Source organism: Oncorhynchus clarkii, chromosome 3, assembly GCF_045791955.1.
Source record: "Oncorhynchus clarkii lewisi isolate Uvic-CL-2024 chromosome 3, UVic_Ocla_1.0, whole genome shotgun sequence".
NCBI classification, from domain to species: Eukaryota; Metazoa; Chordata; class Actinopteri; order Salmoniformes; family Salmonidae; genus Oncorhynchus; species Oncorhynchus clarkii.
The window spans coordinates 16595315-16715197 of record NC_092149.1 but is presented as its reverse complement, the minus strand read 5'-3'; the positions used below and the strand labels follow the sequence as shown (position 1 = coordinate 16715197).

Here is a 119883-nt window from a genome sequence, read left to right as displayed (position 1 = left end):
AGAGAGTTTGCTGCACTGAAAGTAAAGTGGCTGAATAATTTTGCACGCCCAATTTTTCAGTTTTTGATTTGTTAAAAAAGTTTGAAATATCCAATAAATGTCGTTCCACTTCATGATTGTGTCCCACTTGTTGTTGATTCTTCACAAAAAAATTCAGTTTTATATCTTTATGTTTGAAGCCTGAAATGTGGCAAAAGGTCGCAAAGTTCAAGGGGGCCGAATACTTTCGCAAGGCACTGTATGTATATGAGAAAGTGTCTTACCTAATGTTTAATCTTCCCAAACTTTGTTGCTCTTTTTACGAGTTCCCCACACCCCTCCTCTATCTCCCCCGTACTTGCCCTCTCCTTCGGCCTTTCTCTGCCTCTCTATATCGTCTTAGAAGAAGGGGTGACATTTAGACAAGGGGTAGAAAACACACTGGCAACAAATATTGGAACTGAGGCAAATAAATCACGAAAGTGGAGGGGAGGGAGGGAGAGATGGAGTGAGGGATGAAGAGAAACTACTGGGGTGTTAAACTGAGTTTAAGGGGTAAAGGGAAAGGAGGCCGAAAGGAACATTCAGGGATGTAGGGTAGAAGGAAAGTCTGATACTAGAGTTCAAGGAGGGGGGTTGGTGCTCCCTTATGGTCCTGTACAGCACTCTCTGTGTGTGTGCGTGCGTGCGTGCTAATGGGGTATGTTCCGGCCCAGAGTTGGAACACCTGAGTTAACTAATTTATTACTTGTGTTAGATCTCCAATAGTTGATTTAGGTGTTTTAGTGCTAGGTATGAACAAAAACCTGCACACTTTGGCTGTCCAGGGATGGGATTGGTGACCTATGCCCACTTACTTATAGGCCTATTTAATTAATGTAATAGTGCTGAACAATGTTTGGTTAACTCATTGAAAGAGGTGTATGAGGTCCTTGTTGCCCTGCTGACCCCTGCCCTACGACCTATAATGATATCACTATCTGATGGCATACCATAGTCTACCTGAACCCAGTGACACGAGGTCCTCTCCAAACAAACAAATAAATAACCTAATTCTAGGTTGGCTCCACCTCCCCCCTCCCACCTCCTCAAACCTCTCTCTCTCTCCGTTTGAACAGTCCCTCTCTCTGTTTCCCTCCTCCCTCCCACCTCCCCAAACCTCTCTCTCTCTCCGTTTGAACAGTCCCTCTCTCTGTTTCCCTCCTCCCTCCCACCTCCCCAAACCTCTCTCTCTCTCCGTTTGAACAGTCCCTCTCTCTGTTTCCCTCCTCCCTCCCACCTCCCCAAACCTCTCTCTCTCTCCGTTTGAACAGTCCCTCTCTCTGTTTCCCTCCTCCCTCCCACCTCCCCAAACCTCTCTCTCTCTCTGTTTGAACAGTCCCTCTCTCTGTTTCCCTCCTCCCTCCTCCCACCTCCCCAAACTCTCTCTCTCTCCGTTTGAACAGTCCCTCTCTCTGTTTCCCTCCTCCCTCCTCCCACCTCCCCAAACCTCTCTCTCTCTCCGTTTGAACAGTCCCTCTCTCTGTTTCCCTCCTCCCTCCCACCTCCCCAAACCTCTCTCTCTCTCCGTTTGAACAGTCCCTCTCTCTGTTTCCCTCCTCCCTTTAAACTCTACTCCATGTCGTATTCCTCCTTTGTGTCCGTCCATTTCTCTCAGTGACGTCTTTTTCTGTATCCCCCAGCAATGCCATGGCGATGGGCTCGCCACTGTCACGTCCGGCGCCTCCGTTGTGCTCATCCCTCCGTCCCTTCACCCCTCTCTCGTAAATAACATCCCCTCTTTTTGAACTGTCTTTCCTCCTGTTGGAGCCCTTTTTATCATCTTAGATGGCCTCACTTACACTCTGATTGTCTATAGTCACGTTGCAGGTGTGAACTAGCTACCTCAACATCTGTGCCTATTTAGTAGTTTGTGTAACTTCTTAGAGGTTTCCTAACATCCAGGTGGGTGGTGGTGGTGCAGTCAGAGGTGTTATGCACGGCGCACCTCAAAGGGCCAACTGTGGCCAAATTCAATATCTTTGAATTAATTCTGTGTATAAAAAACTATATCTTGGATACTTTTATCTTACAAAGAAATACAACTGATGGGGCATGAGTACACATTGGTGGTGGATATTGGCTGAGTTCCAGTGCTTTGAGCATTGAAAAAGTGCTATATAAATTCAACCCTATAGCATTATGATGTAGCTAGTATAACAGGTAGGGCTGCGCTGCCACTCCATCCAGATATCTGTACTGTATCTCATAGTGTGCTGATTATTACTGGATGGCCAGCTGACCTCATTCCCCCATGGTCGCCCTTGGTAACCATCAACTCTATTGCAAAGCCTTCTCTTAGGTTATTATGGGATGGAAATTTGATCTCTCTCTCTCTCTATCTCCCTCCCTCCCTCCCTCCCTCCCTCCCTCCCTCCCTCCCTCCCTCCCTCCCTCCCTCCCTCCCTCCCTCCTGTTTTCTCAGCCTGAGTATGAACAAAGCAGTCATATCTGACTTAGACGTTACCATTTACTGTAAAGGCACACCCACCGGAAAGAGAGGTTTCTTCTGAAGCTAGCGTGTTTCTGTGTATGAGAGGTGGTGAAGGGAGCTGAGAATATTATGGGATGGATGTGTTAGAGGGGTGAGCAGCAGATGTGTGGAGGTGGAGGCAGTGTGTGGGGCTCTGAATATTATGGGATTGATGCGTTATTAGGCGGTGTGTGTGTGTGTGTGGGGGGGGGGGGGGGGGGTGGCGGTGGCTGTGAAAGGAAGGGAGGGGATTGTGAGCATTATGGGTTAGAGAGGTTGTCAGGCAGGGGCCTGAGACAGGGAAGCTAGGGGGAGTGTGTGGGTTGAGCGGGTATAGGGGGATAAGAGTGGAATGTGTGTGTGTGTGTGTGGGTTGAGCGGGTATAGGGGGATAAGAGTGGAATGTGTGTGTGTGTGTGCGTGCGTGTGCATGTGTGTGTTTGTGTGTAGGGTGCTGTGAATACTATGGGATTCAGGTGTTATGAAATGGAAGGGGGGGTGTATGGGTTTGGGGGGGTAACGGAGCATCCAATCGCAGACAACAGAAAATGGTCTGACATTGGGGCTTGGGGTCATGGCGAGGGGAAATGTTATGAGGTGTGCAGTCAGAAAGGCAGAGAGAGTAATGGCTCACTACACCTGGGCTGGACACACTGGCAGCAGGTGTAGAGAGACGTTGCGTTCCCTCCAGGTTTGGTGTGGCAACTCCTTTTGAACAATAACAGTCATACCTGGAATACTTTACAGCTCAACAATAAAAACAATCTGAATTTCAATTGACCATTACCCCAGTAGAAACATAACTAATTAAACCCCACTCAGGCAGAGATCATTCTGGTGTAGGGCCTCTTGCATCCAGGGCACAGTCAGTGCACTTGACCTGTAGAGGGAGTAGGATCCCAAGCTATTTAGTACAGCACCAGAAGACATATCTACTGGACAGGTTCTATGTTTTTAAGGATCTGCCTGCATGCCTGCCTGCTCGCCCACCCGCCCCTTTTTGTCAGGATTCCTGTGTGTGTCGTGGGTGTATTTAACCTTCAACAACTGAATTTTCTTTGTCTGCTTATTTCCTTTGGGGAAAAAAGCAGGATATAAACTTTACAGTGGTGCAAAAGCCTGGTTGATATGCCCATAATGTACTACTGATAAATCAATATCAGCGATACAGTAACAAAGTCACAAAATGAACGGTGTTTGGTTTCAGGAACACTGGGCTATGAAGAATTTACTTGCAGAGACCTGAAGGGGATGGTGAGAGAGGGAGGTAAGAAATTCCCGCACACACGCACGCACACACACACACCAACATGATACCATTCTATTGTCTGCCATCTAGAAAATGCCACCCCATAAGGACAGAGTCCAACCATTCAGAGTGATGCATGACAGTCCATCCATGTAAACACAATGCATCCATCACACATATCCCAGATACAGTGCCTTGCGAAAGTATTCGGCCCCCTTGAACTTTGCGACCTTTTGCCACATTTCAGGCTTCAAACATAAAGATATAAAACTGTATTTTTTTGTGAAGAATCAACAACAAGTGGGACACAATCATGAAGTGGAACGACATTTATTGGATATTTCAAACTTTTTTAACAAATCAAAAACTGAAAAATTGGGCGTGCAAAATTATTCAGCCCCTTTACTTTCAGTGCAGCAAACTCTCTCCAGAAGTTCAGTGAGGATCACTGAATGATCCAATGTTGACCTAAATGACTAATGATGATAAATACAATCCACCTGTGTGTAATCAAGTCTCCGTATAAATGCACCTGAACTGTGATAGTCTCAGAGGTCCGTTAAAAGCGCAGAGAGCATCATGAAGAACAAGGAACACACCAGGCAGGTCCGAGATAATGTTGTGAAGAAGATTAAAGCCGGATTTGGATACAAAAAGATTTCCCAAGCTTTAAACATCCCAAGGAGCACTGTGCAAGCAATAATATTGAAATGGAAGGAGTATCAGACCACTGCAAATCTACCAAGACCTGGCCGTCCCTCTAAACTTTCAGCTCATACAAGGAGAAGACTGATCAGAGATGCAGCCAAGAGGCCCATGATCACTCTGGATGAACTGCAGAGATCTACAGCTGAAGTGGGAGACTCTGTCCATAGGACAACAATCAGTCGTATATTGCACAAATCTGGCCTTTATGGAAGAGTGGCAAGAAGAAAGCCATTTCTTAAAGATATCCATAAAAAGTGTTGTTTAAAGTTTGCCACAAGCCACCTGGGAGACACACCAAACATGTGGAAGAAGGTGCTCTGGTCAGATGAAACCAAAATTGAACTTTTTGGCAACAATGCAAAACGTTATGTTTGGCGTAAAAGCAACACAGCTCATCACCCTGAACACACCATGCCCACTGTCAAACATGGTGGTGGCAGCATCATGGTTTGGGCCTGCTTTTCTTCAGCAGGGACAGGGAAGATGGTTCAAATTGATGGGAAGATGGATGGAGCCAAATACAGGACCATTCTGGAAGAAAACCTGATGGAGTCTGCAAAAGACCTGAGACTGGGACGGAGATTTGTCTTCCAACAAGACAATGATCCAAAACATAAAGCAAAATCTACAATGGAATGGTTAAAAAATAAACATATCCAGGTGTTAGAATGGCCAAGTCAAAGTCCAGACCTGAATCCAATAGACAATCTGTTGAAAGAACTGAAAACTGCTGTTCACAAATGCTCTCCATCCAACCTCACTGAGCTCGAGCTGTTTTGCAAGGAGGAATGGGAAAAAATGTCAGTCTCTCGATGTGCAAAACTGATAGAGACATACCCCAAGCGACTTACAGCTGTAATCGCAGCAAAAGGTGGCGCTACAAAGTATTAACTTAAGGGGGCTGAATAATTTTGCACGCCCAATTTTTCAGTTTTTGATTTGTTAAAAAAGTTTGAAATATCCAATAAATGTCGTTCCACTTCATGATTGTGTCCCACTTGTTGTTGATTCTTCACAAAAAAATACAGTTTTATATCTTTATGTTTGAAGCCTGAAATGTGGCAAAAGGTCGCAAAGTTCAAGGGGGCCGAATACTTTCGCAAGGCACTGTAATTTGAAACTTATCACTGATTCAGTCCTAACACATTAGGGTATAAATCAATCTATCAAATCTAATTGATAGAGCTCTTTTTTACATCTGCAGTTGTCACAAGGTGTTTTAAATGTTTCTGTCTACAGGGCTCCCGAGTGGCGCAGCGGTATAAGGCACTGCATCTCGGTGCTAGAGGTGTCACTACAGACCCTGGTTTGATTCCAGGCTGTATCACAACAGGCCATGATTGAGTGATGCATGACAGTCCACAGTCCATCCATGTAAACACAATGCATCCATCACACATATCCCAGATGACTTGATTCTTATCACTGATTCAGTCCTAACACATTAGGGTATAAATCAATCGATCAATTAATCAAATCTAATTGTATATAGCCTTTTTTTACATCTGCAGTTGTCACAAGATGCCACAAGGGGCCACCACATAAGGGTTACTACAGACCCTGGTTCAATTCCAGGCTGTATCACAACAGGCCGTGATTGGGAGTCCCATAGGGCTGCGCACAATTGCCCAGCGTCGCCCGGGTTAGGATATGGCTGGGTTAGGCCATCTTTGTAAATAAGAATTTGTTCTTAACTGGCTTGCCTATCATCTGTGCATAGTCACTTTAATAACTCTACCTTCATGTACATATTACCTCAACTAACCATTGCCCCCGCACATTGTCGCTGTACCGGTACCCCCCTGTATATAGTCTCGCTATTGTTATTTTACTGCTGCTCTTTAATTACTTGTTACTTTTATTTCTTATTCTTATCCGTATTTTTTTTAAACTGCAATGTTGGTTAGGGGCTCATAAGTAAGCATTTCATTGTAAGGTCTACACCTATCGTATTCGGCGCATGTGACTAATAACATTTTATTTTATTTGATAGTTAAATAAATGTTAAATAAAATATAAAATAAAAACATGCCAATGCGGTCAGGTAGTGTGTTTGCAAACACGGCATCAAAATATTAACATTCCTGGTCATGCAATTTATTGACCATCTGTTGCCCAATTCAAGACTGAATGCATCTGTATATACTTTCGATCTGTGGTTTCCAACCTGTTTCAGCTACTGTAGCACCAGCTGAATTTTGCTCTGTCTGGAGTACCCCTGAAGTACCCCCTCATGTGCATTTTTCCAGTAGGCCTATGATCTGATGAGTCTTCTTAAGTACCCCCTGTGGATAGGCCAGGTACCCCCAGGAGTCCTAGTACCCCTGGTTGGGAACCACTGCTTTAGATGCTCTTCTATATGGTTGAATTCTCTGTGGCGGTCAATGCAATGTTGACCCTGTTTCACATTCTAGTTTTCTCTACCCTGTCCACAGCACTGCATGCTGTGAGGGCTATGGGGACAATGGACCCCAACTGTACTGTGCCATCCCATAAGTTGTTCTGTTGAGTCCAGAGACAGATGCCTAACATGTGACACAGCAGTCCATCATTGACACAAGCAGTACATGTTTCTGGTATCCTTGTGGGTCCCAAACAATCACATGTGTGTGGCAAACCTGTTGTGTTGATGTGTGTGTTTAAGACTAAGCCATGTGTACCATGTACTTCAGTACAGTTGGCCTAGAGTTATTCCCATGCAAGTGTTATAAAGCAGTCTTATACTGTGAGTGCAGTCTGTAAGTAAGTACGCACAGTGGTAGCCTAGCCTACGTGTGGGCTTCCATAGGTCTTCTGGGTGCAGTGGAAGACATGCCAGGTGGACAGTCTGTGAATATTATGGTCTGTCACCAATGGCCTAGAGTTTCCCTGGAGACCATGTGACTGGTATTTTTTCTCCTGTCTTTTTAGGAGTTGTGTTTATTATGGGATGTTGGTGGCTGGAGTATTATGGTCTGTCAGAGAGAGGGCGGGGGAGGAGTGTATCCATGACAACGGGGTTTCTAAGGGGCTGGGATGAAGAGTGTGTGTTCAGTAGAAATGTATGTGCATGAGCATATGTGTGTGTGTGTGTGTGTGTGTGTGTGTGTGTGTGTGTGTGTGAGGGGGGAGGTGCGTGCAAGCTGAGTATTATGGTCTGTCTGTTGCGAGGTAACTATGCAGAGTTGTGTGAGTCCGAGGGAGGGAGGGAGGATTATTCTGGGATGTCTGCCCCCTTTGTGTGTTTGTGAGGATGTTAGCTAAGCTCTGCTAGCCACTGAGGCTGGGGGAGAGAAGGGGGACGGAGAGTGTGCAACCTGTTTTGCAGGGTCATTAACGACATATTTTACTGGATATTGTTGCTCATTAATTTATATTAAAGACTAATACCATTCCTGAGAGACAATTATTACACGAAGGAAACCCATCTCTAACAGGGACTACAGTAAGTTTCTCACAAGTCTTAGGGGTTTCACTTGAACCCTGACTGTAACTGTAAGTTTGCCTAAATTGAGTTTGTATCGCGGAGTGGGGCAGTATTGCAGAGAGTACTATAATGCACCTTTCTATTCAATACACGATGATTGACGGGTGTCCATTGCTACAGCTTCCTGTGCGGTGTGGACAGAGGCATGCCAATTGAAAACAAATGTTTTTCGATGTAATAAGATAGTTAACATGTCACGCCGTGACCTGTCACTGTAATAAATATTTATTATTATTCGAAAAATACCATTTGGATTGCTAATTCAAGCAAAGGTTTTTTTTCTTCTTACAGCGACCCTCCCCTCCCCAGGACACCCCTGTTCCATTCTCCACCACCCACACGTAATTTGCCCTCCTCCCTCACCAGATCTGACAGGGTTCGGTGGAGGGATTAGCTCGCTTTTAATTTAAATTCATTATTATTGAAATATGTCGGGAAGCGAGGACGAGAGGGAAGACTTGGAACCTACGGCACTTGCACATGGTAAGACAGCAATATTTTTTTTCAGAACAGGCTTGCAGGTTGGTAACGTTAGTTAACGTTACATTAGCTAGTTAGCTAGCTGATTTGCTAGCTACTCTAGTCTGGTTACTAGTAGTGACAATTTACATTAGGCAGCCCAGTTCGCTAGCTAGTCTAATGTTTTGCTTCTACGCTAGCTGGCAAACTGGATAGCACGTTAGCTAGCTACCAATAGAGAGTCCGTAAATATTTACACTGTCAATGCATGTGTTGTTGTTAGAAGTTGCGTCCACGACCATTTGCTGGCAAAGTCACAGGAGTCATGCCTCTTGTTTGGTACTGAACTGGCAACAGACGTGCAGTGCGTTCTTTATATCAAAATTGATCCAAAACACTGTCAATAAAGCTTGTCTGCAGTTGACAGTTTTAGAATTTTATACAAATCCCTCAAATATATTTTTATGAATATAATTATCTCAATCAATTATGCATTTTATTCAATCAATTCCTGTACCCTTTCCATCTGCAGACGAGGAGGAACCAGAAGAGGCTGTGTCTGACGTCGAGGTCCCCACCAAGTCAAAGAAGAAGAAGAAAGCCAAGAAGAGCCGTGAGAGCAGGATCAGCAAGAGACCAAGACCTGTCAGAGAGGTAGGGTGGGCATGATCCTTCCTTAAATGAAGTATCCTAGTCACTGATATCAGGGATTTCGCCAAGGAATTTGGGAGGGAAGAATGCATTTTGAAGTATAATAATAATCATACAGATAGCCCCTAGCCTTTGACCCTTTTGACCTGTCCTTAGTATACATTTTCAGCATTTGTGAGATTTTTTTCTTCATATTTGCATCTATGTTGACTCATTTTGTTTCCTCTCAGGAGGTGCCAGTCAGCTCACCAGAACCCTTCATAGCAGTAGAGCAAGCAGCGAGGGAGGAGGAAGAGGGAGGAGGAGGTAGAGCCAGGTCAGAAAGCGAGGGAAGTGATTACGCCCCGAGGGGGAAGAAGAAGAAGCGCTCCAGCTCCTCCAAAGACAAGAAGAAGGGAGGAGGGACGAGTGGAGAGAAGGAGAAAGGAGGAGGAGGCTCATCCAGCTCCAAGAGTAAACGCAAAGAACCAGAACTAGAGAAAGATGAGGATGAAGATGATGATGAAGATAGCCAGGTGAGGATGAAGGCTAAGAGGTGGGCAGTGCGGGTGGGGTGAACAAGGGAGACGTTGGAGCTGTTCTCTGTTTGGATTTGAAGCAGCCCCTGCAATCCACTTAATGACGCTGTTGGCTCAGTGACCCTGAATGTAATGATATCCTCACTCCGCCCCCTCTCCAGGAGCCCAAGAGCTCGACTCAGCTGCTGGAGGACTGGGGCATGAAAGACATCGACCATGTCTTCACTCAGAAGGACTACACCACCATCACCAACTACAAGGCCTTCAGCCAGTTTGTCAGGTTAACACACCTCTCTCACATCTCATGTTTTCTACTTTCTCCTTCTGTTTCCACTGTAGCACATTTCCGTACCACTTCACTTGAATAGCGCATCTTTTGTGGATCGGGGAGAAAGTTACTTCATATCTGTGTGTGACTGAGCTAGCTACGACCAGTCTGAAACTGCCCCTACTTCTACCCCGAACTGAAACTAACATAGCAGGCGTAAAAAGACGCTTGAATGGAGTCCCCACATCTGTTTTTCAGAGCAAATGGAAGTTATGTTGAAAATACTGTATCCCTGAAAACCGCAGACATCCACTTTCTGCCGCCCCCCTGTAGAGTGCCCCAAACTTAACCTCTGCCTCTCCTTTGCCCTCACTTCCCCAGACCCCTCATCGCAGCCAAGAACCCCAAGATCGCTGTGTCCAGGATGATGACTCTGATGATGGCCAAGTGGAGGGAGTTCAGCACCAACAACCCTCTGAAGGTAACACAACCCAATACAAGGCATTGCTATTACATGACATTACATTGCTATAACATGACATTACATTGCTATTACATGACATTACATTGCTATTACATAACATTACATTGCTAATACAATACATTACAAACGTATTTTGACTATGATTGCATGTTCTTTATAGGTAACAGTCCTGATTTCCATCCTGCCTTGTCTAACCCTCTGTAGGGCTGTGCCAGTGCCAACGCAGCCCTGGCAGCTGCCAACGTGGCTGCGGCCGTGGAAAGCATGGTGGTGGCAGGGACAGAGGCAGGAGGGGATACAGGGGCGGGGGGTAGTGCTGCTAAAGACTCCCCTCCAGCTACACCCGCTTCTGTACCTGTAGCTGTACCCGCACCCCCACTCCGCAAGGCCAAGACCAAAGAGGGCAAAGGTGAGGAATAAGTTAAAGGAATCCTGATGGAGGGAGCATGTATAATATTAATTGTTGGGGATTTGTTGTAGAATAAGGGAATAATTGAACTCCCCTCTGCAGGCCCCAATGCTCGCAGGAGGTCCAAACCCAACCCTAAGCCCGCCCCCAAGCCCAAAGCCAAGAAGGTGGCTCCGCTCAAGATCAAACTGGGAGGCTTCAACAGCAAGAGGAAGAGATCCTCGGTAAGAAAACTAACTTGTCTGAGAATCAACTGATATGCAGTAAGCCTTGCCATACTTCTGTCCCACAATTCTATCATTGTATCTTTGTCTCTGTTTCTCTCCCTGTGTTGTTGTCAGAGTGAGGAGGATGAGCTTGACGTGGAGAGTGACTTTGACGACGGGACCTTTGAAGTGTCGGACGGCTCCAACAGCCACAGCAGCCGCTCCAAGAAGAAGGCCAAGACCGCCAAGAAGAAGAAGAAAGGTTGGCATGGAAACGCAACTGTCATCTCTTGACCTTTCATTCCATGCAATGGAGGTGTCTACATGCTATAGCTTTGGCTATAGCTTGTAGACTAGTGGTCAGTCACATACCTTAGATCAGGAGAGCTATAGGGGGTGCAGGCTTTTGTTCCAGTCCAGCACTAACACACTTGATTCAACTAATTGTGTTGCTGATGATCGTGTGATTAGAGGAATCAGATGTAGTTGCTCTGGGCTGAAACCAAGGACCTGGCTCTCAGCCAATCCTCTGATAATATTATATGTTTTTAACAGGACTATCATCATGTACAATCCCCCTCCCTCCTAACTCCTCCTCTTTGCCCCTAACTCCTCCCCTTCCCTCCTAACTCCTCCCCCCCTAACTCCTCCTCTTCCCATCCCAGTTGAGGAGGATGGTGACGGCTATGAGACAGACCACCAGGACTACTGTGAGGTGTGCCAGCAGGGAGGGGAGATCATCCTGTGTGACACCTGTCCCAGGGCCTACCACATGGTCTGTCTGGACCCCGACATGGAGAAGGCCCCTGAGGGCAAGTGGAGCTGCCCCCACTGTGTAAGTACACAATGTACCCAGTCTGAAGTTGGCCCATAGTCCAACCCATGGTTAGGTAGAGTTTACACCATATTGCTTGTATACACTGTATGTATTTTCTCTTTAATGACTAAAGATTGGTGTGATATCCTATTTTTGATGTTGAACTTTTTCTGTCCTCGTCCTTCTCTCTTTCACTTTCACTCCAATCTTTCTCTCTCCTTCCCCTTGTCCTCATCACCCCACTCTCGCTTCCCCTCCATCATTCCACTCCCCTCTTCCCATTTCCTCTCAACACCCCCCCACCTACTCCCTTTCCCTCTTCACTCCCCTTCCTGCACTCTCACTACACCTCTCCCACATTCTCTCCCCCCCCCCCTCCTCCCACTCTCTTTTTGTTCCTCCCTCCCTCCCTGCAGGAGAAAGAGGGGATCCAGTGGGAGGCCAGAGAGGAGCTGTCTGAAGGAGAGGGGGAGGACGAGGAGGTGGGGAGGGATGAGGGATGGGTAGAGGAGGAGGATGACCATCACATAGAGTTCTGCAGGGTGTGTAAGGATGGAGGAGAGCTGCTGTGCTGTGACACCTGTACCTCCTCCTACCACATCCACTGTCTCAACCCCCCCCTCCCCGAGATACCCAACGGGGAATGGATCTGCCCACGCTGCATGGTGAGCCCTGCCACCCTGTGTATGTCTGTGAGAGAGAGAGATTCTCAACTTATGGGTGTTGGATGTACATGATTATTAAAGAGAACATGTTCTGTTTTACATGTGTGGGTGGCTACACCTACATCATATGGAATTCTTGATTTGAGTTGAGTCAGCTATACAGCTGCAACTCTCAATTTCCGATCTCTCCTCGTATATGCTGGCATTGTTTTTTAAATGTATAATGATGGAAGATGGCAGATATAAATGCAATATGTAGTGTTGACATGATTGACAAAGAAGGTATTTTCTACACAAGATATTTCTTTGTGAATGTATATCTGATTGTTCCTGAATTTCCCTCAGTGCCCAGGCATGAAGGGTAAAGTCCAGAAGGTTCTGACCTGGAAGTGGGGTGAACCTCCACCCCCTACACCTGTGCCCCGCCCCCTGGACCTCCCAGCTGAGGCTCCGGACCCTGTCCCATTGGCCGGCCGACCAGAGAGGCAGTTCTTTGTCAAGTGGTGCAACATGTCTTACTGGCACTGTTCCTGGGTTCAAGAGCTACAGGTAACACGCACAACCAGCAATATGCCACTGTAATATGCAGGCTTAATTAGGGCTGTGGCGGCCATGACATTTTGTCATACCGTTATTGTCATGCAAAAGAGTGCCGGTCTCATGGTAATTGATCGTTCATTAACATAAACATGTTGGGGGACAGAATGCGGTCGGACCATCACATAATTGACATATATATTACTCTTACAGAATTTCCATGTGGGCAAGGATATTGGAAATTTAATCAGTCTACTGGATGATAACTTGTTTTTAACTTGGACAGAAGAATTTATAACTGACTTTTTCCGACATAACGTAGGTACAGCAGATGCCAATATCTTATGGGACAATTTTAAATGTGCCTTTAGAGGCCATGCAATTCAGTACTCATCTACACTGCTCAAAAAAATAAAGGGAACACTTAAACAACACAATGTAACTCCAAGTCAATCACACTTCTGTGAAATCAAACTGTCCACTTAGGGAGCAACACTGATTGACAATACATTTCACATGCTGTTGTGCAAATGGAATAGACAACAGGTGGAAATTATAGGCAATTAACAAGACACCCCCAATACAGGAGTGGTTCTGCAGGTGGTGACCACAGACCACTTCTCAGTTCCTATGCTTCCTGGCTGATGTTTTGGTCACTTTTGAATGCTGGCGGTGCTTTCACTCTAGTGGTAGCATGAGACGGAGTCTACAACCCACACAAGTGGCTCAGGTAGTGCAGCTCACCCAGGATGGAACATCAATGCGAGCTGTGGCAAGAAGGTTTGCTGTGTCTGTCAGCGTAGTGTCCAGAGCATGGAGGCGCTACCAGGAGACAGGCCAGTACATCAGGAGACGGGGAGGAGGCCGTAGGAGGGCAAAAACCCAGCAGCAGGACCGCTACCTCCGCCTTTGTGCAAGGAGGAGCACTGCCAGAGCCCTGCAAAATGACCTCCAGCAGGCCACAAATGTGCATGTGTCTGCTCAAACGGTCAGAAACAGACTCCATGAGGGTGGTATGAGGGCCCGACGTCCACAGGTGGGGGTTGTGCTTACAGCCCAACACCGTGCAGGACGTTTGGCATTTGCCAGAGAACACCAAGATTGGCAAATTCGCCCCTGGCGCCCTGTGCTCTTCACAGATGAAAGCAGGTTCACACTGAGCACATGTGACAGAGTCTTGAGACGCCGTGGAGAACGTTCTGCTGCCTGCAACATCCTCCAGCATGGCCGGTTTGGCGGTGGGTCAGTCATGGTGTGGGGTGGCATTTCTTTGGGGGGCCGCACAGCCCTCCATGTGCTCGCCAGAGGTAGCCTGACTGCCATTAGGATACCGAGATGAGATCCTCAGACCCCCTGTGAGACCATATGCTGGTGCGGTTGGCCCTGGGTTCCTCCTAATGCAAGACAATGCTAGACCTCATGTGGCTGGAGTGTGTCAGCAGTTCCTACAAGAGGAAGGCATTGATGCTATGGACTGGCCAGCCCGTTCCCCAGACCTGAATCCAATTGAGCACATCTGGGACATCATGTCTCGCCCCATCCACCAACGCCACAGACTGTCCAGGAGTTGGCGGATGCTTTAGTCCAGGTCTGGGAGGAGATCCCTCAGGAGACCATCCACCACCTCATCAGGAGCATGCCCAGGCATTGTACGGAGGTCATACAGGCACGTGGAGGCCACACCCTACTGAGCCTCATTTTGACTTGTTTTAAGGACATTACATCAAAGTTGGCCTGTAGTGTGGTTTTCACTTTAATTTTGAGTGTGACTCCAAATCCAGACCTCCATGGGTTGATAAATTTGATTTCCATTGATAGTTTTTGTGTGATTTTGTTGTCAGCACATTCAACTATGTAAAGAAAAAAGTATTTAATAAGAATATTTCATTCATTCAGATCTAGGATGTGTTATTTTAGTGTTCCCTTTATTTTTTTGAGCAGTGTATTAAAAAATAAAGCGAACTGAATGGAATATGGGGAAAAATGCACCAAATTATTTTTAGATCTTCAACAAAAAAATGTTTTGAAATTTGTTACAAATTGAGTCACTCATGATGTACCGAACAATATTTTGAAAGAGGAACTGAAGTACTTTAAGAATGTGTTCGTTTCAGTCTCCTCCATCTCCACTAATCAAAGCTAATTGTATGGATTTTTTCCCCCAATTAATAATGTAAAATTAACATCTGAACAGAAAAACTCATGTGAAGGCCAAATTACAGAGGAGGAACTTCTTGATGTAATTAAAGCTTTGAAAGGCTGGTCATGGCTCATATCTACACCATTATCCCAGAAACCCTAGACCCACTCCAATTTGCATACCGCCCTAACAGATCCACAGATGATGCAATCTCTATTGCACTTCACACTGCCCTTTCCCACCTGGACAAAAGGAACACCTAGTAAGAAAGCTAATCATTGACTACAGCTCAGCGTTCAACACCATAGTACCCTCAAAGCTCATCACTAAGCTAAGGATCCTGGGACTAAACACCTCACTCTGCAACTGGATCCAGGACTTCCTGACGGGCGGCCCCCAGGTGGTGAGCTTAGGTAGCAACTGGAGGTCGACCGATTCATCGGAATGGACGATTAATTAGGGCCGATTTCAAGTTTTCATAACAATCTGAAATCGGTATTTATTATTTTTGGACGCCGATTTTTTTTTAATTGAATCTTTATTTAACTAGGCAAGTCAGGTAAGAATACATTCTTATTTTCAATGACGTCCTAGGAACGGTGGATTAACTGCCTTGTTCAGGGGCAGAACAACATATTTTGACCCTGTCAGCTCTGGGATTCAATCTTGCAACCTTACGGTTAACTAGTCCAACGCTATAACCACCTGCCTCTCATTGCACTCCATGAGGAGCCTGCCTGTTACGCGAATGCAGTAGAAGCCAAGGTAAGTTGCTAGCTAGCATTAAACTTATCTTATAAAAAACAATCTATCATAATCACTAGTTAACTACACATGGTTGAGGATATTATTAGTTTATCTAGCGTGTCCTGCGTTGCATATAATCGATGCAACGCTGGGGGATGATTTAACAAAAGCGCATTTGCGAAAAAAGCACAATCGTTGCACAACTGTACCTAACCATAAACACCAATGCCTTTCTTAAAATCAATACACAGAAGTATATATTTTTAGACCTGCATATTTAGCTAAAAGAAATCCAGGTTAGCAAGCAGTATTAACCAGGTGAAATTGTGTCACTTCTCTTGTGTTCATTGCACGCAGAGTCAGGGTATATGCAACAGTTTGGGCAGCCTGGCTCATTGCCAACTAATTTGCCTGAATTTGACGTAATTATGACATAACATTGAAGGTTGTACAATGTAATAAGAATATTTAGACTTAGGGATGCAACCTGTTAGATAAAATACCAAACGGTTCCGTATTTCACTGAAATAATAAACGTTTTGTTTTCAAATGATAGTTTCCGGATTTGACCATATTAATGACCAAAGGCTCGTATTTCTGTGTGTTATGTTATAATTAAGTCTATGATTTGATAGAGCAGTCTGACTGAGCGATGGTAGACCGCAGCAGGCTCGTAAGCATTCATTCAAACAGCACTTTCGTGCGTTTTGCCAGCAGCTCTTCGCAAGCACAGCGCTGTTTATGACTTCAAGTCTATCAGCCTAATGGCTGGTGTAACCGATGTGAAATGGCTAACTAGTTAGCGGGGTGCGCGCTAATAGCGTTTCAAACGTCACTCGCTCTGACACTTAGAGTACTTTCTCCCCTTGCTCCGCTTTTGTGGAGCGATGGGTAACGCTGCTTCGAGTGTGGCTGTTGTCGATGTGTTCCTGGTTCGACCCCAGGTAGGGGCGAGGAGAGGGACGGAAGCTATACTGTTACACTGGCAATATAAAGTGCCTATAAGAACATCCAATAGTCAAAGGTATATGAAATACAAATGGTATAGAGAGAAATAGTCCTATAAATACTATATTAACTACAACCTAAAACCTCTTACCTTGGAATATTGAAGTCTCATGTTAAAAGGAACCACCAGCTTTCATATGTTCTCATGTTCTGAGCAAGGAACTTAAACGTTAGCTTTAACATGGCACATATTGCACTTTTACTTCTCCAACACTTTGTTTTTGCATTATTTAAACCAAATTGAACATGTTTCATTATTTATTTGAGGCTAAATTGATTTTATTGATGTATTATATTAAGTTAAAATAAGTGTTCATTCAGTATTGTTGTAATTGTCATTATTACAAATACATTTTTAAAAATGGACCGCATGGCAAGCGATGCCGGAGTGCCAAGTCTAGGACAAAAAGGCTTCTCAACAGTTTTTTACCCACAATCCATAAGACTCCTGAACAGGTGATCAAATGGCTACACGGACTATTTGCATTGTGTGCCCCCCCAACCCCTCTTTTACACTGCTGCTACTTTCTGTTTATTATATATGCATAGTCACTTTGACTATACATTCATGTACAAACTACCTCAGTTGGCCCCGACCAACCAGTGCCCCAGCACATTGCCTAACCGGGCTATCTGCATTGTGTCCCGCCACCCACCACCCGCCAACCCCTCTTTTACGCTACTGCTACTCTCTGTTTATCATATATGCATAGTCACTTTAACCATATCTACATGTGCATACTACCTCAATCAGCCCGACTAACCGATGCCTGTATATAGCCTCGCTATTGTATATAGCCTCGCTACTGTTATAGCCTCGCTACTGTTATAGCCTCGCTACTGTATATAGCCTCGCTACTGTTATAGCCTCGCTACTGTATATAGCCTCGCTACTGTATATAGCCTCGCTACTGTATATAGCCTCGCTACTGTATATAGCCTCGCTACTGTATATAGCCTCGCTACTGTATATAGCCTCGCTACTGTATATAGCCTCTCTACTGTATATAGCCTCGCTACTGTATATAGCCTCGCTACTGTATATAGCCTCGCTACTGTATATAGCCTCGCTACTGTATATAGCCTCGCTACTGTATATAGCCTCGCTACTGTATATAGCCTCTCTACTGTATATAGCCTCGCTACTGTTTTTTTCATTGTCTTTTACTTTTGTTTTTATTTCTTTACTTACCTATGGTTCACCTAATACCTTTTTTGCACTGATTGTTAGAGCCGGTAAGTAAGCATTTCACTGTAATGTCTGTAATGTCTACCTGTTGTATTTGGCGCACGTGACAAATAAACTTTGATTTGATTTAAGTCCGGGAAAACTCCGGGGCTGGATGGCATACCAGTGGAAGTATACCAAACTTTTTTATATCCTCAGAGGACCGTTATTAGCATGTTTTAACCACTCATATATAAACGGTAGATTATCAGACATGCAACAAGAAGGTCTGATTTCATTATTACTGAAACATGATCCAAGTGGTGTGTATATATAAAGATCCAGTCCATTAAAAAAAATGGAGCCTCTTACACTCCAGTGTTGTGATACAAAATTTCTAGCTACAGTTGAAGTTGGAAGTTTACATACACCTTAGCCAAATACATTTAAACTCAGTTTTTCACAATTTCTGACATTTAATCCTAGTAAAAATTCCCTGTCTTAGGTCAGTTAGGATCACCACTTTATTTTAAGAATGTGAAATGTCAGAATAATAGTAGAGAGAATGATTTATTTCAGCTTTTATTTCTTTCATCACATTCGCAGTGGGTCAGAAGTGTACATACACTCAGTTAGTATTTGGTAGCATTGTCTTTAAATTGTTTAACTTGAATCAAATGTTTTGGGTAGCCTTCCACAAGCTTCCCACAATAAGTTGGGTGAATTTTGGCCCATTCCTCCTGACAGAGCTAGTGTAACTGAGTCAGGCTTGTAGGCCTCCTTGCTCACACACACTTTTTCAGTTCTGCCCACAAATGTTCTATAGGATTGAGGTCAGGGCTTTGTGATGGCCACTCCAATACCTTGACTTTGAATGTCCTTAAGCCATTTTGCCACAACTTTGGAAGTATGCGTGTTGTCATTGTCCATTTGGAAGACCATTTGCGACCAAGCTTTAACTTCCTGACTGTTGTCTTGAGATGTCTCTTCAATATATCCACATAATTTCCCATCCTCATGATGCTATCTATTTTGTGAAGTGCACCAGTCCCTCCTGCAGCAACGCCCCCACAACATGATGCTGCCACCCCCGTGCTTCACGGTTGGGATGGTGTTCTTCGGCTTGCACAGCCAAAGGAGGGAGACGAGAAGCGAGGTGGACACAGGCGCTCCCAAAGAAGGTTATCCAGACGGATGGCCATTGAGACGCCAGCGCCCAAGGATATGTTGTCATCCCGACATGCCAACTCCATCTGAACCTCCTCGCGCAGTCCACTGCGGAATAGAGTACGGAGCGTCAGCTCATTACATCTACTGGAGGCTGCCACATTCTGAAAGGTGAGGGCATATTCCGCAGTGGTCTGGGCACCCTGCTGGAGTTGGAACAGTTGCTCACATCCCTCTCTGCCCTCTGGAGGTTGGTCAAAGACCACCCTGAACAGAGCCATGAACCTCTCATAGTAACCTAGCTCCTCCTCTCCTCTCTCCCAGAGGGCCGTAGCCCTCTCCAGATCCCTTGCGGTCAGCAGGGAAGTAACCGAGAGCAACCTTGGACCTCTCGATGATGGGGGATCCCGTCTGATAGGCGAAATAGAGGGAGCACTGGAGTAGGAAGCCACTGCATTTCGATAAAGTTCCGTCATACTGGGTGGACGGCTGGGTAGGCTGGGGGACTGGCTCACTGTGATGATCCGTGGTAGGAGGCCCTTTGATAGGGGTATGGAGAACCTTGCTGGTGGTGTCGAGGCAGTGTAGAATGTGGAGGATCTCCCTCATGGTCGTATCCAGGTGCGCCAGTTGGTCGTGGTGTTGGTGGATTAGATGACCCTGTTCATTGACCATCTGGAAGAAGGTTTTATCTTCTGCTGCGTCCGTATTGTGAGGTGGTATTCTGTAACGTGTATGCCGGGAGTCAGGAAACAGGTGCAGAAGGTGAGTTTAATAATCACATTTTATTGGTCACATACACATGGTTAGCAGATGTTAACGTGAGTGTAGTGAAATGCTTGTGCTTCTAGTTCCGGCAGTGCAGTAATAATATGCAGTAATAAGTAATGTAACAATTCCCCAACTGCCTAATTCACACATCTAAAGGGATGGAATAAGAATATGCACATTTAAATATATGGATGAGCGATGGCCGAGGGGCATAGGCGAGATGCAATAGATGGTATAAGGTACACTATATACATATGAGATGAGTAATGTAAGATATGTTAACATTATTAAAGTGGCATTTATTAAAGTGGCCAGTGATTTGAGTCTGTAGGCAGCAGCCTCTCTGAGTTAGTGATTGCTGTTTAGCAGTCTGATGGCCTTGAGATAGAAGCTGTTTTTCAGTCGCTCTGTCCCAGTTTTGATGCACCTGTACTGACCTCGCCTTCTGGATGGTAGCGGGGTGAACAGGCAGTGGCTCGGGTGGTTGTTGTCCTTGATGGTCTTTTTGGCCTTCCTGTGACATTGGGTGCTGTAGGTGTCTTGAAGGGCAGGTAGTTTGCCCCCGGTGTTGCGTTGTGCATACCGCACCACCCTCTGGAGAGCCTTGCTGTACCAGGCGGTGATACAGCCCGACAGGATTCTCTCGATTGTGCATCTGTAAAAGTTTGTGAAGGTTTTAGGTGACAAACCAAATTTCTTCAGCCTCCTGAGGTTGAAGAGGCGCTGTTGCGCCTTCTTCACCACACTGTCTGTGTGGGTGGTCCATTTCAGTTTGTCTGTGATGTGTATGCCGAGGAACTTAAAACTTTCCACCTTTTCCACTACTGTCCCTTCGATGTGGATAGGGGGGTGCTCCCTCTGCTGTTTCCTGAAGTCCACGATCATCTCCTTTGTTTTGTTGACATTGAGTGAGAGGTTGTTTTCCTGACACCAAACTCAGAGTGCCATTACCATCTCCCTGTAAGCTGTCTCGTCCTTACTAACTCACCGCGTCAGTGTATAGATCAATGTTATTCTCTGAGGCTGCCCGGATCATTTCCCAGTCCGCGTGATCAAAACAATCTTGAAGCGTGGATTCCGATTGGTCAGACCAGCGTTGAATGGTTCTAGTCACGGGTACATCCTGTTTGAGTTTCTGCCTTTAAGACGGTTGGAGCAAGATGGAGTCCTGATTGCCGAAGGGAGGGCCTTGTATGCATTGCGGAAGTTAGAGTAGTAGTGATCGAGTGTATTGTCCGCACAAGTGCTGCAATCAATATGCTGATAGAATTTAGGTAGCATTGTTCTCAAATTTGCTTTGTTAAAATCCAGAGTCACAATAAATGCATCCTCCAAAGATATATGTTTTCCAGTTGACATAGAGCCCAATGAAGTTCCTTGAGGGCCGTCGCATTGTCTGCTTGAGGGGGTATTATACACAGCTGTGATGAAAACTGACGAGAATTCTCTTGGGAGATAATATGGCCAGCATTTGATTGTAAGGAATTCTAGGTCAGGTGAGCAGAAGGACTTGAGTTCCTGTATGTTGTTATGATTACACCATGAGTTGTTAATCATGAAGCATACAGTCGTGGCCAATAGTTTTGAGAATGACACATATTAATTTCCACAAAGTTTGCTGCTTCAGTGTCTTTAGATATTTTTGTCAGATGTTAATATGGAATACTGAAGTATAGTTACAAGCATTTCATAAGTGTCAAAGGCTTTTATTGACAATTACATGAAGTTGATGCAAAGAGTCAATATTTGCAGTGTTGAACCTTTTTCAAGACCTCTGCAATCTGCCCTGGCATGCTGTCAATTAACTTCTGGGCCACATCCTGACTGATTCAGCCCATTCTTGCGTAATCAATGCTTGGAGTTTGTCAGAATTTGTGGGTTTTTGTTTGTCCACCCGCCACTTGAGGATTGACCACAAGTTCTCAATGGGATTAAGGTCTGGGGAGTTTCCTGGCCATGGACCCCGAGCCACTTAGTTATCACTTTTGCCTTATGGCAAGGTGCTCCATCATGCTGGAAAAGGCATTGTTTGTCACCAAACTGTTCCTGGATGGTTGGGAGAAGTTTCTCTTGGAGGATGTGTTGATACCATTCTTTATTCATGGCTGTGGTGTTAGGCAAAATTGTGAGTGAGCCCACTCCCTTGGCTGAGAAGCAACCCCACACATGAATGGTCTCAAGATGCTTTACTGTTGGCATGACACAGGACTGATGGTAGCTCTCACCTTGCCTTCTCCGGACAAGATGCCCCAAACAATCGGAAAGGGGATTCATCTGAGAAAATCACTTTACCCCAGTCCTCAGCAGTCCAATCCCTGTAACTTTTGCAGAATATCAGTCTGTCCCTGATGTTTTCCTGGAGAGAAGTGGCTTCTTTGCTGCCCTTCTTGACACCAGGCCATCCTCCAAAAGTCTTGCACTCACACCTGCCTGCTGCCATTCCTGAGCAAGCTCTCTACTGGTGGTGCCCCGGTCCCGCAGCTGAATCAACTTTAGGAGAAGGTCCTGGCGCTTGCTGGACTTTCTTGGGCGCCCTGAAGCCTTCTTCACAACAATTGAACCGCTCTCCTTTAAGTTCTTGATGATCCGATAAATGGTTGATTTAGGTGCAATCTTACACGGAACCCAAACCGGCTGCGCGCTTGCGCTATCGTGCATACATATATTTTGTCCCTCTACACCAAACGCAATCACGACACGCAGGTTAAAATATCAAAACAAACTCTGAACCAATGACATTAATTTGGGGACAGGTCGGAGAGCATTAAACATGTATGGCATTTTAGCTAGTTAGCTTGCACTTGCTAGCTAATTTGGCCTATTTAGCTATCTTGCTGTTGCTAGCTAATTTGTCCTGGGGTATAAACATTGAGTTGTTATTTTACCTGAAATGCACAAGGACCTCTACTCTGACAATTAATCCACACATAAAACGGCCAACCGAATCGTTTCTAGTCATCTCTCCTCCTTCCAGGCTTTTTCATCTTTGAACTTATTTGGTGATCCATCTAAACTTTCATAGTATTACCACGACAACCGGCAACAAAGTTCGTATTTCAATCACCCACGTGGGTATAACCAATGAGGAGATGGCACTTACCTGCTTCTATAAACCAATGAGGAGATGGGAGAGGCATGACTTATAGCGCGATCTGTGTCAGAAATAGGAATGACTATTATTTTATTTTGCGGCGCACGCGACGTGACCCGGTCTGGTCAGCATGTTACTGGCAGCAATAGCCCTTTTTGTGCAAAGCTATGATGACGGCACGTGTTTCCTTGCAGGTAACCATGGTTGAAAGAGGAAGAACAATGATTCCAAGCACCACCCTCCTTTTGAAGCTTCCAGTCTGTTATTCGAACTCAATCAGCACGACAGCCTTGTCAACACTCACACCTGTGTTAACGAGAGAATCACTGACATGATGTCAGCTGGTCCTTTTGTGGCAGGGCGGAAATGCAGTGGAAATGTTTTTTGGGGATTCAGTTCATTTGCATGGCAAAGAGGGACTTTGCAATTAATTGCAATTCATCTGATCACTCTTCATAACATTCTGGAGTATATGCAAATTGCCATCATACAAACTCAGGCAGCAGACTTTGTGAAAATTAATATTTGTGTCATTCTCAAAACTTTTGGCCACGACTGTACACCCCGCCCTTCTTCTTCCCAGAGAGGTGTTTATCTCTGTCAGTGCGATGCATGAAGATGCCCGGTGGCTGAACCGACTCCGACAACGTATCCCAAGAGAGCCATGTTTCCGTGAAACAGAGGATGTTACAGTCCTTGATGTCTCTCTGGAAGGCAATTTCGTCTACCTTGTTGTCAAGAGACTGGACATTGGTGAGTAGTATACTCGGAAGCGGTGGGCGGTGTGCACGCCTACAGAGCCTGACCAGGAGGCCGGCCCGTATGCCTCTTCTACGGCGACATTGTTTTGGGTCGGCTGCTGGGATTAGATCCACTGTCCCAGGTGGTGAACAAAGGATCCGCTTCGGGAAAGTCGTATTCCTGGTCGTAATGTTGGTAAGTTGACGTCGCTCTTAAATCCAATAGTTCTTCCTGGCTGTATGCAATAATACTTTAGATTTTCTGGGCTAACAATGTAAGAAATAATACAGAAAAAAACTAAATTTAAAAAAACTAAACTAAATTGCTTAATATGAGCAGCTGAGAAAGAATTCTAAGAACACTTATTTCACTCAACGCGGCAGGTAGCCTACTGGTTAGAGTGTTGGGTCAGTAACCGAAAGGTTGCTGGATCGAATCCCCGAGCTGACAAGGTAAAAATCTGTCATTCTGCCCCTGAAGAAGGCAGTTAACCCACTGTTCCCCGGTAGGCGGTCATTGTAAATATGAATTTGTTCTTAACTGACTTGCCTAGTTAAATAAAGGTTAAATAAAACATTTAAAAATAATAATAATGCAGTCCACACTCAAAGGCAATTACTCAAATTTATTAGGCTAGACTCATTATGTACCAAAGACATCTTAAATCAGTTTTGTTTTATGTTTAATATGCGGTAGTAAATGTATTGTAAAGACACAATCATCATTTTAATTGATTTTTTTTTTCAGCTTGGGGTAATAAGCCTATGCATAAACTCAAATATGCGTTTGGTTGTTTTGAATTACTCATCACCTGAGAAAGCGCTGTCCATTTTGTTATGTTAGGCTTTGAAACAACATCCACAACAACCATGTTTTATACTATTTCAACCTGCTGTTAAAACTTGTTTCTTCACATTGATCATCACAGTGAGGTGAGTTTTAAAAGTATGGTAGGCCTTCTGTTTTGATGATGTGTTTGATGTGATTTTCTATTGCATTTGCATGTCAGAGTGGTTAGAGGGACAATAGAGCCCTGAGTACCAGGTCATTAGGACCTGATGGAGGGACTGTAGAGCCCTGAGTACCAGGTCATTAGGACCTGATGGAGGGACTGTAGAGCCCTGAGTACCAGGCCATTAGGACCTGATGGAGGGACAATAGAGCCCTTAGTACCAGACCATTAGGACCTGATGGAGGGACTGTAGAGCCCTGAGTACCAGGCCATTAGGACCTGATGGAGGGACAATAGAGCCCTGAGTACCAGGTCATTAGGACCTGATGGAGGGACTGTAGAGCCCTGAGTACCAGACCATTAGGACCTGATGGAGGGACAATAGAGCCCTGAGTACCAGGTCATTAGGACCTGATGGAGGGACTGTAGAGCCCTGAGTACCAGACCATTAGGACCTGATGGAGGGACAATAGAGCCCTGAGTACCAGGCCATTAGGACCTGATGGAGGGACTGTAGAGCCCTGAGTACCAGGCCATTAGGACCTGATAGAGGGACTGTAGAGCCCTGAGTACCAGGCCATTAGGACCTGATGGAGGGACTGTAGAGCCCTGAGTACCAGGCCATTAGGACCTGATGGAGGGACAATAGAGCCCTTAGTACCAGACCATTAGGACCTGATGGAGGGACTGTAGAGCCCTGAGTACCAGGCCATTAGGACCTGATGGAGGGACAATAGAGCCCTGAGTACCAGGTCATTAGGACCTGATGGAGGGACTGTAGAGCCCTGAGTACCAGGCCATTAGGACCTGATGGAGGGACAATAGAGCCCTTAGTACCAGGCCATTAGGACCTGATGGAGGGACAATAGAGCCCTTAGTACCAGGCCATTAGGACCTGATGGAGGGACAATAGAGACCTGAGTACCAGGTCATTAGGACCTGATGGAGGGACTGTAGAGCCCTTAGTACCAGGCCATTAGGACCTGATGGAGGGACAATAGAGCCCTTAGTACCAGGCCATTAGGACCTGATGGAGGGACAATAGAGCCCTTAGTACCAGGCCATTAGGACCTGATGGAGGGACAATAGAGCCCTGAGTACCAGGTCATTAGGACCTGATGGAGGGACTGTAGAGCCCTGAGTACCAGGCCATTAGGACCTGATGGAGGGACAATAGAGCCCTTAGTACCAGACCATTAGGACCTGATGGAGGGACTGTAGAGCCCTGAGTACCAGGCCATTAGGACCTGATGGAGGGACAATAGAGCCCTTAGTACCAGACCATTAGGACCTGATGGAGGGACAATAGAGCCCTGAGTACCAGACCATTAGGACCTCATGGAGGGACAATAGAGCCCTGAGTACCAGGCCATTAGGACCTGATAGAGGGACAATAGAGCCCTTAGTACCAGACCATTAGGACCTGATGGAGGGACAATAGAGCCCTGAGTACCAGACCATTAGGACCTCATGGAGGGACAATGGAGCCCTGAGTACTAGGCCATTAGGACCTGATGGAGGGACAATAGAGCCCCGAGTACCAGACCATTAGTGACCTAATGGAGCCCTGAGTACTAGGCCATTAGGACCTGATGGAGGGACAATAGAGCCCTGAGTACCAAGCCATTAGGAGCTGATGGTAGTTAGTAAGTTGGGTACTACCAAAGCATGTCCAGAGTGCATAAAAGGAGATTACTGTAACTCAACGGTCTTGTGGAATTTTACTGCCGTCATGACTGCTGGTGTGGCGGTAAAACGGTCACCGCAACAGCCCTAGGCTCAATGTCTTCATCCTTATGTACTAAATAGAGAGTAGACTCATCTTTTACCCTCTTCACTCTTTTCCCTCCCTCCCTCCCCCCAGTTGGAGCTGAACTGCCAGGTGATGTTCCGTAACTACCAGAGGAAGACAGACATGGACGAGCCCCCGCTGGTGGACTTCGGAGGGGAGGGGGACGATGACAAGAGCACTAAGAGGAAGAACAAGGACCCCCTGTATGTTCACATGGAGGAGGAGTTCTACCGTTACGGAGTCAAGATGGAGTGGCTCATGATCCACCGCATCCTCAACCACAGGTAGCGCACACACAGGCACCTGGGATAAATCAAATCAAATGTATTTATATAGCCCTTCGTACATCAGCCGATATCTCAAAGTGCTGTACAGAAACCCAGCCTAAAACCCCAAACAGCAAGCAATGCAGGTGTAGAAGCACGGTGGCTAGGAAAAACTCCCTAGAAAGGCCAAAACCTAGGAAGAAACCTAGAGAGGAACCAGGCTATGTGGGGTGGCCAGTCCTCTTCTGGCTGTGCCGGGTGGAGATTATAACAGAACATGGCCAAGATGTTCAAATGTTCATAAATGACCAGCATGGTCGAATAATAATAAGGCAGAACAGTTGAAACTGGAGCAGCAGCACGGCCAGGTGGACTGGGGACAGCAAGGAGTCATCATGTCAGGTAGTCCTGGGGCATGGTCCTAGGGCTCAGGTCCTCCGAGAGAGAGAAAGAGAGAAGGAGAGAATTAGAGAACGCACACTTAGATTCACACAGGACACCGAATAGGACAGGAGAAGTACTCCAGATATAACAAACTGACCCTAGCCCCCGACACATAAACTACTGCAGCATAAATACTGGAGGCTGAGACAGGAGGGGTCAGGAGACACTGTGGCCCCATCCGAGGACACCCCCGGACAGGGCCAAACAGGAAGGATATAACCCCACCCACTTTGCCAAAGCACAGCCCCCACACCACTAGAGGGATATCTTCAACCACCAACTTACCATCCTGAGACAAGGCTGAGTATAGCCCACAAAGACCTCCGCCACGGCACAACCCAAGGGGGGGGGGGCGCCAACCCAGACAGGATGACCACATCAGTGAATCAACCCACTCAGGTGACGCACCCCTTCCAGGGATGGCATGAGAGAGCCCCAGTAAGCCAGTGACTCAGCCCCTGTAATATTGCTAGAGGCAGAGAATCCCAGTGGAAAGAGGGTAACCGGCCAGGCAGAGACAGCAAGGGCGGTTCGTTGCTCCAGAGCCTTTCCGTTCACCTTCCCACTCCTGGGCCAGACTACACTCAATCATATGACCCACTGAAGAGATAAGTCTTCAGTAAAGACTTAAAGGTTGAGACCGAGTTTGCGTCTCTGACATGGGTAGGCAGACCGTTCCATAAAAATGGAGCTCTATAGGAGAAAGCCCTGCCTCCAGCTGTTTGCTTAGAAATTCTAAGGACAATTAGGAGGCCTGCGTCTTGAGACCGTAGCGTACGTGTAGGTATGTACGGCAGGACCAAATTAGAGAGATAGGTAGGAGCAAGCCCATGTAATGCTTTGTAGGTTAGCAGTAAAACCTTGAAATCAGCCCTTGCTTTGACAGGAAGCCAGTGTAGATTGGCTAGCACTGGAGTAATATGATCACATTTTTTGGTTCTAGTCAGGATTCTAGCAGCCGTATTTAGCACTAACTGAAGTTTATTTAGTGCTTTATCCAGGTAGCCGGAAAGTAGAGCATTGCAGTAGACACACGCTAACACACACACTCACACACCTGGGATACACACGCTAACATGCACACCTGGGATACACACGCTAACACACACACACCTGGGATACACACGCTAACACACACACGCCTGGGATACACACGCTAACACACACACACCTGGGATACACACGCTAACACACACACCTGGGATACACACACCTGGGATACACACAATAACACACACACACACCTGGGATACACACGCTAACACACACACACACCCGGGATACACACGCTAACACACACACGCACACACCTGGGATACACACGCTAACATGCACACCTGGGATACACACGCTAACACACACACAAGCCTGGGATACACACGCTAACACACACACAAGCCTGGGATACACACGCTAACACACACACACACCTGGGATACACACGCTAACACACACACACACCTGGGATACACACGCTAACACGCACACCTGGGATACACACGCTAACACACACACACACACACACCTGGGATACACACACACACACACACACACACACACACACACACACACACACACACACACACACACACACACACACACACACACACAGGCGTGTCAAAGTCAGTTCTGTAAAGGAAAAGGCTGTTTATTTGTTGTAAAAATGGCAATAATTTGTTTAACACCTCTGTACCCTATTTGTATCAATACAGATGTAAACCATAATATCATCATTCTCCTTCCTCTCTCCTCCTCTCTCCAGTGTGGATAAGAGGAACAACGTGCACTACCTGATCAAGTGGAGGGATCTGGCCTACGACCAGGCCTCCTGGGAGAGTGAGGAGATGGACATACCAGAGTATGACCAATACAAGCAGACCTACTGGAACCACAGGTGCACACACACACACACACACACACACACACACACACAAACATGCACATACTCACCCTTGCATGCACACAAAACTCTGACAACTCTGCCTATAGCAACCTAGAGTAACCTGAAGCAATAATCTAATCCTTTTCATGTCTTTCATATTTCTCTACCTTCCCCCTCTTCCATCTCTCTCTCTCAGAGAGTTGATGTTGGGAGATGAGGGCAGGCCTGGTAAGAAGCTGAAGAAGATAGCTAAAGTGAAGAAGAGTGAGAAACCCCCTGCTAACCCTGTGGTGGATGTAAGTACGGGTACTTCCTTGTTCCTTTTCATGTGAATCGTCCAAATCTCCAATTCACATTGATTCATGATTCTGTGATGTAATTGAAGATGTTTATCTTCCACTTCCCCTCCAGCCCACCATCAAGTTTGACCATCAGCCAGACTACCTGGACACTACAGGGGGAACGCTGCACCCCTACCAGCTGGAGGGTCTCAACTGGCTGCGTTTCTCCTGGGCTCAGGCCACTGACACTATACTGGCTGATGAGATGGGTCTAGGCAAGACTGTCCAGACCGCTGTCTTCCTCTACTCACTCTACAAAGAGGTGTGTTGGTAGGGTCTGTATTGGGGTCTGTGTGTGCTGGATAGGCAAAAGGATGTGGTCATCTGATTCCACAGCGATGTGTTTCAGAGTGTGTGTGTGAAAGAGATATGTTGTGTGTATGTACGTTTGTGTCTCTCGTCCAGTCTGCCTTCCCTTGTCAATAATTTCAGTAGGGGTACTGCCAAACCCTGGACAAACAATAAAACCGCCCATTAAAGGGAACTAGTCCAAAAAGAGGGACTCTGTCCTAAAGGCAGGCTGGGACAAATACAAGCAAAGTCCACCTAGTTTTATCAGAAGGCTAGGTTGAGTTATTACCCTACTGCTAAATACCTAGCGACGTGAATGATCAGTCCAATGTTAGGGGATAAGGGCAGAGCATCTAAATCAGACTTAGGCACTTCTCTTTTCTGATTCACCTGAAGTGTTTTACTCACTCACCTATTAACCCCTGATCTTCCACCTCTCCAGGGTCATTCAAAGGGCCCGTTCCTGGTGAGCGCCCCCCTGTCCACCATCATTAACTGGGAGAGAGAGTTTGAGTTGTGGGCCCCGGACATGTACGTGGTGACCTACGTAGGAGACAAGGACAGCAGAGCCGTCATCAGAGAAAACGAGTTCTCCTTCGAGGGTAATGCCATCCGGGGGGGCAAGAAGGCCTCTAAGATGAAGGTGAGAGACGAGTGGGATGGGAGGATGGGGAGACTGATAATGTGCAGTCATGTTTGTTGTTGTTGTTGATTTTTTTCTCATTGTATCTTTATTGTTACCTCCTAATCCTCTGCCCCCTCCCTCTCGCTCTGTCCCCCTGCAGAAAGACTCCTCGGTGAAGTTCCATGTCCTGCTGACGTCCTATGAGCTGATCACTATAGACCAGGCTGTGCTGGGCTCCATAGACTGGGCCTGTCTGGTGGTGGATGAGGCACACAGGCTGAAGAACAACCAGTCAAAGGTCAAACACACACCAGTACAATAACCATTATAGTCATAACCAGTACAATAACCATTATAGTCTTAACCAGTACCATAACCGTTATAGTCATAACCATTAGTCATAACCATTATAGTCATAACCAGTACCATAACCATTATAGTCATAACCAGTACCATAACCATTATAGCCATAACCAGTACCATAACCATTATAGTCATAACCAGTACCATAACCACTATAGTCATAACCATTATAGTCATAACCAGTACCATAACCATTATAGTCATAACCAGTACAATAACCATTATAGTCTTAACCAGTACCATAACCATTATAGTCATAACCATTAGTCATAACCATTATAGTCATAACCAGTACCATAACCAGTACCATAACCGTTATAGTCATAACCATTAGTCATAACCATTATAGTCATAACCAGTACCATAACCATTATAGTCATAACCAGTACCATAACCATTATAGTCATAACCAGTACCATAACCATTATAGCCATAACCAGTACCATAACCATTATAGTCATAACCAGTACCATAACCACTATAGTCATAACCACTATAGTCATAACCATTATAGTCATAACCATTATAGTCATAACCAGTACCATAACCATTATAGTCATAACCAGTACCATAACCATTATAGTCATAACCAGTACAATAACCATTATAGTCTTAACCAGTACCATAACCATTATAGTCATAACCAGTACCATAACCATTATAGTCATAACCAGTACCATAACCATTATAGTCATAACCAGTACCATAACCATTATAGCCATAACCAGTACCATAACCATTATAGTCTTAACCAGTACCATAACCATTATAGCCATAACCAGTACCATAACCATTATAGCCATAAACATTATAGTCAAAGCCATTATAGTCATAACCAGTACCATAACCATTATAGTCATAACCTGTACCATAACCATTATAGCCATAACCATTATAGTCATAACCAGTACAATAACCATTATAGCCATAGCCATTATAGTCATAACCAGTACCATAACCAGTACCATAACCATTATAGTCATAACTAGTACCATAACCATTATAGTCATAACCAGTACCATAACCATTAGAGACATAACCAGTACCATAACCATTAGAGACATAACCAGTACCATAACCATTATAGTCATAACCAGTACCATAACCATTATAGTCATAACTAGTACCATAACCATTATAGTCATAACCAGGACAATAACCATTAGAGACATAACCAGTACCATAACCATTATAGTCATAACCAGTACCATAACTATTATAGTCATAACTAGTACCATAACCATTAGAGACATAACCATTATAGTCATAACCAGTACCATAACCATTATAGTCATAACCAGTACCATAACCACTATAGCATAACCAGTACCATAACCATTATAGTCATAACCAGTACCATAACCATTATAGTCATAACCAGTACCATAACCATTAGAGACATAACCAGTACCATAACCATTTTAGTCATAACCATTAGAGACATAACCAGTACCATAACAATTATAGTCATAACCAGTACCATAACCATTATAGTCATAACCAGTACCATAACCATTATAGTCATAACCAGTACCATAACCATTATAGTCATAACCAGTACCATAACCATTATAGCCATAACCAGTACCATAACCATTATAGTCTTAACCAGTACCATAACCATTATAGCCATAACCATTATAGCCATAAACATTATAGTCATAGCCATTATAGTCATAACCAGTACCATAACCATTATAGTCATAACCTGTACCATAACCATTATAGCCATAACCATTATAGTCATAACCAGTACAATAACCATTATAGCCATAGCCATTATAGTCATAACCAGTACCATAACCAGTACCATAACCATTATAGTCATAACTAGTACCATAACCATTATAGTCATAACCAGTACCATAACCATTAGAGACATAACCAGTACCATAACCATTAGAGACATAACCAGTACCATAACCATTATAGTCATAACCAGTACCATAACCATTATAGTCATAACTAGTACCATAACCATTAGAGACATAACCATTATAGTCATAACCAGGACAATAACCATTAGAGACATAACCAGTACCATAACCATTATAGTCATAACCAGTACCATAACTATTATAGTCATAACTAGTACCATAACCATTAGAGACATAACCATTATAGTCATAACCAGTACCATAACCATTATAGTCATAACCAGTACCATAACCACTATAGCATAACCAGTACCATAACCATTATAGTCATAACCAGTACCATAACCATTATAGTCATAACCAGTACCATAACCATTAGAGACATAACCAGTACCATAACCATTTTAGTCATAACCATTAGAGACATAACCAGTACCATAACAATTATAGTCATAACCAGTACCATAACCATTAGAGACATAACCAGTACCATAACCATTAGAGACATAACCAGTACCATAACCAGTACCATAACCATTATTTTTATAACCAGTACCATAACCATTATAGCCATAACCATTATAGGCAGAACCATTATAGGCAGAACCAGTATCATAACCATTATAGGCAGAACCAGTACCATAACCAGTACCATAACCATTATATGCAGAACCATTATAGCCATAACCATTATAGGCAGAACCAGTATCATAACCATTATAGTCATAACCAGTATCATAACCATTATTTTTATAACCATTATTTTTATAACCAGTACCATAACCATTATAGTCATAACTAGTACCATAACCATTATAGTCATAACCAGTACCATAACCATTATAGTCATAACCAGTACCATAAACATTATAGTCATAACCAGTACCATAACCATTATTTTTATAACCAGTACCATAAACATTATAATATGACATATCCTTGCATACTGAATACAGCGTTTGTTAGTATAGTTATGGTTATAACCTGTCAAAGATGAGAGATCACCCTGTTTTGTGAAGAGGACAGCGGAAGTATAAAACGCTGTCTCTATCTCTCTCTCTGTGTAGTTCTTTAGGATTCTGAATAACTACCCTCTCCAGCACAAGCTGCTGCTGACTGGTACACCTCTACAGAACAACCTGGAGGAACTCTTCCACCTGCTCAACTTCCTCACCCCAGTGAGATTCAAGTCAGTATGCCTACACTACTGTGGGTGTGGGTGTATGTGTGGGTGTGTGTGTGTGAGTGAGTGCTGCTATTGTTTAGTGTTTTGTAGTCCTGATGTTTCCTTTTGAACAAATCCAGTAACCAAAACAATAACAAAAGTCCCCCCCCCCTCTTCTCTCCCTCTCTGCTCTGCAGTAACCTAGAGGGATTCCTGGAAGAGTTTGCTGACATCGCCAAAGAAGACCAGATCAAGAAGTTGCATGACATGCTGGGACCACACATGCTCAGGAGACTGAAGGCCGACGTCTTCAAACACATGCCCACCAAGACAGAGCTCATCCTACGAGTGGAGCTCAGCCCCATGCAGAAGTAAGTGATGAGGAGGACGAGGGGAGGATTGTACTAGCAATCAAATCAAATTCGCCACATACACAGTTTACAGCAGGTCTAAAAGGTGCAGCGAAATGCTTACTTGCTATCTCCCTCAACAATACAGTACAATCAGTGCTAGCACATGCTAATGAGTGGAGAAGAAGTATAGAAAATAAGTAAATAGAGGATTGAATATCATTAGTGTAGTGTTGCAGAAGTCTCATGTTGGCTTCTATTTCTTGTTTTCTGGTATTAATTTAATTGTGTGATGCAGGAAGTACTACAAGTTCATCTTGACACGTAACTTTGACGCCCTGAACACCCGCGGAGGAGGAAACCAAGTGTCCCTGCTCAACGTGGTCATGGACCTCAAGAAGTGTTGCAACCACCCCTACCTCTTTCCCGGAGCCGCAATGGTACGATCTCAACCCATTCTCTGAGACATGGGCCATACCATTGATTCGGTGCTTGAAGGAGGGCATCGATCTGTCTGTGTGTTTGTATACGAGTAAATGTTGTCTTGAATGTATATGATTTTGTTGGTTATATTTCCAGAACTAAACCTAATGGACTAAACAGAATGTGTTAAGATGCTTTGATCTGGATGCAGTCTGCTTGATGATGAGCTTTAATTAATGAATTGACAGATGTTTGATTGATTTCCTGCAGGAGGCGCCAAAGATTCCAAACGGAATGTACGAGGGCAGTGCCCTCACAAGGGCTTCTGGGAAACTGACTCTGCTGCAAAAGATGATGGTTAAACTCAAGGAGGGAGGACATAGAGTGCTCGTCTTCTCTCAGGTACACACACACACACACACACACACACACACACACACACACACACACACACACACACACACACACACACACACACACACTCTAACTGTCTCTGTCTCTTGGTAGATGACTAAGATGTTGGACCTGCTGGAGGACTTCCTGGAGAACGAGGGTTATAAGTACGAGAGGATTGATGGAGGTGTAACGGGGGGCATGAGACAGGAGGCCATCGACCGCTTCAACGGTGAGACACACACACATGGGTTCATGGATACACTAACAACAGCACAATTGGAACAGTAACTTGTAACTGGGAAAAAATATTAAATGGAAGTATCTATTTGTCTTTTGTCCCCTCCCTCCCTCTTTCTCTCCCTTCTCCCCTCTCTCTCTCTCCCTTCTCCTCTCTCTCTCTCCCTTCTCCTCTCTCTCTCTCTCCTCAGCTCCTGGCGCCCCTCAGTTTGCCTTCCTGCTCTCTACCAGAGCGGGAGGTTTGGGCATCAATCTGGCAACCGCCGATACTGTCGTCATCTACGACTCCGACTGGAACCCCCACAACGACATCCAGGTACACACACACACACACACACACATGACGCACGCCTCCTGCTCATCTCTCCTCTTCCAATCTCTTCCCCTCTCTCTCAGGCATTCAGCAGAGCTCACAGGATTGGTCAGAATAAGAAGGTTATGATCTATCGCTTCGTTACCAAGGCGTCTGTGGAAGAGCGGATCACTCAGGTAAACCCAATATACCAAGGCCTACCAGACTCATACAGAGTGGTAGGTAAAAGACAGACACTAATTCTCCTCTCATCCTCTCCTCCAGGTGGCTAAGAAGAAGATGATGTTGACCCACCTGGTGGTGCGTCCTGGGCTGGGCAGTAAGACAGGTTCCATGTCTAAACAGGAGCTGGATGACATCCTCAAGTTTGGAACAGAGGAGCTGTTCAAGGACGAGCTGGGAGAGGGTGAGTCACTAACTACTAACCATAACCAGGTCAGTCCACTCCAAACAGGTAGTCATTCCCGTTGTCGGGGGCCGTAATGCCCGCTGGTTTTCCTTCAAACTAACAACCTGGAAACTAGGTGTGTGGCCTCTCCAGTCTTTCTTACACACTCTTTCATTGTATGCCACTCTCTTTCCTTGTCCCTTTCCGTCTCAGGGGACAACAAGGAGGATGACAGCCAGGTTATCCATTATGATGACAAGGCCATAGACAGACTGCTGGACAGGAACCAGGAGTCAGAGTCCACTGAGGACACAGAGATCCAGAGCATGAACGAGTACCTCAGCTCCTTCAAAGTGGCCCAATACGTCGTCAAGGACGAGGAGGAGGAGGTGTGTGTGTGAGAGAGATACTGTGGAAGGTGATGAACAGGAGAGATGACCCATAATTCTGAGTCTGTGTTATTACACTTGTATGTGTTTGTATGCAAGTTCTTCAAACATTGCTAACCTGTGTATGTGTGTGTTTATTTGTATACGTGTTATTCCATCATTGCTCACGTGTGTGTGCGTTAGTATACGAGTTCTTCCATCATTGCTCACCTGTGTTTGTATTTGTGTGTGCGTTAGTATACTAGTTCTTCCGTCATTGCTAATCCGTGTGTGCGTTAGTACACAAGTTCTTCTATCATTGCTCACCTGTGTGTGTTAGTTAGTACACCAGTTCTTCATCATTGCTAACTTGTGTGTGTTAGTTAGAACACAAGTTCCTCATCATTGCTAACCTGTGTGTGTTAGTTAGTATATGAGTTCTTCCATCATTGCTAACCTGTGTGTGTGTTAGTATACGAGTTCTTCCATCATTGCTAACCTGTGTGTGTGTGTTAGTTAGTATATGAGTTCTTCCCATCATTGCTAACCTGTGTGTGTGTGTGTGTGTGTGTGTGTTAGGTAGTATACGAGTTCTTCCATCATTGCTAACCTGTGTGTGTGTGTTAGTTAGTATATGTGTTCTTCCATCATTGCTAATCTCTGTGTGTTAGTTAGTATATGAGTTATTCCATCATTGCTAACCTGTGTGTGTTAGTTAGTATATGAGTTATTCCATTATTGCTAACCTGTGTGTGTTAGTATACGAGTTCTTCCATCATTGCTAACCTGTGTGTGTGTGTGTGTTAGGTAGTATATGGGTTCTTCCATCATTGCTAACCTGTTTGTGTTAGTTAGTATATGAGTTCTTCCATCATTGCTAACCTGTGTGTGTGTTTAGTATACGAGTTCTTCCATCATTGCTAACCTGTGTGTGTGTTAGGTAGTATACGGGTTCTTCTATCATTGCTAACCTGTGTATCAGTTCTGTGTGTGTGTGTGTGTGTGTGTGTGTGTGTGTGTGTGTGTGTGTGTGTGTGTGTTTATGAGTTCTTCCATCATTGCTAACCTGTGTGTATGTTAGTATACGAGTTCTTCCATCATTGCTAACCTGTGTGTGTGTTAGTTAGTATACGAGTTCTTCCATCATTGCTAACCTGTGTGTGTGTGTTAGTTAGTATACAAGTTCTTCCATCATTGCTAACCTGTGTGTGTGTTAGTTAGTATACAAGTTCTTCCATCATTGCAAACCTGTGTGTGTTAGTTAGTATATGAGTTCTTCCATCATTGCAAACCTGTGTGTGTGTGTGTGTGTGTGTGTTAGTATACGAGTTCTTCCATCATTGCTAACCTGTGTGTGTTAGTTAGTATACGAGTTCTTCCATCATTGCTAACCTGTGTGTGTGTGTGTGTGTGTGTGTGTTAGTTAGTATATGAGTCCTTCCATCATTGCTAACCTGTGTGTATGTTAGTATACGAGTTCTTCCATCATTGCTAACCTGTGTGTATGTTAGTATACGAGTTCTTCCATCATTGCAAACCTGTGTGTGTTAGTTAGTATATGAGTTCTTCCATCATTGCTAACCTGTGTGTGTTAGTTAGTATATAAGTTATTCCATCATTGCTAACCTGTGTGTATGTTAGTATACAAGTTCTTCCATCATTGCAAACCTGTGTGTGTTAGTTAGTATATGAGTTCTTCCATCATTGCTAACCTGTGTGTGTTAGTTAGTATATAAGTTCTTCCATCATTGCTAACCTGTGTGTGTTAGTTAGTATATGAGTTCTTCCATCATTGCAAACCTGTGTGTGTGTGTGTGTGTTAGTATACGAGTTCTTCCATCATTGCTAACCTGTGTGTGTTAGTTAGTATATAAGTTCTTCCATCATTGCTAACCTGTGTGTGTTAGTATATGAGTTCTTCCATCATTGCAAACCTGTGTGTGTGTGTGTGTTAGTATACGAGTTCTTCCATCATTGTTAACCTGTGTGTGTGTTAGTATACGAGTTCTTCCATCATTGCTAAGCTGTGTGTGTGTTAGTGTACGAGTTCTTCCATCATTGCTAACCTGTGTGTTAGTTCATTTATGAGTTCTTCCATCATTGCTAACCTGTGTGTTAGTTAGTATATGAGTTCTTCCATCATTGCTAACCTGTGTGTGTGTGTTAGTTAGTATACGAGTTCTTCCATCATTGCTAACCTGTGTGTGTGTTAGTATACGAGTTCTTCCATCATTGCTAACCTACGAGTTCTTCCATCATTGCTAACCTGTATGGGTATGTTAGTATACGAGTTCTTCCATCATTGCTAACCTGTGTGGGTGAGTTAGTATACGAGTTCTTCCATCATTGCTAACCTGTGTGGTTGAGTTAGTATACGAGTTCTTCCATCATTGCTAACCTATATGGGTATGTTAGTATATTAATTCTTCCATCATTGCTGACCTGTGTGTGTGTGTGTTAGTTCGTTTATGAGTTCTTCCATCATTGCTAACCTGTGTGTGTGTTAGTATACAAGTTCTTCCATCATTGCTAACCTGTGTGTGTTAGTTAGTATACGAGTTATTCCATCATTGCTAACCTGTGTGTGTGTGTGTGTGTGTGTGTGTGTGTGTGTGTTAGTTAGTATACGAGTCCTTCCATCATTGCTAACCTGTGTGTGTTAGTTAGTATACAAGTTCTTCCATCATTGCTAACCTGTGTGTGTGTGTTAGTTAGTATACAAGTTCTTCCATCATTGCTAACCTGTGTGTGGGTATGTTAGTATACGAGTTCTTCCATCATTGCTAACCTGTGTGTATGTTAGTTAGTATACGAGTTCTTCCATCATTGCTAACCTGTGTGGGTATGTTAGTATACAAGTTCTTCCATCATTGCTAACCTGTGTGTGTGTTAGTTAGTATACAAGTTCTTCCAACATTGCTAACCTGTGTGTGTGTGTTAGGTAGTAAACGGGTTCTTCTATCATTGCTAACCTGTGTGTTAGTTCGTTTATGAGTTCTTCCATCATTGCTAACCTGTGTGTGTGTTGTGTGCTAACCTCTGTGTGTGTGTGTGTGTGTGTGTGTGTGTGTGTGTGTGTGTGTGTGTTAGTAAATGAGTCCTTCCATCATTGCTAACCTGTGTGTATGTTAGTATACAAGTTATTCCATCATTGCTAACCTGTGTGTATTAGTTAGTATACAAGTTCTTCCATCATTGCTAACCTGTGTGTGTGTTAGTTAGTATACAAGTTCTTCCATCATTGCTAACCTGTGTGTGTGTTAGTTAGTATACAAGTTCTTCCATCATTGCAAACCTGTGTGTGTTAGTTAGTATATGAGTTCTTCCATCATTGCTAACCTGTGTGTGTTAGTTAGTATATGAGTTCTTCCATCATTGCAAACCTGTGTGTGTGTTAGTATACGAGTTCTTCCATCATTGCTAACCTGTGTGTGTGTTAGTATACGAGTCCTTCCATCATTGCTAACCTGTGTGTATGTTAGGATACGAGTTCTTCCATCATTGCTAACCTGTGTGTGTGTTAGTTAGTATACAAGTTCTTCCATCATTGCTAACCTGTGTGTGTGTTAGTTAGTATACAAGTTCTTCCATCATTGCTAACCTGTGTGTGTTAGTTAGTATATGAGTTCTTCCATCATTGCTAACTTGTGTGTGTTAGTTAGTATATAAGTTCTTCCATCATTGCTAACCTGTGTGTGTTAGTTATTATATGAGTTCTTCCATCATTGCAAACCTGTGTGTGTGTGTGTGTGTGTGTTAGTATACGAGTTCTTCCATCATTGCTAACCTGTGTGTGTTAGTTAGTATACGAGTTCTTCCATCATTGCTAACCTGTGTGTGTGTGTGTGTGTGTGTGTGTTAGTATACGAGTCCTTCCATCATTGCTAACCTGTGTGTATGTTATTATACGAGTTCTTCCATCATTGCTAACCTGTGTGTGTTAGTTAGTATATAAGTTATTCCATCATTGCTAACCTGTGTGTATGTTAGTATACAAGTTCTTCCATCATTGCAAACCTGTGTGTGTTAGTTAGTATATGAGTTCTTCCATCATTGCTAACCTGTGTGTGTTAGTTAGTATATAAGTTCTTCCATCATTGCTAACCTGTGTGTGTTAGTTAGTATATGAGTTCTTCCATCATTGCAAACCTGTGTGTGTGTGTGTGTGTTAGTATACGAGTTCTTCCATCATTGCTAACCTGTGTGTGTTAGTTAGTATATAAGTTCTTCCATCATTGCTAACCTGTGTGTGTTAGTATATGAGTTCTTCCATCATTGCAAACCTGTGTGTGTGTGTGTGTTAGTATACGAGTTCTTCCATCATTGTTAACCTGTGTGTGTGTTAGTATACTGGTTCTTCCATCATTGCTAACCTGTGTGTGTTAGTTAGTATACGAGTTCTTCCATCATTGCTAAGCTGTGTGTGTGTTAGTGTACGAGTTCTTCCATCATTGCTAACCTGTGTGTTAGTTCATTTATGAGTTCTTCCATCATTGCTAACCTGTGTGTTAGTTAGTATATGAGTTCTTCCATCATTGCTAACCTGTGTGTGTGTGTTAGTTAGTATACGAGTTCTTCCATCATTGCTAACCTGTGTGTGTGTTAGTATACGAGTTCTTCCATCATTGCTAACCTGTGTGGGTGAGTTAGTATACGAGTTCTTCCATCATTGCTAACCTGTATGGGTATGTTAGTATACGAGTTCTTCCATCATTGCTAACCTGTGTGGGTGAGTTAGTATACGAGTTCTTCCATCATTGCTAACCTGTGTGGTTGAGTTAGTATACGAGTCCTTCCATCATTGCTAACCTGTGTGTATGTTATTATACGAGTTCTTCCATCATTGCTAACCTGTGTGTGTTAGTTAGTATACAAGTTCTTCCATCATTGCTAACCTGTGTGTGTGTGTTAGTTAGTATACAAGGTCTTCCATCATTGCTAACCTGTGTGTGGGTATGTTAGTATACGAGTTCTTCCATCATTGCTAACCTGTGTGTATGTTAGTTAGTATACGAGTTCTTCCATCATTGCTAACCTGTGTGGGTATGTTAGTATACAAGTTCTTCCATCATTGCTAACCTGTGTGTGTGTTAGTTAGTATACGAGTTCTTCCATCATTGCTAACCTGTGTGTGTTAGTTAGAATACAAGTTCTTCCATCATTGCTAACCTGTGTGTGTGTGTTAGTTAGTATACGGGTTCTTCTATCATTGCTAACCTGTGTGTTAGTTCGTTTATGAGTTCTTCCATCATTGCTAACCTGTGTGTGTGTTAGTTAGTATACAAGTTCTTCCATCATTGCAAACCTGTGTGTGTTAGTTAGTATATGAGTTCTTCCATCATTGCAAACCTGTGTGTGTGTGTGTGTGTGTTAGTATACGAGTTCTTCCATCATTGCTAACCTGTGTGTGTTAGTTAGTATACGAGTTCTTCCATCATTGCTAACCTGTGTGTGTGTGTGTGTGTGTGTGTGTGTGTGTTAGTTAGTATATGAGTCCTTCCATCATTGCTAACCTGTGTGTATGTTAGTATACGAGTTCTTCCATCATTGCTAACCTGTGTGTATGTTAGTATACGAGTTCTTCCATCATTGCAAACCTGTGTGTGTTAGTTAGTATATGAGTTCTTCCATCATTGCTAACCTGTGTGTGTTAGTTAGTATATAAGTTATTCCATCATTGCTAACCTGTGTGTATGTTAGTATACAAGTTCTTCCATCATTGCAAACCTGTGTGTGTTAGTTAGTATATGAGTTCTTCCATCATTGCTAACCTGTGTGTGTTAGTTAGTATATAAGTTCTTCCATCATTGCTAACCTGTGTGTGTTAGTTAGTATATGAGTTCTTCCATCATTGCAAACCTGTGTGTGTGTGTGTGTGTTAGTATACGAGTTCTTCCATCATTGCTAACCTGTGTGTGTTAGTTAGTATATAAGTTCTTCCATCATTGCTAACCTGTGTGTGTTAGTATATGAGTTCTTCCATCATTGCAAACCTGTGTGTGTGTGTGTGTTAGTATACGAGTTCTTCCATCATTGTTAACCTGTGTGTGTGTTAGTATACTGGTTCTTCCATCATTGCTAACCTGTGTGTGTTAGTTAGTATACGAGTTCTTCCATCATTGCTAAGCTGTGTGTGTGTTAGTGTACGAGTTCTTCCATCATTGCTAACCTGTGTGTTAGTTCATTTATGAGTTCTTCCATCATTGCTAACCTGTGTGTTAGTTAGTATATGAGTTCTTCCATCATTGCTAACCTGTGTGTGTGTGTTAGTTAGTATACGAGTTCTTCCATCATTGCTAACCTGTGTGTGTGTTAGTATACGAGTTCTTCCATCATTGCTAACCTGTGTGGGTGAGTTAGTATACGAGTTCTTCCATCATTGCTAACCTGTGTGGTTGAGTTAGTATACGAGTTCTTCCATCATTGCTAACCTGTATGGGTATGTTAGTATATTAATTCTTCCATCATTGCTGACCTGTGTGTGTGTGTGTTAGTTCGTTTATGAGTTCTTCCATCATTGCTAACCTGTGTGTGTGTTAGTATACAAGTTCTTCCATCATTGCTAACCTGTGTGTGTTAGTTAGTATACGAGTTATTCCATCATTGCTAACCTGTGTGTGTGTGTGTGTGTGTGTGTGTGTGTGTGTGTGTTAGTTAGTATACGAGTCCTTCCATCATTGCTAACCTGTGTGTGTTAGTTAGTATACAAGTTCTTCCATCATTGCTAACCTGTGTGTGTGTGTTAGTTAGTATACAAGTTCTTCCATCATTGCTAACCTGTGTGTGGGTATGTTAGTATACGAGTTCTTCCATCATTGCTAACCTGTGTGTATGTTAGTTAGTATACGAGTTCTTCCATCATTGCTAACCTGTGTGGGTATGTTAGTATACAAGTTCTTCCATCATTGCTAACCTGTGTGTGTGTTAGTTAGTATACAAGTTCTTCCATCATTGCTAACCTGTGTGTGTGTGTTAGGTAGTAAACGGGTTCTTCTATCATTGCTAACCTGTGTGTTAGTTCGTTTATGAGTTCTTCCATCATTGCTAACCTGTGTGTGTGTTAGTATACGAGTTCTTCCATCATTGCTAACCTGTGTGTGTGTGTGTGTGTGTGTGTGTGTGTGTGTGTGTGTGTGTGTGTGTGTGTGTGTTAGTTAGTAAATGAGTCCTTCCATCATTGCTAACCTGTGTGTATGTTAGTATACAAGTTATTCCATCATTGCTAACCTGTGTGTATTAGTTAGTATACAAGTTCTTCCATCATTGCTAACCTGTGTGTGTGTTAGTTAGTATACAAGTTCTTCCATCATTGCTAACCTGTGTGTGTGTTAGTTAGTATACAAGTTCTTCCATCATTGCAAACCTGTGTGTGTTAGTTAGTATATGAGTTCTTCCATCATTGCTAACCTGTGTGTGTTAGTTAGTATATGAGTTCTTCCATCATTGCAAACCTGTGTGTGTGTTAGTATACGAGTTCTTCCATCATTGCTAACCTGTGTGTGTGTTAGTTAGTATACGAGTTCTTCCATCATTGCTAACCTGTGTGTGTGTATGTTAGTATACGAGTTCTTCCATCATTGCTAACCTGTGTGTGTTAGTTAGTATATGAGTTCTTCCATCATTGCTAACTTGTGTGTGTTAGTTAGTATATAAGTTCTTCCATCATTGCTAACCTGTGTGTGTTAGTTATTATATGAGTTCTTCCATCATTGCAAACCTGTGTGTGTGTGTGTGTGTGTGTTAGTATACGAGTTCTTCCATCATTGCTAACCTGTGTGTGTTAGTTAGTATACGAGTTCTTCCATCATTGCTAACCTGTGTGTGTGTGTGTGTGTGTGTGTGTGTTAGTATACGAGTCCTTCCATCATTGCTAACCTGTGTGTATGTTATTATACGAGTTCTTCCATCATTGCTAACCTGTGTGTGTTAGTTAGTATACAAGTTCTTCCATCATTGCTAACCTGTGTGTGTGTGTTAGTTAGTATACAAGGTCTTCCATCATTGCTAACCTGTGTGTGGGTATGTTAGTATACGAGTTCTTCCATCATTGCTAACCTGTGTGTATGTTAGTTAGTATACGAGTTCTTCCATCATTGCTAACCTGTGTGTATGTTAGTTAGTATACAAGTTCTTCCATCATTGCTAACCTGTGTGTGTGTTAGTTAGTATACGAGTTCTTCCATCATTGCTAACCTGTGTGTGTTAGTTAGAATACAAGTTCTTCCATCATTGCTAACCTGTGTGTGTGTGTTAGTTAGTATACGGGTTCTTCTATCATTGCTAACCTGTGTGTTAGTTCGTTTATGAGTTCTTCCATCATTGCTAACCTGTGTGTGGGTTAGTATACGAGTTCTTCCATCATTGCAAACCTGTGTGTGTTAGTTAGTATATGAGTTCTTCCATCATTGCTAACCTGTGTGGGTGAGTTAGTATACGAGTTCTTCCATCATTGCTAACCTGTATGGGTATGTTAGTATACGAGTTCTTCCATCATTGCTAACCTGTGTGGGTGAGTTAGTATACGAGTTCTTCCATCATTGCTAACCTGTGTGGGTGAGTTAGTATACGAGTTCTTCCATCATTGCTAACCTGTATGGGTATGTTAGTATATTCATTCTTCCATCATTGCTGACCTGTGTGTGTGTGTGTGTTAGTTAGTATACGAGTTCTTCCATCATTGCTAACCTGTGTGTGTGTGTTAGGTAGTATACGGGTTCTTCCATCATTGCTAACCTGTGTGGGTGAGTTAGTATACAAGTTCTTCCATCATTGCTAACCTGTATGGGTATGTTAGTATATTAATTCTTCCATCATTGCTGACCTGTGTGTGTTAGTTAGTATACGAGTTATTCCATCATTGCTAACCTGTGTGTGTGTGTTAGTTAGTATACAAGTTCTTCCATCATTGCTAACCTGTGTGTGGGTATGTTAGTATACGAGTTCTTCCATCATTGCTAACCTGTGTGTATGTTAGTTTGTATACGAGTTCTTCCATCATTGCTAACCTGTGTGGGTATGTTAGTATACAAGTTCTTCCATCATTGCTAACCTGTGTGTGTGTTAGTTAGTATACGAGTTCTTCCATCATTGCTAACCTGTGTGTGTTAGTTAGTATACAAGTTCTTCCATCATTGCTAACCTGTGTGTGTGTGTTAGGTAGTAAACGGGTTCTTCTATCATTGCTAACCTGTGTGTTAGTTCGTTTATGAGTTCTTCCATCATTGCTAACCTGTGTGTGTGTTAGTATACGAGTTCTTCCATCATTGCTAACCTGTGTGTGTGTGTGTGTGTGTGTGTGTGTGTGTGTGTGTGTGTGTGTGTGTGTGTGTGTGTTAGTTAGTAAATGAGTCCTTCCATCATTGCTAACCTGTGTGTATGTTAGTATACAAGTTATTCCATCATTGCTAACCTGTGTGTATTAGTTAGTATACAAGTTCTTCCATCATTGCTAACCTGTGTGTGTGTTAGTTAGTATACAAGTTCTTCCATCATTGCTAACCTGTGTGTGTGTTAGTGAGTATACGAGTTCTTCCATCATTGCAAACCTGTGTGTGTTAGTTAGTATATGAGTTCTTCCATCATTGCTAACCTGTGTGTGTTAGTTAGTATATGAGTTCTTCCATCATTGCAAACCTGTGTGTGTGTTAGTATACGAGTTCTTCCATCATTGCTAACCTGTGTGTGTGTTAGTCATTGCTAATCCGTGTGTGCGAGTCCTTCCATCATTGCTAACCTGTGTGTATGTTACACCAGTTCTTCATCATAACGAGTTCTTCCATCATTGCTAACCTGTGTGTGTGTTAGTTAGTATACAAGTTCTTCCATCATTGCTAACCTGTGTGTGTGTTAGTTAGTATACAAGTTCTTCCATCATTGCTAACCTGTGTGTGTGTGTGTGTGTGTGTGTGTTAGGTAGTATACGAGTTCTTCCATCATTGCTAACCTGTGTGTGTGTGTTAGTTAGTATATGTGTTCTTCCATCATTGCTAATCTCTGTGTGTTAGTTAGTATATGAGTTATTCCATCATTGCTAACCTGTGTGTGTTAGTTAGTATATGAGTTATTCCATTATTGCTAACCTGTGTGTGTTAGTATACGAGTTCTTCCATCATTGCTAACCTGTGTGTGTGTGTGTGTTAGGTAGTATATGGGTTCTTCCATCATTGCTAACCTGTTTGTGTTAGTTAGTATATGAGTTCTTCCATCATTGCTAACCTGTGTGTGTGTTTAGTATACGAGTTCTTCCATCATTGCTAACCTGTGTGTGTGTTAGGTAGTATACGGGTTCTTCTATCGTTGCTAACCTGTGTATCAGTTCGTTTATGAGTTCTTCCATCATTGCTAACCTGTGTGTATGTTAGTATACGAGTTCTTCCATCATTGCTAACCTGTGTGTGTGTTAGTTAGTATACGAGTTCTTCCATCATTGCTAACCTGTGTGTGTGTGTTAGTTAGTATACAAGTTCTTCCATCATTGCTAACCTGTGTGTGTGTTAGTTAGTATACAAGTTCTTCCATCATTGCAAACCTGTGTGTGTTAGTTAGTATATGAGTTCTTCCATCATTGCAAACCTGTGTGTGTGTGTGTGTGTGTGTGTGTTAGTATACGAGTTCTTCCATCATTGCTAACCTGTGTGTGTTAGTTAGTATACGAGTTCTTCCATCATTGCTAACCTGTGTGTGTGTGTGTGTGTGTGTGTGTTAGTTAGTATATGAGTCCTTCCATCATTGCTAACCTGTGTGTGTTAGTTAGTATACGAGTTCTTCCATCATTGCAAACCTGTGTGTGTGTGTGTGTGTTAGTATACGAGTTCTTCCATCATTGCTAACCTGTGTGTATGTTAGTATACGAGTTCTTCCATCATTGCAAACCTGTGTGTGTTAGTTAGTATATGAGTTCTTCCATCATTGCTAACCTGTGTGTGTTAGTTAGTATACAAGTTCTTCCATCATTGCTAACCTGTGTGTGTATGTTAGTATACGAGTTCTTCCATCATTGCTAACCTGTGTGTGTTAGTTAGTATATGAGTTCTTCCATCATTGCTAACCTGTGTGTGTTAGTTAGTATATAAGTTCTTCCATCATTGCTAACCTGTGTGTGTTAGTTAGTATATGAGTTCTTCCATCATTGCTAACCTGTGTGTGTGTGTGTGTTAGTATACGAGTTCTTCCATCATTGCTAACCTGTGTGTGTTAGTTAGTATATAAGTTCTTCCATCATTGCTAACCTGTGTGTGTTAGTATATGAGTTCTTCCATCATTGCAAACCTGTGTGTGTGTGTGTGTTAGTATACGAGTTCTTCCATCATTGTTAACCTGTGTGTGTGTTAGTATACTGGTTCTTCCATCATTGCTAACCTGTGTGTGTTAGTTAGTATACGAGTTCTTCCATCATTGCTAACCTGTGTGTGTGTTAGTGTACGAGTTCTTCCATCATTGCTAACCTGTGTGTTAGTTATATGAGTTCTTCCATCATTGCTAACCTGTGTGTTAGTTAGTATATGAGTTCTTCCATCATTGCTAATCTGTGTGTGTGTGTTAGTTAGTATACGAGTTCTTCCATCATTGCTAACCTGTGTGTGTGTTAGTTAGTTCTTCCATCATTGCTAACCTGTGTGGGTGAGTTAGTATACGAGTTCTTCCATCATTGCTAACCTGTATGGGTATGTTAGTATACGAGTTCTTCCATCATTGCTAACCTGTGTGGGTGAGTTAGTATACGAGTTCTTCCATCATTGCTAACCTGTGTGGTTGAGTTAGTATACGAGTTCTTCCATCATTGCTAACCTGTGTGTGTGTTAGTATACAAGTTCTTCCATCATTGCTAACCTGTGTGTGTTAGTTAGTATACGAGTTATTCCATCATTGCTAACCTGTGTGTGTGTGTGTGTGTGTGTGTGTGTGTGTGTGTGTGTGTTAGTTAGTATACGAGTCCTTCCATCATTGCTAACCTGTGTGTGTTAGTTAGTATACAAGTTCTTCCATCATTGCTAACCTGTGTGTGTGTGTTAGTTAGTATACAAGTTCTTCCATCATTGCTAACCTGTGTGTGGGTATGTTAGTATACGAGTTCTTCCATCATTGCTAACCTGTGTGGGTATGTTAGTATACAAGTTCTTCCATCATTGCTAACCTGTGTGTGTGTTAGTTAGTATACGAGTTCTTCCATCATTGCTAACCTGTGTGTGTTAGTTAGTATACAAGTTCTTCCATCATTGCTAACCTGTGTGTGTGTGTTAGGTAGTAAACGGGTTCTTCTATCATTGCTAACCTGTGTGTTAGTTCGTTTATGAGTTCTTCCATCATTGCTAACCTGTGTGTGTGTTAGTATACGAGTTCTTCCATCATTGCTAACCTGTGTGTGTGTGTGTGTGTGTGTGTGTGTGTGTGTGTGTGTGTGTGTGTGTGTGTGTGTGTGTGTGTGTGTGTTAGTTAGTAAATGAGTCCTTCCATCATTGCTAACCTGTGTGTATGTTAGTATACAAGTTATTCCATCATTGCTAACCTGTGTGTATTAGTTAGTATACAAGTTCTTCCATCATTGCTAACCTGTGTGTGTGTTAGTTAGTATACAAGTTCTTCCATCATTGCTAACCTGTGTGTGTGTGTGTTAGTTAGTATACAAGTTCTTCCATCATTGCAAACCTGTGTGTGTTAGTTAGTATATGAGTTCTTCCATCATTGCTAACCTGTGTGTGTTAGTTAGTATATGAGTTCTTCCATCATTGCAAACCTGTGTGTGTGTTAGTATACGAGTTCTTCCATCATTGCTAACCTGTGTGTGTGTTAGTATACGAGTCCTTCCATCATTGCTAACCTGTGTGTATGTTAGGATACGAGTTCTTCCATCATTGCTAACCTGTGTGTGTGTTAGTTAGTATACAAGTTCTTCCATCATTGCTAACCTGTGTGTGTGTTAGTTAGTATACGAGTTCTTCCATCATTGCTAACCTGTGTGTGTGTATGTTAGTATACGAGTTCTTCCATCATTGCTAACCTGTGTGTGTTAGTTAGTATATGAGTTCTTCCATCATTGCTAACTTGTGTGTGTTAGTTAGTATATAAGTTCTTCCATCATTGCTAACCTGTGTGTGTTAGTTATTATATGAGTTCTTCCATCATTGCAAACCTGTGTGTGTGTGTGTGTGTGTGTTAGTATACGAGTCCTTCCATCATTGCTAACCTGTGTGTATGTTATTATACGAGTTCTTCCATCATTGCTAACCTGTGTGTGTTAGTTAGTATACAAGTTCTTCCATCATTGCTAACCTGTGTGTGTGTGTTAGTTAGTATACAAGGTCTTCCATCATTGCTAACCTGTGTGTGGGTATGTTAGTATACGAGTTCTTCCATCATTGCTAACCTGTGTGTATGTTAGTTAGTATACGAGTTCTTCCATCATTGCTAACCTGTGTGGGTATGTTAGTATACAAGTTCTTCCATCATTGCTAACCTGTGTGTGTTAGTTAGAATACAAGTTCTTCCATCATTGCTAACCTGTGTGTGTGTGTTAGTTAGTATACGGGTTCTTCTATCATTGCTAACCTGTGTGTTAGTTTGTTTATGAGTTCTTCCATCATTGCTAACCTGTGTGTGGGTTAGTATACGAGTTATTCCATCATTGCAAACCTGTGTGTGTTAGTTAGTATATAAGTTCTTCCATCATTGCTAACCTGTGTGTGTTAGTTAGTATATGAGTTCTTCCATCATTGCAAACCTGTGTGTGTGTTAGTTAGTATATGAGTTCTTCCATCATTGCTAACTTGTGTGTGTTAGTTAGTATATAAGTTCTTCCATCATTGCTAACCTGTGTGTGTTAGTTAGTATATGAGTTCTTCCATCATTGCTAACTTGTGTGTGTTAGTTAGTATACGAGTTCTTCCATCATTGCTAACCTGTGTGTGTGTTAGTTAGTATATGAGTTCTTCCATCATTGCTAACTTGTGTGTGTTAGTTAGTATATAAGTTCTTCCATCATTGCTAACCTGTGTGTGTTAGTTAGTATATGAGTTCTTCCATCATTGCAAACCTGTGTGTGTGTTAGTTAGTATATGAGTTCTTCCATCATTGCTAACTTGTGTGTGTTAGTTAGAGTTCTTCCATCATTGCTAACCTGTGTGTGTTAGTTAGTATATGAGTTCTTCCATCATTGCTAACCTGTGTGTGTGTGTGTGTGTGTGTGTTAGTATACGAGTTCTTCCATCATTGCTAACCTGTGTGTGTTAGTTAGTATACGAGTTCTTCCATCATTGCTAACCTGTGTGTGTGTGTGTGTGTGTGTTAGTATACGAGTCCTTCCATCATTGCTAACCTGTGTGTATGTTATTATACGAGTTCTTCCATCATTGCTAACCTGTGTGTGTTAGTTAGTATACAAGTTCTTCCATCATTGCTAACCTGTGTGTGTGTGTTAGTTAGTATACAAGGTCTTCCATCATTGCTAACCTGTGTGTGGGTATGTTAGTATACGAGTTCTTCCATCATTGCTAACCTGTGTGTATGTTAGTTAGTATACGAGTTCTTCCATCATTGCTAACCTGTGTGGGTATGTTAGTATACAAGTTCTTCCATCATTGCTAACCTGTGTGTGTGTGTTAGTTAGTATACGAGTTCTTCCATCATTGCTAACCTGTGTGTGTTAGTTAGAATACAAGTTCTTCCATCATTGCTAACCTGTGTGTGTGTGTTAGGTAGTATACGGGTTCTTCTATCATTGCTAACCTGTGTGTTAGTTCGTTTATGAGTTCTTCCATCATTGCTAACCTGTGTGTGTGTTAGTATACGAGTTCTTCCATCATTGCTAACCTGTGTGTGTGTGTGTGTGTGTGTGTGTGTTAGTTAGTAAATGAGTCCTTCCATCATTGCTAACCTGTGTGTATGTTAGTATACGAGTTATTCCATCATTGCTAACCTGTGTGTATTAGTTAGTATACAAGTTCTTCCATCATTGCTAACCTGTGTGTGTGTTAGTTAGTATACAAGTTCTTCCATCATTGCTAACCTGTGTGTGTGTTAGTTAGTATACGAGTTCTTCCATCATTGCAAACCTGTGTGTTAGTTAGTATATGAGTTCTTCCATCATTGCAAACCTGTGTGTGTGTTAGTATACGAGTTCTTCCATCATTGCTAACCTGTGTGTGTGTTAGTATACGAGTCCTTCCATCATTGCTAACCTGTGTGTATGTTAGTATACAAGTTCTTCCATCATTGCTAACCTGTGTGTGTGTTAGTTAGTATACAAGTTCTTCCATCATTGCTAACCTGTGTGTGTGTTAGTTAGTATACGAGTTCTTCCATCATTGCAAACCTGTGTGTGTTAGTTAGTATATGAGTTCTTCCATCATTGCTAACCTGTGTGTGTTAGTTAGTATATGAGTTATTCCATCATTGCTAACCTGTGTGTATTAGTTAGTATACAAGTTCTTCCATCATTGCTAACCTGTGTGTGTGTTAGTTAGTATACAAAATCTTCCATCATTGCTAACCTGTGTGTGTTAGTTAGTATACAAGTTCTTCCATCATTGCTAACCTGTGTGTGTGTTAGTTAGTATACAAGTTCTTCCATCATTGCTAACCTGTGTGTGTGTTAGTTAGTATACAAGTTCTTCCATCATTGCTAACCTGTGTGTGTGTTAGTTAGTATACAAGTTCTTCCATCATTGCTAACCTGTGTGTGTTAGTTAGTATACAAGTTCTTCCATCATTGCTAACCTGTGTGTGTGTTAGTTAGTATACAAGTTCTTCCATCATTGCTAACCTGTGTGTGTGTTAGTTAGTATACAAGTTCTTCCATCATTGCTAACCTGTGTGTGTGTTAGTTAGTATACGAGTTCTTCCATCATTGCTAACCTGTGTGTGTGTTAGTTAGTATACAAGTTCTTCCATCATTGCTAACCTGTGTGTGTGTTAGTTAGTATACAAGTTCTTCCATCATTGCAAACCTGTGTGTGTTAGTTAGTATATGAGTTCTTCCATCATTGCTAACTTGTGTGTGTTAGTTAGTATATGAGTTCTTCCATCATTGCAAACCTGTGTGTGTGTGTGTGTGTGTGTGTGTGTGTGTTAGTATACGAGTTCTTCCATCATTGCTAACCTGTGTGTGTTAGTTAGTATACGAGTTCTTCCATCATTGCTAACCTGTGTGTGTGTATGTGTGTGTGTTAGTTAGTATATGAGTCCTTCCATCATTGTTAACCTGTGTGTATGTTAGTATACGAGTTCTTCCATCATTGCTAACCTGTGTGTGTGTTAGTTAGTATACGAGTTCTTCCATCATTGCTAACCTGTGTGGGTGAGTTAGTATACGAGTTCTTCCATCATTGCTAACCTGTGTGTGTGTGTGTGTGTGTGTGTTAGTTAGTATATGAGTCCTTCCATCATTGTTAACCTGTGTGTATGTTAGTATACGAGTTCTTCCATCATTGCTAACCTGTGTGTATGTTAGTATACGAGTTCTTCCATCATTGCAAACCTGTGTGTGTTAGTTAGTATATGAGTTCTTCCATCATTGCTAACCTGTGTGTATGTTAGTATACAAGTTCTTCCATCATTGCTAACCTGTGTGTGTGTTAGTTAGTATACAAGTTCTTCCATCATTGCTAACCTGTGTGTGTGTTAGTTAGTATACGAGTTCTTCCATCATTGCAAACCTGTGTGTGTTAGTTAGTATATGAGTTCTTCCATCATTGCTAACCTGTGTGTGTTAGTTAGTATATGAGTTATTCCATCATTGCTAACCTGTGTGTGTTAGTTAGTATACAAGTTCTTCCATCATTGCTAACCTGTGTGTGTGTTAGTTAGTATACAAGTTCTTCCATCATTGCTAACCTGTGTGTGTTAGTTAGTATACAAGTTCTTCCATCATTGCTAACCTGTGTGTGTGTTAGTTAGTATACAAGTTCTTCCATCATTGCAAACCTGTGTGTGTTAGTTAGTATATGAGTTCTTCCATCATTGCTAACTTGTGTGTGTTAGTTAGTATATGAGTTCTTCCATCATTGCAAACCTGTGTGTGTGTATGTGTGTGTGTTAGTTAGTATATGAGTCCTTCCATCATTGTTAACCTGTGTGTATGTTAGTATACGAGTTCTTCCATCATTGCTAACCTGTGTGTGTGTTAGTTAGTATACGAGTTCTTCCATCATTGCTAACCTGTGTGGGTGAGTTAGTATACGAGTTCTTCCATCATTGCTAACCTGTGTGTGTTAGTTAGTATATAAGTTCTTCCATCATTGCTAACCTGTGTGTATGTTTGTATACGAGTTCTTCCATCATTGCAAACCTGTGTGTGTTAGTTAGTATATGAGTTCTTCCATCATTGCTAACCTGTGTGTGTTAGTTAGTATATGAGTTCTTCCATCATTGCAAACCTGTGTGTGTGTTAGTATACGAGTTCTTCCATCATTGCTAACCTGTGTGTGTTAGTTAGTATATGAGTTCTTCCATCATTGCAAACCTGTGTGTGTGTGTGTGTGTGTGTTAGTATACGAGTTCTTCCATCATTGTTAACCTGTGTGTGTGTTAGTATACGGGTTGTTCCATCATTGCTAACCTGTGTGTGTTAGTTAGTATATGAGTTCTTCCATCATTGCTAACCTGTGTGTGTTTAGTTAGTATACGGGTTCTTCCATCATTGCTAACCTGTGTGTTAGTTCATTTATGAGTTCTTCCATCATTGCTAACCTGTGTGTGTGTTAGTTAGTATACAAGTTCTTCCATCATTGCTAACCTGTGTGTGTGTGTTAGTTAGTATACAAGTTCTTCCATCATTGCAAACCTGTGTGTGTTAGTTAGTATATGAGTTCTTCCATCATTGCTAACTTGTGTGTGTTAGTTAGTATATGAGTTCTTCCATCATTGCAAACCGGTGTGTGTGTGTGTGTGTGTGTGTGTGTTAGTATACGAGTTCTTCCATCATTGCTAACCTGTGTGTGTTAGTTAGTATACGAGTTCTTCCATCATTGCTAACCTGTGTGTGTGTATGTGTGTGTGTTAGTTAGTATATGAGTCCTTCCATCATTGTTAACCTGTGTGTATGTTAGTATACGAGTTCTTCCATCATTGCTAACCTGTTTGTGTGTTAGTTAGTATACGAGTTCTTCCATCATTGCTAACCTGTGTGGGTGAGTTAGTATACGAGTTCTTCCATCATTGCTAACCTGTGTGTGTTAGTTAGTATATAAGTTCTTCCATCATTGCTAACCTGTGTGTATGTTTGTATACGAGTTCTTCCATCATTGCAAACCTGTGTGTGTTAGTTAGTATATGAGTTCTTCCATCATTGCTAACCTGTGTGTGTTAGTTAGTATATGAGTTCTTCCATCATTGCAAACCTGTGTGTGTGTTAGTATACGAGTTCTTCCATCATTGCTAACCTGTGTGTGTTAGTTAGTATATGAGTTCTTCCATCATTGCAAACCTGTGTGTGTGTGTGTGTTAGTATACGAGTTCTTCCATCATTGTTAACCTGTGTGTGTGTTAGTATACGGGTTGTTCCATCATTGCTAACCTGTGTGTGTTAGTTAGTATATGAGTTCTTCCATCATTGCTAACCTGTGTGTGTTAGTTAGTATACGGGTTCTTCCATCATTGCTAACCTGTGTGTTAGTTCATTTATGAGTTCTTCCATCATTGCTAACCTGTGTGTTAGTTAGTATATGAGTTCTTCCATCATTGCTAACCTGTGTGTGTGTGTTAGTTAGTATACGAGTTCTTCCATCATTGCTAACCTGTGTGTGTGTTAGTTAGTATACGAGTTCTTCCATCATTGCTAACCTGTGTGGGTGAGTTAGTATACGGGTTCTTCCATCATTGCTAACCTGTGTGTGTGTGTGTGTGTGTTAGTTAGTATATGAGTCCTTCCATCATTGTTAACCTGTGTGTGTTAGTTAGTATACGAGTTCTTCCATCATTGCTAACCTGTGTGTGTGTGTGTGTGTGTGTGTGTGTGTGTTAGTTAGTATATGAGTCCTTCCATCATTGTTAACCTGTGTGTATGTTAGTATACGAGTTCTTCCATTATTGCTAACCTGTGTGTGTGTTAGTTAGTATACGAGTTCTTCCATCATTGCTAACCTGTGTGGGTGTGTTAGTATACGAGTTCTTCCATCATTGCTAACCTGTGTGTGTGTGTGTGTGTGTGTTAGTTAGTATATGAGTCCTTCCATCATTGTTAACCTGTGTGTATGTTAGTATACGAGTTCTTCCATCATTGCAAACCTGTGTGTGTGTGTGTGTGTGTGTGTGTTAGTATACGAGTTCTTCCATCATTGCTAACCTGTGTGTGTTAGTTAGTATACGAGTTCTTCCATCATTGCTAACCTGTGTGTGTGTGTGTGTGTTAGTTAGTATATGAGTCCTTCCATCATTGTTAACCTGTGTGTATGTTAGTATACGAGTTCTTCCATCATTGCTAACCTGTGTGTATGTTAGTATACGAGTTCTTCCATCATTGCAAACCTGTGTGTGTTAGTTAGTATATGAATTCTTCCATCATTGCTAACCTGTGTGTGTTAGTTAGTATATGAGTTCTTCCATCATTGCAAACCTGTGTGTGTGTGTTAGTATACGAGTTCTTCCATCATTGCTAACCTGTGTGTGTTAGTTAGTATATAAGTTCTTCCATCATTGCTAACCTGTGTGTGTTAGTTAGTATATGAGGTCTTCCATCATTGCAAACCTGTGTGTGTGTGTTAGTATACGAGTTCTTCCATCATTGTTAACCTGTGTGTGTGTTAGTATACGGGTTCTTCCATCATTGCTAACCTTTGTGTGTTAGTTAGTATATGAGTTCTTCCATCATTGCTAACCTGTGTGTGTGTGTTAGTATACGAGTTCTTCCATCATTGCTAAGCTGTGTGTGTGTTAGTGTACGAGTTCTTCCATCATTGCTAACCTGTGTGTGTTAGTTAGTATACAGGTTCTTCCATCATTGCTAACCTGTGTGTGTTAGTTAGTATACGAGTTCTTCCATCATTGCTAACCTGTGTGTGTTAGTTAGTATACAGGTTCTTCCATCATTGCTAACCTGTGTGTGTTAGTTAGTATACGAGTTCTTCCATCATTGCTAAGCTGTGTGTGTGTTAGTGTATGAGTTCTTCCATCATTGCTAACCTGTGTGTTAGTTCATTTATGAGTTCTTCCATCATTGCTAAATTTGTGTTAGTTAGTATATGAGTTCTTCCATCATTGCTAACCTGTGTGTGTGTGTTAGTTAGTATACGAGTTCTTCCAGCATTGCTAACCTGTGTGTGTGTTAGTTAGTATACGAGTTCTTCCATCATTGCTAACCTGTGTGTATTAGTTAGTATACAAGTTCTTCCATCATTGCTAACCTGTGTGTGTTAGTTAGTATATGAGTTCTTCCATCATTGCTAACCTGTGTGTGTTAGTTAGTATATGAGTTCTTCCATCATTGCAAACCTGTGTGTGTGTTAGTATACGAGTTCTTCCATCATTGCTAACCTGTGTGTGTGTTAGTATACGAGTTCTTCCATCATTGCTAACCTGTGTGTGTTAGTTAGTATATGAGTTCTTCCATCATTGCTAACCTGTGTGTGTTAGTTAGTATATGAGTTCTTCCATCATTGCTAAGCTGTGTGTGTTAGTTAGTATACGGTTTCTTCCATCATTGCTAACCTGTGTGTTAGTTCATTTATGAGTTCTTCCATCATTGCTAACCTGTGTGTGTGTGTGTGTGTTAGTATACAAGTTATTCCATCATTGCTAAGCTGTGTGTGTGTGTTAGTGTACGAGTTCTTCCATCATTGCTAACCTGTGTGTCTTAGTTAGTATACGAGTTCTTCCCTCATTGCTAACCTGTGTGGGTATGTTAGTATATGAGTTCTTCCATCATTGCTAACCAGTGTGTGTGTGTGTGTGTGTGTGTGTGTGTGTGTGTGTGTGTGTGTGTGTGTGTGTGTGTGTGTGTGTGTGTGTGTGTGTGTGTGTGTGTTAGTATACGAGTTCTTCCATCTAGGCTAAGCTGTGTGGGTGTTTTAGTATACGAGTTCTTCCATCATTGCTAACCTGTGTGTGTGTGTCCAGGAGGAGGAGGTGCAGCGTGAGGTGATTAAACAGGAGGAGTCAGTAGACCCAGACTACTGGGAGAAACTGCTGAGACACCACTATGAGCAGCAGCAGGAGGACCTGGCCCGTAACCTGGGAAAGGGCAAGAGGACCCGCAAGCCTGTCAACTACAACGACGGCTCTCAGGAGGAACGAGGTAGTAGACGGGGTACAGAACAGCGCTGCACAATGCAACCTTTTTTACCTACTCTGTGTGTGTGGATGTGGACGTGTGTTTATGTGTGTGGTAGGTAGGGTGTGTGGGATTGTGTATCTTTCATGTTATGTTGGAGCATGTGAGTGTGTGTTTGTGTTTGTACTAAATATTTGTCCATGTCCCATCTCTGTCCTCTGCTTTTTGAGGTGTTTCTAGTAGTATTCTAGGATTAAGCATGGGCATGATGTTTCCTTCCTACTGTCTCAGTACTCTCTCCTATCTGTCTCTAACAAGATTAGGGTCAATTCCAATTCAGGAAGGGAATTGAAATTCAATTAATGTTTGAAAAATGCCCATTGACAAGAAAGTTACCCCAACCTTGTTAATGACTTTGGTATTGACTAGTTTAGTTTTCTTGTGAAGTTGGTTGAAGTGAATTTCTGTCTATGCGATTATATCTGTTCTTCACTCTCTCTTCCTTCTCCCCTGAAAACAGAGCGGTCTGTGTCCTAAAACTCTCTGATTGGCTAATCCTGTCTCTTCCCCTCCCCTCTCTCTCCATTCTATATGCAGATTGGCAGGAGGATCAGTCTGACAACAACTCAGATTACTCTGTGGCCTCAGAGGAGGGAGATGAGGACTTTGATGAGCGATCAGAAGGTAGCAAACACTTTTGTCATGAATTCATATTGGTTACAGTGCATTCGGAAAGTATTCAGACCCATTCACTTTTTCCACATTTTGTTATGTTACAGCCTTATTCTAAAATCAAAAAATGTCCCTCGTCAATCTACACACAATACCCCATAATGACAAAGCAAAACAGGTTTTCAGACATTTTTGCACATTGATAAAAAATTTTAAAAAATTACATTTACATAAATATTCAACCCTTTGCTCAGTACTTTCTTGAAGCCCCTTTGGCAGTCATTACAGCCTTGAGTCTAATTGGGTATGACGCTCCAAGTTTGGCACACCTGTATGAGGGGAGAAACTCCCCATTCTTCTCTGCAGATTCTCTCAAGCTCTGTCAGGTTGGATGGGGAGCGTGACTTGTTTATGACTTGTTTATTGTGTTATTGGCTTGTTTATTGTTTACTCCATGTGTAACTCTGTGTTGTTTGTCGGTGTCACACTGCTTTGCTTTATCTTGGCCAGGTCGCAGTTGCAAATGAGAACTTGTTCTCAACTAGCCTACCTGGTTAAATAAAGGTGAAATAAATCAAATAAAAATTTTCAAAGAGAAGAATGAGAGAAATGCTCCAAATACAGGTGTACCAAGCTTGTAGCGTCATACCCAAGAAGGCTCAAGGCTGTAATCACTGCCAAAGGGGCTTCAACAAAGTACTGAGTAAAGGGTTGAATACTTAAGTAAATGTGATATTTCCATTTTTTATTTTTAATACATTTGCAAAAATTTCTCCAAACCTGTTTTTGCTTTGTCATTATGGCATATTGTGTGTACATTGATGAGGGGGAATAAACTCATCTGTTTTAGAACCAGGCTGAAATTTAACAAAATATTGAAAAAGTGAAGGGGTCTGAATACTTTCCGAATGCACTGTATGAGTCTGTGTATGTGCAAATAAATGAATCTCTGTATGTCCCAGTTCGAATTAGTGTTTGCTTGTGTGTTTTCCTGCAAAGGACAGAAAGTGAATATGTGTGCATTTGTGTGTGAGAATGAGCGCGAGAGAGAGCAACTGATTCTGTCAGTCAGTTGTAACAGATGCCAATTAAACAATAATAATATGAAACTATTCCACACATCAAGTGTAAGTAAGCAGAAGCACAAACCCAATACTTAATGGCCAACGGCAGTTAGAAAGGGCGGTAAGCCCCAACTACTGATACAGGGTTAGATATTTGTTCATCCCCCTAATGGTTCATTTAGGATTGGGGATAGAATCATCTGATTATAGATCTGTGGTTAAGGTCAGTTCTACCTGGAGTGTTACGAAGCTGTGTCCCATGCTAACGTCTTTCAAACGGCCCCTACAGATTATACAGAAACAGACTAACTCCTGCATCGACTTGTAAGACAGGGCAGCAACATGTACAGAATATATCAATTCTGTACAGTGAATCATCCATGTTCTTTTTGAGGATCTGTTCAAATTCTTATTTTGAAGTTTATAGTGTGGTGCTCATACATAGAATTAGAAGAAACAGTTGAATGTACTTGTGATGACATCCATTCTTTGAGTTTATGGATATCCAATCATTAAGTTAATATATGATTGTGGTCAACATGACATTTGGTTAAACTACAAGTGTTTTGAATGGAAGGGAAGCAGGTTAAACTACAAGTGTTTTGAATGGAAGGGAAGCAGGTTAAACTACGAGTGTTTTGAATGGAAGGGAAGCAGGTTAAACTACAAGTGTTTTGAATGGAAGGGAAGCAGGTTAAACTACAAGTGTTTTGAATGGAAGGGAAGCAGGTTAAACTACAAGTGTTTTGAATGGAAGGGAAGCAGGTTAAACTACAAGTGTTTTGAATGGAAGGGAAGCAGGTTAAACTACGAGTGTTTTGAATGGAAGGGAAGCAGGTTAAACTACAAGTGTTTTGAATGGAAGGGAAGCAGGTTAAACTACAAGTGTTTTGAATGGAAGGGAAGCAGGTTAAACTACAAGTGTTTTGAATGGAAGGGAAGCAGGTTAAAAGTCTGGTGTAGAATACCTTTTCATTTACATTGATGAAATTCACACAAAAATCATCCAGGACATTTGTGTGTATATATTATGTAAGAAATAAAATATATATTCTATATAAAGAAGCGTTTTGGTGGCAAAACAATAATTAATACGATGTTAGTCAGAAATGTGACATGCTGTGGTCTGGGTTCAAACCATTGATCTATTGATTGAACGTCAGATGAGTTACCGATTGCGCCGCCGTGGTAAATGAAATAGTAATGACTGCAGATTTCACCCTGAGTGAGCGACTCTAAATCCTGTCATAATCGTAAATATTTCCATGCTAAACGGTAAACACATTGACAGAAGATGAATCGGAAGATGTTCACTTGCCTCAGTTGACGTTCGCGTCACAGAACATTCAGAGCGGATTTTATTACAGCGCGACAGATACAGTAGCTACTCGCGGTTACGTTTTTCAATATTGAGGTGTTCCTTTCGATCATCCGCCCGTTTTGATTGCGACAGTCAGTGAGTGAGTGCTCTTTCAAGATCAGATATATCGAGGAGTAGCAGCATCGTCTGTGAATATGATAGCTGCTAATTCAATTCAAAGGGCTTTATTGGTATGGGAAACATATATTTACATTGCCAAAGGAAGTGAAATAGATAATAAACAAAAGTGAAATAAACAATAAAAAATGGACAGTAAACATTACACTTACAAAAGAGCCGAAGGAATAGAGACATTTGAAATGTAATATTATGGCTACATACTGTGTTGTAACGATATGCAAATAGTTAAAGTTAGCTAACTTTCGCTAATATCAGGGATGTATTCACTAGGAACAAAACGTGTAAGGACCTACCTGATTTTTTTCCAATGTCATTTTTGTTTTGCACTTCATTGCAAACCGTTTACCGTTTGCAACTGTTTTAGACTGTTTTCTGTGGTGTGAACTAATGATACCTACAGTTTCCTCCTTGAGACTGTTTTCTGAGGTGTGAACTAATGATACACACAGTTTCCTCCTTGAGACTGTTTTCTGAGGTGTGAACTAATGATACACACAGTTTCCTCCTTGAGACTGTTTTCTGAGGTGTGAACTAATGATACACACAGTTTCCTCCTTGAGACTGTTTTCTGAGGTGTGAACTAATGATACACACAGTTTCCTCCTTGAGACTGTTTTCTGAGGTGTGAACTAATGATACACACAGTTTCCTCCTTGGGACTGTTTTCTGAGGTGTGAACTAATGATACACACAGTTTCCTCCTTGAGACTGTTTTCTGAGGTGTGAACTAATGATGCAGCAACAATGAATCAATGTATGTCTTTTTGAATCTCTTATCATGTCATATTCTATGGTACACTATTTCAAATAGGTCTGTCTGCAACTTTTATCTGCAATTGGTTGTAAAAATTGCAAAGGCTTGCTAAAACAACATCTGGTAGAGGGGTAGAATAGCACACAATTCCATTCTGTTTTGAGGGGTCATTCAATCAAAATCTCATATAGTGATGTAGGGAGTTTACCCCAACTCTTTTGCCGGATGAATTGTGTGTGTATTTTCTGTGTGTGAGTGTAGTGTGTGTGTGAGACTAACATGACATGGCCTGTGTTTCTCCCTCCAACCAGCCAACTCCCGCAGGCCAAGCCGCAAGGGGCTGAGGAATGAAAGGGACAAACCGCTGCCACCCCTGTTGGCCAGAGTGGGAGGCAACATTGAGGTCAGACTGCAACTTCTATCAGTCTCTCTCATCGTCTGTCACTCTCAAAATATAAATCGACATTGTTCTCTTCATATCTTCCTCTACAAGAAGTCTTTTCTTTCACCATGTCTACTTCTGCCTGCACATTTTCCTCTCTCTACCACTTGTCTTTTGCCTCTTTCAGTGTGTATGTTGCTCTAACCCCCCCCCCCCCCCCCCCCCCCCCCCCCCCCCTCTCTCTCTCTCTCTCTCTTTTTTTTAGGTGTTGGGCTTCAATGCGCGCCAGAGGAAGGCATTCCTGAATGCAGTGATGCGCTATGGGATGCCTCCTCAGGATGCCTTCACCACCCAGTGGCTGGTCAGAGACCTCAGGGGGAAGTCTGAGAGAGAGTTCAAGTGAGTCTGTGTGTTAATGTCTATAGTCTATCTATTTGTGCGTGTGTGTGCAGTCTTTATGTGTATGTGTGTTCCCAGGGGTCCTTATAACAGTATTCTCTCTCCCTCTCAGGGCATATGTCTCCCTCTTCATGCGTCATCTCTGTGAGCCGGGGGCTGACGGAGCGGAGACCTTCGCTGACGGGGTTCCACGGGAGGGGTTGTCACGACAACACGTCCTTACTCGCATCGGCGTGATGTCATTGATCAGGAAGAAAGTAAGCAATGTCGTTTGTTTACAACATTTGGTATTTTTTCTGATCAGTCATTGGTGTTATCAGTTGATCATTTGTTGTTTTGTTTTCATCTAATTGGTGTATGTATTGATTGTATTGATGTCCAGGTGCAGGAGTTTGAGCATGTGAACGGCCAGTGGTCCATGCCCTGGATGATGGAGCTGGAGGAGAACAGGAGGCTGGCAGCCATCGCTGCTGGAGAGGATGTCAAAACACCTTCTACTGGAACCCCCGCTGACACACAGCCCAACACCCCCGCCCCAGGTACACACACACACACACACACAGCCCAACATCCCTGCCCCAGGTACACACACACACACACACGCACACGCACACAGCCCAACATCCCCGCCCCAGGTACACACACACACAGCCCAACATCCCCGCCCCAGGTACACACACACACACATACACAGCCCAACACCCCTGCCCCACACACCCACACACACACACACACACACACACACACCAACACACCCCCGCCCCAGGTACACACACACACACAGCCCAACAGCCCTGCCACAGGTACACACACACACACACACACACAGCCCAACATCCCCGCCCCAGGTACACACAAACACAGTAAGATGAAAATATACTCTAATCATTCTCACGCTCTCTTTGTCGCTAACAGAGGACCTCACTAAGTCTGAAGACACTGGCAAGGAGACGGAGGTAAATAAGGAGGGAGAGGCAGAAAAGGACGGCAGGGTGCACAGCAAGACAGAAGACCCAGAGGTGAACATTCTTTATTACATTATACTGCACCCTCCGCCCAGATTGTGATGTCATCCCATCACTACCCTAATCCTCACCCCTTTTTCCTCCTCACAGATTATTGAAATCCCAGACGAGATGGAAAAACGCTCTGAAAGGAAAGAGGCAGAGGGAGAGTCCTCCACCACAGAGAACGACAAAGAAAAGAACAAAGACACAGAAGAGAAGGAGGATAAAGAGACTGAAGAGAAGGAAACCAAGGAAACCCAAAAGGAGACTGCAGACAAGGAGAACAATTCCCCCACTGAGGTCAAAGGTGAAGGGTCAGAGGCCACAGCAGTGTCACAGGAAGCCAAGCCTAAAGGTCAGTCGGGAAAGTCAGGGTGAGACAGATATTGTATTAAGGTCATGTCTCCTGTGGTTGTGATCCCTGACCTGTGTTCTCTCTGTTATAGTGGAGGAGAGCAAAGAGGAGAAGATGGACCCCAGTCCTCTTGCAGAGGACAAGAAAGGTAGGTTCTTCTGTTCCTTACACACATTTATGGACACACACACACAAACAAACATATGGTGCTAACCCAGTATTCTTCCTCCCTTCAGAGCAAAAAGAGGAGAAAGATGGTTTGAAGACCGAGGAGTCTGGCAAGCTGCAGAATGGAGAGAACAGTAAAGAAGGAGTGGCAGCAGCAGGGATGGCGGTGAATGTGAGTGAGGAGAAGAAGAAGGCTACCAAGCAGAGGTTCATGTTCAACATCGCAGACGGAGGATTCACAGGTACACACACAGATCTAAGATCAGCTAACCCTCCCTAACCTTATCTAGTAACCATTGGGGGGCAGGGGGATGCAAACTGTCCTTTGTTCATTTTCAGTCTCTCTTAACGTCTCTATCTCTCTCTCCAGAGCTCCACTCTCTGTGGCAGAACGAGGAGAGGGCGGCGACCGTCACCAAGAAGACATTTGAGATCTGGCATCGTCGCCATGACTACTGGCTGCTGGCCGGCATCATACAGTATCCTTTCACTCTGTACCAACGTCACTGTACCAACGTCACTCTGTACCAACTTCACCCTGTACCAACGTCACTCTGTACCAACGTCACTCTGTACCAACGTCACTCTGTACCAACGTCACTCTGTACCAACGTCTCTCTGTACCAAGGTCTCTCTGTACCAAGGTCTCTCTGTACCAAGGTCTCTCTGTACCAAGGTCTCTCTGTACCAACGTCACTCTGTACCAAGGTCTCTCTGTACCAAGGTCTCTCTGTACCAAGGTCTCCCTGTACCAAGGTCTCCCTGTACCAAGGTCTCTCTGTACCAAGGTCTCTGTACCAAGGTCTCTCTGTACCAAGGTCACTCTGTACCAACGTTACTTTGTACCAACGTCACTCTGTACCAACGTCTCTCTCTACCAATGTCACTCTGTACCAACGTCTCTCTGTACCAATTTCACCCTGTACCAACTTCACCCTGTACCAACATCACTCTGCTAATCAAAGTGTGGAGGAGTAGGTTATTAGTTGGATCAGGTATGTTAGTGCAGGGCTGGAACTAAAACCGATAGGACCAGGGTTGGAGACCACTGCACTAGTCAGCAGGATGTCAGAGGTTTGGTGGGAGGACTGTGAATCATTATGATGTCATGACCTTTGATCGTGGCGCCTCTCAGACACGGTTACGCTCGCTGGCAGGACGTGCAGAGCGACGTGAAGTATGCTATCCTCAACGAGCCCTTCAAGGGGGAGATGAGTCGAGGAAACTTCCTGGAGATCAAGAACAAGTTCTTGGCCAGAAGGTTTAAGGTGCGCTGAGCTGGCGGGATGTTTGTGGCTGCTTCTGTCTATTGGAACACACTCTCTCAGTGTTCTGTTGAGCCATCCCTCTCTCCCACTGTTTCTTTCTTTCTGTTAATCACTCTGTTTACCTCTTCCCTCTCTCCTCCTGTCATATCCCTTCCTTCTCTCTCTTTGCCTCTCTCCTCCTCATATCCCTCTCATCTCTGTACCCCCCCCCCTCTCGGTCTCTAGTTGTTGGAGCAGGCGTTGGTGATTGAGGAGCAGCTTCGCAGGGCAGCCTACCTGAACATGTCTGAGGACCCGGCCCACCCCTCCATGGCCCTCAACACCCGCTTCAGTGAGGTGGAGTGTCTGGCTGAGTCCCACCAACACCTCAGCAAGGAGTCCATGTCAGGGAACAAGCCTGCTAACGCAGTACTGCACAAAGGTAGTGTTGTGTCTTTACTATGGATTAAGTGATATTTGACATGCTATTGTATCAAATCAATTTTCTGTCATTAATATTACCTGATTAAACTAATCATAGATATGTAATTAACTAGGAAGTCGGGGCACCACAGTAGAATGTTTATAGAGCTGTTGTCTTCCGAGTAAACTCTTAAAGATGTGGTAATCTTTTATAGCAATAGCAGTCAATTATTAACCGTAACCTTATTCAGTCACATCTGAACATCGTAAAATTATTTGTTATCTTCACGAACCCTGTCTAACAAGTTGAATCAGCAATACAAAATTTGGTTTCATTATTTATTTACTAAAAATCACACAGAATTCCATATACACAGGATGGATCATACATTGATGACTAATTATGTCCTAAAAGAAAACTTCCATATAGTGGAAAAAAACGATATGATGGCTGGTTACACAAAGGGGGTTGGGTTTGAATGAAAGCCCGGGAAGACTGAGGAACAAAAGGATTGGGTCTCTATCGGACCTTATGAATCTATGCTATCATAAATACAGAATCTTATGCATTCAAATGGTTGTTCAACCATTTGCAACCAGAGCTTACGCTGAGGTTGGCTTAGTCAGCCGTGAATTGGGTCACTGGAGCTCTTATAGAAATGTAGAAAAGGGGTAGGTTCATAATTTCCAACCAATGTCTATTCACGTGGGCGTGGCCACTGATTGAGCATATTTTACTTATGAAAAGATTCTCTCATTTTAAAAACTAAAATTAAATTTAATATTTTCACAAATAGTTTCATAACATTTAAATTGCACAACAATTCCATATGAATCTAGAATGTGTAGATTTTCCAAGACACAGTTTATGTCATCCTATCATCAGCAATAATGTCTCAGACCACAACTGATCTGACATCATATTCTTTAAGTACCAACGGATACTTTGGTTGGATTACCAAAATATATTTCGTTCCCAACCTTTTGATGTTACCATACTCTCTCTATGTTAACCTCTCTGGGATATTCGGGACGGTAGCGTCCCACCTCACCAACAGCCAGTGAAAGTGCAGGGCGCCAAATTCAAAACAACAAAAATCTCATAATTAAAATTCCTCAAGCATACAAGTATTTTACACCATTTTAAAGATAAAATTCTCGTTAATTCAGCCAAAATGTCTGATTTCAAAAAGGATTTACAGCGAAAGCACCACAAACAATTATGTTAGGTCACCACCAAGTCACAGAAAAACACAGCCATTTTTCCAGCCAAAGAGAGGAGTCACAAAAAGCAGAAATATAGATACAATGAATCACTAACCTTTGATGATCTTCATCAGATGACACTCATAGGACTTCATGTTACACAATACATGTATGTTTTGTTCGATAAAGTGCATATTTATATCCACAAATCTCATTTTACATTGGCGTGTTATGTTCAGTAGTTCCAAAACATGCAGTGATTTTGCAGAGAGCCACATCAATTTACAGAAATACTCATCATAAATGTTGATGAAAATACAAGTGTTATACATGGAATTAGAGATATACTTCTCCTTAATGCAATCGCTGTGTCAGATTTCAAAAAAACTTTACGGAAAAAGCATACCATGCAATAATCTGAGTACAGCGCTCAGAGACCAAAACAGCCAAAGAGATTTCCGCCATGTTGTGGAGTCAACATTAGTCAGAAATAGCATCTTAAATACTCACTTACCTTTGATGATCTTCATTAGAATGCACTCCCAGGAATCCCAGTTCCACAATAAATGTTTGATTTGTTCGATAAAGTTGATAATTTATGTCCAAATACCTCCTTGTGTTAGGGCGTTTGGTAAACAAATCCAAATGCGCGTCCAGCCGAAAGGTCGGATGAAAAGTCCAAAAAGTTATATTACAGGTCGTAGAAACATGTCAAAAGAGGTATAGAATCAATCTTTAGGATGTTTTTATCAAAAATCTTGAATAATGTTCCAACCGGAGAATTCCTTTCTCTGTAGAAAAGCAATGGAACGCAAGCTAACATTCACATGACCGCACGTCACGAGCTCAATCCTCTCATTTGTCCCCCCTTCAAAGTAGAAGCATCAAACAAGGTTCTAAAGACTGTTGACATCTAGTGGAAGCCTTTGGAAGTGCAAAATGACCCCACAGACACTGGATATTGGAAATGCAATGAGTTGAAAAACTACAAACCTCAGATTTCCCACTTCCTGGTTGGATTTTTCTCAGGTTTTCACCTGCCAAATGAGTTCTGTTATACTCACAGACATCATTCAAACAGTTTTAGAAACTTCAGTGTTTTCTACCCAAATATACTAATTACAGTGGGGCATAAAAGTATTTAGTCAGCCACCAATTGTGCAAGTTCTCCCACTTAAAAAGATGAGGCCTGTAATTTTCATCATAGGTACACTTCAACTATGACAGACAAAATGAGAAAAAAATCCAGAAAATCACATTGTAGGATTTTTAATGAATTTATTTGCAAATTATGGTGGAAAATAAGTATTTGGTCAATAACAAACAAGCAAGATTTCTGGCTCTCACAGACCTGTAACTTCTTCTTTAAGAGGCTCATCTGTCCTCCACTCGTTACCTGTATTAATGGCACCTGTTTGAACTTGTTATCAGTATAAAAGACACCTGTCCTCAACCTCAAACAGTCACACTCCAAACTCCACTATGGCCAAGACCAAAGAGCTGTCAAAGGACACCAGAAACAAAATTGTAGACCTGCACCAGGCTGGGAAGACTGAATCTGCAATAGGTAAGCAGCAATCAACTGTGGGAGCAATTATTAGGAAATGGAAGACATACAAGACAACTGATAATCTCCCTCGATCTGGGGCTCCACGCAAGATCTCACCCCGTGGGGTCAAAATGATCACAAGAATGGTGAGCAAAAATCCCAGAACCACACGGGGGGACCTAGTGAATGACCTGCAGAGAGCTGAGACCAAAGTAACAAAGCCTACCATCAGTAACGCACTACGCCGCCAGGGACTCAAATCCTGCAGTGCCAGGCGTGTCCCCCTGCTTAAGCCAGTACATGTCCAGGCCCGTCTGAAGTTTGCTAGAGAGCATTTGGATGATCCAGAAGAAGATTGGGAGAATGTCATATAGTCAGATGAAATCAAAATATAACTTTTTGGTAAAAACTTAACTCGTCGTGTTTTTAGGACAAAGAATGCTGAGTTGCATCCAAAGAACACCATACCTACTGTGAAGCACGGGGGTGGAAACGTCATGCTTTGGGGCTGTTTTTCTGCAAAGGGACCAGGATGACTGATCCGTGTAAAGGAAAGAATGAATAGGGCCATGTATCGTGAGATTTTGAGTGAAAACCTTCTTCCATCAGCAAGGGCATTGAAGATGAAACGTGGCTGGGTCTTTCAGCATGACAATGATCCCAAACACACCGCCCGGGCAACGAAGGAGTGGCTTCGTAAGAAGCATTTCAAGGTCCTGGAGTGGCCTAGCCAGTCTCCAGATCTCAACCCTATAGAAAATCTTTGGAGGGAGTTGAAAGTCCGTGTTGCCCAGCAACAGCCCCAAAACATCACTGCTCTAGAGGAGTTCTGCATGGAGGAATGGGCCAAAATACCTGCAACAGTGTGTGAAATCCTTGTGAAGACTTACAGAAAACGTTTAACCTCTGTCATTGCCAACAAAGGGTATATAACAAAGTATTGAGATAAACTTTTGTTATTGACAAATACTTATTTTCCACCATAATTTGCAAATAGATTCATTAAAAATCCTACAATGTGATTTTATTTTCTCATTTTGTCTGTCATAGTTGAAGTGTACCTATGATGAAAATTACAGGCCTCGTCTTTTTAACTGGGAGAACTTGCACAATTGGTGGCTGACTAAATACTTTTTTGCCCCACTGTATATGCACATTCTAGCTTTTATGGCTGAGTAGCAGGAAGTTTACTCTGGGCACCTTATTTATCCAAGCTACTCAATACTGCCCCCCAGTCACCAAGAAGTTAACAAAGGGCTTTCCAAGTGTCCATTCTGTTTAGTAGAGAGAGAAAAGGGTATTTATGGGGGTCATAAACCTCACCAACAGGGCAACGTCATGACAGTAGGCTACACACACACACAAACACAGACTCGCTCTCTTTCTTTCTCATTGTCTCTTTTCTGTCTCTGCTGTTCTTACCCACTTCCATCATCTATTTTTCTTATTTCTCTCCCTCTCGTCATTGTTTCCTAAACTCTGTCAGTTGGACTTTGGTGGTGGTAACTCTGTCTCTCTCCTTCAGTTCTCAAACAGCTTGAGGAGCTTCTGAGTGACATGAAGGCCGACGTCACCCGTCTCCCGGCAACCATCGCCCGTATACCACCCGTCGCCGTGAGGCTGCAGATGTCGGAGAGGAACATCCTCAGCCGATTGGCCAGCCGCGGGTCCGAGGTCACCGGCCAGAGCCAATCACAGACCACGCAGCAGATGCAGGTGCCACGCTGACCAATTCCGCCAGTCCTCCCTAAGGCGTTCTCCCACCCGTGTTTTGGAATTGGAGAGTGACCCTTATCTCACCCCGCTCTGCACCTCTCCTGTCCCCAAACCAAAACTCACACTCTGGACAGTAGAGTAAGGTCTCTACCCACCAACACATCTTCTCTGGACACAGCAGACTACACATGTTCTGCTTCCTCTTCACCCAAAGACACCTGTAGGAACACAGTCTCTGTTCACCTTCTCTACAGTATCTACCTAATGAACTGCAGCACTGTCTCTGTGTCTGTCTGTTATGTCTAAATTTCACACAGAGGTTGTTTTCACTGTATCTTTCCCCAAGCCTGTCTCTAAAATAGACAGCGGTGTACCTGGCTCTGTCCCATAGAATTAGAATGGGTAAAATGGACTTTTCCACTTCAAGTAAAGGTTCTATAATATGTGGACTCGTTGTTCTATGGGTGTGCATAAATTAAATTTGATATGCAACATGTACAATTCAATTCGGTAAATATGAAATCATGTGGAATTTAGAACTATGTCTGTTCTGCCCATTCCATTTCTGGGTGTGTACCTCTTCTGAGTGTATGTGTGTGTGTCTGTGTGTGTAGGTGGGTACACTGCTCTATACTTCCCACAGAGAGACTGTTAATAACTATCAACTGATGAGGATGCTTTAGTAGAATAATATTGGTTCTGTGTTACACTCCTGCCCCTCCCCCTCTTCACTGCTCCCTTCACCTGTAAACTCAGGTGGTCCATAACACTAGCCTGTTATTGGCTCTCCCCGCTCCTCAGCCATGCCCCGTCCTGCAGCTCTCCATTCCTGAGCGATTGTCACAAATGTTCCCGGAGGCCTCGCCCCTTTTTTGCCCAAATAAGGACATGCAATAGCTCCACTAGTGTCGACACACGGGGGCTGCATTGAGAATGATGGCAATCTCTAAATGAATTAAATGTCTTAGTCTAATGTTTTGTTCTTTTAAATTTTGGAATATTATTATGGTTACCAGCTTGTTGTTTTTATCGTTACAGTTTCTTCTGAGAACTCCAATAAAAAGGGTAACAGTTTGTGAAGCTTGTTTCTTTGCCCTTTATTATGTGAGGGCATTATTACCTGGGCACATTGCATTGTATTATAATCTGGGTGGGGTCGAGCCCTAAATGCTGATTGGCTGACAGCCGTGGTATACCATGGGTATGACAAAACGTGTATTTTTACTGCACTAATTACGTTGGTAACCAGTTTATAATAGGAATGAGGCACCTCAGGGGTTTGTGATATATGGCCAATATACCATGGCTAAGGGTTGTGTCCAGGCACTCCACGTTTCGTCGTGGTTAAGGACAGCTCTTAGCCATGGTATATTGGCCATATACCACACCTCGGGCCTTATTACTTAAATGACCAATGGTACACGTCATAATTTGACCTACAAGGTCTGTGGAAGGGCATCATCTGATTTAACTGTATCTATAAAGTAATAAAACCATAGAACACAGGTACAGGAAGAGTGGAGTGTGGGTGTAAATGTAAATGTGTAAATGTATGATGGGAAAGGTGAATGCTAATTTCCTTTTGCAGGAGAGGGAAGGAGAACAAGTGGACAGTTAGAGGGATAGAAGAAGAGAGAGACAGGAACAGACTTGTTTTCCCAGACAGAGAGAGGTGCAATTAAGAAAGTTGGGGGAAATTACAGGGCAGGAGAAAATACTACGTTGTAATAGAGCCTGCTGATAACTTAACAGGACAGAGACAGGGACAGAGGGATAGAGAGAAGGCAGTCAGAGGAATTGTAGAGTGGGGGAACAACAGGGAGAGACGGGGAGGAAATGAGTGAGAAAGAAGAGGTAGATAGAGGGACAGAAGAGAGAAGCAGCTGGAACAGTGTAGTATACGCTAGTTAACTGGACAGTGGACAGACCACACTGCACTAACCTCTAGCTCATCTTCGTTCTGTTGTAAAGACTGGATCTATGAGACTGAACTGCTGTCTAGAACACCTGAGCAAAAGTCCATTCAATGTCTTGTGGGTAAGTACTATCTATAGACACAGTTAGCATGTGAAGCTCACAGGTGTGAAAGGGGAAGAGAGCCCAATTCAAACTGCTGCAGGCGTTTTGTTTCACTAACCAGTATGTTTGTGTGTCTGCAATTCCTGGTGTTAACCATTGTTCTAACACCTGCAGTAGATAGATTTAATCAAATTTTATTTGTCACATACACATGGTTAGCAGATGTTAATGCGAGTGTAGCGAAATGCTTGTGCTTCTAGTTCCGACAATGCAGTAATAACAAGTAATCTAACTAACAATTCCAAAACTACTGTCTTGTACACAGTGTAAGGGGATAAAGAATATGTACATAAGGATATATGAATGAGTGATGGTACAGAGCAGCATAGGCAAGATACAGTAGATGGTATCGAGTACAGTATGTACAAATGAGATGAGTATGTAAACAAAGTGGCATAGTTTAAAGTGGCTAGTGATACATGTATTACATAAGGATACAGTCGATGATATAGAGTACAGTATATACGTATGCATATGAGATGAATAATGTAGGGTAAGTAACATTATATAAGGTAGCATTGTTTAAAGTGGCTAGTGATATATTTACATCATTTCCCATCAATTCCCATTATTAAAGTGGCTGGAGTTGAGTCAGTGTCAGTGTGTTGGCAGCAGCCACTCAGTGTTAGTGGTGGCTGTTTAACAGTCTGATGGCCTTGAGATAGAAGCTGTTTTTCAGTCTCTCGGTCCCAGCTTTGATGCACCTGTACTGACCTCGCCTTCTGGATGATAGCGGGGTGAACAGGCAGTGGCTCGGGTGGTTGATGTCCTTGATGATCTTTATGGCCTTCCTGTGACATCGGGTGGTGTAGGTGTCCTGGAGGGCAGGTAGTTTGCCCCCGGTGATGCGTTGTGCAGACCTCACTACCCTCTGGAGAGCCTTACGGTTGAGGGCGGTGCAGTTGCCATACCAGGCGGTGATACAGCCCGCCAGGATGCTCTCGATTGTGCATCTGTAGAAGTTTGTGAGTGCTTTTGGTGACAAGCCGAATTTCTTCAGCCTCCTGAGGTTGAAGAGGCGCTGCTGCGCCTTCTTCACGATGCTGTCTGTGTGAGTGGACCAATTCAGTTTGTCTGTGATGTGTATGCCGAGGAACTTAAAACTTGCTACCCTCTCCACTACTGTTCCATCGATGTAGATAGGGGGGTGTTCCCTCTGCTGTTTCCACAATCATCTCCTTAGTTTTGTTGACAATGAGTGTGAGGTTATTTTCCTGACACCACACTCCGAGGGCCCTCACCACCTCCCTGTAGGCCGTCTCGTCGTTGTTGGTAATCAAGCCTACCACTGTTGTGTCGTCCGCAAACTTGATGATTGAGTTGGAGGCGTGCGTGGCCACGCAGTCGTGGGTGAACAGGGAGTACAGGAGAGGGCTCAGAACGCACCCTTGTGGGGCCCCAGTGTTGAGGATCAGCGGGGAGGAGATGTTGTTGCCTACCCTCACCACCTGGGGGCGGCCCGTCAGGAAGTCCAGTACCCAGTTGCACAGGGTGGGGTCGAGACCCAGGGTCTCGAGCTTGATGACGAGCTTGGAGGGTACTATGGTGTTGAATGCCGAGCTGTAGTCGATGAACAGCATTCTCACATAGGTATTCCTCTTGTCCAGATGGGTTAGGGCAGTGTGCAGTGTGGTTGAGATTGCATCGTCTGTGGACCTGTTTGGGCGGTAAGCAAATTGGAGTGGGTCTAGGGTGTCAGGTAGGGTGGAGGTGATATGGTCCTTGACTAGTCTCTCAAAGCACTTCATGATGACGGATGTGAGTGCTATGGGGCGGTAGTCGTTTAGCTCAGTTACCTTAGCTTTCTTGGGAACAGGAACAATGGTGGCCCTCTTGAAGCATGTGGGAACAGCAGACTGGTATAGGGATTGATTGAATATGTCCGTAAACACACCGGCCAGCTGGTCTGCGCATGCTCTGAGGGCGCGGCTGGGGATGCCGTCTGGGCCTGCAGCCTTGCGAGGGTTAACACGTTTAAATGTCTTACTCACCTCGGCTGCAGTGAAGGAGAGACCGCATGTTTTCGTTGCAGGCCGTGTCAGTGGCACTGTATTGTCCTCAAAGCGGGCAAAAAAGTTATTTAGTCTGCCTGGGAGCAAGACATCCTGGTCCGTGACTGGGCTGGATTTCTTCCTGTAGTCCGTGATTGACTGTAGACCCTGCCACATGCCTCTTGTGTCTGAGCCGTTGAATTGAGATTCTACTTTGTCTCTGTACTGGCGCTTAGCTTGTTTGATAGCCTTGCGGAGGGAATAGCTGCACTGTTTGTATTCGGTCATGTTACCAGACACCTTGCCCTGATTAAAAGCAGTGGTTTACGCTTTCAGTTTCACACGAATGCTGCCATCAATCCACGGTTTCTGGTTAGGGAATGTTTTAATCGTTGCTATGGGAACGACATCTTCAACGCACGTTCTAATGAACTCGCACACCGAATCAGCGTATTCGTCAATGTTGTTATCTGACGCAATACGAAACAAACGTCTGTTAGTCTGTGCATGTGTGTGCGCGTGTGTGCTCGCTCGCATGCTTGTGTATGTACACTCTAGCCTTCTGTAATGTATGTATTTAAAGATATTTAAAATCATACATGGGAGAACTAATTATGTTCTCATTGGCTGATCATTCTGAGTGTACACCTTCCTATTTTTGAGTTGCACCCGCTTTTGCCCTCAGAAAAGCCTCAATTGGACTCTAGAAGGTGTCGAAAGCATTCTACAGGGATGTTGGCCCATGTTGACCTCCCACAGTTGTATCAAGTTGGATGGATTTGCTTTTGGGTGGTGGACCATTTTTGATACACACTGTTGAACGTGAAAAACCCAGCAGCGTTGCAGTTCTTGACACAAACCGGTGCGCCTGACACCTACTACCATACCGAGGTCAAAGGCACTTCAATCTTTTGTCTTGTCATTCACCCTCTGAATGGCACACATACAGAGTCCATTCATTTGTCTCAAGGATTAAAACCCCTTCATTAACCTGTCTCATTCCCTTCATCTAAACTGATTCAAGTGGGTTTAACAGGTGACATCAATAAGGGATCCTAGCTTCACCTGGATTCACCTGGTCAGTCTATGTCACAGAAAGCTTTTTATACTCTGTGTATTTACATACATTTAAATCTCACTGTTAGATGTCCAGGCAAGAGAAATAGGATTTGCAAGCCAAAGTGATCGCCCTGGAAGATGATTGTTTTGACAATAGTTACTGTCAGACAGGGCTCTTACCTTGGTGTCATTTATTAGTATTTATTTCAAACCCGTCCCCCACCAGGCTGCTGAGGGGAGGACGGCTCATAATAATGGCTGGAACGGATGTGTTGGAAACCATGTGTTTGATGTTGTTGATACCATTCCACCGATTCTGCTCCAGCCATTACCACGAGCCCGTCCTCCCCAATTATGGTGCCACCAACCTCCTATGTCCCCCACCCCTCCCTTCAGAGGACAAAAGCAACCCTGTTTTTACACACTTTTTCCCTAGATATGTTTCTACGTACATGCCACTTTTCCCACACATGACAAAAATACAGTTCAATATACACTGAGTGTACAACACATTAGGAACTCCTTCCATGATATAGACTGACCAGGTGAATCCAGGTGAAAGCTATAATTGCTTATTAATGTCCACTTCAATCAGTGTAGATGACGGGTAGAAGACTGGTTAAAGAAGGATTTTCGAGCCTTTAGATAATTGAGACATGGATTGTGCATGTGTGCCATTCAGAGGGTCAATGGGCATGGCATAATATTTAAGTCCCTTTGAACGGGGTATGGTAGTAGGTGCCAGGTGCACCGGTTTGTGTCAAGAACTGCATGCTACTGGGGTTTTCACGCTCAACAGTTTCCTGTGTGTATCAAGAATTGTCCACCACCCAAAGGACATCCAGCCAACTTCCAGCCATCCAGCCAACTGTGGGAAGCGTTGGAATCAACATGAGCCAGCATTCCTATGGAAAGTGTTGTCCTGTAGGGCTGGGAATTGCCAGGGTCCTCACGATTTGATATTATCATAATACTTAGGTGTTGGTATGATTAGTATTGCGGTTCTTACGATTCTATATGTATTGCGATTCGATTTTCCAAACATATTGCTCACCAAATGTCTGCTGTGGAGGGGACAAGAGAGAGCCATGAGAAAACAAGTTTTGATCAGTCATGGAAATAAATGTGCTTAAAACACATTGGCTCCTTATTTAAAAAGAAGATGGAGAACAAGATATGAGTTTTGGTGCATGTACAGCCTACTGTAGCAAAAATAGTATTGCAATATTGTCAAAACGATACGATATATCGTCAAAAGTAATATCCCAATATGTAACTGTATCAATGTTTTCCTCTGTTGCTATTAGTCAGTGTGAGAGTGGGTTCTTTCATTGAAGGCAAATCATCATCACTTGGACTTTGGGTGCGAGAAATACACACGTGTTTATATGTGTTAGTCAGTGTGTGAGAGTGTGTACATACCCTGCAGGAGTGACTGGATCAAGAGATGTCTTCACTTGGTATGTGTGTGTTAGTCAGTGTGTGTGAATCTTTGTGGAAGGTGGTCATCACTTTTGGGTGTTAGAAATGATACACAACAGCAACATGACTGAACAGGGAAAAGCCATTCTCACCATCAGCTCTCAGCTCTGTACAGTGGGGCAAAAAAGTATTTAGTCAGCCACCAATTGTGCAAGTTCTCCCACTTAAAAATATGAGAGAGACCTGTAATTTTCATCATAGGTACACTTCAACTATGACAGACAAAATGTGAAAAAAAATCCAGAAAATCACATTGTAGGATTTTTAATGATTTTATTTGCAAAATATGGTGGAAAATAAGTATTTGGTCACCGACAAACAAGCAAGATTTCTGGCTCTCACAGACCTGTAACTTCTTCTTTAAGAGGCTCCTCTGTCCTCCACTTGTTACCTGTATTAATGGCACCTGTTTGAACTTGTTATCAGTATAAAAGACACCTGTCCACAACCTCAAACAGTCACACTCCAAACTCCACTATGGCCAAGACCAAAGAGCTGTCAAAGGACACCAGAAACAAAATTGTAGACCTGCACCAGGCTGGGAAGACTGAATCTGCAATAGGTAAGCAGCTTGGTTTGAAGAAATCAACTGTGGGAGCAATTATTAGGAAATGGAAGACATACAAGACCACTGATAATCTCCCTCGATCTGGGGCTCCACGCAAGATCTCACCCCGTGGGGTCAATGCAATAGGTAAGCAGCTTGGTTTGAAGAAATCAACTGTGGGAGCAATTATTAGGAAATGGAAGACATACAAGACCACTGATAATCTCCCTCGATCTGGGGCTCCACGCAAGATCTCACCCCGTGGAGTCAAAATGATCACAAGAACGGTGAGCAAAAATCCCAGAACCACACGGGGGGACCTAGTGAATGACCTGCAGAGAGCTGAGACCAAAGTAACAAAGCCTACCATCAGTAACGCACTACCCAGCCAGGGACTCAAATCCTGCAGTGCCAGGCGTGTCCCCCTGCTTAAGCCAGTACATGTCCAGGCCCGTCTGAAGTTTGCTAGAGAGCATTTGGATGATCCAGAAGAAGATTGGGAGAATGTCATATGGTCAGATGAAATCAAAATATAACTTTTTGGTAAAAACTCAACTTGTCGTGTTTGGAGGACAAAGAATGCTGAGTTGCATCCAAAGAACACCATACCTACTGTGAAGCATGGGGGTGGAAACATCATGCTTTGGGGCTGTTTTTCTGCAAAGGGACCAGGACGACTGATCCATGTAAAGGATGAATGAATGGGGCCTTGGCATATCGTGAGATTTTGAGTGAAAACCTCCTTCCATCAGCAAGGGCATTGAAGATGAAACGTGGCTGGGTCTTTCAGCATGACAATGATCCCAAACACACCGCCCGGGCAACGAAGGAGTGGCTTCGTAAGAAGCATTTCAAGGTCCTGGAGTGGCCTAGCCAGTCTCCAGATCTCAACCCCATAGAAAATCTTTGGGGGGAGTTGAAAGTCCGTGTTGCCCAGCAACAGCCCCAAAACATCACTGCTCTAGAGGAGATCTGCATGGAGGAATGGGCCAAAATACCAGCAACAGTGTGTGAAAACCTTGTGAAGACTTACAGAAAACGTTTGACCTCTGTTTTTATTTATTTTGATTTATTTCACCTTTATTTAACCAGGTAGGCTAGTTGAGAACAAGTTCTCATTTACAACTGCGACCTGGCCAAGATAAAGCATAGCAGTGTGAACAGACAACACAGAGTTACACATGGAGTAAACAATTAACAAGTATATAACACAGTATAAAAAAAAGAGAGTCTATATACATTGTGTGCAAAAGGCATGAGGAGGTAGGCGAATAATAACAATTTTGCAGATTAATACTGGGTGATAAATGATCAGATGGTCATGTACAGGTAGAAATACTGGTGTGCAAAAGAGCATAAAAGTAAATAAATATAAACAGTATGGGGATGAGGTAGGTAAATTGGGTGGGCTTTTTACCGATAGACTATGTACAGCTGCAGCGATCGGTTAGCTGCTCAGATAGCAGATGTTTGAAGTTGGTGAAGTCTCCAACTTCAGCAATTTTTGCAATTCGTTCCAGTCACAGGCAGCAGAGAACTGGAACAAAAGGTGGCCAAATGAGGTGTTGGCTTTAGGGATGATCAGTGAGATACACCTGCTGGAGCGCGTGCTACGGGTGGGTGTTGCCATCGTGACCAGTGAGCTGAGATAAGGCGGAGCTTTACCTAGCATGGTCTTGTAGATGACCTGGAGCCAGTGGGTCTGGCGACGAATATGTAGCGAGGGCCAGCCAAATAGAGCATACAGGTCGCAGTGGTGGGTGGTATAAGGTGCTTTAGTAACAAAACGGATGGCACTGTGATAAACTGCATCCAGTTTGCTGAGTAGAGTATTGGAAGCTATTTTGTAGATGACATTGCCGAAGTCGAGGATCGGTAGGATAGTCAGTTTTACTAGGGTAAGTTTGGCGGCGTAAGTGAAGGAGGCTTTGTTGCGGAATAGAAAGCCGACTCTAGATTTGATTTTAGATTGGAGATGTTTGATGAGTCTGGAAGGAGAGTTTACAGTCTAGCCAGACACCTAGGTACTTATAGATGTCATTGCCAACAAAGGGTATATAACAAAGTATTGGGATAAACTTTTGGTATTGACCAAATACTTATTTTCCACCATAATTTGCTAATAAATTCATTAAAAATCCTACAATGTGATTTTCTGGATTTTTTTTCTCATTTTGTCTGTCATAGTTGAAGTGTACCTATGATGAAAATTACAGGCCTCTCTCATCTTTTTAAGTGGGAGAACTTGCACAACTGGTGGCTGACTAAATACTTTTTTGCCCCACTGTAACAAAAAGGCATTCAGACATATGTGGCACACAAGATACATGGTGCTCTCGGCCCCAGCCACTACAGATCAGGAGCTTTAAACGGCACCTCTCACCTACTCTGCTGCTTTGCATGTTGGTTGTATTGAAATTTGTAACACTAACTTGAACAGGCAGTCACACTGTAACATCAAGCTGTTAACTTATACAGCCCTGCTTTGTTGCTATGTGTCTTTCGTAACCACAACAGCTGGCTGTTGCATTATGGGAAGAGTAGTTTCAGTTTCAAGCTCTAACAGACTTTTGTGGACAGTACTTTAGTATACATGTAGCCCACCTCTTCTTGTAGCATGCTCACATGTCTTGTATTGCTGCTCACATGAACAGTGTTGTGTAGTTGCTATCCTGACTGTAGTTATGTGTGTATGTTACTTATTGTTAGTTTGTGAGTTTGTTGTCATGACCTCACATTTGTAAATGGATTGAGAGCGACACACGGGGAGGGGAGGTCGCACTCTGAAAATAAGGAAGTGTAATGCGAGCATGACCTTTGTGTGTCAAACACAAATGGCACACAAAAGGTTAGACACACACACACGTGCACATACACAGCTGAAAGAAGAGAACAAACACTCAGACAGAGGAGGGGAGGAGTGGAGGACAGGTGGGTTAGAAGAAAAGAGAGAGAGAATGAGAAGGACAGAGAAAAATGTATGATTAGTTTAACCAGTATATACTGGAGGGGCTAGTTTGTTTTTCATTCCTGATAGTGATGGTGAGCAGATGTGCAGTTCCTTAGTTTACCTTTTAAAGGTGCTCTCTCTCTCTCTCTCTCTCTCTCTCTCTCTCTCGTTCATTATCTCATTGAGGAACAGTGTTTGGTATGACATATTCAGAGTAATCTCACTGGACTGTGTCTGTTTGCAAAACATTAGTGGTGCTTTGATCATTCTGAGGGGATAGAGAAGAGAGAGATAGAGATGTGACATTAGATTGAGGCAAGGAGAGACAAATAATTATAGTTTCATTTTAAAGATGAAATCTAAGCTTTTTTATTGCGTTGACATTTATAAAGTATCTCTTTCTGTAAGAGATTCCGGCCTGTCAGCTTTTTTTGTTCCTGTCTGTCTCTTGCTTTCACTGTTTTGTGAAAAGAGCCACAAAAAGGAAGGAAGGAGCGAGAGAGTGTCACAGAACGACAGAGAGAAAAATAAAAAAGAAGGGAGGGACGGAGGGTAAGACATACACGAGCCTGTCAGCAAGAGTGTCGCTTGTTTTCAGAAGGAGCTGAGAACAGTAAGATTGTTTACTTATATACCTAAAGTGAGATATATCAAGAAAGGGTAAGGGAGGAAAGAGGGTTTGATGAACAGATTAGTGTGGGAGTAAAAGAGGAAGAGAAGACAGGTTGTTTAGAGGGGTGGTCTTTGCGTATGTGATGTTGAATGAGAGAAATTAAGAAATACAGTAAACTAATGTGTGGAGGAGGGCAGTTAGAGAGAGGAATGATAATGGAAGTAAACCATGATTTTTAGAAGTACATTTGTAGTTAATAACTGGCTAGATTTGCAGATTTAGAAAGGGCATGAAGATGTGTCAATTATGTACAGTATTTGTTACATTACCATGTATCATCATTTGCTAGCCTTGAGGTTGTACCTGTACGTGTACCCTCACTATCCCGTCTCCTTCTCTTTGGGCCCAGAAGAAGTGAAGGTGAAAATGGTTCGGTGAGTTGATCTCCTCCCTCTCAAGACTCTTACACCCAGTTAGTTGCTCAACCCTGGTCTGGATCTGCCTTTACCTAACGCGTGATGTTAACTTCTCTCTTTCTTTTACTTGTTCTCTCTGTTTCTTTACCATCAGTACTTTGTTCTTTAGTCTTTTCTGCTGTCTTGTGTGTTTGTAGTTCACACGTAACGTTTTGTTTTCAAACTCTGTAGGAATTCCCAGTTATTTTGCAGTAGTTTTTCAAATTCTTGAAATGTTGCCCAATTCTGATTGATTCTACCTTTGCATCCTACTCTTAGTCTATCAATAGCTGGACCATGCCGTGTGTAGCTACAACTACACTGGAACTTGGCAACAGATATCAAAGTGATGGTCCACTTGTTAGTGAGAGATTGTCGAAAGAAAGATAATAGATTGTAAATTTACAATCATAAATCATTCCCTTTAGTTTAGAAAGCGTTAACAGTCCTACCTCTCAGATGTGTGATACAATCGTCAGCAGCATGTTGTTCTGTAGAATAGGCTAGTATAGTATCCATTGAATGAAAAGTTGGTGCTTTGTGGTGAGGTGGGTTTGTGGTCTGTTTGTCATCTCTTAGGCCTTAGTCAGGCTTTACCATTCAAATGTTTTGCTAGTTCTTTGCCTTGAAGCAATATTGTATACTTGTATACTAGCGTATACTTAAAAAAGGTTTCAATAATGCTGTGTAGACTTCTCTCTACCTAGTACTGTGTTAATCTATGAGCTGGTAATGGTACCTAGTACTGTGTTAATCTATGAGCTGGTAATGGTACCTAGTACTGTGTTAATCTATGAGCTGGTAATGGTACCTAGTACTGTGTTAATCTATGAGCTGGTAATGGTACCTAGTACTGTGTTAATCTATGTACTGTGTTAATCTGGTAATGGTACCTAGTACTGTGTTAATCTATGAGCTGGTAATGGTACCTAGTACTGTGTTAATCTATGAGCTGGTAATGGAATGCAGGGTTTTGAAATGGGATTTACATACATATTGTGATTTAACTCATCTTTATTACCACGTCTCATATAATTTCCCATCGAGGGAAGAAACGGAGTATCAAGGAGATGATGTGGCTCAGTGGACAGGTGCGGCAGGGCCAGACGATAACCATTTGTGTGTGCATGTGCTTATGTGCGTGGCCCGATCTGTGTGTGTGTGTGGTTTGTATATACTGTATGTATATGTGTGTAATGTGTCTCTCTGTGTATCCAGCTGGTTCCACAGGGATATCTCTGGCTTGGATGCTGAGTCTGTTTTGAAGAGCCGGGGCGTCCATGGCAGCTTCCTGGCCCGACCCAGCAGGAAGAACCAGGGAGACTTCTCTCTCTCTGTCAGGTAGGAATACACCCCATCTCTTTCTTTGTCCTTCTCTCTCTCTTTGTCTGTCAGCTTGGATATCCTCTCTCTCTCTCTCTCTCTCTCTCTCCATCAGCTAGGACATCCCCCATCTCTTTCTCTCCTTCTTTCTCTCTCCTTCTCTCCTTCGCTCAACCTACGGAAAGTATTCAAATCCCTTGACTTTTTCTACATTTTGTTGTGTTACAAAGTGGGATTAAAATGTGTTTAATTGTAATTTTTTGCCAACGATCTACACAAAATAATCTGGAATATCAAAGTGGAAGAAATGTTTTGTAAAAATATTATTAATGTTAAGTATTCAACCCCCTGAGTCAAATTCATAATTACAGCTGTGAGTCTTTCTGGGTAAGTCTCTAAGAGAGCCACTCAGGAACACTCACTGTCTTTTTGGTAAGCAACTTTAGTGTAGATTTGGTCTCGTATTTTAGGTTTTTGAAAGCTAAATTAATCTCCCAGTGTCTGGTAGAAAGCAGACACAACCAGGCATTCCTCTAGGATTTTGCATGTGCTTAGCGCCATTCCATTTTTTTTTATCCTGAAAAACTCCCCAGTCCTTAATGATTACAAGCATACCCATAACATGATGCAGCCCCCACTATGCTTGAAAATATGGACAGTGGTACTCAGTAATGTGTTGTATTGGATTTGCCCCAAACATTACACTACATTTTCAGCACAAAACGTCAATTGCTTAGCCACATTTTTTGCAGTATTACTTTATTTAGTGCCTTGTTGCAAAAAAAAAATGTTCTGTACAGGCTTCCTTGTTTTCACTCTGTCAATTAGTTTAGTACTGTGGAGTAACTACAATGTTGTTGATCCATCCTCTGTTTTCTCCTATCACAACCATTAAACTCTATAACTGTTTTAAAGTCACCATTGGCCTCATGGTGAAATCCCTAAGTGGTTTCCTTCCTCTCTGGCAACTGAGTTAGGAAGGACACATGTATCTTTGTTGTGACTGGGTGTATTGATACACCGTCCAAAGTGTAATTAATAACATCATGCTCAAAGGGATATTCAGTGTCTGCTTTTTTATTTTACCCATCTACCAATACGTGCCCTTCTTTGTGAGCCATTGAAAAACCTCCCTGGTCTTTGTGGTTGAATCTGTGTTTTAAATTCACTGCTCGACTGAGGGACCTTACAGATAAAGTCCATGCAACTCATTATGTGACTTGGTAAGCACATTTTACTCCTGAACTTATTAAGGCTTGCCATAACAAATGGGTTGAATACTTATTGACTCAAGACATTTCAGCTATTTATCTGTAATTCATTTGTCAAACATTTGAAAAACATAATTCCACTTTGACTTTATGGGGCACTGTGTGTATTCCAGTGACCAACAAAATCTACATTTTATCAATTTGAATTTCAGGATCTAACAACAAATTGTGGAAAAAGTCAAGGGGTGTGAATACTTTCTAAAGGCACTGTATGTTAACCTACAGCATTTCACTACACCTGCAATAACATCTGCTAGATGTGTATGTGACCAATAACATTTGATTTGAAAATGTGATTTTATTAAATTTGATTTATAGTATATCCTCTCTCCTCACTCATCCTTTCCTCTCTCCTTTTCTTGCCCTCTGTCAGGTACAGATACACTGCATCTCTCTTTTGCTACTTTAAAAAATACATTTGACTTAAAACTAGTTTAGGTGGAATTGTCTACTGTCACTGACTGGCCCATGAATGTCCCCTTTCCCCTGATCTTTGACCCCAGGGTGGGTGAGCTGGTGACCCACATCCGTATCCAAAACACAGGGGACTTCTACGACCTGTATGGAGGGGAGAAGTTTGCCACGCTGTCCGAGCTGGTGGAGTACTACACTGCAGAGAATGGGATCCTGCAGGACAAAGACGGCACCATCATCGAGCTCAAATACCCCTTCAACTGCTCTGACCCCACCACCGAGAGGTCAGTGCACTCTAACCTTTACCCTTTACCTCTAACCCTTAATTCCACCAGAGTCAGTCAGTCAAGTCCGTGTACTCTTGCCTCAAATCTCTAACCCTTAACTCTGCTTTCACTGTTCTGCTGAATTTCGTTGCATGTTTATCAAACGGAAGCAGATCATATAAAATACTCCTGAGACATCCAGCCATTTTGTAATTAATACTTTCTTAATCTAAACACTTTATGTTGAGGATCATAAAGCTTTCAGAAGGAAAGGTAATTCTATGGCCTTTACTTTGAGGCATGTGTGTGTGTGCGTGCGTGCGTGTGTGTGTGTGTAAATCCCTCATGTTCTACCCTCACTGCCCCTCCTTTCTCCACTCTATTTTCTCTCTCTGTCAGTTTGACTTCCCTTTCTTGCTGCGGTTGGAAACTTTAGATTTTGACACATTTGAAAACAGTGACCAGACCCTCAATACCTTCCTCTCTCCTAACCTCCATCTTGCTCTATTTCAGTCTTTCTGATCTCTTTCTCGATACCCATATCACAGGTACTGCTGTGATGGTATGCTTTATAGTCTAATTTTAATGAAGAGGTGTCATTCTATGATGTTTATGCCTCTGTAACTGTCTCACTCATCATTATTCACAATCCATTCATGATTATCCGTAATCATGGTAGCATCCAAATTCATTTAGAAGTGTTTAGAAACATACATTATTTACCATTCATTTTCATTGGGCACAAAATAATCTGAAACACAGCCAAAACAAACTGAACATGCATCCAACAAGTCAGTAGAGTCACCAAGCTTGATGTAGTCATTGCGGGCTAGGAATACGGGGCCAAATATTTGGGGGGCTCTATGGGGGTGGGGGGGGGGGTTTGATATGGGGTGAGAAAAGGGGGGTAGTTTGTGTGGGGCTCAGGCTATAAATATCATGCTGTCTTGAGCCACGAAATCTTGTCATCAGAATTTTCCGACCGCAAAGCAGGAAGTTCAGATGTAGAAATCGAGAACTACCCCTAAATTTAAACAGCAGGCAGCACTCAGAGAGACAATCCCCATACTAACAAGTGTAAACTCTCCCAGACACACAGACGCATGCACGCAAACACACACTCACACACACTATACTCTCAGGACAGAAATACCTTTCATAAACCCATATAAAGTGCATCTGTACAGGCCGTAAATACACATTAGTTACCAAAATGTCCTCAAACATTTATTAAAGTCCTCTACCAAGTCTTCTTCCATTCTCCTCCAAGTAGGGCATAGTGATGTTTCCATTAGAGCTTCATTGACCCCTTCTCTGTCATACACCATACAGGTGGTATCACGGACACCTGTCAGGCCCCAACGCAGAGAAGTTGCTATGGGAACGGGACGAGCCGGGCACCTTCCTGGTGCGGGAGTCTCTGTCCAAACCTGGAGACTTTGTTCTGTCTGTTCTGACTGAGGAGAAGAGCAAGGCATCCAGCGGAGGGAGGAGGGTCTCACACATCAAGATCATGTGCCAGGTGTGTGTGTATGTATGTGTGTGTGTGTGTGTGTGTGTGTGTGTGTGTGTGTGTGTGTGTGTGTGTGTGTGTGTGTGTGTGTGTGTGTGTGTGTGTGTGTGTGTGTGTGTGTGTGTGTGTGTGTGTGTGTGTGTGTGTGTGTGTGTGTGTGTGTGTGTGTGTGTGCGAGCATGTGAGTGTTTGTGTGTTTTTCTCTCTCTAACACATTCACTCACATTCACTATTGCAATTCACATTGCAATCTTTGCTATAATATTTCCCATATCTGAGTACATCTTGTTATGAAACCAGACCAATTTTCAGTTTCCCCAAAATGTTCATTCTTATGCAACGAATGACCTTCCTGCTTCCAACATCTAGGAGAAAACCTGACAAACATCAAACACACCACCACTACTGTCTCAGCACAGAAACAGTTATGCAAAGTCCAGTCAATATGAACATGTAGGTTTGAGTTTGATAGATATCACTGTCTTGGTTACAAAAGTATGCCAAGCGGTTATGTTTTAATTAGTTAGTTATGTATTTAATTTGGACCTTTAGGTGACGTGTGAAAATGCGTATACGATTCCAATAAAATACATGAGAATTGGTATTCACAATTAAGTACTTTATATTCATGTGTGTACAGTAACTACCACTAGAAATAAAAAATAGCATAGTTATTTCCGAGTGCAGCGCTAGACTGTAACTAACTGCATTCATCCCCAAACCTACTTTTCGTAGATTCAACATTATTAGCAGCACCATCATGGTTAGGTTATTTTTAGCTGTGGTAATACAGTGCAGACATGAGGTGGATTTCAATGAGAGGCATTGTAGGGCTGGAGTCTAAAGTTTTCAGGGTCAGAAGATTATCACACAGGTCATTGAGTCCTGGCACAGGCCCTACCAGGAGCAAGCATCAGGTGCATTTCTTAATAGCTAACCGGAAGTACATTAAAGATATTTTCTGGTACTACACCGGCTCCGACGCTCGTCGGATGTGGCAGGGCTTGCAAACTATTACAGACTACAAAGGGAAGCACAGCCGCGAGCTGCCCAGTGACACAAGCCTACCAGACGAGCTAAATCATTTCTATGCTCGCTTCGAGGCAAGCAACACTGAGGCATGCATGAGAGCATCAGCTGTTCCTGACGACTGTGTGATCACGCTCTCCGTAGCCGATGTGAGTAAGACCTTTAAACAGGTCAACATACACAAGGCTGCAGGGCCAGACGGATTACCAGGACGTGTGCTTCGGGCATGTGCTGACTAACTGGCAGGTGTCTTCACTGACATTTTCAACATGTCCCTGAGTCTGTAATACCAACATGCTTCAAGCAGACCACCATAGTCCCTGTGCCCAAGAACACAAATGCAACCTGCCTAAATGACTACAGACCCGTAACACTCACGTCCGTAGCCATGAAGTGCTTTGAAAGGCTGGTAATGGCTCACATCAAAACCATTATCCCAGAAACCCTAGACCCACTCCAATTTGCATACCGCCCAAACAGATCCACAGATGATGCAATCTCTATTGTACTCCACACTGCCCTTTCCCACCTGGGACTAAACACCTCCCTCTGCAACTGGATCCTGGACTTCCTGACAGGCTGACCCCAGGTGGTGAGGGTAGGTAGCAACACATCTGCCACGCTGATCCTCAACACTGGAGCTCCCCAGGGGTGCGTGCTCAGTCCCCTCCTGTACTCTCTGTTCACCCACGACTGCATGGCCAGGCACGACTCCAACACCATCATTAAGTTTTCTGACGACAACAACAGTGGTAGGCCTGATCACCGACAATGACGAGACAGCCTATAGGGAGGAAGTCAGAGACCTGGCTGGGTGGTGCAGGAATAACAACCTATCCCTCAACGTAACAAGACTAAGGAGATGATTGTGGACTACAGGAAAAGGAGCACCGAGCTCCTTCTCATCGACGGGGCTGTAGTGGAGCAGGTTGAGAGCTTCAAATTCCTCGGTGTCCACATCAACAACAAACTAGAATGGTCCAAACACACCAAGACAGTCGTGAAGAGGGCACGACAAAGCCTATTCCCCCTCAGGAAACTAAAAAGATTTGGCATGGGTCCTGAGATCCTCAAAAGGTTCTACAGCTGCAACATCGAGAGCATCCTGACCGGTTGTATCACTGCCTGGTACGGCAATTGCTCTGCCTCCATTGCCTCCGACCGCAAGGCACTTCAGAGGGTAGTGCGTACGGCCCGGTACATCCTGCCATCCAGGACCTCGCGGTGTCAAAGGAAGGCCCTAAAAATGGTCAAAGACCACAGCCACCCCAGTCATAGTCTGTTCTCTCTACTACCGTATGGCAAGCGGTACCGGAGTGCCAAGTCTAGGACAAAAAGGCTTCTCAACAGTTTTTACCCCCAAGCCATAAGACTCCTAAACAGGTGCTGCTGCTACTCTCTGTTTATCTAATATGCATAGTCACTTGAACTATACATTCATGCACATACTACCTAAATGGCCCGACCAACCAGTGCTCCCGCACATTGGCTAACCGGACTATCTGCATTGTGTCCCACCACCTGCCAACCCCTCTTTATACGCTTTTGCTACTCTCTGTTCATCATATATGCATAGTCACTTTAACCATACCTACATGTACATACTACCTCAATAAGCCTGACTAACAGGTGTCTGTATATAGCCTTACTACTCTTTTTTCAAATGTCTTTTTACTGTTGTTTTATTTCTTTACTTACCAACACACACACACATAACTTTTTTCCCCCGCACCATTGGTTGGAGCCTGTAAGTAAGCATTTCACTGTAAGGTCTACACTTGTTGTATTCGGCGCACGTGACAAATAAACTTTGATTTGATTTGATTTTGTTTACTTTTGAACCAGTGGTTCTGAAAGTAGCGCCCACGAGCCAAAAGTGGTCCCTGAAAATTGCATACTATGTCACAGATGGGCAGATATGTTCACCTCGCTCTCCCCCTTTCTGATTTTCTCTATTTTTACATATTTTTGATATTGAATGCTATCAGATCTTCAACCAAGACCTAATGTTAGATTAAGAAAGCCTGAGTTTACAAATTAGAAAACAAATTGATGCTCATTTTATTTATTTAATTGACATAGTTATGCAACACCCTTACACTCAATAACTGGTTGTGCCACCTTTAGCTGCAATGACTGCAACCAAATGCTACCTGTAGTTGTTCATCAGTCTCTCACATCGCTGTGGAGGCATTTTGTCCCACTCTTACATGCAGAACTACTTCAACTCAACAACATTTGTGTGTTTTCAAGGATGAACTGCTCGTTTCAAGTCCTGCCACAACATCCAAATTGAGATTTAGTCTGGACTTTGACTCGGACATTCCAAAACTTCAAATTTGTTGATTTTTAGTCATTTTCATGACTTGATTGTTTGTATTCAATCATTGTCTTGCTGCATGACCCAGCTGCGCTTCAGCTCACAGACGGATGGCCTGACATTCTCCAGTAGAATTCTCTGATACAGAGCAGAATTCATGGTTCCTTCTACTAAGGCAAGTCGTCCAGGCTTGAGGCAGCAAAGCATCCCCAAACCATCACACTACCACCATCATGCTTGACCGTTGGTATAGGGTTCTTACTGTGGAATGCAGTGTTTGGTTTTCGGCAGGTATAATGGGACTCATGTCGTCATATATTTATGTAAATAGAATGACCGGTACACGGTGGGAGGCACAGAGATGTTTGACACCCTGGCTGACCTGATGGAGCACTACAAACGCAAAGGCATCGAGGAGATGTCTGGAACCTGGGTGTACCTCAAACAGGTAAAGACTTACAGGACTCACAGTTGTAACCCCATACAGGTTACAAGAGTCACCGTGAGTGTTGCAGTAAAGTTACAACCTTACACAGGTCGGATATACTGTATCTTATAATGGGTTCACCTGAATGACAAGTTAGAGCCATATCCGAACAAATCTTGACTTATTCTCCTCTCCTTCTCTTTCCTGTCCACTCCATCCTTCTCTCCTTCAGCCCTACTTCTCCACCAGAGTGAATGCAGCAGACATTGACAGCAGAGTGAGGCTGCTGGACCAGATGGCCGAGAGAGAGAACGAGGGAGACAAGAAGAGCAAAGCAGGATTCTGGGAGGAGTTTGATGTAAGTCGATGAAGTTTTTGATGGAAGGAAGATGTGATGTTTTGAACAACCCTTCTTAACCTCTTCCTCTCTTTACTCAACCTGGTCTCAGAGCATTTTATATTATTTGTATGTAAATTCGAGACACTCCATTTAGTATGATATGTTAAGTTTCTTATTGTATGTATTAATGTGTGGATAGGGGTCTCCCTGTTGGCGCAGTGGTTAAAGGCGCTGTACTGCAGCGCCAGCTGCGCCACCAGAGACTCTGGGTTCGCGCCCGGGAGGTCCGTGGGCCTAGCGTCATCCGGGTTAGGGAGGGTTTGGCCGGTAGGGAAATCCTTGTCTCATCGCGCACCAGCGACTCCTGTGGCGGGCCGGGCGCAGTGCGTGCTAACCAAGGTTGCCAGGTGCACAGTGTTTCCTCCGACACATTGGTGTGGCTGGCTTCCGGGTTGGATGCGCGCTGTGTTAAGAAGCAGTGCGGCTTGGTTGGGTTGTGTATCGGAGGACGCATGACTTTCAACCTTCGTCTCACCCGAGCCCGTATGGGAGTTGTAGCGATGAGACAAGATAGTAGCTACTAAAACAATTGGATACCACAAAATTGGGGAGAAAAAGGGGTAAAAAAAATATATATCTATAATTAATTTGTGGATGACCAGTAAACCCATTTTATATGATATGTTATGAATTACAATTCTTATATGTTACAAATTTGCAAAACGTACTACATGTTACGAATTTTTTAAAAGTATGATATGTTATGAATTCTAGCAAGGTGGCTAGCGTTAACTACTTGGCTAATTTTTAGCTAGTCTAGGGTTAGGGTTAAGCTTAGGGTTAAGATTAGGAGTTAGGTTGAAGGGTTGAGGTTAGTGCTAGGGGAAGGGTTAGCTAACATGCTAAGTAGTTGCAAAGTAGCTAAAAAGTAGTAAGTATTTGAAAAGTAGCTAAAATGCTAAAGTTGTCCATGATTAGATTCAAACTAGCAGCCTTGGGTTGCTAAATGTTCACGTTATACACCCATGCATCCACCCCGAACAACCACCCTACTTTTGTTTTGCTTTAACAATCTATCTTATGTTACCAAACCAAACGTAACATATACTAATTTGATTGTCTCGGATTTAGATTTACTATGTCATGTCTAGTCTATGAGACCAGGATGCTACTGTAGGTTTTCTGAGGCCTAATTTCTTACATGCTGACCACACCAGCTTTGCAAAATAAATGTACACATACACGTTGTTCAATCATTGCATCGAAACTGCTCGCTCGTGTGAACGAGCATCTGCGTAGCCAGGCGCTAAAATAGAACTTGGCAATATTTGTGACGCTTGACGAGCTGCAAATCCAATCTCTCCCATCTCCTCATTGGTTTTTAGGAGCATATACCCATCTAGGTGATTGAAAGATTAACTGAGGTCCACACTCCAGTCCAGTTGGTAGTGGTAATGCACCTCAAAGTTGGTTAGCACCCGCCATATAAAGTCCAAAGAAGAAGCCTGAAGGAGTAGAGATTACTAGAAACTAACTCAGTTTACCCTTTTATCTGTGGAATAATTGTAAGTGTAGAGGACCTTGTGCATTTCAGGTAAAATAACAATTGAATGTTTATATCCCAGGACAAATTATCCAGCAACAGCAAGATAGCTAGCTAAATTGCCTTGAATGTTTAATGCTTTCAGAGTTCGTTTTGATATTTCAACCTGCGTCCTCTGATCTCGTCTGGTGTGGATGGACAAAATCAACATGCGCGCCCGGTGTAGTCAGCATGAAACTGTGTCTGTGTTTGATGCTTTAGTTGGTCATATAAGCTGTGTATGTAATGTGCCTTTGCTCTTGTGCAACATGGTGAAACATGTTCCGTTAGACAAGTCAAAGTGAGAGTGTTGCAAGGAAAAACTAGAATCAAATGGTTAAAGGTCTCACTACTACAGCCATAGGAAACATTTTTACTACCACCATGTGGTAGCATGTGGTACTGCTATTTGAGGCCTCTCAAATAGCAGCCTCTCAAGGCCGTCTCAATTGTCTAATCTCAGAAACCCAAATCAAAACCTTGCATAATTGTGTTAGATGCTAAATAGTCTGGCCACGAGAGATTAGAAATGGTCTAACACTAATTCCAAACTGCTTTAACAGCACATTAAAAATAACTTTTCAAATGATAAAAAAAAAAAATATGGGTAACGAATGTACATTATCTGTATGTTTATAAAGAATACATAACACATAATAAACATGCCATATTTATAGAGCATTCATGAATGTATTCATAGTAATACAGTATGTCAGTACTCCACAAATACTGGGAATGGGGATTTGCATGTCTTTAAACATTAACTCATTCTCCTGAAGGTATTCCTGAAAAGATTTTGAGTTGTCACAGCTGGGTTGAGTGAATCTATGTTTGGGATTTTTACAGTCAATCCCTTCCCTCAAGACTGTGAGGTTAGGCCAGGGATTAGGTTACTCTGGTCCTGGAGTACACATGCAGGCTTTTGTTCTAGCCCAGTGAAATAGTAAACACTGGATGTATGTGTAATCCCAATCCTTTAGACCAATTAGAGTTCACCTGAGCTGACAAAGGCTAAAAGACAGGATGCGAGGGGCTGATGATGCTGATTAGGAACCTCACTGAAACTCCCCTCATATCCAGGGGACTGGATTAGCACTAGCAGCAGCTTCCACCAGGGGTCAGGGGTCAGGACAGGTTATAAGGCAATACAGGTTGTACACACAAGTTGTACACACAATACCCCATAATGACATAGCAAAACACTTTTTTTGTGTGCAAATGTATTAAAAATAAAAAACTTATATCACATTTACATAAGTATTCAGACCCTTTACACAGTACTTTGTTGAAGTAACTTTGGCAGCGATTACAGCCTTGAGTCTTCTTGTATGACGCTACAAGCTCGGCACACCTGTATTTGGGGAGTTTCTCCTATTCTTCTCTGCAGATCCTCTCAAGCACAGCTATTTTCATGTCTCACTAGAGATGTTCGATTGGGTTCAAGTCCAGGCTCTGGCTGGGCCACTCAAGGCCATTCAGAGACTTGTCCTGAAGCCACTTGTGCGTTGTCTTGGCTGTGTGCTTAGGGTCATTGTGCTGTTGGAAGGTGAACCTTTACCCCAGTCTGAGGTCCTGATTACTCTGGAGCAGGTTTTCATCAAGAATTTCTCTGTACTTTGCTCCGTTGATTTTTCACTCAATCCTGACCAGTCTCCCAGTCCCTGCCGCTGAAAAACATCCCCACTGCATGATGCTGCCACCACCATGCTTCACCGTAGGGATGGTGCCAGGTTTCCTCCAGACGTGACGCTTGGCATTCAGGCCTAAAGTTCAATCTTGGTTTCATCAGACCAGAAAATCTTGTTTCTCATGGTCTGAGAGTCTTTAGGTGCCTTTTGGCAAACTCCAAGCGGGCTATCATTTGCCTTTTACTGAGGACTGGCTTCTGTCTGGCCACTCTACCATGAAGGCCTGATTGGTGGAGTGCTGCAGAGATGGTTTTCTGGAAGGTTCTCCCATCTCCACAGAGGAACTCTGGATCTCTGTCAGAGTGACCATCGGGTTCTTGGTCACCTCCCTGACCAAGGCCCTTCACCCCCAATTGCTCAGTTTTGCCGGGCAGCCAGCTCTAGGAAGAATCTTGGTGATTCAAACTTCTTCTATTTAAGAATGATAGAGGGCACTCTGTTCTTGGGGACCTTCAATGCTGCAGAAATGTTTTGGTACCCTTCCCCTGATCTGTGCCTGGGACACAAATCCTGTCTTGGAGCTCTATGGACAATTCCTTCAACCTCATGGCTTGGTTTTTGCTCTGACATGCACTGTCAACTGTGGGACCTTATATAGACAGGTGTGTGCCTTTCCAAATCATGTCCAATCAATTGAATTTACCGCAGTTGGACTCCAATAAAGTTGTAGAAACATCTCAAGAATGATCATTGGAAACAGGATGCACCTGAGCTCAATTTTTGAGTCTCATAGCAAAGGGTCTGAATACATATGTAAATATGGTATTTCTGTTTATTATTTGTGATAAATTTGCTAAAATAAAAAAAATCTAATGTTTTCGCTTTGTCTTTATGGGGTATTGTGTGTAGATTGATGAGTATTTTCTATGTATTTAATCAATTTCAGAATAAGGCTGTAACATAACAAAATGTGGAAAAAGTCAAGGGGTCTGAATACTTTCCGAATGTACTGTATTTATTCCGGGAAAGGGGAGTGGTTTTGGGCGTTAAATCACTGTAAATCTCAATATACCTGTTCCAGCCATTCAACCATACTATAGATACAGTGGTTCACCGTCAAAGATACTGTGGGCTAACTTGGATGTGAGTTAGATAGTGACCTATCTGGTGAGGGTATAAACTTAAAACTTAAAACGTTAACTAAAAAGTATAATTTCTGGCTAAGAAAATCAAGATTTCTTGGTACTAGTACCTCTTGGTATAGTAGTTATCCCTAGGGCATCAATAATTAAACCTCTCATAATCAGATAGTCAGGATTACTTCAAGCTCCTATCCTGCAGTCAGGATCACACCCAAGCTCCTATCATGTAGTCAGGATCACACCCAAGCTCCTATCCTGTAGTCAGGATCACACCCAAGCTCCTATCCTGTAGTCAGGATCACACCCAAGCTCCTATCCTGCAGTCAGAATCACACCCAAGCTCCTATCCTGCAGTCAGGATCACACCCAAGCTCCTATCCTGTAGTCAGGATCACACCCAAGCTCCTATCCTGTAGTCAGGATCACACCCAAGCTCCTATCCTGTAGTCAGGATCACACCCAAGCTTCTATCCTGTAGTCAGGATCACACCCAAGCTCCTATCCTGTAGTCAGGATCACACCCAAGCTCCTATCCTGCAGTCAGAATCACACCCAAGCTCCTATCCTGTAGTCAGGATCACACCCAAGCACCTATCCTGTAGTCAGGATCACACCCAAGCTCCTATCCTGTAGTCAGGATCACACCCAAGCTCCTATCCTGTAGTCAGGATCACACCCAAGCTCCTATCCTGTAGTCAGGATCACACCCAAGCTCCTATCCTGTAGTCAGGATCACACCCAAGCTCCTATCCTGTAGTCAGGATCACACCCAAGCTCCTATCCTGTAGTCAGGATCACACCCAAGCTCCTATCCTGTAGTCAAGATCACACCCAAGCTCCTATCCTGTAGTCAGGATCACACCCAAGCTCCTATCCTGTAGTCAGGATCACACCCAAGCTCCTATCCTGTAGTCAGGATCACACCCAAGCTCCTATCCTGTAGTCAGGATCACACCCAAGCTCCTATCCTGCAGTCAGGATCACACCCAAGCTCCTATCCTGCAGTCAGGATCACACCCAAGCTCCTATCCTGCAGTCAGGATCACACCCAAGCTCCTATCCTGTAGTCAGGATCACACCCAAGCTCCTATCCTGTAGTCAGGATCACACCCAAGCTCCTATCCTGTAGTCAGGATCACACCCAAGCTCCTATCCTGTAGTCAGGATCACACCCAAGCTCCCATCCTGTAGTCAGGATCACACCCAAGCTCCCATAATGTAGTCAATATCACACCCAAGCTCCCATCATGTAGTCAGGATCACACCCAAGCTCCCATCATGTAGTCAGGATCACACCCAAGCTCCCATCATGTAGTCAGGATCACACCCAAACTCCCACCATGTAGTCAGGATTACTCTCAAACTCCCACCATGTAGTCAGGATTACTCTCAAACTCCCACCATGTAGTCAGGATTACTCTCAAACTCCCATCATGTAGTCAGGATCACACCCAAGCTCCCATCATGTAGTCATCACTCTCACTTTGATTACCTGAAATGGCTCAAGGTAAAAACAATTAAATTCACCCAAATCAAGATAGGGTTTATCATCTAAACTGTATAGCCTTGTCCCCACATACTCTTCCTTTCGCTGCCTTTCCTTCCAGTTCTCTGCTGCTAATGGCTGGAACAAATTACAAAAATCGCTGAAGTTGGAGACTTATATCTCCCTCACTGACTTTAAGCATCAGCTATCTGAGCAGCTTACCAATTGCTGCAGCTGTACATAGCCCATCTGTAAATAGCCCACCCAACTACCTACCTCATCCCCATATTGTTTTTATTTACTTTTTTGCTCTTTTGCACACCAGTATTTCTATCATCTGCACATCATCATCTGCACATCTATCACTTCAGTGTTAATTTGCTAAATTGTAATTACTTCGCCACTATGGCCTATTTATTGCCTTACCTCCTTTACACACACGGTATATAGATTTTTCTATTGTGTGATTGACTGTACTTTTGTTTGTCCTATCTGTAACTCTGTGTTGTTTTTTGTTGCACTGCTTTGTGTTATCTTGGCCAGGTTGCAGTTGTAAATGAGAACATGTTCTCAACTGTCCTACCTGGTTAAATAAAGGTGAAATAAATAATAAATAAAAACACCCTCTAGTGCTCCACCAGAGAGAGCTCTACCGACTTATTCCCTGTAGATTCAAGAGCTCAATGGGGAAAAACTCTTTCCTCTAGTCAAATGGTTCCCATACTGTGGGGTCGAAATGGGTGGCGCGGGGGTCCCCCCGGAAAAAAAACATTATTATATATACATATTTTTTTAATGAACTCCTGTTTCAAACTTCCTCTTGAAAGTTGTAATAGTAGAATGCACAAGGTGCAATTTCGAAATTGGGTAGTGCGTCATCAGTTCCTCTTGTCGTGTCAGTCATTGCAGACCTTAGAGAGCTATTTATAACTTGTCAGAAATGTCCAAAGAGGGGTTTGAACAGTTTGTGTCATGAACAGTGCTTGTGCCCATAGAAATAGACATGGCGTGCACGTGGGACCCGAGATGTTCCCCAATGCTGGAAGGGGGGCCCAGAGTGAAAAAGTTTGGGAACCCCTGCTTTAGTCTGTGGCAGTACTGTGGAACAAATGAAACATTTGTTAATATGGGGGCGGCAGGTAGCCTAGTGGTTAGAGTGTTGGACTAGTAACTTGAAGGTTGCAAGATCAAATCCCCGAAATGACAAGGTAAAAATCTGTCATTCTGCCCCTGAACAAGGCAGTTAACCCACTGTTCCTAGGCAGTCATTGAAAATAAGAATTTGTTCTTAACTGACTTGCCTAGTTAAATAAAGGTTTAAAAAAAAACATGGCTGTTTGAGGGTATTTTTATTTTCAAGAAGTGACCCATTTAAAGGCCCCTCTATACTGTTGGTTAAGTAATTGAATGCTTGTTGATGTTTTTAAAATTGTATTGAGCTTACAATGACTGTCTTTCTCTCTCTCTCCTTCTCCCTCAGACCCTTCAAAAGCAGGAGACAAAGGTGAAGAAGAGCAGAGAAGAAGGGATGAGACCAGAAAACAAAAGCAAAAACCGATATAAGAACATCCTTCCCTGTAAGAGCATCTACTTTTAAAGTGCAGTGATGTAGCCTCTTATCTTTTACCCATCTTCTTTACATTTTCTCTGTCTGATACATCCCCTCATCTCTCTCTCTCATCCTTCCATCTCTACACTCATCCTATTCTCCTCCCAGTTGATGAGACCAGGGTCATTCTGTCATCTGGAGACCCCGATATCATTGGCTCAGATTACATCAATGGCAACTATGTGACAGTAAGCACATGTTATGTCACCTTGTAGCCTCAACATCAAATGATAAACCACTGTTATGAATCCATAACAAGTCTAAACATGAATATGTTTGAATTAATATGATAATATTAATCAATAGGATAATATGATCAAAGACTATGATTGCAATGGGCTTTGTCTCCATGGTGACAATATTTGACATATTTTACTAACTTTCTCCATCTCTTTGTAGAATAAGTTACAAGAGTCTGGTGACCCGAAGGTGTACATTGCCTGTCAGGGCTGCCTTGCAACAACAGTCAATGATTTCTGGCAGATGGTGTGGCAAGAGAGGACAAGGGTCATCGTCATGACAACCAGGGAGGTCGAGAAGGGACGGGTTAGTAACTTTTACTGAGAATTTGAAATCATTTTCTTTTAGATTGTATGATTTTAATATTATAACATAGTATAAACTACCCATCTCATTTTCCTCAAACCATTTCTCCATGTTTGTTTATGCAGAATAAATGCGTGCCATACTGGCCAGAAATGCAGGGCTCCAAAGAGGTGGGGCCATATGTGGTCACTTGTGTCTCTGAGAGAGATGCCACTGACTACAAGATCAGGGTTATGGAGATCTCCCCTCTGGATCAGGTAGGTACCACCTGCTGGCTCCACCCATCATCACCTTTCTTACCACTGTCACCATTGTTACCACTGTCATCATTGTTACCTCTGTTATCATTGTTACCTCTGTCATCACTGTTACCTCTGTCATCACTGTTACCTCTGCCCTCACAGTCATCACTACCATCATTGTCATTACTGTTAACACTTTTACCTCAGTCATCTCTAATGCTGTCATCACTGTTATCGCTATCATCACTATCACCACTGTTATCTTCACTGTTACCATTGTCACCACTGCATCACTGTCATCACTGTTACCTCTGTTGTCACTGTTACCATTATCATCACTGTCACCTCGGTCATTACTTGCAGTCACAGAATAGCTGAGTTTACAGTATTACTCATGTCTTTCCTCTTTGTCTCGTTCCTCTCCCCTCCTCGTCTGTCCCAGTCGGATTCGGTCCGTACTATCTGGCACTACCAGTACCTGAGCTGGCCTGACCATGGAGTTCCCGAGGAGCCAGGAGGGGTGCTCAGCTTCCTCACTCAGGTCAACACAAAACAGGCCGAGTTCGCCAACGCCGGGCCAATGATCATCCACTGCAGGTATATTCAAGCTATCTTCCAGCTGTAAACTTGGTATATTCCAGCTGTATTCAGGAAGATAAGTGTCAGTTCTATCCATTCTCCATTGTCTAGAATACATTATAAGAATTTCAGATTATGTTGTTTTTTCAGGATTAAGATTAGTTGTTAAGATTAGTTGCGGTACACAGCATTTTAAGTCAACTCACAGTTTATCCTATAGGAATTTTCCCCTTGTGATATCAAGACTAGAGAGGGTTCTTGTACTCTTGTATATTGTTGGTCCCGTAACTATTTGTTATGTAAGCAGACATAAGTACAGCATAATAGCGTATAGAGTGTTTACAAGGCTGTTGCAGTACAGTTTAATGACAAAAGCTTCTTTACACTGAAAGACATCCATAGGGACAAAGTTCTTATCCAATCCACTGGTCTTTATAATATAACCAAACTATCACAGTCACGTGTGTGTAAAGTGGTCATCCCCTGGCTGAGACATCTGTTAGTGTGATAACATGACAAATCCCTCTCCGTTTGTCCATGATCACTTTACACCTCCAATCACAGAATTACTTAGATTATCAATACTGTTCTATAAATTCTGTTTCAATACAGTTAATTCATTTCAGTGAATTGCATTGAGCCCAGTCACATTGTACTGTACTGACAGTTGTCCCTACAACCCCTCTGTTTGTGTTGTGTTTCTGTGCAGTGCTGGAATAGGCCGAACTGGCACCATTGTGGTGTACTGACAGTTGTCCCTACAACCCCTCTGTTTGTGTTGTGTTTCTGTGCAGTGCTGGAATAGGCCGAACTGGCACCATTGTGGTGATCGACATGATCATCCAGACCATCGACACGAAAGGTGAGTCTCTTTCAGTACCAAAGTTCCTGCATTTCTTCAGATCTTCATGATATTATACTGTATCTTATTATGGCTCTTTTGTTCCATGATCCTTGTAATGCCTGTCATCACTGTAGAATGACAACGTTTTTGTTGTGGATTGTGATTCTAACTTCCTGGTTGTCCATAGGTCTGGACTGTGACATAGACATCCAGAAGAGCATCCAGATGGTGAGAGACCAGCGGTCAGGCATGGTGCAGACTGAAGCCCAGTACAAGTTCATCTACCTGGCCGTCTCTGAGTACATAGAGGCCTCCAAGACCTACAACAAGGTGAGGGAGAGGGGGGGAGGTTGCAATAGAAGGTAGAGAGGAATATGGGTAATATGGAATCAAATATATATTGTTCTCCTCTCCCAAGTGCACTGGCTACAGTATATGTCTATTGACAAACTGTGTTGAAAAATAACAAGACAGCAGAGAGAGACTCAGATATCAGCTGACACAGAGGGATCTGTGTCAAGATATACTTTTCACTGTTTTTGTGCATGTTCTTCTGTTCTCCAGACAGATATCTTATCAGACACTGCTTTGTAAAATATGAACATTGACAAACTTGTTTACGGAAATTGCTAATGTTCTGGGAAATTGTTAATAAGACTATGCACATTGACTCACCTTATACCACCCATCAAGTCTAACACTCGCTGTCCTCTTCTCCCCTTTCTAGGGAGCTGAGACAGAGTATGGAAATTTGCAGTTCAAACACCAGCCTGCCAGCCGCAAGGTCTCCAAGTGAGTTTGTACAGTGTGTGTCTGTGCACATGCCATTGGAGTCCTGTGCATATTCCCATCTCTCCTCAAAACCACATTGGGTCAAAGTTCTCTGACGCAGGCTACACAGAGAGAGAGACACACACACATTCAGAGAGAGAGAGAGAGAGAGACAGAAAAGAGAGAGAGAGAGCGAGAGAGACGGAAGAGAGAGAGAGATGGAAGAGAGAGAGAGAGACGGAAGACAGAGAGAGAGACGGAAGAGAGAGAGCGAGAGGTTAGGTAGAGAGAGACAGAAGAGAGAGATGAGCGGATGTAGACATTCTCTGGGACCATTGTTTATCATCGCCGTCCCCCATGTCTCTCCTTCCTTCTGTTGTCCAATTTAGCTGATTGGGCACGTTTGTGTAACCTTTGGAGGCAATACATTTGACTAGGTAGCCCTACTGTACTCTCTCGCTCCGGAAAGAATGGACCAATTAGAAAAAACTAAACTGGACAACAAAGGAGAGGAGGAATCACTTGACCTGTTTGGAATGTCCGGACTGACCAAACTCTGTAAACTTCCACTCGATCAACCAGACCATTCAGGGTTCAAATTACACTCTGATTCCCAGGGATGCCCTGAAAACTGTTAAGACAATGTTAGCAGTGTTAACTGCTATGAGAATGTAGGGACACGGGGACTTCTTGACCAGGAAACACTTTGGACCCTGGTTATACAGCTGGCTATAGGGATCACCCTGGTAATACAGCACAGTTCACCCTGGTTATACAGCTGGCTATAGGGATCACCCTAGTTATACAGCTGGCTATAGGGATCACCCTGGTAATACAGCACAGTTCAGCCTGGTTATACAGCTGGGTATAGGGATCACCCTGGTTATACAGCTGGCTATAGGGATCACCCTGGTTATACAGCAGGTAGGGTCAGGGTACTGTCAGGGTAGTGTTTGGTAAGGTCAGGGTGCTGTCAAGGTACTGTCAGGGTAGTGTTCGGCAGGATCAGGGTGCTGTCAGGGTAGTGTTTGGTAGGGTCAGGGTACTGTCAGGGTCGTGTTTGGTAAGGTCAGGGTGCTGTCAGGCTACTGTCAGGGTAGTGTTTGGTACGGTCAGGGTACTGTCCGGGTACTGTTTGGTAGGGACAGGGTACTGTCAGGTTACTGTTTGGTAGGGTCAGGGTAGGGTCAGGGTACTGCCAGGAAAGTGTTTGGTACGGTCAGGGTACTGTCCGGGTACTGTTTGGTAGGGACAGGGTACTGTCAGGGTAGTGTTCGGTAAGGTCAGGGTACTGTCAGGGTAGTGTTAGGTAGGGTCAGGGTACTGTCAGGGTAGTGTTCGGTAAGGTCAGGGTACTGTCAGGTTACTGATTGGTAGGGTCAGGGTACTATCAGGGTAGTGTGTGGTACGGTCAGGGTACTATCAGGGTAGTGTTTGGTAGGGCCAGGGTACTGTCAGGGTAGTGTTTGGTAGGGTCAGGGTAGTGTTTGGTAGGGTCAGGGTACTGTCAGGGTAGTGTTTGGTAAGGTCAGGGTACTGTCAGGAAAGTGTTTGGTGGGGTCAGGTTACTGTCAGGGTAGTGTTTGGTGGGGTCAGGGTACTGTCAGGGTAGTGTTTGGTAAGGTCAGGGTACTGTCAGGTTACTGATTGGTAGGGTCAGGGTACTATCAGGGTAGTGTGTGGTACGGTCAGGGTACTATCAGGGTAGTGTTTGGTAGGGCCAGGGTACTGTCAGGGTAGTGTTTGGTAGGGTCAGAGTAGTGTTTGGTAGGGTCAGGGTAGTGTTTGGTAGGGTCAGGGTACTGCCAGGAAAGTGTTTGGTACAGTCAGGTTACTGTCAGGGTAGTGTTTGGTGGGGTCAGAGAACTGTCAGGGTAGTGTTTGGTAAGGTCAGGGTACTGTCAGGTTACTGTTTGGTAGGGTCAGGGTACTGTCAGGGCACTGTTTGGTAGGGTCAGGGTACTGTCAGGGTAGTGTTTGGTTGGGTCAGGGTACTGTTTGGTAGGGTCAGGGTACTGCCAGGAAAGTGTTTGGTACAGTCAGGGTACTGTCAGAATACTGTTTGGTAGGGTAAGGGTACTGTCAGGGTAGTGTTTGGTAGGGTCAGGGTACTGTCAGGGTAGTGTTTGGTAGGGTCAGGGTACTGTTTGGTAGGGTCAGGGTACTGCCAGGAAAGTGTTTGGTAGGGTCAGGGTACTGTCAGATTAGTGTTGGGCATGGTCAGGATACTGTCAGGGTCGTGTTTGGTAAGGTCAGGGTGCTGTCAGTTTAGTGTTTGGTAGGGTCAGGGCACTGTCAGGGTAGTGTTTGGTAAGCTCAGGTACTGTCAGGTTACTGTTTGGTAGGGTCAGGGTAGTGTTTGGTAGGGTTGGGATAGGGTCAGGGTAGTGTTTGGTAGGGTTAGGATAGGGTCAGGGTAGTGTTTGGTAGGGTTAGGATAGGGTAAGGGTAGTGTTTGGTAGGGTCAGGGTAGTATTTGGTAGGGTTAGGATAGGGTCAGGGTAGTGTTTGGTAGGGTCAGGGTAGTATTTGGTAGGGTTAGGATAGGGTCAGGGTAGTGTTTGGTAGGGTCAGGGTACTGTCAGGGCACTGTTTGGTAGGGTAATGGTAGTGTCAGGGTAGTGTTTGGTAGGGCCAGGGTAGTGTTTGGTAGGGTCAGGGTAGTGTTAGGTAAGGTCAGGGTACTGTCAGGTTGCTGTTTGGTAGGGACAGGGTACTGTCAGGGTAGTGTTTGTACGGTCAGGGTACTATCGGGGTAGTGTTTGGTAGGGTCAGGGCACTGTTTGGTAGGGTAAGGGTACTGTCAGAGTAGTGTTTGGTAGGGTCAGGGTAGTGTTTGGTAGGGTCAGGGTAGTGTTTGGTAAGGTCAGGGTACTGTTTGGTAGGGTCAGGGTAGTGTTTGATAGGGTCAGGGCACTGTTTGGTAGAGTCAGGGTACTGTCAGATTAGTGTTGGGCATGGTCAGGATACTGTCAGGGTCGTGTTTGGTAAGGTCAGGGTGCTGTCAGTGTAGTGTTTGGTAGGGTCAGAGCACTGTCAGGGTAGTGTTTGGTAAGGTCAGGGTACTGTCAGGTTACTGTTTGGTAGGGTTAGGATAGGGTCAGGGTAGTGTTTGGTAGGGTCAGGGTAGTATTTGGTAGGGTTAGGATAGGGTCAGGGTAGTGTTTGGTAGGGTCAGGGTTGTATTTGGTAGGGTCAGGGTAGTGTTTGGTAGGGTCAGGGTAGTGTTTGGTAGGGTTAGGATATGGTCAGGGTAGTTTTTGGTAGGGTTAGGATATGGTCAGGGTAGTGTTTGGTTGGGTCAGGGTAGCATTTGGTAGGGTTAGGATAGGGTCAGGGTAGTATTTGGTAGGGTTAGGATATGGTCAGGGTAGTATTTGGTAGGGTTAGGATAGGGTCAGGGTAGTGTTTGGTAGGGTTAGGGTAGTGTTTGGTAGGCTACTACTAACTGAAGATCTAAAGAGTGCTCCTTTTCTTACACACAAAGAAGCCTACATTTTTATCTCAGCTATTTGAAGCTGCAGGTTTCTAACATTATGTCCTCTCTCTTGTACTGTCTCTCTTTTAGAAACAAGGAACAGGAATTGTATGAAAACCTAGCCAAAGGAAAAAAAGATGTGAAGAAGCAGAAGTCAGAGGAGAAGAAGAGTGGCTCCGTGAGAAAAAGATAGAGGATGAGAGAGCTGTGTCCTGATGATTTAATATTGAATTTGATATTAACTTTTTATTTTAAAAGATGTATTTGAGTGTTTTTTGATATCAAGCGATAAAGTTGATGTCTGTGATATAATGAAGATTATAAAGCAAAGTACTGATAGATTTGGGCCCTGGGCCGTGAACCATGGAACCATTCTGCACCCATGCAAATGGTAATGTATTGACATTTTTGCTGACAATAAAGGCTCAGAGTAATATGCATTCATTTCTTTCTTCATCACAATTGTATTGTATCCATGGGTGCAAAGCCTATAGAATATTCTACAATGAATATAATAAAATGCCATGACCACGGGATCTAGCACAGCGGGGACACACTGCTTTTCCAATTAAAGTTTTAGATAAGACATATCTCTATAATGAGCTATTATGTTAATAGACTAACATTGGCAACATCACTGGGCTCCCCCAGAGTCGCCGACGACCCGCAGTGACTGCTCCCAGTGAGAGGAAAACATTGAGCGAGATTAATGAACTTTCCCCCGCCTCCCTCTTCTCCGCATGTGGTACAGAACACAGTCTGCTCTCCAAACAGTGATAGTGAAGGAGAGCGAGGGAAACTTTGAAAACCTTTGTGTGTGTAATGTTTATTTCTGATAGCTTATTTCACTTTTGTTGAATGTTTTGGCAATGTTTCCCATGCAAATAAAGCAATTGTGAACAGAGAGAAGGCCGTTTAATTAAGGCGGAAAGGGCACAGACCTACCCAGTTCCCACTTTAGGAAGAGGATTAGTGGAATAAAAACGGCTCGCATAAAGCTCCGTAAGGAAGAGTTTACACTTTCCGAAAGGAGGGGAGAGGGAGCGAATAGGGAACCTAAAAGGGCTGTGCAACGTCAGCATCAACAATCGATACCCGGGAATTGAAGGAGTGAATAGAGCAGAGGACAGTCGTTGTGGATACTGCCGCTGCGCTAAAACATTCCAGCAGCTCAATCATTCCATTATCGCGTTGCAGTTTTGCGTAAAACCGCATACCTTCTGACTGACACTAGCAGATAGAGGGTTAGCTCACAGGTTGCATAAGTCTTATTATTATTGAACAATACGGGAGCAGTGAAAAGAACAGAGAAGGATAATATCTGTAGAGAAGAGGCAACACTAGGTTACAGTTTTCTTTGTTGAGTTCCTCTGCAAAACTAAAGGCTAAAAGATGTCTAAACCAAATTACACAGGAACCTTTCACATGGTGTCTCAAGATAACTTCGAGAACTACCTCGCAGCTTTGGGTAAGATTATATGAATCGTAATGTCTTTGTCTGTTACCACATATATTAGCTACAAATGCGTCATTGTTAAAAAGTGTCAAATTCTGTAGTTGTAATGTGTAAAATGACACGTGTTAAGAGCTTAATGTACCTCTGCAACTTGCCCCCTTTCATTTGAATTTAACACGATTCATTCATTCTATTTTACTGAATTTAAAATGTTTTTTTCCTTTGTTTGCCTACTGCTTTGAGATTAATTTGAGGGGTAGTGACTCATCGAAAGGCTTGCCGTCTCCATTCCCAGAGCCGAGTGATGGATCATCATGGCGCCTTAGCCTGTAAATGACCCTGGACACAGACAGGGGTGTGTGTGTGCCTCTGTCTGTGCGTGTGTGATATCTGGAAACATTAACAGGACATGTAAAAGGACAGACACAGCTGTAGGTCAGAGATGTTGCCTCAGATACACTACCTCATTACTAGAATGGCAAGGTGTTATGTTTGGTTGATTAATTCTCTCCCTCTCTCTCTCCGTCAGATATTAATTTTGCCCTGCGGAAGATAGTGTGTATGTTGAAGCCCAGTAAACAGATAGTCCACGACCCGGCCACGGGTTGTGTGAAGATCCGCACACTCACCACCTTTAAGGACTTTGATATGGATTTCAAACTGGGTCAGGTCTTCACCGAGGATCTGGGACCTGTGGATGGACGAGTTTGTCAGGTGTGTGTGTTCTTCATCATGTGCTGTTAGTAAAGACAGTGGCTAAATGTATTTATTTTATCTGGTGATGTTATCCCTTATGTTTGTCTGTTTCATGGCTTGTTCAGATTTGTACAAATTCTCTCTAATTGGCTTCATATACGTGTACTTGTCATACTACTTTGCTTTGTTTGGGTGAAAATACTTTTTGCCAGGTGTGTGTGTGTGTGTGTGTGTGTGTGTGTGGGTGGCTATGAGAGTGTACCACCTGTTGTTTTCCTGTCACAACCACCCCCGTTGCTTGTTTTCAGACCGGGCCAAACTGAGAGTGGTTCAAGGCAATGGTTGTGTGTGTGCTTTCATGTTTTTTTGCAGACCACTGTGTGTGTGTGTGTGTGTGTGTGTGTGTGTGTTAACACTGTTTTTAGACCACAGTGGACTGGGAGGGTGATAAGCTGGTGTGTGTTCAGAGAGGAGAGAAGGAGGGAAGAGGATGGACACACTGGCTGGAGGGAGACAAGCTACACCTGGTGAGAATGGAGGGAGGGATGGATTAACAGAGAGGGATAAAGATTGGAAGGGAATTGGAATAGAGGTGAACACAAGGCCAGAGCAAGGGAGGAAAGCAGGAAAGATTTGGGAGGAAAGAAGATGCTGGGATTGATATACCATTTTGAAAGTGGGGGATATGCAAATCAGATTTGGTAATGGAAGTTATTCGCTGCCTACGTTGTATGTGTGCACGTGTCCGTGCGTGTGTTTGTGTGAGAACAAATGAGATCCTTCTAAAAAAATAGGGGGTGTATGGCCCTCCAGCCTCCTTATGTGTTGCCTGTACATGGGAAAGAAATGTGTGGGGCCCGAAGGAGGAGAAAGAAACGGAGGAAAACACTGTTAAGAGTCTTCAGGGTGAAGGATTGAACAGGAAGAATAAGGAAAGGTTATTGTTCGTTACCATTTTAATGAGCTAAATACAGACTTCAACAAGACTCTTCATAGTGAAGGGAGTGGGAGGAGAATCACAAGCTTCTGTTTAGGCTTGTGCTTGAGATGGACTTTAGTTGGGCAATCTGTTTTTAGAAGCATTAGGGAGCTGTTGAACAAAACAATGCTGATTGTTTGAAATCGTAAACAGCATTTGCATGTAATCACAAGCAAAAACAGATTGCCCAACTAAAGTCCATCTCAAGCACAAGCCTAAACAGAAGCTTGTGATTCTCCTCCCACTCCCTTCACTATGAAGAGTCTTGTTGAAGTCTGTATTTAGCTCATTAAAATGGTAACGAACAATAACCTTTCCTTATTCTTCCTGTTCCTGCCCATGCCTTCACCCTGAAGACTCTTTGCTTGTGATTACATGCAAATACTGATTACGATTACAAACAATCAGCATTGTTTTATTAAACAGCTTCTAATAGAAAACAATACCTCATTGATATTTTGTTCAATTCCGAAAGAGAAAATTGGAAATAAATGCCACTGGGGATCAGGCAGTAAACGGTGGATTTGGTGAGTAACACAAGAAGAGGGGGAGGGGGGGGGGGATTGAGAGCTGGGAAGTACATGTGTGGGGGGGTGGAGATAAGGAAGGAGAGAGAGAGGATTACGGAGTCCAGAGAGAAAAGAGCACAGCGTTTTTATTGTGACTGAGTCCATTAATGATCTTCACCCACCCACGCACTCTCACACACACACTCCCACACTCCCACACTCCCACACTCACCCACCCACGCACTCACTCACTCACCCACCCACGCACTCACTCTCACACACACACTCCCACACTCACCCACCCACGCACTCACCCACCCACCCACCCACCTACGCACTCACCCACCCACCTACGCACGCACTCGCCCACCCACCTACGCACGCACTCACCCACCCACCCACTCACGCACTTACTCACCCACCCACCCATGCACGCACTCACTCACTCACACACACACACACTCCCACACTCACCCACCCAAACTCCTCCCTCTTTTCTCTTTCTCCACCCTATTCTCAACCTGTCCTTTTTTTGCCCTCTAGGAGATGAGAGTTGGAGATGTGGTCGCCAGGCAACTCTTCAAGAAGGCAGACTGAAACCACTGGGAAGGATCCCGTTCATCAACTCAATTTTCATGATTCTCATTAGAAAAGTCTAGGACTTGATATATAAGTGGCAAAGTTTTTTAAAATATGATCATCATTGTTTTAAAAACCATTACTTAATGGACAACTTTTAACATTTAAGATATTTTTAATTAGTGTGCTATTTCACTGTGGGAAAGATTGTCAATGATCAGTTTTGAATGTTGTCATGGTACAGTGCAGGGTGAACTGTGTAAACATTCCCAATGTGTTTCCTCATATATCACTACGATAGTTCCCAATGCCATTGAATGTTCCCCTTTGTGTTGAATGTGGCTGTTCTGTGTCCAAATATACCACCTGATGCTCCACACTACAAATACAGATGTTGCCTCTTTATGGTACCCATGTTCTAACTCTTCCCTTCAATGTGTATTTATGTGTACGCTGTGATCGAACGTCAGTTCAGCGTTTTTCACTCCCATTGGTTTAGTTATTGGGGAAGGTGTGCTTACCCTTGGTCTGTGCCTAAAGGGCTGCGTTTACACAGGCAGCCCAATTCGGATCTTTTTGTTTTACTAATTGGTCTTTTGACCAATCCGATCAGCTCCGAAAAATATCTGTTATTTGTCAAAAGACCAATGGAAAAAAATATCAGACTTGGGCTGCCTGTGTGAAAGCAGTCCGCAACTGATTTCAGTTGGCCTGCATTTAGCTGTAAATGCTAGCTGATAACACTAGAGGGCAGGGTATAGCAGTTTGAAGTACGGTAGCCGCTGCTACTCCTATCCTACAGGGGGCGACAAACACTTAATTAATCAGTGTCCACTCGGGTGTTGTCTACATTTAGATTCTGCACTTTGCTAAAGCGTCAACTGTTTTGACAGAATTTTCAATGCTGTGGTTAAAACATCATTGAACAGATGCTGTGATGTCAAAATGAATATCTATCTATATACATCTACTTCAACAATCTCTTTTCCACCACAGTGATGTTCATATCAAGCTACTGACACGTCTTCATTAGGGGAATTCCAGCTGCCCTGGGCTTTGAAAGTTCCTTAGAAAAATGTAAAATGGAGAAGCTATGACGACATTTGACCTCATTGATTACACTTTATTTAAGCCCTCCCCAACAGTTTTTTTCAATGACCTAAGAAACAAAGAATGTTCATAGGATGTTCAGTATATTTGCATTGCAGAGATAAGACTTTACAAAAGGGATTGTATCCAGGAACCTTCAAGGAGGAATCTGCTCAGTTTTTTTCCCATGTGGGTCTTGTTCATTGAAAAAAGGAATTAAAAAAGGAATATTTAGTTGAAAATCAGAATTAAGTCCCTGGCCACTCATCTTCCTGTGGCTCTGATAGGTAGCGGGAGGGTCTGATGTCATTTCCTCTCATTCCATTACTGTGATCCGATTGGCTGAATCGCTCTGATGTTGTCATTGTTATGGTGGCGCCATCGGCCTCAACTTCACAGTCTGACGTATAGCCGTTTACCTGAATAACAGCTGGGATACACAAGGGAAATAGTATGAGCACACAACAATAACCCTCCTCCAACCTCACGTAGTACAGCATTTATCATTCATGAAGCCTACACAGGCCCCATCTCATCATGTCCATAGAGGTAATAATACATCTGTATTTAATGATTTGATTTAGGCTCTTGCAAATGGAGAAATAGCTCATCCTGATTGTTGATTATACGGGCAGCCTCAGTTTAGATTACATCTGATCCATTCTAAGTGAGGAGAGACATCACATTATTGATCATTGCGTCACATTATTGATCATTGGGAAGCTGCAGAACTACTATGAGTGATGGATATGGTGTAATATAGACGAATGAACAGGTTTATCAGATATAGCGACTCCACATGGAAACTATGTGTTTTTGGTGATGCGATTTGTCAGGAGATGATTTAAAGGGGTAGTTCATCAAAATGTCTAATTTAATTTATCTTATGGATACCTTGCACTCGATTCAATCCATATTGTCGAAGTTCAGCACTATGGCGCTGAATTACGTGCTTGATATTGAAAGGTAATTTCCAATTGAGCTGACAGCGCTTAGGCTTAATGTTGCCTTTAAAATTCAATCGCTCTATAAAGATGAACCTCAGCTATATGGATTGAATCGAGCCCTTAAACCATGGTACCATGGTATCCAGGGTCCCATCACTCATATTGTTCTGCACTCTATGATGCTAATGCTAACCTGTAGCTGAGCAAACAAACCCAACCTACTCTCTGGGTGTATTGAATACCTCCTTTCTTGTGCACTAGAGGAGGTACATTTGTAATTGTGGTGAACTATTCCAACTACCACTGAGGGACTTTCACCTGTGTTGATGAAGAGTGGCTCAGTGGCTTTCTGGTCCAGGCTCCAATGGCTGTTGCACTTGGTGGGGAACTTGAGCTCAGCTGGTGCGAAGGAAGGAGGTGCAGGCTCTACAGGAATACCAGGACCACTGGAGTTGGCTACAGACAGACAGGCAGACAGACATGAGATCACTGAGTAGCACTATCAACATTCATATACGAGTTGTATCTTATCTGACTTGTTATTGTGGGTAAGTCCAACCTCTACTGGTGAAGCATTGATAAATAGGACAGTCACCAAATGTGTCAACCGGTGACGCCACTGTACTTTACACAACACTTTCTTGCTATGAGTTAGCAGACTGTGAAATGTGTCATGTGGTTTTCCAATAACCGTGTCAAGCTCAACATAGAACAGGATGTGGTTTTGTCCCCAAGTCTCACAAACTCAAGAAGCTACAGTAGAAGCTTGTTTCATACCTACTATAGTTTCCTAACTGATAATGAGTAGATGTACATGGAATCTGGAGGCAGTTGTTCTTATTTCTACCTTCACAGGGTAGTCTAACTGGTTATTTATTCTGTGGAACCTACATTTAGTTTGATTTGAATTAAATATATGATTGAAATGGCAATGTCAAATAACCTTCAGAAATATCATTTCAAACAACATTTTTCAAAAAGAGAATATGAGTTTGAGATCACAGATATGTGTGCCTACAATGTTCTCTCAACTTCCAATTTTATGCTCAGCCGTTTCTCAACAAACATCTGTTTGTTTGAGATATTAGGCTGAAACATAAATGTCATAACCAGAAGCCAATAGCAGTGGTGTCTAGTGTCCCCCCTTATATAAGCTCCTGTGACTTTTATCTGCACTTGGACTCATATTGGTTGATGTGCTGTGCTCTCAGCCCCTGATCGAGCATAAACATGAGCGATGCATACGAGTTTCACTATAACTCATATTGTCTTTGATCTGATTAATCTCTAGAGGAAGTGGCGAGTTCCTACGTCTGACGGTGAAAAGCAATGACCTTGTTTCCCTTCATTCAATCCAAATTACGTCTAGCACCTTGACACCTAATACTTTTACAATGTGATGCATATTGTCACTGTGTAGGAGAGAAAAGACACACTAAGAGTTTTCACTGCCTCTACATCTGTCACCGGGTAAAATCTACTGTACATGATCTGAAATCTGCTGGCTGGGAAATCACACAGAGAAACAAAAAGAGCATTTACTTAATAATTGGTAGCCTTAACTATCAAATGGGGCTTTTTGAATGACTCCCAAAGAAACAAACAGGTTGTTAATAAGTTACAATGATGTATGTACAACAGCCCTCAGAGTGGAGTAGCATCCAGCTGAGGTGGACTTGATCAAGCAAGTTGATTTCACCCGTTGACTCGCTCATGCAATCACACACCTGTCAGTAATGATCAGAACTGCCCTGATAGGCTCGTTCACACTTGTTGTTTGTATTTAAAGCCTGTCAAGCCATGGCTCAGTTTCTTTCCAGTTGTGTGTGTTAAGAGTAAGTTTGTTTCCTATTTCCTCATTTCAGATGTATTGGTTTAATAGGTTTATCCTTATCACCTTGTATGTTCTACAACCTGCTCATGATGTCTCACCTTTGTTGCAGAACCCCACAAATCCAACTCCACCATGTCCAATCACAAGTCCTCAATAAATAGGTGAACTATGGCACTGTCTCTGTCATTTGCAAGTACTCATGGCACATCTATCCAACCAATGACCTATCTAGGTTCCTTAGCTTATTGTTCATGGTCCTTCAAGACGGATGATGTTTACCAGTTGCACTGCAGCAGATTTCCATCTTCCACGGCAGAAAGTGTTTCATTCTCATGTGAAGGACTGTGTAGTGGGTCACTGTAGGGAGTGTCAGTGGTTGATCACCCATCAACAGGACCGGGCTCTAACAGCACGACTTTGTCTCCATTCATCACGTCTTCGGGCTACCAACATAAACAAGCACCATTGTGGGAAATGGCGGAGCGATGCTCCAGTGCTCTGGCAACACTACACCACCCCTTCCCCTAGCTACCCATATCTACTGACCCTGTAATGTCACCACTGTGGACCAGCCTTTCTTGACGCCCTGGGCCTTGGCTAATCCATGTCACAGGTTTTCAACAACCTGTGCTAATCCAAGGAGCCATCTCGCGCCTGCCTGAGGGGCAGACCCGCGCCCGTCATGGGGCAGCCTACCCCATGCTCATCCTAGCGGCCAACCTGTGTCTGTCCAAGAAGTGGCCTACCAGGTACCCATACAAGGGGACTCATGTGAGCCTGCCCAAGAAGCCTACCACCCTATTTTTCAATATTATTAAAATGTTTCACTGTAAAGTCTTATTAAATACTTACAAATTGTTCTACAGTACAAAGAGTCCCTGGAATATGGTGGGAACTCTAGCCAATACTTACATCAAATCCACGACGAGTGCACACACACACTTTTGGGAATTGGTAGTGATGATATACGTACCTGGCATGTATGATTGACGCTTGGCCCTCCAATAGATGCAGATCAAGATTATGATGAGTGAGGTCACCACTAGTCCTGCCCACAGACTGGTAGGTAGTATCCAGTGACACCCTGAGATGGAGGCAGAGCGATAGAGGATCAATCAAACCAACCTAAAACCCAGACAATCTATATATGAGGCTCTATCTGAACCATTTCTGAGGGAGAACGCAATGTGCTCTAATCTTGTTTACAGTATTAGATGTACATTACTTATGTCAAATCATTCAATGAAGAGAGAAAGAGGGGAGGTGGATGAAAAATTGGTAAAATGCTATATATATACCATCTAGTTTTCTATATATTCTATACTACTGTGCAATAAAAGGAGATGCTATTAGACCTACGAGATATGAAGGCACCACACACAGCATCGGTAGTCTCAGTCCCAGCACTTTTCACCTCCTTCCCAAGGTCCCCACACCTGAGAGAGAGAGGAAAGAAAGTGATTGTGAAACAGAGAAAGGAGTTTAACTCCACAGTTAACCCCGCTGTCCCACAATTGTATAAAAATGTCAAATGTTTTGTGTCAACCAAATGAACCTACTGAGTTGACTTTCGATAAAAATCAGAGCCACTTAGTGTGAAGGGTTCTGACCTGGTGTGTGATTGGCAGTGTGTGATGGCATCGTTGACGCTGTTATAGGTCCCAGGTTGGCACGGGGCACAGACTGTGTCATTCTGGGGGTTGGCTGGGGGGTTTAGGAACAAGTGTCAGACATGTCAGCTGCTCAAAGTAAAGTACATACATCCAGCAGATTATACAAGCACAGTAATAAGATGTTTTGTACTGACAAAGGCCCACAGTTGTTTAAACATTGACCCTGAGTGCATCTTATTAGACTACTGATTGATTTTTTTGTCAGGTGTCTTTTCAATACCAGCCTTAGTATCTCCAACTCATGATCAGCTCATCAGAGGCAATGGTCTGTCATATTAGAACAGGGTATAGAGGTGAGGAGGCTGCTGAAGGGAGAACAGCCCTTAATAATTTCTGGAACGGAGCAAATGGAATGGCATCAAACCATCATTCCTCTGATTCCGCTGCAGCCATTATCACGAGCATGTCCTCCCTAATTAAGGTGCCACCAACCTCCTTTGGGGTAGAGGTGAGGAGGCAGTTCTCACCTTGATTCACGACACCTGAACCCAGAGGGCACAGGGTCACAGGTAGGCAGTGTTCACATCCATCGTCTGTACAGTAGTAACCTGTCTTACACACACATTGCCTGTCACTACTGGCTTCACACTCCCTCAATACCTTCTGGTTACTGCCTGAGAGAGGGAGAGAGAGACGGAGAGAAGAGAAGGGAGAGAAAGAGTGGGAGAGAGGACGGGAGAGGGAGACGGAGAGAAGAGAAGGGAGAGAAAGAGTGGGAGAGAGGATGGTAGAGGGAGACGGAGAGAAGAGAAGGGAGAGAAAGAGTGGGAGAGAGGATGGTAGAGGGAGAGGGAGACGGAGAGAAGAGAAGGGAGAGAATGAGTGGGAGAGAGGATGGTAGAGGGAGAGGGAGATGGAGAGAAGAGAAGGGAGAGAATGAGTGGGAGAGAGGACGGTAGAGGGAGAGGGAGACGGAGAGAAGAGAAGGGAGAGAACGAGTGGGAGAGAGGATGGTAGAGGGAGAGAGAGACGGAGAGAAGAGAAGGGAGAGAAAGAGTGGGAGAGAGGATGGTAGAGGGAGAGGGAGACGGAGAGAAGAGAAGGGAGAGAACGAGTGGGAGAGAGGATGGTAGAGGGAGAGGGAGAGGGAGACGGAGAAAAGAGAAGGGAGAGAATGAGTGGGAGAGAGGATGGTAGAGGGAGAGAGGATAGTAGAGGGAGGGAGGATGGTAGAGGGAGGGATGGATGGTAGAGGGAGAGAGGATGGTAGAGGGAGGGATGGATGGTAGAGGGAGAGAGGATGGTAGAGGGAGGGGATGGAAAGATGAGGAGAGAGGTGGGATAGAGAGAGGGGATGGAAAGATGAGGAGAGAGGTGGGATAGAGAGAGGGGATGGAAAGATGAGGAGAGAGGTGGGATAGAGAGAGGGGATGTAAAGATGAGGAGAGAGGTGGGATAGAGAGAGGGGATGGAAAGATGAGGAGAGAGGTGGGATAGAGAGAGGGGATGGAAAGATGAGGAGAGAGGTGGGATAGAGAGAGGGGATGGAAAGATGAGAGAGGTGGGATAGAGAGAGGGGATGGAAAGATGAGGAGAGAGGTGGGATAGAGAGAGGGGATGGAAAGATGAGGAGAGAGGTGGGATAGAGAGAGGGGATGGAAAGATGAGGAGAGAGGTGGGATAGAGAGAGGGGATGGAAAGATGAGGAGAGAGGTGGGATAGTGAGAGGGGATGGAAAGATGAGGAGAGAGGTGGGATAGAGAGAGGGGATGGAAATATGAGGAGAGAGGTGGGATAGAGAGAGGGGATGGAAAGATGAGGAGAGAGGTGGGATAGAGAGAGGGGATGGAAAGATGAGGAGAGAGGTGGGATAGAGAGAGGGGATGGAAAGATGAGGAGAGAGGTGGGATAGAGAGAGGGGATGGAAAGATGAGGAGAGAGGTGGGATAGAGAGAGGGGATGGAAAGAGAGGAGGGTCGGGGGGAGTGAGAGAGAGAGAGCGTGAGAGAGTGGGAGAGAGAGAGAGCAGGGGTGGGGAGTGAGAGAGGATGAGTCGGATCAGAAAGGGATTATTTTAAGGAGACAGGGGAACAATGAGTGGAACTGTCAGAACAGGGAAGAGGGAGGGGGGGGGGGGACTTACTGGAATAGCAGACCCTACAGGGTAGACATTGTTTCAAGAAGTTTAATTCAGCAGTGTAGTATTCATGTTGACAGGTTTCACACTCTGTTTTTGTAGACTTGCCACAGTCGGTGCGAACATACTGTCCTGGAGTGAGGTTGGGAATGAGAGAATGACAGAGAAATGTGATCATCCATACCCCCACATATAGGCCACCGTATTATACTGTCCATAGTAACATGATCATCACAGGAGGTTGGTGTCATTTTAATTGTAGAGGACGGGCTCGTGCTAATGGCTGGAGCAGAATGAGTGGAATAATATTATCAACATCAAACAAACGTTTTCCATGTGTTTGATGCCATTCCATTCGTGCCGCTCCAGACGTTATTATGAGCCGTCCTCCCCCCAGCAGCCTCCTGTGTGTTCATGTAGTGTTGTGGAGATAAAGGGATGCTGTTTTCCCCTCTATACTGCACTTCATCATTTGATAATATGGTCATGTTGCAGACAAACAGTTAATACATATAATATGAGGCGCTTGTATAATGCTGGTCTTTTAGACATCTTGCTACAACAGCCACCTGAACAACAGAAACACACCAGTAGTCACTGACCTTTAGGACAACAGAAACACACCAGTAGTAGTCAACAGACCTAGTCACTGACCTTTGACAACAGAAACACACCAGTAGTCACAGACCTTTATGACAACAGAAACACACCAGTAGTCACTGACCTTTATGACAACAGAAACACACCAGTAGTCACTGACCTTTATGACAACAGAAACACACCAGTAGTCACTGACCTTTACGACAACAGAAACACACCAGTAGTCACAGACCTTTATGACAACAGAAACACACCAGTAGTCACAGACCTTTATGACAACAGAAACACACCAGTAGTCACAGACCTTAACGACAACAGAAACACACCAGTAGTCACTGACCTTTACGACAACAGAAACACACCAGTAGTCACAGACCTTTATGACAACAGAAACACACCAGTAGTCACTGACCTTTACGACAACAGAAACACACCAGTAGTCACTGACCTTTACGACAACAGAAACACACCAGTAGTCACAGACCTTTACGACAACAGAAACACACCAGTAGTCACTGACCTTTACGACAACAGAAACACACCAGTAGTCACAGACCTTTATGACAACAGAAACACACCAGTAGTCACTGACCTTTATGACAACAGAAACACACCAGTAGTCACTGACCTTTATGACAACAGAAACACACCAGTAGTCACAGACCTTTATGACAACAGAAACACACCAGTAGTCACAGACCTTTATGACAACAGAAACACACCAGTAGTCACTGACCTTTATGACAACAGAAACACACCAGTAGTCACAGACCTTTACGACAACAGAAACACACCAGTAGTCACAGACCTTTATGACAACAGAAACACACCAGTAGTCACTGACCTTTACGACAACAGAAACACACCAGTAGTCACAGACCTTTATGACAACAGAAACACACCAGTAGTCACTGACCTTTATGACAACAGAAACACACCAGTAGTCACAGACCTTTATGACAACAGAAACACACCAGTAGTCACTGACCTTTATGACAACAGAAACACACCAGTAGTCACTGACCTTTATGACAACAGAAACACACCAGTAGTCACAGACCTTTACGACAACAGAAACACACCAGTAGTCACAGACCTTTATGACAACAGAAACACACCAGTAGTCACAGACCTTTATGACAACAGAAACACACCAGTAGTCACTGACCTTTATGACAACAGAAACACACCAGTAGTCACTGACCTTTACGACAACAGAAACACACCAGTAGTCACTGACCTTTACGACAACAGAAACACACCAGTAGTCACTGACCTTTACGACAACAGAAACACACCAGTAGTCACTGACCTTTACGACAACAGAAACACACCAGTAGTCACAGACCTTTACGACAACAGAAACACACCAGTAGTCACAGACCTTTATGACAACAGAAACACACCAGTAGTCACTGACCTTTACGACAATAGAAACACACCAGTAGTCACTGACCTTTACGACAACAGAAACACACCAGTAGTCACAGACCTTTATGACAACAGAAACACACCAGTAGTCACTGACCTTTACGACAACAGAAACACACCAGTAGTCACAGACCTTTATTACAACAGAAACACACCAGTAGTCACTGACCTTTACGACAACAGAAACACACCAGTAGTCACTGACCTTTATGACAACAGAAACACACCAGTAGTCACTGACCTTTACAACAACAGAAACACACCAGTAGTCACTGACCTTTACAACAACAGAAACACACCAGTAGTCACTGACCTTTATGACAACAGAAACACACCAGTAGTCACTGACCTTTACGACAACAGAAACACACCAGTAGTCACTGAATAGAAACACACCAGTAGTCACCTGACTTTATGACAACAGAAACACACCAGTAGTCACTACGACAACAGAAACACACCAGTAGTCACTGACCTTTACGACAATAGAAACACACCAGTAGTCACTGACCTTTACAGTAGACACCTTTATAGAAACACACCAGTAGTCACTGACCTTTACAGACCAACAGAAACACACCAGTAGTCACAGACCTTTATGACAACAGAAACACACCAGTAGTCACTGACCTTTACGACAATAGAAACACACCAGTAGTCACTGACCTTTACGACAACAGAAACACACCAGTAGTCACAGACCTTTATGACAACAGAAACACACCAGTAGTCACTGACCTTTACGACAACAGAAACACACCAGTAGTCACAGACCTTTATGACAACAGAAACACACCAGTAGTCACTGACCTTTACGACAACAGAAACACACCAGTAGTCACTGACCTTTATGACAACAGAAACACACCAGTAGTCACAGACCTTTACGACAACAGAAACACACCAGTAGTCACTGACCTTTACGACAACAGAAACACACCAGTAGTCACTGACCTTTACGACAACGCTCACAGCACCTTTTCACCCCAGAAGCATCATGAAGGTATTCCTCAGTTTTGCATTCCAATACAGCCATCTCTAGTCCATTTGATGATAGTCTCTTTGTTAAAATGTTGACTCTATCATAAAGTTTGTGTTTTTCAGTAATTCTTCTCTGTAAAATCGTTACTATTCAAGTAAAACATTCTTCTTCACCATTCATGTTGTTGATCCACTGGTCTCAGTTGAATGTATATCCTTTCACACTCCGCCTCTCTGTCTCTAGCTCTCTCTCCTTCTTCTCTATCACTATTTCTGACTTTGACTTCTTTCTTCCGCTGAAGTATCACTCACTCTTTGTCTTCTCCTCCGCTGTGTCCTCCGTCCTCTCAGTGAGAATCTAGAGCTGCTTCCTCTCCTCTCTCACCCACCTCTTTCCCCCTCGCTTATCCTCCAGAGCGGAAAGCCCCGATGCCCCTCATCTGCCCTGTGCGGCTCTCTCTCTCCTCCCTTTCCTTCCTGCCCTCCCTCTCTGGCACGAGGTGCACTGTTCTGGGCCGTGTAAACTAGCTGCAGAGAGGAGGATTCTAGAGGCTGCTTTTGGCACTGTCTCCAGATCAGTATGTCCAGATGTGGCACACAATACACACCAACACAATAAGATACTTCCCCTGACCACTCCACCCCTTCCCGTCACTCTCTCTCCCTTTATTGCTTTACTGAACCTTTGTTCTGATAGTGTTGTAATGTCGCTAATATGGAGCTGTTGAGAGATGTGTTTCGATGATGAGATGAGTAGATTAAGACAGAAATATATACCTCTGACTCTCTCTCTCTTCCTTCCTTCCTTCTCTCTCTCTCTCTCTCTCTCTCTCTCTCTCTCTCTCTTTCTCTCTTTCTCTGTCAATTCAATTCAATGGTTTCTTTGGCCATGGGAAACATGTTTACATTGCCAAAGCAAGTGGAAAAGATAACAAACAAAAGTGAAATAAACAATCAGAAATGAACAGTAAAGTTATCTCTCAACATGGAATTGACTTTGAGTTGACGTCTGTGCCCAGTGGAAAAGACAGTGAGTTTGTTTATTTGCTGAGGCAGAAGTGATCCCTTCCTAACCATGCTAGCTAGGTGTGATTATGATTTTTCATAATCTCTTATCAAACAGAATGGAAATAGAAATAGAACATGTAAGTTCCCCTTGCATTTACACAA

General features: G+C 43.3%; 4 protein-coding genes across 14 annotated transcripts; 3 read left to right on the top strand and 1 right to left on the bottom strand.

The window, feature by feature from the left end:
* The first annotated feature begins 7653 nt into the window (after positions 1 to 7653).
* On the top strand, positions 7654 to 70956 carry LOC139389508 (chromodomain-helicase-DNA-binding protein 4-like). 3 transcript variants are annotated; one of them, XM_071136344.1, is made up of 41 exons: positions 7654 to 7872; positions 8206 to 8397; positions 8906 to 9027; positions 9255 to 9539; positions 9704 to 9822; positions 10192 to 10291; positions 10455 to 10703; positions 10806 to 10927; positions 11045 to 11171; positions 11575 to 11744; positions 12143 to 12391; positions 12737 to 12940; positions 26578 to 26789; positions 28978 to 29109; positions 29294 to 29393; positions 29509 to 29700; positions 30172 to 30372; positions 30515 to 30652; positions 33662 to 33783; positions 33957 to 34130; positions 34408 to 34549; positions 34803 to 34934; positions 35040 to 35157; positions 35357 to 35481; positions 35562 to 35654; positions 35743 to 35884; positions 36080 to 36255; positions 57280 to 57469; positions 58031 to 58117; positions 61736 to 61827; positions 62072 to 62205; positions 62318 to 62462; positions 62588 to 62744; positions 63121 to 63224; positions 63321 to 63567; positions 63659 to 63715; positions 63804 to 63977; positions 64106 to 64214; positions 64871 to 65003; positions 65229 to 65424; positions 69686 to 70956. In XM_071136344.1, the coding sequence occupies exons 7-41, from the start codon at positions 10559 to 10561 to the stop codon at positions 69886 to 69888; spliced, it is 5244 nt and encodes a 1747-aa protein (XP_070992445.1). In that variant the 5' UTR covers positions 7654 to 7872; positions 8206 to 8397; positions 8906 to 9027; positions 9255 to 9539; positions 9704 to 9822; positions 10192 to 10291; positions 10455 to 10558; the 3' UTR covers positions 69889 to 70956. The 3 variants fall into 3 exon arrangements, with proteins under 3 accessions (XP_070992445.1, XP_070992439.1, XP_070992433.1); XM_071136338.1 differs by having other exon boundaries at positions 7671 to 7872; positions 10499 to 10703; positions 57280 to 57457; XM_071136332.1 differs by having other exon boundaries at positions 7683 to 7872; positions 10499 to 10703.
* Positions 70957 to 79853: 8897 nt separating this feature from the next.
* Positions 79854 to 104300, top strand: LOC139389532 (tyrosine-protein phosphatase non-receptor type 6-like). Of its 9 annotated transcripts, none has more exons than XM_071136372.1 (17): positions 79854 to 79965; positions 80457 to 80597; positions 81010 to 81031; positions 82271 to 82393; positions 84150 to 84344; positions 85659 to 85848; positions 89520 to 89636; positions 89848 to 89973; positions 97274 to 97370; positions 97511 to 97590; positions 97802 to 97948; positions 98074 to 98205; positions 98633 to 98787; positions 99564 to 99631; positions 99801 to 99943; positions 100341 to 100405; positions 103953 to 104300. In XM_071136372.1, the coding sequence occupies exons 3-17, from the start codon at positions 81024 to 81026 to the stop codon at positions 104053 to 104055; spliced, it is 1749 nt and encodes a 582-aa protein (XP_070992473.1). In that variant the 5' UTR covers positions 79854 to 79965; positions 80457 to 80597; positions 81010 to 81023; the 3' UTR covers positions 104056 to 104300. The 9 variants fall into 9 exon arrangements, with proteins under 9 accessions (XP_070992473.1, XP_070992488.1, XP_070992466.1 ...); XM_071136365.1 differs by having other exon boundaries at positions 79904 to 79965; positions 81007 to 81031; XM_071136413.1 differs by having other exon boundaries at positions 79912 to 79965; positions 80457 to 80536; positions 81007 to 81031.
* Positions 104301 to 104912: 612 nt separating this feature from the next.
* LOC139405767 (retinol-binding protein 1-like) lies at positions 104913 to 108671 on the top strand. Its single transcript, XM_071148191.1, has 4 exons — positions 104913 to 105330; positions 105848 to 106032; positions 106440 to 106541; positions 108046 to 108671. The coding sequence occupies exons 1-4, from the start codon at positions 105255 to 105257 to the stop codon at positions 108097 to 108099; spliced, it is 417 nt and encodes a 138-aa protein (XP_071004292.1). The 5' UTR covers positions 104913 to 105254; the 3' UTR covers positions 108100 to 108671.
* Positions 108672 to 109183: 512 nt separating this feature from the next.
* Positions 109184 to 119308, bottom strand: LOC139405766 (tumor necrosis factor receptor superfamily member 5-like). The gene is made up of 8 exons (XM_071148190.1): positions 118687 to 119308; positions 115708 to 115833; positions 114092 to 114238; positions 113562 to 113655; positions 113311 to 113387; positions 112925 to 113035; positions 110436 to 110573; positions 109184 to 109600 (listed from the first exon to the last, which is right to left on the bottom strand). Exons 1-8 carry the CDS (start codon positions 118766 to 118768, stop codon positions 109419 to 109421), a joined length of 957 nt encoding a protein of 318 aa, XP_071004291.1. The 5' UTR covers positions 118769 to 119308; the 3' UTR covers positions 109184 to 109418.
* Between the last annotated feature and the right edge of the window lie 575 nt (positions 119309 to 119883).

What these genes read in the sequence shown, in the direction of transcription:
- LOC139389508 (XM_071136332.1), top strand. Translation starts at nt 8,343, where the DNA reads ATGTCGGGAAGCGAGGACGAGAGGGAAGACTTGGAACCTACGGCACTT. An exon ending in GCCTTCAGCCAGTTTGTCAG is followed by an intron (nt 9,823 to 10,191) that starts GTTAACACACCT and finishes TCACTTCCCCAG; the next exon opens with ACCCCTCATCGCAGCCAAGA. An exon ending in GCCCAACACCCCCGCCCCAG is followed by an intron (nt 62,745 to 63,120) that starts GTACACACACAC and finishes TGTCGCTAACAG; the next exon opens with AGGACCTCACTAAGTCTGAA.
- LOC139405767 (XM_071148191.1), top strand. Translation starts at nt 105,255, where the DNA reads ATGTCTAAACCAAATTACACAGGAACCTTTCACATGGTGTCTCAAGAT. An exon ending in GAACTACCTCGCAGCTTTGG is followed by an intron (nt 105,331 to 105,847) that starts GTAAGATTATAT and finishes TCTCTCCGTCAG; the next exon opens with ATATTAATTTTGCCCTGCGG. An exon ending in AGGGAGACAAGCTACACCTG is followed by an intron (nt 106,542 to 108,045) that starts GTGAGAATGGAG and finishes TTTGCCCTCTAG; the next exon opens with GAGATGAGAGTTGGAGATGT.
- LOC139405766 (XM_071148190.1), bottom strand. Translation starts at nt 118,768, where the DNA reads ATGGCTGTATTGGAATGCAAAACTGAGGAATACCTTCATGATGCTTCT. An exon ending in CACTGCCAATCACACACCAG is followed by an intron (nt 113,388 to 113,561) that starts GTCAGAACCCTT and finishes TCTCTCTCTCAG; the next exon opens with GTGTGGGGACCTTGGGAAGG. An exon ending in GCCACTCTTCATCAACACAG is followed by an intron (nt 109,601 to 110,435) that starts GTGAAAGTCCCT and finishes TGTGTATCCCAG; the next exon opens with CTGTTATTCAGGTAAACGGC.
- LOC139389532 (XM_071136372.1), top strand. An exon ending in TCTGACCCCACCACCGAGAG is followed by an intron (nt 84,345 to 85,658) that starts GTCAGTGCACTC and finishes TACACCATACAG; the next exon opens with GTGGTATCACGGACACCTGT. An exon ending in ATATAAGAACATCCTTCCCT is followed by an intron (nt 97,371 to 97,510) that starts GTAAGAGCATCT and finishes TTCTCCTCCCAG; the next exon opens with TTGATGAGACCAGGGTCATT.